The sequence below is a fragment of the Panthera onca genome, chromosome A3, assembly GCF_046562875.1.
Source record: "Panthera onca isolate mPanOnc1 chromosome A3, mPanOnc1 haplotype 2, whole genome shotgun sequence".
NCBI classification, from domain to species: Eukaryota; Metazoa; Chordata; class Mammalia; order Carnivora; family Felidae; genus Panthera; species Panthera onca.
The window spans coordinates 39,924,584-40,067,535 of record NC_138341.1 but is presented as its reverse complement, the minus strand read 5'-3'; the positions used below and the strand labels follow the sequence as shown (position 1 = coordinate 40,067,535).

General features: G+C 48.1%; 2 protein-coding genes and 1 long non-coding RNA gene across 14 annotated transcripts; 2 read left to right on the top strand and 1 right to left on the bottom strand.

The window, feature by feature from the left end:
- Positions 1-2,035: 2,035 nt before the first annotated feature.
- Positions 2,036-34,652, top strand: ATOH8 (atonal bHLH transcription factor 8). The gene is made up of 3 exons (XM_060655989.3): positions 2,036-3,283; positions 12,155-12,346; positions 33,583-34,652. Exons 1-3 carry the CDS (start codon positions 2,525-2,527, stop codon positions 33,586-33,588), a joined length of 957 nt encoding a protein of 318 aa, XP_060511972.1. The 5' UTR covers positions 2,036-2,524; the 3' UTR covers positions 33,589-34,652.
- A 41,406-nt stretch (positions 34,653-76,058) lies between these two features.
- ST3GAL5 (ST3 beta-galactoside alpha-2,3-sialyltransferase 5) lies at positions 76,059-128,869 on the bottom strand. Of its 11 annotated transcripts, XM_060655984.3 has the most exons (9): positions 128,664-128,869; positions 102,295-102,418; positions 99,401-99,512; positions 94,245-94,349; positions 89,633-89,976; positions 85,453-85,639; positions 83,568-83,726; positions 80,087-80,160; positions 79,005-79,118 (listed from the first exon to the last, which is right to left on the bottom strand). In XM_060655984.3, the coding sequence occupies exons 1-8, from the start codon at positions 128,755-128,757 to the stop codon at positions 80,092-80,094; spliced, it is 1,194 nt and encodes a 397-aa protein (XP_060511967.1). In that variant the 5' UTR covers positions 128,758-128,869; the 3' UTR covers positions 79,005-79,118; positions 80,087-80,091. The 11 variants fall into 11 exon arrangements, with proteins under 11 accessions (XP_060511959.1, XP_060511969.1, XP_060511960.1 ...); XM_060655976.3 differs by lacking the exon at positions 80,087-80,160 and having other exon boundaries at positions 76,059-79,118; XM_060655986.3 differs by lacking the exon at positions 80,087-80,160 and having other exon boundaries at positions 76,059-79,118; positions 89,888-89,976.
- A 67-nt stretch (positions 128,870-128,936) lies between these two features.
- LOC132693449 (uncharacterized) lies at positions 128,937-137,117 on the top strand. Of its 2 annotated transcripts, none has more exons than XR_009616828.3 (3): positions 128,937-129,102; positions 130,269-130,413; positions 136,979-137,117. It is a non-coding gene; the product is annotated as an uncharacterized LOC132693449 (long non-coding RNA). The 2 variants fall into 2 exon arrangements; XR_013554708.2 differs by having other exon boundaries at positions 128,937-129,344.
- The last annotated feature ends 5,835 nt before the right edge of the window (positions 137,118-142,952 follow it).

Genomic DNA, 142,952 nt, shown 5'->3' with positions numbered 1-142,952 from the left:
GTGAGTGATATGTGCAGAGGACAGCAAGAGTGAGACAGGGGGCTCTGGTGGTCAGCCAAGGTTTACAGGAGGAGGCGGGACTGGAGCCAGTCATCAAAGGGTGAGGATGAGCATGCTCTGACGCAGGGAGATGTGGGAGATCTGTGAGCGAAAGCCAGGGCATTAGGGTCGTGGGCTGGGGCGGGGGAACAGCAGGTGAATGATGGCTCCTCTCTGGGGCACCCTCTTGGTCTTAGGAGAGAGATAAGGTGCAGGAAGACACTGGGCGTCCATGAAGGGGGGTGCCCCAGGGACCACATGCCTTATGGAGACCCATCTCAGTGGGAAGAAAAGTAGTTTTGGACTTGCTGTAGTCAGAAAATTTCATGCCTCCGTGTATGTGAATGTGTATGTGTGAGTGTATCTTTGAAGCCCTATGTCAAAGTAGTTTTGCCTCCGCAATCTCTTTTCCCTTTCCCAACTACCCTGAGAGGTTTGCTGGACAGAAATATCATCCTCAGGGACAGAGGAGCGAAAAGAACCCTAGTGGGATGATGTCTGGCCCACGGTCAGGGGGCTCAGTAGTTGAAAAGCCAAGGTCTATCATGGATGGGCTCCTGGCCCCAGCTCTATGCTTCTGCCCCAAAACTTTTGCCTAGACTGCTCTCCTATCTCCCAGGACCCTGCATGCCACAGGCCACCAAGCCACCTGCCTCCTCCTGCATTTTTACAGGAAAACCCCCAACCTGGTCTGGTAAGTATGGGGGCAGGAGTGAAGGAATGAAACCAGAAGATGAGGTGCAGTGGCTGCAGAGGCCAGAGCCCAAGACCAGGGTTGAAGGTCCATCTTCTTCTCCCAAACTGTTTAAAGTGCCCACCACTGCCTTAAGGAGGAACTGCCATAAGAAAGGACCTGGGATGGGTAAAGCCCTGTGCTGGTCCTCCAGGGCAGACTTGGAGAAATGGTCCCCCTAGCTTGACCTCTCCTTTCCAAATCTCCAGTGGGATGGCACTGAGGACTGAAGGTCGGGGGGGAGCAGGGAGTCAACTTCTGCTTCCTGCCAGTAACTGTGGGCACTTGCAAAGCTATCCCTTAGTGCCAGACACTGCTCTGAGTGTTACACACACATTCTCAATCTTCACAACCACCTCGGCAGGAAGGTATAATTATTACCTCCATTTTACAGGGAGGCACAGAGAGGTTCAGTGACTTGCCTAAGATCACTGTTTGTAAGTGGAAGAGCTGGGGTTCAAACCCAGGAAATCCGCCTCTAGGAGCTACTCTGCCCCTGTTATTAATAACAATTATAAGCAAAGCCACCATTTGACTAGTACCTCCGGTGTGCCTGGGGCTCAGCTCCTCACAGCAAGGCTGGGACTTGGGCACTGATGGCCTGCACATTTCTCATTTCATAGATGAATAAATCCGGGCTTAGCAGGCGGCCTAGCGGGAGGCAACTTCACAATCTCACAGATGCTAGGTCCACCTAAATCCGAAGTGTCCATTCTACTCAGCCTCTTTGGGGGCGTCTTTGACTCCCTGTGTGACACTGGGAAAGCACATTTCTTTTCAGAGCCTCAGTTTCCCTATCGCTTAGGTCTTCTACTCCTGGCCTCCCTGCTCCAGCGAGTGCCAGAGTGGGTGGGGTTGCGGTGCTGTGGGAGTGAGGGTCTCAACTGCTCAGGACCTTTTCCTTCCCCCACCTTGGTGCTCCCCCTCCCCCCACAACGTCCCTCGCAGAAGTTGCCGATCCGTTTCTGCTTTCTTTTTCTTTTTTTTTTTTCTCCAATGGTGAGTTGGGACGGAGAGCTGCTGGGTGCAGAAGGTCGCTGGTGCATCACCCAGAGGTCAGCTAGCCCGGGTAGAGAAGGCCCAGCTCAGATTTGGGGACGGGCCCAAGGGCCCAGAAGCCACGTGCTCCGGGCAGTTCTGCTGGGAGCGGACCGTCCTCTGGGGAAAGAGAAGCGCCAGGGACTTGAGGAGGGGGCGGGGAGGGGGAGCCTGAGGAGGCAGGTTCTGGACAGAAGGGATGGGGGTGGGGGGAGGTAGAGAGGACGCGGACAAAGGAGGCGGCCGGCAGCCCAGCTGTTTTGAAAAATGCTTCCTGTTTCTTTAAAGGCGCTCGTGGCTCGGGCGGCCGGGGCTGGGGAGGCGGCGGCGGCGGGAGCTGCCTCCTCTCCGGGCGGCGGCGCTGACTGATCTCGCGAACTGGGCTTCTGTGTAAACTGAGGCTAAACAAACACAGATGGAGCGCAGCGGGCGTTCTCCAGAAATGCTGGCAAGGCGGCAGCGACTTCAGATGACACTCTGAGCGCTCCGGGAACGGACAGCCCGGCGGCTTCGCGGAGCCGGCGGCGCAGCTGCCCCGGGCGAGGGGGAGAGAGGGAGGGAGGAGGGCGGGCGCGAGAAGGGGGAGAGCCCGAGACTCCCAGGCGCTGAGCGCGGCGGCGGCCCGGGCAGAGCCGGCGCGCAGCGTGCAGAGCTAGCGCGGCGGGCGCGCGGCCCGGGCAGCCCCACGCCCCTGCCTCTCGCGCTGCCCGCGCCATGAAGCACATCCCGGTTCTCGAGGACGGGCCGTGGAAGACCGTGTGCGTGAAGGAGCTGAACGGCCTCAAGAAGCTCAAGCGGAAAGGCAAGGAGCCGGCGCGGCGCGCGAACGGCTATAAAACTTTCCGATTGGACTTGGAAGCGCCCGAGCACGGCGCCACCGCCACCAACGGGCTGCGCGACAGGACCCAGAGGCTGCAGCCGGTCGCGGCCCCGGTGCCAGCCCCGGCGGCGCCGGCGGTTCCTTCAGGTGGGGGTGCGGACCCAGCCGGGGAGCGCCGGAGCGCCCGAGCGCCGGAGGTCTCGGACGCGCGGAAACGCGGCTTCGCCTTGGGCGCAGTGGGGCCGGGACTCCCCACGCCGCCGCCGCCGCCGCCGCCGGTTCCAGCGTCCCAGGGCCAAGTACCTGGGGGTCCCGAGGCGCAGCCTTTCCGGGAACCCGGCCTGCGTCCCCGCATCTTGCTGTGCGCACCGCCTGCACGCCCCACGCCGTCGGCGCCCCCTGCGCCCCCGGAGTCTTCAGTGCGACCGGCGCCCCCCACGCGCCCCGGAGAAAGTTCTTACTCGTCAATTTCACACGTAATTTACAATAACCACCCGGATTCCTCCGCGTCGCCTAGGAAACGGCCGGGCGAAGCGACCACCGCCGCTTCGGAGATCAAAGCCCTGCAGCAGACCCGGAGGCTCCTAGCGAACGCCAGGGAGCGGACGCGGGTGCACACGATCAGCGCAGCCTTCGAGGCGCTCAGGAAGCAGGTACCAGCTCCCAGCCGCACACCCTCACTGCGCCCGAGGGATGGTTGCGGGAGTGGGTGGGTGAGTGGCGGGGGGATTTTCGGGCGGATGAAGGTGTGTGTGAGGCGCATATTGTTCCCGCCCGGTCGGCCCCAGGGCCCAGACACATTTGAGCCCTTCTAGGTCAGTAACCTTTGTCACAGCGTTGGTACGGATCTTCGCTTGCAAAGTGAGGGCAAAGGTTCGAGATCTCTGGCCAGGCACGCCCCGGTTCTTCCCCCAGCCCCCCAGGGTGACCCTGTCTGCGCGTCTGACTTCAGCCCTCATAGTTCACTTTTATGGCAGCGAGTTATTTGTCTCCCCGGGTCCCTTGGGCGCGGTGGGGAGTGGAGAGAGGGAATGTGGGAATCTGTCTCCAGCGAGGAAGAGTGGGGAAGACCCTTTCCCTTCGGGCATTTAGTGTGGTCTGGGTCTTGGAAGGCCCAGATGCTGCGGAGGGGTGGACCTAGTTTTGCTAGCTCCTCTTCAGCCCCTACGTCCCAAAAGAGATACCCCTACACTCTGGCTGCTTGGGGTTCTGCACCCTTTTCCCTGGTATCCTTAAGGATCTGGGTTACAAGCCTGCGTCCCCTCCCCAGGGGGCAGCCTCAGGAATTGGCTGGTGAGAGCCTTCCTAGGGGACGCCCTCCGCTGCTCCCTTTCACCCCACGGTGAAGCAGGTAGGTCTACTGAGGGGACCGGATGGTTAGGGGATCTTCAGAGCCTAGTTCTGAGGCGGGTCAGGGGCTTCTCAGTTTGGGGCTGGTGGGCACTGCCCTTACCAGCGTCCTCTGGGGGGATGAGTGACGAAGAACATTTGCTAGAGAATTACCCTTAGAGGAGAGGGGCAGTTTTGCAATTACACTTTAAACAAGACTGGGACTGCCCTGGGGTTCTAGACTTCTCATTTTCTTAGAAAGAAGGGAGATCTTAGAAGAGGGTAGTAAGTGCCCCTTGCCCCCAGCCCCACAGGGCATGGGGATGGATTAGGGGTGGATGGGACTGGTTTAGATGTTCAGGTTTTTTGCTTACTCTATAGCTGATTTCTTGTGTGACTCCAAGAAAGTAACTCAGCCTCTCTCTTTAGCCAACAACAAAGTGTCTTAGAAAACATGATCTTCTTTCTGGATCCCACTCTCTTCTTCCTCCTGTGGGCGGAGTAGACAGGGACATGTGTCCACCCACTGGAAGGGAATTGAGCTCCTGGGAGAAAAGAGGCTCTACAACTTGAGCCAAAGTGTCTTGCTTGGGCTTGGGTAAGATGCTTGGTCAGTGAGGTGGCCAGCCACACGGGTTGGGACCCTGGGCAGTGGGCCCAGTGGAACATTCAGGCTTATTCTTGGACAGCAGCTCTGTGTCTGAATGCCTGGGGAGGGTGGCAGCCTGTAGAGTGTCCTACAACCCACCCCAAGGATGGAAGGATGACAGAACGGCAGAAAGATGCCTGTCCACTTGCTCCCCTTGCAACTGGGGAAACCTCCCAGACTGGGGAGGCCACGTGCCTAGAGCATCACAGCCGGTGAGTAGCAGGGCAGGGCTGTCACCTAGGTCCCTTTGGCTGCCAGTTCAAGGCCCCTTTTGCCTCGTTCATTTCTGAGAAAGTATTCACGGTCTCTGTGTACTCAACTACATCTCATTCACCCAGTGGCTTTAACTTCTTTCAATAATATTCCATCTTGTTTGATCTTAACATCCCGGCAGGTTGAATTAGCCCATTCAATGGAATGGAAAACTGAGGCCTGGGGAAGGAAGGAAGGAGACTTGTCCAAGATCACCTAGTGGGTAAAGGCAGATGACAGCAGTTTCTGGAACGACTGCCTGGCCAAATGCTTTCCACCGTGTCATCTTTGTACCAGTGTCATGTTTATTAACAATCGGAAGCTGGTTAACACGTGGCTGAGTCAGAGATGAGACTATTTAAGTCCTGGTCCCTTCTTGCTTCTACCCTTCTGGTGGAGAAGTTCTACATAAAAAGGACAGATTCCGGGACATACCTATGGCTATGTCATGATCATTACACATGCCTAAGAGCACACACAAATACATGGTCACAGAGGTGCCTGCTCCTGTTTGTTCTCTCCTTGCTCAGACCGTTCTGTCCCTTCCCCAGAATGCTGCTGGGCCATAGGGGGCATCTGCCTATTGTCTGGGAGGAAAGGAAACATGGCAAGGGCACTCGTGGTCTCAGAGCCAGGGGCTGAGGCCACACCCACCATGGCATCCATCAGATGGAGAAAGTCCTGTGTCCCGAAGGAGCTCCTTCCTCCTCAGTCCCCCACCTGTAAAAGGTGCACACATCCACATCCCAATCCAGATACTCCAGTCCACACAAGCTGTCGCTCTGGTTTGACTGTTTGAAATGGGCCCTTGGCAAAGGAGGGAAAGGAAGGAGGATGGTTTTGCCTGAAAGGAGGGCTTGGCCATCATAGCACCGAGATCAGTTCTGGGACTGTGGCTGTAATCTGGGGTCTTGTTTCCCTGAGCAGCTTCCTGGTATGGCTAAAAGAGCACTGGATGAGGAGTTCAGAGGCCTCCTCTGGGTTTGAATCATGCCTCTGCTGCATGCTTTCTGTGGGATCATGGAAAGTCACTTCCCCTCCCTGGGCTTTAGTCGCTAGAGCTGGAAAATGGTGATAAGGCTCCCCCCAACACCTCCCCGTAGCTTCTTTGCAAAGAGCAAATGAAGAAAGGAATGGGGCTGTAGGAGGAATGAACAATCCTTGAGCATTTATAGTGTCCTCAGTGCCAAGCAAAGCCTTGAGAAATAAGTGGAAATAAATATTCTATAATCATTTTATTTTATTTAAAATTTTTAATGTTTATTCATTTTTGAGAGAGAGAGAGAGAGAGAGAGAGAGAGAGACTGAGACAGAGCAGGCTCCAGGCTCTGAGCTGTCAACATAGAGCCTGATGCGGGGCTCAAACTCACGAACCACAGGATCATGACCTGAGCCGAAGTCAGACACTTAACCCACTGAGCCACCCGGATACCCCTATAATCATTTTAATAACAATGATAGAAGCTACCATTTATCAGATGTTTGCTTTGGGTAGAGCACCAGGCTAAGCATATTATGTGTGTTAGTTCGTTTAATGAAATAGGTATATTATCCTCTCCCCTTTTCACAGATAGTGAAACTGAGGTTCAGAGAGCTTATGTGAGTTGGCCGAGGTGGCAGCCTTTTGCCACCACGTGGGGCCTTGCGGGTTTTGCACATCTCCTTGGCGAACAGTCTTTAGATTTGTGTGTGTTGGTGCCTTCTTGGCATGGTGTAGGCACAGCCTGTGTAGCTGTGTTCCACTGTCACTGTAGGGCCGGGATTCAGATCAGAGTCAGTGAGTCACTCCAGTGCCCAGGCTTTTAAGAGCTCTGCTTCTCAGGCTTTTGAATGCCCCGGAGCTGTCCATCCTCAGCACCAGGAAGCCTCCTGTTTGGTCCAACGCACTCTGCTCTTAACCAGAAGGGGAAGTGGGGGCAGCTGCTTGGCCAAGGAAGTGCAGGTGGGGAGAGGCCCTCTGGTCTTGGTGGGGGGGGGTGTGCGGGGCAGATGGTCAGGCCACAGCACATGCCACCAGCCCAGCTGCATAGGGCCCTCCCTGCCGCCTCATGTGAAGGCCATGTGTGCACAGCTGGGCCTGGCCCGTGTGCAGGGCTGCTCAGGGCCAGGTGGGAGGGGGTCAGAAGGAAAGCCTGGCCTTGCTGGGTGAGTGAGGGGAGAGGCCCGAGTTCTGGCCTCAGCCTCCTGGCAGAACACTGGGACATCTGGTGTGAGTGCAGATTTCCTCTCTCCCCTCAAAAGCCCCTCAGCCTCGATGGAGGAACGGTAACCGGACAGGGCCAAGGCCTGGGGTGGTGGCGAGGAGCCCTCAGGGCCTGCTGAGGTACCTCTTCATGAGCGGGGGGCCAAGCAAGTTGGGCCTGGGGCCCCTACCCTGCTGTCTCCCAGGGGATCCTCACCGAGTGAACTCAGGGTGGACCATGAGGGGGCATTGGGATGGTGCCCCCAGCCCTATACCTCCCTTAGCCCCTACCCCATAGGATGCCGGGGGCTGTGACCCCACAGCAGCCAGTGCGTTCCTCCTCAGGGAATGGGGGGCAGGCCAGCTTTGGGGACTCCATCCACATGGTTGAGGGGTGACAGAGGGCTTTACTCTGCCCCCTCATGACCACAGTCACCAGAGTGGCTGTTTATTGAGCCTCATTGCACTGGGTGAAGTGCCTTACCTGAGCCTGTCGCACATCTCTGCTGTCACCTTCCCATTTTACAGATGAGAACACTTACAGAGAGGTTAAGCAAGTGACCAGGACTTGTACCCGGGTTTGTCTTGCCCTGGGGTCATGGCTCTTAACTACTAAGAGCCAGGTTCTCAGGGTCCAGCCTCACGGCTGTGTGGAAAGGGGATTTTCGAGAACCTATTTCGGTAGAACTTGACAAGGACCTCGCACGGCCCTGCACCAAGTGGCTTCACCCCAGGCAGCCAGCACCCACTGAGCGATTAGAGAATAGTTTCAAATGAAGTCAGGGGCTCAGCTGTGTGCCATGACATGGTGATATTGGAGCTCGGTGGGTCCGGGAGTCCCGAAGGGCTACCAGGAGGGCATCCTGGGCTGGGTCCTAAGAGGGGGAGGGCTTTGAGGACTTTCCCGCATGGGCTGGTAGGTTCTGGACTTTGTTTCTCTGTAGCAACTTCCTATATTTGCCTGCTGAGCTCCCACTGTGAGGTAGTGGGTATTCTGATGATCATTTTGTTGGTGAGGAAACTGAGGTCCTTTACGGTTATGGAACTACCTAAGGTCACATTGGATGGCCAGGAATAGAGCCAGGTCCTCAGGCTCCCAGGCCAGTGCCCTTCCCACCGTCTCCTGCTTTCCAGAGCCAGGAGAGAGTCTGGCTTGAGGTAGGTGGGATGGAATGTTTGCGGGGTCATAAGGGACCTTGTGAAAATCCCCACCCTGGTCCTCTGAAGCTTGAAAATCTTGATGGGGTGAGCACGGGGCAGGTTCCTTACTTTGCTGGAAGTTGGGCAATCTGTCAGGAATTGAAGCCAAGTGACCTTGCTGTCTCCTGTGCCCTGTGTCCTCTGACCAGGGTCGCAGACAGCTGCTGAGGGGTTCCCCTGCAGGTGGTGGGGTCGCTGGTAATGCACAAAGGCTAAGGTCCCATGGGATTATCAGTCCAGAACTCTCCATCCCCAGCTCAGAAGGGCAGGCTGCCGGTGCCCTGACCTCTGGCTATAAAGGCTCATCCAAATCCTCAAGCAGTTGCTTCCAGCTCATTGGAAGGAGCCCAGCTGAGGCATCAAATGCTTCTCTGTAAAGTGGAAGTGATCATTTCTACCTCACTTTTTAAACATAAATATAGGCATTGTATTAAAACTATAGATAAATAAAGTTTAAAGATAAATATAGGCACTGTATCAAAAATACCTTTAGTAGATCACAGTAAACAGCAAGAGGTGGCCCCGTCCCCACAATCATGTGGAGTCCCCAGGCATTGTCATCCCCACTCTCTGGGTGAGGGAACTGAGGCTCAGAGAGGTGAAGGCACTTGTCCAGAGTCACACTACTGATAAGTGTCTGTGATTCAGACCAGCTCTTTCCACCCTACCTCGACCTTCCAGAACTAGGACCTGCTGCTAGACTCTTACTTTGTAGGAGCCAGGCCAGGCCAGGGTGCTTCTGAACGGGGCTCTGGGGCTTAAAAATTCCAGGAGGGTCTGGAATTAACCAGTGGGCTGAGGAACACCTCCCTCCAGGGGAGGGGAGGAGGAGGAGGAGTGAGCTGTCCAAAAGGTGCCCTTGGTGTCCCATATATAGCCACCTGTGGTGGAGGGATCCTGGGGAGCTCAGTGGCCATGTACCTTCCTTAGGTACTAGATAGATAAGCTCCTGGCTTAGCTTAAGCTCTTAGCTGAGTGAACTGTGGTCCAATACGTCACTTTTCTGTTTCTTCACGTGCAGATGGGATAACCATCTTTATTTGGGGGAGGGTTTTAAAGGGGGGACAAACGACCTGTGAATTGCTCCCATAGTACCAGATATACAACTAGAGCTTGATGGATAGTTTCCTTGTCAGATGTGGATTTTGAAAGAAGCAATGGGACAGAGTGACAAAACTGGCCCCAAGCCTGGCACAGGAGCCCCTAGGTTGGCCTTGACCTCATCTGTTGCTCTGTAATCCTGCAGTGACCCTGGATCCCCACATGCGGCTCCTTCCTGAGATCCCTACTCCCCACTGGCAGGAAAGCCCCTCTGTTCAGGGGCCAAGAGCTCAGTGAGCTGGGTAACTCCCCGCGTGGCTCCTGGGTGAAAACAGCAGCAGGGACCTGTGTCACAGAGCTGCGCTCAGTGCCCGAGGGCCTCTGCCAGATAGGCACTCCCTCCTGGGGTGCAGAGGAGCCAGAGGTGCTGGGCTGGCTTTTGAGATCCCCCCTCCCTGCCTCCCAGGATCCTTTCTGTCCCACAGACCTTGTTTATTTGTTCAGGCTGATAAAGCAGGATTCTCTGGACTCTGGCTGGGAACAGGCAAAGTGCATTGTTCTGCTGGCCTTTCTTGGCTTTTCTTGGATGGGTTTGGAGCCGCAGCCAGGGCTGGGCATGGGAGGTGGGAAGGGGGAGCGCACAGGAGTTGGCATGCTGTCTGTCACCAGGCGGGTCCTCCTTCAGTTTCCCAGCTTGGTGAGGGGCAACTCCTTGGCTGCTGGAGGATTTCAAAAGGAGACAGCAAACCTTGCCTCTGACGTGGGTGCCCTTTCAGGACCCCAAGTAGTGGGGGAGCGGGGCAATGAGCCGGCATTGTGTCCTGGCTTCCGGCCTCTTGCTCCTCACCTGCTCTGGGGCCCCTCTTTGGAGACGTTCTGCAGTAATAACTCACCGACTTGTATCAGGCCTTACTCTGTGGAATGTACCCATCATCTCACTTAACCCTACCGTGCTGCAAGGGCAGTCCCGGGAGCATCTGAAGAGGAAACCCAGGCTTGGAAAGTTGATGTCACTCACCCTGGTGAGAGCTAGAGTCAGGAGTTGAACCCAGATTACCAAAAGGTACGTGTGCTTCAGCTCTACCCTCAATAGCTAATCTTCATCCTCCGAGAGAGAGGGAAGGGTTTTGAACCCATTTCTAAACATTCTGGAGACACCTGGGGAACATGGAGGTAGATCAGTCATTTATTTATTCATTCATTCCCTCATTCAACAAATGCCCTTGAGGGCCTGTTTATGGCCGACGCCTGTGCTAGGTCCTGCAGACATGGGCCTTCCTCCAATGGCTCACAGGAAGACGGGCCATTAAATTAGTTGCGATGATTGTGAATTAAGGACAGTTGGGGGGCTACTAGAGCACTGTTAAGGGCAAGTGCCCCCTCCTGCACTCTGCCCCTTGCCCCCTGGTTTAGGGTTGGGTGGGGAAGGTCAGAGAGAGCTCCTGGGCAAGGTGAGGTTTCAAGTGAGATCAAAATAGATGATGCATTTAAAGTCCCCATCTGAGTGACTGTCTTCTTCATGCTTTCTCCATCTCTGCACCAGTGACAGTTTGGGCCAGGCAATTCTGTGTGGTGGGGGCCTTTTAGGCCCCTGTGCACTGCAGGCTGTTTAGCAGCAACCCTGGCCTCTCCCCAGTGGGAGCCAGTTGCACCTCCCCTCCATTGCTCCCCAAGATGGACAGTTAGGCATGTCTTGCAGACATTGCGAACAGTCCCCCGAGGGACGGAATCATCCCCTGTTGAGAACCATTGGCCCAGAACAGTGCCTGGCAGATGGGGGATACTCACCAAATACTTGCTGAATGGATGTGCTGGGGTGACCCAGTCTATGGCATGGGGTTGATCAGTACCAGCGGCGGTGGTAGGGATGGATGCTGGGTATAGATCCTGGAGAGCCAGAGGGCAGAGGAGACCAGAGCCCTGGTTGCTGGGTCAGCACGTTTCAGCCATTTAGGTGAACGGTGTGCATCAGAGGGGCAGTCGGCTGTACCGGTTAGCACCGGTCACATGGGCCTTGTAGTATCGCCTGCACGTCACCGCGCAGAACTCAGCTGTGGTCTGCGTTGCCTTTTGCTCACACAGGACAATGTTAAAAAGGTAGAGGCTCCATTGCTTCATGCCGCACACACCCGTGTGCAATTAGTTAGTGTGTACTTGGCGATGAGTCACTGACAAGCATGTCTGGTTGGGGCTGTATTTATTGTGTACCTGTTGTATGCCCAGCAGCACTTAGGGTCCAGAGGGCATCAAGAAAAAGAGAAAAGAAAAAGAAAACCATGCATATGTGTGCCCTCCCAGCTAAGCACTTGCGTTTGACCCAGGAAATTAGGTCCTGGGTACCTAATTCCATTATGACATTGTAACGTAACTCTTGAGCGTGAGTTCTCCGAAGCCAGGAATCAAGTTATTGTTCAGAGTTGGACCCCCAGGCGCCCAGCAAAACAAGTGTCACTGCGTGAGTGAATGAATGGAACGTGGGAGCTGACAAATGTGTCCGTTCTCTCTGAGAGACTCCTTAGGGAGGGTGGGGGACAGAGCTCTGTCACGGTGGGAACTCATATGCTTCATTCGTATTGCCTCATGGGCATGAGCTGAGCCTCAGTTTCTTCCACTACAAAGTGGGAATGTGGATGCTTCCCGGAGTTTGTGAGTGGATGAGTTGAGATGTATGCGTGGAAAACAGCAGGTGCTTCAAAAATAAACTCTGCGTTAGGGGATTAGACAGGCCACCTCTGTTGCCCAGCCATCCCCTCTCAGGCGGTGGGATGTCACTGTGAGGGGCCCCACGCCGGCCTGGCCGGGGTGCCCTGCTGGGCCTTGCTCAACACAGAGACCCCCGGCAGCCCCTCCTGATGCCTTCTCAACCCACAGGTGCCGTGTTACTCATATGGGCAGAAGCTGTCCAAACTGGCCATCCTGAGGATTGCCTGTAACTACATCCTGTCCCTGGCGCGGCTGGCTGACCTTGACTACAGTGCCGACCACAGCAACCTCAGCTTCTCCGAGTGTGTGCAGCGCTGCACCCGCACCCTGCAGGCCGAGGGACGTGCCAAGAAGCGTAAGGTATGTATGTGCCAGCCACTCGGGCAGCAGCCTCCGGAGGGGGACGGGAGAGGTGGGAAGAGAAATCGGGGCACCCCACGCTCACCGAGGCTTCTAAGGGGGCCAGCGAGATCAGCCTCTTAGAGGTTTGCTGGGGGTTGCTCCACCTTCAGAGCTTCTCACGCCCCTGGGATTATGGGGGTGACTCTCTACTGGTCATGGGCCTGGTGGGTACCTTGGACAGTCACCCTGGGCCTCTGGGCCTGGGTTCGCTCACTTACTGCGGAAGATGGTGTATCTGAAGCTCTTTCTGGTTTTATGTATTCTGGTGCTGGTTTGCTCACGCGGCCCCTAATAAATTTATATTAGAATGAGATCCTCTGAGCAGGGTGACAGCCCAGGAGAGCCCTTTGGCACGTTTTGGGAGTGTGACTTGGCCTGTGGATTACCTGAGGCCGTATATTAAGGCGGGTGATATTTGTAATTCATTTATTCATTGTGGAGAGATTTGCCGACCCCACCCACGTACAAAGCGTGCTGGGCAGGGGCTATAAAAGTGACAGACATGTGGCCCCAGGCCCCATGAAGCTCACAGCATGGTCAGAGTGACCCTTCTGCCAGTAGATATGGATGGTACAGGGTGGCAAGGTGGTCTCGGAGGTCTCTGCTGAGGGCAGTGGAAGGCCAGGCAGAGGAGGGACAGGTTACCTCTCCTGCCCAACGTGGTTTGAAAGGGCATCTTAGTGTAAGTGGTATTTGATCTGGGACCAGAAGGATAACCAAGAGTTCGCCAGGAAGATGAAACATGGAAGAGCATCCGAGACCGAGGGAACAGCCTGTACAGAGCTTGATGTGTTTAGAGAAATATGTGCAGGAGGAAAGGTGTTGGGCACAGCTGTGGTCCCTGAGTGGCCTGTGCTTCCAGCCTTTGCATTTGGGGGTCAGTGCCAGGCAGTGCTGGGCAAAGCTGTGGCAACCCTCTGGATGCCTGTTCCTGGGAGGCTAGGGGAAGAGACACAGAGGGTGGGACCCAGCCTGTGTCCATGAGGAGGGTGGAGGCTGTGAGAGATGCCTGGCTCCCCTGGGCATCCAGGGATGGGGAAGGTGGGGGAACCCGGTGGCTGGCATCCTCCCTCCTTCCTGCTGCCTCCTTCTTCCTTCCTGACCTGCCTCTCCCTCTTGTCCCTGACATTCCTCCTCCAGCCCCCCTTTCCATCAGGCTCCTCTCTGGGTTCTCCCAGCGGCCTCTGGGCCCTGAGCCAGGGAGGCCCCCCCTAGACTCTCCTGCCTCCACCAAGGAGGGCCAGGCACGTCCTCACCGCCAGCCACTGCTGCAGTAATTGTACGTTGCATTCCTGGGAGTGATTTAACATGGACCAATTAGATGAAATCCTCATCAAGTGGGTGAGAGAGGAAGCGCCACTGGCTGCTGGCAGGGCGGCTTTCCTCTGGAAAGTGACACGGGTAAATTAAGGGCGTGATTGATGGCTCCATGCAGGGCTCTGTGACAAAGGAGGTTTGTAAACTCTGGGTGAACTTCCCGTGGCATTCGGGCGGTCCCGAGGTGTGGATGGGCAGGGTGGTCAGGCGCCATTTGCTCCAAATCCACCCCTCATCCCCTCACCTGCCCCCCAAAGTCCCCCCATGCAGCAAGACAGTGCTGAGGCCCCCTCTCTTCCCTGTTCCTTGATTGGAGCAGACCACATCCTGGGCTGGGGAGGACAGCAGGGGAGTGGGGTCAAGATGCCCAGCAGAGATGAGCTTTTGGCTTCCCCTAAAATCACTTCAAACCTAAGACACCTTAGAGGCCATCTGGTCCAACTTCCCATTGTCCAGATTGGGAGACTGAGGTGGCAGACTCCAGTTCAGAGCAACAAAGAACCCTGAGTTCACAGTCACCTAACAGCTGTGTCTGTGTCATCTTGGACCCATTTCTTAACCTCTTCGAGCCTCAGTTCTCTCACTCATAAATGGGCACAGTGGGAGCATCATCAGTGATTTCTCAGGCCCTTTCCAGCCTGTGTGTCCACGCAGAGGTCTTGCCTCACCTCAGAAGGGCATGGGGCTGCTTGCAACCCACATCCCATCCTACTAACTGTCCCCGGGCTGCTATCTCCCAAGGGCTATGCCTACACAGTCAGCTCTGCTGAGAGGACTTAGACAGATAGGGTCCTGGAGTTGCCGGGACATCTGAGGACTTCTCTAGCCCCAGCATTCTGCCCTGGCAGGTAGGGGGTTCACGGCACCACCCCATTTCTGTGACCTGTGCTTCCCTGCCTCTCTGTCACCAGGCAGGTGAGGTGAGTTCTGAGATGTCCTTCCTCAGGGATGGTCTCTAGTGACCTGCCCAGTGGCCCTGAGTGGCTGGGGCAGGCCACCTTTTTGTTAACCAGAACGAAGGAGACCGGTATCCCTGGAAATTCACTTGATCATTCGCTCATCCATTCATTCATTCATTCACTCAATGTTCATTGAGCATGTGCGGTGAGTTCCATCCACACTGAGACTTGACCCTCCATAGTCCCTGTACACAGAGTATATGGATTTGGGGCTCAGATCAAGCCTCTGTACCCCTCCCCTGTGGCCACTGAGGATTTGGGGATGGGGCTGAGCCAAGCTTAAATCCTAATGAGAGAGATAAAAAGTAAAGAAGGGAACAAACTAGAAAACACGTGCCAATGTAAGTGGCTCAAAGGAAGTCCTCTGTAAACAGCTGCTGTGATGGCAGTGACCCTCACCGGTATGACTGATAGCATCTTTAGCCAGCTGTCCCACTTGATGGCTCCCTCACACAGTTCATGTGTCCCCAAGAGGCCGGGCGACCCTTTCTCAGGACGCCTCCTTGAGAGATTGTACACTGTGTCATCTGAGATCCCTTGTAGCGCTAATGAGCTGCCTTGCCCACCTGCCAGACCTGTGTTAAGAATGGGATTGAATCTGAATTCAGTGCTCCCCACCCCAAGTCCCAGGTGCATCCTTTTGCCTCACCTCAGCCCTTCCCTACCAGGGGTGGGAGATCAGTGTCCCTTGACCGGTGGGTCTTCTGTCTCTGGTCCTCATGGGACACAACTCTGAGGTTTCAGAGCCTCGTTTGGAAGCCCCTGTTGTGCGGTGGGGCCTGTGTCAGCCGGTGAGGCCGCCCAGCCCAGAGATGGTGGGGAGGAGTGGATGGGCCCTGGAGAACGCAGTTCTGACTCTGGCTGTAGCTGGAGATAATGCACGTTAAGCACCTGGCTTTGGGCCATGTTTCTGCAGCTCCTGTTTTTAAAGCAGCAACTCCTGGGAGCTTTGGAGGAGGAGGGGGAGGAAGAAGAGCAGCAAGACTGTTTCACACCTGGGCCGGGTGGGCCTTGCCAGACCTGCAGAATAGGAAAGGACCAATTTCCCACAATCGAGGACGCCCCTTACCAGTGCCTTTAACCTACTGAGTAATAATAATAATAGTAATAACGACAGCTACTAACACTGAAGGCATAGTTTAAACGGTAGTGCTAAATGGCCAGTAAGTCCGTGCCCTCAAGTTGCTTGCAGGCTATTTGGGGATGGGGAGAGAGAAAACGTCATGATGCACCGAGTTAAGGGCTGTCCCAGAAGCCTGGGCAGCGGTTAGGGACCCCCAGGGCTGTGCCAGATGGAGGGAGGCTGGCTCTGCAAGACTGGAGGTTGCTCCTAACGCGTTGGGTGATCTGGGCCGGAGGAAGCCCTGAAGCTGATGCAGCTCCATCACACTCATGTCTTCCCTCTTTTCCTGCTGCTTTTTAGGCAGGGGAGGCTTTTCTTGGTGATGGCAGGTCCCAGGGTGACCTGCTCCTTTTCAGAAGAACATCTTGTGTGCAGACTTCTGTAGCTTTGGTGCTGGGGACAAGCGGAGGTGGTACGTTGGTTTTGGGTTGGGGGTCCATGGGAGCCAAGGGTGTTTCGAGGGGCCCTTTACTGACTGGCTGAGCCCAGAGCCTTATGTGGACTGTACCCAAGCCCCGGAGCATGTGGCCCAGTCTTAAGAGCTCCTGCTCTGGCTGGACCCAACTGCTGGTGTGCCTGGCCTCCTGTGTCCCTAGAGTATCCGCCAAGGGGCACAGCCCTGGCTCTGTCCCCATTGCATGTACATAGTCATCTGCACTGGGGCCTCAGTGTCCACTTCTCTGAGGTGAGTTGTCACCAGAAGTGATTTCTGAGGCCCTTTCTGGTTGGGCTTTCTGAGCTGAGGTCACCTCAGCCCCTTTTTCTGTCTGAATGACTAAACGTGGTACTCTTACTTTCCCTGTGCCCTGCATGGGCATCTTACACAGACCTGAAAGTTTCTCACAGGGACTGCTGGGTCTCCAGTGCATTGTGTCCCGGGAACACCAGTAATACCTGATGTTCTTAGAGCCTGGACTACGTGTCGGGCATGGTGCTTAGATCTTGTGATGTATCGACTCGTGATTCTTTCTGCCAAGCCTACGAGGGAGGTACTGATGCTGTCCCATTACACAGATAATGAAGCTGAGGTCCAGAGACCTAAGGAACTTGACCAAGGTCCCTTAGCCAGTCAGAGAGGGGTGCAGGGGCCCTACCCTTCCCTGTTCTGCCTCCCACATGGAAGTGGGTGTGTGAGAGGAGGTTCTATTTCCAAATCCTACCGGCCAAGTGACTGAGTTAAATACCATTTGCCTTCAAAGCCCATAGAGTCCATCTATGCTGGGAAAAAAGGGGGGTGGGTGGGAAACCACCATCAAATTCCCTTCTAGTCATAAAAATGGATGCAATTTATTTTTTCTGGCATTCCAATTACATAGACGTTTGTCGCCAGCTGTTTGCTCTAACAGAGTGTTCTCTCAGCTGCCGTTTCTCCTCTCACATTTGACATCATTAGTCCACAAGTCTGGCAGGGACTGGGTTGGAGGGATCATTGGCTGGGGAGCCTCACAGGTGAGCTCAGAGCCAGCTTTCCCCGGAAGGAAGGCAGAAGTCAGCCCTCCGATGTTCCCCGGGTGGTCCCAGGGTGGGGTAGAGGCTGGTGCTGCTTTACTCTCTGCTTTCACGCACTCGTCACCCGCCTCCTGTCCCCTTTTCCAAATTGCTCTGCTCCTGACATGCACCCTTCTCCCCAGCATGCTGTCCACGAGTGAAAACTTGGAATCTTGGGCACAGCGAGAAAGAACCAACCACTCATGGTCAGAAGGTCACAGAGACATGGGAAGACCCCGCTGAGGCTCTAACGGATCACCCTTGGGAATGTAGAGACCCTTCCGAGAACCCCCCTCCCATCCTCCTGCCAGCTGCTCTTTGAGCCAGGGTGTCCCTCTGGAAATCTCTGCAGAAGCTCAATGACCCTTGGTCCAAGACACTGGAGAAAGGGTGTCTGTGTAGGTTGGGGGAGGGGTAGGTTGAACCCTACAGTTCTCTTCAGTTCTCTCTGGTGCTGTTGTGTAACTTTAAGCCATATGAAAGCAGAACAGGGAGACCTTCAGGAAGACTGTGAAGTAGGCCAAGAACAGAGTTTTGTGGGAGAGAGTCCTGACATGGGCAAGACCTAGCTGTGTGGCCTTAGGTGTGTCACTTAACCTCTCTGATCCCCCATTCCCTCATCTATAAAGTGAGAGCCCACATGCCTTCCTTGCCACCTTGCTGGAAGGATTCAACAGGTTGCCATATGAGAAGGGGCTGGCATTTTCTCCGGGAGTGCCAGAAAGGAAATCTCTGGAATTTATAGCAGTAAGGTAACAACTTCATATGGAACCCCAGGAAGGACTATCTCTGGAAGGGGCGGTGCCTGGGGTGGACGAAAGACTGACCAACCAAAAGGCAGATAAGAATGAATAGTTCTGAATGGGGGACCCCTCCCCTCTCCAGCACTTCAGCCCAAACCCCTGGTCTCACACCCATAAGGTGAACGTGCAGCAAACTCAGAAATCCCCTGGCTTTTCAAGTTCACGGACTCATACCAAAAAACATGCATAATGTTTGGTTGTGCACAAGTAATAGTGCTAATAAGCTGCCCCCTACGGTCATGCCGACCATGCAGTGAGTGCCCGTTGTCTGCCAGGCACCTCACGTACGTTGTCTCTGCCTCACGTTACACTAACTGCACAAGTTAGGACCTCCTTCCCCATTGCACAGAGGGGAAACTGAGGCCAAGAGGAGGGCACTTGCCCAAGGCCACATGGCTAGCAAGCGGTCGAGCCGTTTCCAGCCTGTGTCTCTTTGGTTCCAAACTCCATGCCCTTCAACTCTGGAGGCCTGCCGGGCCCCCAGGCTCACCCACTGCCCATTGGGGTGGCCTGCGCCCAGAGGGTCCCCAGCAAATGCCGGGTGCAGCGCCTTGCCCCGAGCAGCAGCTCTTATGTAAGCGGCCGGGCCGCAGCACGTGGAGGCTGCATTTAGCTGCAGGGAGCCAATAGCCCGCCGGTGGTGGCGCTGGGGGTGGCGCGGGGTGGGGTAGGCTGGGGGTGTCATCAGCCCCGCGCACCCCCAGCACTGCACCGCCAGCGAGGCTTGACACCGGGTTAAGTCGCCTGGCGGCCTCTGGCTGCAGCTGGGAGCACGCCTGGTTCCCATTCGGGGCGCTGTGGTTTTGATTAGCTGTTCTGCGAGGCGGGCCTGGTGGCGAGTCCATGGGAGCTTCGCTGGAACAGAGGGTCCCCCGCCCGGCCGCCGCGGCCCCCCCTCCTGGCAGCCCCAGACTCCAGATGTTCCGAGCGCTCGCTGGGAAGGCCTGCTGGCGCCACGGAGGGCAGAGGGCAGGGAAAGCACGCGAGCTGGAAGCCCAAGCACTCAGTCACCGCAGGCCTTGGCAGCCCGCCCAGCCCTCTGCTGGCACATTCCCCAGCTCTCCCCTGGCCATCTGTTCCCAAAAAACCCTTTCAGAGCCTCATCATCACTCAGGATACAACAGCGTGAGCAGCTGGTTTGGAGGCAGAAGGGAAAACCGTGCAAAAGGTCCTTTGTGAGAGAGGAAACTCACTTATGAATAACAGGGCTGGACGCCGTAAAAGTTGGCGGCTGGAATTCTTGTTTCTCAGGCGCCGCCGTTTTCTCTTGACTTTTTATCTCTGGTTTTTATTTTGTTTCCCCTCGTTTTCTTTTTATGTTGTTTCTTCCTCTTCTTACACCACTTATGACTTTTCTTCTTCCTCTAAGGTGCCTGAAGACCACCTAATTAGTTCTCCTGGATGCTGCCAGAATCCTTTCCTTCTCAAAACTGTTAGAGTTGGAGGGAGTTGGAAGTGACTGTTTTCATAAAACCTGGGCGGGGGGTGGGTGGGTGCAGGGTGGGTAGGGAAGGACAGACGGGAAAGAAGGTGCCTGGGAGGGCACGCTATGGGCAAGGCCCAGGCCATGAATGCTCAGGTCTTGGACGAGAGGCAGAAAGTCATAAACCCAGGCACAAAAGATGCCAGAGACGTCAGTGGGGCAGAGATAACGCAGAGACCCTCGTCGGCTCATCAGAGAGCAACGTGGAGATGCTTTGGGAGAACAGTGGCATTCATAAACACCCTTGTGCTTGGGCCCCTCAGCTGATTGCAGTATGACATGAAGCCTTTTTAAAGAACTGGCTGTCTCTGCCAGAAGCTTCTGGGAGATGTGTGCCTGGAATCTGGGCACCTCTTGGGAGCAGTCACCCTGTGGTCTGTCCGGAGGCCACGGGTACTGGGGCAGGGCCGGCAGCTGTGACACCAGCTTCCGGGAGGAAGCAAGATGGCGAGGCGTGGCCCGCCTTCCTCATACCCCTTGGAGCACTGATGTGGAGCTGAGACTCAGGCCCCAGGCTGCCAGGTGGAGGTGGGAAGAGGGATGCCTCCCAAGTGTCAGAGGGTGCTGATTTGATATGGGGGGGGGGGGGTGGGACACAGGTCAGGGCCAAGGGACTGGGGTCTCCCCTTTCCTTTCTCAATTCCCTGCACCCCTTTCCCACTGTCTGCCCCCACACAGCCCCAGCAGACCCAGAAGCTCCGGAACCCCTCACCGCAGCAGTGGGAAAAGTCTGTTGTCCCGTGGCTGTGGGTGGCTGGCTTCTTACAAGCCAAGGACTGTGGGTGTTGGAGGGCATCCATGTGTCTCATCTACACTGTACCCAGGCCCCTGCATTTCATTCCTTTGCCCTCCTTTTCTCTCTCCTCCCCTCCCAGTTTTAGTTGGAGAGAGGCAGCTCCAGAAGGACCAAATATTTATGTTTATCACAATTTCAGGGCCATTAATCTCACCGTCTGAAGGGCTCAGAGGGGGCTGAGATCTACCCTCCCTGCTTGGTGTCAGTGGGCAGGTGTCTGGGCCCCGGACTCTGAAGCCAGCCTCAGCTCTGCCCCGGGGCTGTGTGACTGGGTGGCCGTGTTCAAGTGTCCTGTCTGGAAGATGCCTAGCCTGCCTTCCAGATCTACTCAAGGGTTGATGCACAAAGTATGCGAAGCTGTTTCGTGAACTTCCTCCTCTCTCCCATGTCCTCTGCCTGAGAAATTGGTCTTTGTGGGGCCAAAGGTGCGGAGGGGCGGAGGGCTGGGCAAAGAGGAGTGACTGCTGGCCCCAGGCCCCTGGTTATAATGCAAAGTCAGCCCAATGACCAGAAGTTGCTTTCCAGCCCTGAGGCTTCCCTGCTCCCTGCTCAGCCTTGAACACTGTACCCAGCACAGCAGAAGGCCCGGATCCGAGGGGTGGCTGCAGGCCCCCGTTCCTCGCCTGTCCTTGAACTGCTTCTCCCCTTTTATTTGCCCTAGCACACCAGAAAGCTGGTTCTAGGGGAAGATATCAATCCCTGCCTTCCTTGAGCTCCTACTAAAAATATTTCTGGAGGGAGAAGTAGGGAGCCATTCCTTCCTTCAAGACCTTCCTGTCCTCCACCCAGAATTCACAGCCACCTGGGACCTGGCCCAGCTGCCCAACTGCTCCGGCTCTGTGGGCCCCCACCTGAGCCCCTCCTAGCAGCTCAGCCAGAAGCCAGGTCTGACCACCTCACTCCCTGCTCGGGACCTTCAGGGGCTCCCCACAGGCCAAGAGTAGAGGCCATACCCCCTCGTAGGACACCTGACCCTCCCCCAAGTGACCTGGCTCCAGCCGGTCACTCCCTGTGTCCCAATTTACACTCTAGCAACAAGGAACTCCTCGCCCAAAGGGGCTATTTTTGGCCTCTGTGCTCATGTTGTTCCTTCTGCCTGGAATGCCCTTCTCCCCTGTCTGGCTGGCTAACTCCTGCTCATTCTGGAAGGCTCAGTTCCTCTTGGAAGACCTCCCTGACCCCTACCCCAGCCTCCTCCTCAGGGCCTCATAGCATGGCCACTCTACTTGCCTTTACCACAGTGGTGTGTATAGTCTAATTCAGGAGAGTGTCCTATGATATACTGTGAAGTAACGATGTAAGATGTTCTGTTATGTGACGTGCTGGAGCCCATGTTATATTGTTACACTTTTAGCTGGTATGTTACAGGATATATTATGTGATACTATAACCCCCACACTACACTACCTTAAGGCATACAGTGTTTATTTAGTGCCTGCTTCTCCAGTCAGACTGGGTGCCCTTTCATTTTTGTATCCCAGTTTCTGGTGCATAGTAGGCCCCCAAATAATGACACACCATTCCTTCAACTAATATCCACACAGCTGGGACTGAGTATTCCTAGGCTGAAGGCAGAGACTCGAGGGCAGAGACTCGAGGGAAGGATAAACTAGGGGCTTCAGGACACAACCAGGGAAATGCTCCTGTGTTCCCTCAGCCCCCTGTTTGGGGAATTTGTGTCCTTGTTCCCTTGAATCAGTGAGGAAAACTTTGCATTTCAGATCACAGAGCCAGCACCTCAAGCAGCAGCTTAAACTAAGTAGGGGTTCCTGTTTCTCAGGAAAGCTGAAGGGAAGCAGCTGCTTCCTGGGCTCCAAGGCTTCTTTCTGTCTTTGCCTCATGGCTACATAGTGGCTGCCACAGCACTGAGCACTTCATCCTCATGTTACAGCCAAAGGCAGAACAGGGGCTTTGCTGGAGAGAGCCTTTCTCCTCATCAGTTCAGTCGTCCTGCCCAGACATCCCCTACCTGTCCTAGAAGAAGGGGTGCTCCCCCTGAAAGTGAGAAAGACATCAGGATCTCTCAGTTGGGAGTGCAGCAGGCTCGTGACATGCAGCTACGTGACATCCCTGGAGCATTGGCCCTGATTTGTGACAGGGTGGTTTTCTTCTCAGTGGGGCTAACCGGTGTCCTAACCTTAACCACAGTGCCAGAACCCCGCCTCCGTGAGCTTGCTCCCTCTTCGCCGTGGCTCTGCAAAGTGAGTGCCAATAGCTCCATTTTCAGTTGACGACACTAAGGTTAAAAGAACCTGGGTGACCAGGCTAGGCCACTAGTGACCATGTACCTATCTGTGCTGTGCTTTACACTTTGCAGAGCCCTCTCATGCCTGTTACTCACTTAATTCCTATAGCAACCTCTGGAGACGCGCATTTCTTCCTTCCTTCCTTCCTTCCTTCCTTCCTTCCTTCCTTCCTTCCTTCCAAGAGAGTGGGGGAGGGACAGCGACAAGGAAACAGAGGATCTGCAGCGGGCTCTGCGCCCACAGCAGAGAGCATGATGTGGGGCTCAAACTCACCAACCCGCGAGATCATGACTTGAGCCAAAGTCGGATGCCTAACTGACTGAGCCACCCAGACCTCCCCGAGACACATATTTCTAACCATGGCAGCTAGATGGGGAGGCTGGGACCCAGAGGTGAAGTCACCCAGGTCACACAGCTGGGCAGGCCAGGTGGGGTAAGGCAGGCTCCTCAGCCCCATGACACAGGTGCTCCTGAATCTAGACCATCTCTGTCCTCTGCTGCTCCCAAGGTGGGTATGAGCTGCAGAGAGTGTCTGGCAGTGAAAGGCCCAGGACTGGGAGATGTGGGTCTGAGTCTCAGCCCAGCCACTCATGGGCTTTGTGACCTCAGGGTCTTGCCTTCTCTATGCTCTGCTCCTCCTAAAACATGGATGGAAATGGCCACAGGTGAGCCGGCTTCAAGGAAACAATGGCTGAGAAAGGGCTTTGTCAGCTGGAAATGCTGTGTGGTCAGAGAGGTTCCACGTCCATCAGGGCACTGGGCAGAGGGGCCCCAGTGTCCCCTCCCCACCCAGTGATTTAGAGAATGGATATCAGACTGGGCTGGCCACAGAGGACTTGATTGCATTGCCGCGCAGAGGACACCCCGTCCATCCTGTGCACACACACACGCACGGGTGTCCCGCTGTGTCGGTCTCTAGGCACCGTCTGTCAGGATCAGATGGGGGGCCTCCTACATGGTAGGTTGACTTCCCGTCCAGGTGGGTAGAGGTGTTGCTGAGAATCACCCCACCCAGTCCGTGGCAGTGGTGCTCTCCTGCCCCCTGCAGCCCCACCTGCACGCACACATGGGACATGGGTGGGCGGCCAGAGTGGTTACTGGCAAAGGTTGGCCCACTTTGGCCCACTCACCCCCTCAGCCTATCCACACAGTGATTCTTACTTGTTCAGTCTCTTGAGTTAACAGGAGCAGTAAAAGATGAAGAAAGCATGAGGGTCCTGCACATTTGTTTAAGAATAAATACTTTGGAATGTCCACTGTGCGTCAGACATTGTTCTGGGTGCCGGGTCACGTTGGAGAACAAAACAAACAAAGGCCCCACCCCTTGGAGGGCAGGGCTAAATGACACAAGGGCCAAGCATAAAAGCTCATAGGGGAGCCCTGGAGGGGCCATCTTCAGAGCCCACGGCCCTTAATCTGTGCATAGTTCTGACAAGCTGGACTCCCCGGTGTCTCAGATCAGAGCAGCTGAGCAGAAATAACCTATTGAAGTGGTAACCTGGAGCAGGTGCAGGGACAGCGCCCAGAGTCACCGCCGGCGGCCTGATGGTGTGGGAGGAAACAGAAAAACAAAGAGAGCAGTGCCAGAGGCTCAGAAGAGCCAAGAGGCTTGGAGCCATTTAGTGTCTGGGTAAAGGGCCCCCGAAGCCTCGAGGACCTGTGGAGTCTTCTCTGGCCCGATGTTTCTGGGCTTGACCTTGGGTTGTCAAGAGGAAGCTAAAGTACATCCAGTAACGTCGGGCTGAGAATGCAGGGAAGTGCATCAATTATTAGGAAAGGACCTGTCCAAGCTGTTTTGGCACAGAAAATACGAGGCTTCCTTTCTCTGGGGAAGTCTGCTTCTGTGCAAGAGCTGGTTCTAGGATGTCAGTGCGGGGAGGGCAGGGCTCCGTGTCTGTTTTGCTGTTTGCAGCATCCCCAGTGCCTCAAAGGGAGCCTGGCATGGTCTAAACGCTCCGTAGATGTTTGCCGAAAGAACGGACGAGTGGAAGCCATAGGAAAGGAGGGGTTTCCAGTTGTCCTCCCCAGGATCTAATAGGCAGCTCCTTTGTGCCCAGTACTGGGTGGGACCCTGGCAGTCTGAGGTGGAGACACAGTCCTGCCTTGAGGAGCTAACGGGCCAATGGAAGGGAGACACAGATGCACACACGTGTGCTCTGGCACGTGACTGCCTAGGGGCCGGGTGCTTCGCGGGGCTGCCACTGTGCTCTTGAGTCCTCCCTACAACCTCCTGCGGTAGATTACTATTATTACCATTTTATAGGTGAAGAAACTGAGGTACAGAGAGGTTAAGGAACATGCCCAAGGTCACACAGCTGGTAGAATGAGGAAGTCAGGATTCAAACAGAGGCCGTGTGGTGCCACGGCTGGCACATTCAGCCACCACACCGTGTTGCCTGTCAGTAGGTGTGCGTATGCACACGCATGTGGGTAAAATAATCGTTTCTTGTCCAGTCTCGGCCTTTCCCTTATGCGGCTGGGAGCTACTTTTGTGGTGTCACTGATGGACAGGGTGGCAGTGAGTAAAGAGCCCTGATCAAAGATGTCCCCCACCGTGCCTCCGGAATCTGGCTGTGAGAGGCCCAGGGATGATGAGAAGGGGTAGGGGTGGTGTTTTTCTCACCTTAAAACTGCATTTGCATGCTGTTTTTGTGGAAGTCATTTGATTGTTTGGGCTCTCCAGGGGCTCCATGACCACATGTTATTGCCCCGCTGGTCCTGAAATATCCACAGCTAGACTCCTTCCTGGAGGTCTCCTGAAGAGATACATCGTGATCTTTGCAAAGGCGTGCTGGCCAGCATTTGGGCGTGAATTGGCTTGTCTGCTTGGTTCCCCATCACCCCTGCTGTCAGTTGCAGTAAGGATCAGGGGGGGAGGCACTGAAAGATGCAGGGCAGTGATGGCCAGCGATCCCCAGCTGGGGAAGAAGCAGGTCTGACAGGGATCTGTCAGCACTGCGGTTAGGTGTGTGTGTGTGTGTGCATAGCGGGGGTGGGGGTGGGGGTGGGGGTGGGGTGAGGGGCATGGGTCAGGGCCCACCGGGAAGCTGCCAGGGAGCAGGGCCTTCCTCACCTGGCTGGGCCACCTGTCTGCCCAGCTGTCTGCTCCCCTCCAGCCTGAGTGCCTCCCCTAGCTATGGGGCAAGGTCACAGGCTCCTTGAGCTCCTGGGGTCTGGAAGAGCAGTGTGTAGCCGAGTGGAATTGGCTGGACAACATCACAGAATGGGAAGCAGATGGGAAGCTGTAGCAGCTGGGCCTCAGGCCTCTCTCGGGCCAGCTCGACCCTCCCAGTGCTCTGTGCTCTGGGTGGGGTGGGGTGGGGGCCAAGAAAGACAGACAGGCTGATGGACGGGGAGATATAAACAAAGGAGAGGCCAAGAGAAAGTTGGCACAGAGACACATAGGCAAAGCATGGAGAAAGAAAGTGAGAGACTGGCAGCCAGAGAGAGCGGCCTGTAGCCCAAGAAGGCGTCAGCGTGGCGGGGGCCGCGGCTCTCCCTGGCCATCCCCTGCAGGCTCAGTGGGCTCCTTCTGGGTTCTGGCCCTGGCTCTGGGAATGCCAGGCCTCCCACTGCCAGCCACCTTTCCCTTAGGCTCAAAGGGCAAAGACAGAGATTTTCTTAGAACCAAGGAAGGTGGCAGCTGGGTGGATGGCTTGGGGACTCACCAGCCCGCTTTGCAGAAGAAGCTGAGCTGTCCAGAGGTCAGGGGGTCTGCCTTGCTCTGCTGCATCTTAGCAGCGTGACCCAGGCCAGTCAGGAAACCGGACCGGCCTCCATTTCCTCATCTGCAAAATGGGAGCAGAGATGGCCACCTCCCAGGGAGTGTGTAAGACAGCACATGCAAAGGAGGGCAGCGTGGTGCCCGGCACGAGGCAGTAGATGGTAGCTCTGAGCGCCGATTCACTCACTTCTGGCCTTAGGCCTGGGAGGACAGCGGTGGACAGGACGACGCGACCCCCTCCTTCCCTCGGGAGCTCGCAGTCGAGGTATGTGGTGTGAGCAAGGGGATGATGATGGCAATCGTACCAACAATAATTCGTGGCACGGAGGGGTGTGGGAGTCCACATACAGTGCCTCGGGAGTGCAGAGGAGAGGCACGTTTTTCTCAGCCTGCAGTGGAGGTGGGGCCTGGGGGGTGAAGAGACTGGACTCGAGTTAGCCCCGATTATCCTGGACCGGGAGACAGCAGGGACCCAGCCACAAAACACCGCCCTCCTGGAGTTTATGGTCTAGCCGGCGGGAGTAACTCCAAGTAAAGCTTCAGGGCAGCGTGGGGTGTGTGGACTGTGCTCTCCCAATGCTTGCCCAGCATACCTGGATCCGGTTCTGCGGCTGGCGTCTTAGCACAGGAGGGGGCCCCAGGGTTACCTGCTCTCATCCTCAACGTTGTCTGATGAGGGGGTTCATTCTTCCCGGTAGGACAGTTCTTCTGTATGTCACTGACTGACTGAAGTTTGGTCGTCTCCACTGGCCTCAGTCAATGGGGGGCTTAGACTGCTGGACCCACCCATGCTCCCACCTGGGGGGCTGGGGCCCGGAGGGCAGGGGAGCCTCTTAGCTGCCCAGGCAACTGTCTGCACACTAGCCTAGAGCCCCTGGCCACCTCAGCCGCTCCTCTAGTGAGGAGCGAACACAAGGGGGACCGGGCGAATCAATGGCATGTACCAGCAGCAGTGGTTTTCAGTCTCACCCTGGAGTTACATCGTCAGCTGCCCCAGGGCAGGGACTCTAACCCCGTGCCTGTCACAGAGCTGGCACCCAGTAGGGACTGAGTACATCTTTGATGAGTGAATGAATTCTCCCAATTCATGGTCCCCAGGCGGATTCTCCTGGCCCACAAGGGGGTCTGGCCGTAACTTTGCAAATCTTAGATGGCTGGGACCTCAGAGGGCCCTCCCAGCCCGGACACAGTGGGATCCTTGATTCACACCATGTTCCCGCCCTCAGAAAATAGCAGCCAACTCCAACTGCTCATAAATTTCCTGCCTGTCACCCCTGGCGCCCAGGCCAGGCGGGGCGGGAGGCGCTGGGGGTGGGCTGGTCCATACCTGCTTCCAGTTCCCTGGGAAGTTGGGAGGCCAGAAGCCCAGGCCTGTGCTTGTGCCCAGAATAACCTCAGCACAGCCTGGCCCGTGGAGATGTGAAAACACATCTGCCAAATGCAAAGGTGCACAGGCTGGGGTGTTGGAGAAAACACAAACACCAGCAGTTACACAACATAACTCCACTTTCATAAACTGCTATATAGGTGCCAAGCATACTTAAATAATAAAAATTTTAAAATACAAGTAAACAAATAAACACCCAGACAAACAAAAAAAAAATACTATACAGGTAGGTCTGAGCATAAAAATATATGGAACAATAAGTCACCCAAGGCTATCAGTGGTTTGCTCCTAGTGGGGAGACTGAGATGATTGAAATGTTGTTTCTTCTGTTCACTCTTCTGTATTTTCTAGTTTTTCTATAATTAACATGTCCTACCTGTGTAATGTTTTTAAAAACTTAACTGCTTTATTGAGATCGTATATAGTTCACCTGTTTAAAGTGTCCACTTCAGGGTCGCATGGGTGGCTCAGTTGGTTAAGCGTCCCACCCTTGCTTTTGGCTCAGGTCATGATCTCACAGTTGGGAGTTTGAGCCCCACATCAGGCTCTGTGCTGATGGTGCGGAGCCTGCTTGGGATTCTCTCTCTTTCCCTCTCTCTCTGCCCCTCCCCTGCTTTGTGTGCACGCTCGCATGCTCTCTCTCTCTCTCAAAATAAATAAATAAATTTAACAACAAAAAAAATTACTTAAAAAAAAAATGTGTCCACTTCAGTGGTTTTTAGTATTTTCACACCTATGTGCAGCCATTACCACAATTTTAGAACTTTTGTATCAGGCAAAAAAAAAAAAAAAAAAAAAATACCCTGTATGCTTTTTTTTAAATTTTTTTTTTTTTTTCAACGTTTTTTATTTATTTTTGGGACAGAGAGAGACAGAGCATGAACGGGGGAGGGGCAGAGAGAGAGGGAGACACAGAATCGGAAACAGGCTCCAGGCTCCGAGCCATCAGCCCAGAGCCTGACGCGGGGCTCGAACTCACAGACCGCGAGATCGTGACCTGGTTGAAGTCGGACGCTTAACCGACTGCGCCACCCAGGCGCCCCTACCCTGTATGCTTTACTATTTCTTCCTACCCCACGGTCTTCACTGTCCCTCAGTCCTAGCCTACTCTGTGGATTTTCCCATTCTGGACAGTTCGTGTAAATGGAATCCTGTGACACATGGTCTTCGGTGCCTGGCTTCTTTCACTCAGCGTACTCCTCTCAGGGTTCATCCATGGTCTGGAAATGTGTTGGAGCTTCATTTCTTTTTGTGGCTGAATAATATTCCCTGGCATGGATACACCACACTTTGGTTATCCATTCATGAGGCAAGAGACATGCCTTATGTGATTTTAGAAGTTGTGTCTACATTTTTAAAAACAATCCATTGAAAGCAAATTGGTCAAGATGACATAAACTTACTTTGAGACTTTTCAGCCTGTGATGCCTTTTTATGTTTCTAAACACCCATTAGTCAAACCGAGGACCCAGCTTTTTCCAGGAATGTGAGCCAGCACCTTCCAGTGTTCCCACTGTGTGCCAGGCCCTGCTTGGGGGTGGGGGGCAACGCTCCATTGTCTCATTGATTCTTGGCAACTGGAAGGTGAGTACTGTTACTAGGTTCACTATAAAGATGAGGAAACTGAGGCATAGAGAGGTTAACTCACTTGCCCAGAGCCCCATAGCCTGCTGACTTTGGGGCCAAGGTGAGCCCCAATGTTCTGCGTTTAGAACCAAACACAGAACCCCCTTCCCAGCCCAAACGTGGGTGTACTTAAAAGTGAAAGAAAAAATAATACCTAATAGCATGGGTCTTGAAAAATACTTTTCCCACGTCCTCTCTGTTTGTCTTTCATATTTTTTAAAAATTTTTAAAAAATGTTTATTCATTTGAGAGAGAGAGAGAGACAGTGCGATCAGGAGCGGGACAGGGAGAGAGGGAGACACAGAGTCCAAAGCAAGCTCCAGGCTCTGAGCCATTAGCACAGGGCCTGACACAGGGCTCGAACTCATGAACTGTGAGATCATGACCTGATCCAAAGTCGGACGCTCAACCAACCAACTGAGCCAGCCAGGCGCCCCTCGTGTTTTTGTTTTAAACTAACATCTGAAACCTGACTATTCTTTTTAGGACAAACTAATGCAAAAAAAAAAAAAAAAAAGGGATTTCCGTTTCACTAGATGTCTTTTTCTGCATGTGGAAGGCTGTATCCAAATTGCTAAAATGTTAAAAAAAAAAATGTATAATTTAAAAATAATGAAAAATGGTTAAGTAGATAACATGGACTGAAAATGAATTTAAAAGGTAAAATACCTTAGAAAGCAGACACAGTCATTTTTAAATGCCCCTAAAATGGTAAAATTGCCCTGCAATACACAGAAGTGATCAAAAGAGGAAACCAATCCACCTAAAGCCAGAGACAGACTTGGTAAGCAGAGGACAGAGTCAGAATAAGAAACTGGAGGTGAACAAAAGCAAAAAAAGATGCAGAATTGTTTCAGGATTCACAACAATTACCCCAAGTTTCCCTAAAGCATAGGCGTATTTTCAAAAATGCGAAGTTACATTTGAAACAGGAAACATACTCCATGGTATATAAAAGCTATGGTGAATAAAAAGCCTGTGACTGGAAATATTTATTCACGTGTTCAACAAATATTTATCAAGATGCTAGTATGTGTCCAGACTGTTCTAGGCTCTCGGGCTACGTCAGGGAACAAAACAGACCATGTCCCTGTCCTTGTGGAGCTGATGTTCTGACCACAATGATGTTCTGACCACAAATGAACAGATTAAAAAAAAATGATTTCTAAATGTGATAGACTCAGCCACTTTGCCACTCTGACCAAATCGCCTCCATCGGACTCAGCATGTCAGGCCGAGGAAAGGGACCTGGGAGGCCATCTTGCCTAGTTGTGTTCAAAGTTTATTTTCACTGCAGAACCTGTTTAAAGGGCATCTTCTGTGGTAAGGGGCTGGGATGTAGGAGACTTCTGTGAGCAGTGAGCCAAGAGCCTTTCCCCTCTGTACCCAGAGCCTTGGCCCAAAGAGGAAACACCACCTATAAATCCCAGAGCTGGATGGGGTTCGGGAGGCCCTCTCAGGCTGTGCTTCTATATGAGGTGACATAGGATGTTGACACCAGTTTCATGAGAAGGGGTCTGTAGTACGGTTGCCAAAGTTGGGGGTATTTGCCAGCCCTCTCTGTCGCATTTGTAATTATGTGCCTGTAATTAATACACACACGCATACACCCTGCCCCTTCTGAAGGGGCATCCATGGGTTTGTCTCCTAACCCCTCAGCCACAGCTGATCTGTGGAGGAAATCTGATTGAGGCTGGACCATCGGCTGCCTCCACTGGGACATTTGAGTTGGGGCACTGAGAGACTGGGCCAGCTGGTAGGCAGGAAGGAAGCAGATACTTGATGTGGCCGAGTGCTGCTTCTGGGAGGCACCTAGAGGGAAGGGCCACAGATTGACTCAGGGTGCAGTTGTGATCACAGGATCATAGGAGTTCAGAAAACAACGAGTAAATAAAGTCTTGTGAATTTCTTCATTGCAGGACTTTTCAGTCCTTTAATACGCTAATATAGGTAGTGACTTTCCAAGGTGGGGTCAAGGTCTAAAATGTTTCCCAGACTCCCAGATGGGATAACCTCACCTGCCTAATGTTCATACCCTTTGGGGGGAGTGCAAATCCATGTGTGTGCTGTACAAGTGAAGGAATTAAGCACAGAGAGGGAGAGTGAGTTCCCCAAAGTCACAAAGCTGGTTAATCACAGAGGAGGTCCTGGCACCCAAGGCCTCCTGGTGTTCTTCCCACCATGCCCCATTTGACATAAGACTTCCACGTATGGATGATATGTGTGCTGGGATTCCTGTACCGAGGTGGGCGGTGGGAACACAGGTCCAGTGTAGACACCAGGGAAAGGGTGGGAGCAAGAACTGAAGGTCAGGCTTTGGTGAGAAGAACCTGGCTCCCTTGCTCTTGGGTGGTAGTCATGGCTTCCGCAGGGCCTGAAGGCCAATAGCGAGCCCGGGCAGGGCCCTGGCGCCTTGACCGAGTAGCCAGTGGGACAGCTCCGGCCCGCCTGCCCAGCCAGCCTTCTGCGCCGAACCCCCAGACCGCAGGCCGGCTGGACAGAGAGGAACTCTGGGCCCTTCTCCGCAGGGCCCGCCCAGGCAGCCAGCGACTGGCTGACGCGGGCTGTAAATCACCCCGTGGACCACAGACCCTGTGCCATCCCCACGGGTTTCCTTTCCGCCTCTTAATCCTCCTCCTCAGACTCGGTAACAAAAAGCAGATTCCTGCTGGGGCCAGCCACGCACCGCACTGTGGGCTCAGAGGATGTGAGCCGGGACTCACCCCATCAAGATGCTCCCTCTTCTTTCCTTTCTCCCTTCTCAGCCTCTGTTAGCTAGGGGACGCCCCCTCCTCCTGGCCCAGCTCTCGCCCTCCTCGGACCCCACTTCCAGCCTTACCCCAGCCTCACACCCTGGCTGCTGGCCAAGCCCGGCGCCCCAGGCCTGCGAGGCTCACCGGGGCCTGTGGTTGGCAGGCCCTCCAGGCTGTGGTTTGGCCCCATCCCGGCTCCCCAAGCCTCGGTTCAGCAGAGGCAGCTTCTCTGTGGTAGAACAAACATTGTCGATCCGCATTCGAATCCTGATGGCCGCCAGCTTCCAGCGCCCCCTCTCCACCGGCGATGGCTCACCTCTGAGATGAGGGTGCGGAGAAAGCCCCCCTGGCATGGTGGAGGTGCCTGACAGATGTTTTGCTTCAAAAACGAGTACTTAGCTGTTTGTTCAGGGTTGTTGCAAGAATCCCAGAGAAGCGGTATTTGGAGCTGCTTTCGTAGGAGTGTGCTGTGCCAGCTTAGGGCACTGCTGTTGCTCTTTGGTGTGTTTGGGTAGACTTGGAGGCCTCGCAGACCTCCCCCAGAACCTGAAGTCCCAGCAGCCCCTGTGACCTTTCCCTGTCTCCTGTCCCTGGTAGCAAGTCACACCCTGCGGTCAGTTTTCTCATGAGCGACACCAGGTTCAGGTGCCAGAGTGAGGGTTCCAAAGGTCAGGACTGCGAGACGCACACGACGGTGCAACCTAGTGGTTTTCAAACTAGGCTCCTGCGCACCCTAGGTTCTCAGAGATGTCCCAGGCCTCCGTTGGAGGGAATACACCCTGTGACCCCCTCTCCCTGTGTCCTCCCTACCCTGCTGCTGCAAACACACCAGACCATGTTTATCTGTTTTCTGTGTTAGGGTTTCACGGGTTAGACTTCACTTCTGCTGCTTAAAAGAAAGTTTGAAAATTATTGACCTGCTCTAGCTGTGTCAGGAGAACACTGAGGCCCAGAGGAGTTAAGTGATTTGTCTCAGGTCACCCACCTGGTGGGGTGGATGGACAGCACCTAGAGGAGGCCCCTGGACTCCTGGCATAGTGCTCTTGTCTGAACAGCGTAGGGAAAAGGGGCTGCAGGTGGTCATTCCTGTGGGGGGGGGGGGGCAGACCTGACTCACATGCCTCAGAGGTGTGACCCGGAGGACTGTGTTATCAGCACCAGGTGTCCCTGAGTCCCCCTCTAGCCCCTGCAGCCCTGCCCATATCCCCAAAGCGGCCAAGTCAGCAATGGCTCTGAAATGCAGAGTGAGGAGTAAGGGGACAGTGTGGGCTCTGGAGGCAGCCAGTTCTGGGTCCAGATGCCGGCTCCATCACTTACTGAACCCCTCAGGATGCAGTCCCCTGCCTGAGCCACACAGGTCCCTCCCGGGGCAGGAGCCAGCAAGGATCAAGAGAGAGGAGGTGCTGGGGTGCCAGCTCCTGGGATCAGCTGGCCTTTAGGAAAGAGTCAGGAGAGTCAAGTTTTTCTGATGGTTGGTTGTTTCTTTCAGGAGTGACTGGCCCCGGTCTAGACCAAGGATGCTTCCGTGGGCCCTCGTTCTGGTCAAGCCCGAGGAGAAGGTGAGCTCTCCAAGTCCAGCCTTGTCTTCTCCAGGATTCCACCAGATGCTCAGACCACTGCCTCTCAGGGTGGGGCAGGGGCACACCTGCCTCCCTCTTGCCCTCCTGTCCCCCCTCAGCCACTCTGGTGACTCTGCACTTTGCCCTCGGCCTGGTGGGGAGGGGAGAGCAAAGCCTCCCCCTTGCCCAGGGCCTGAGGCCCCTGTCTGGCTGCAGAAATTCGTTGCCAAAGATTCCACAGAGACACTGAAGAAATGGTGGTGACAAAACCCCATGGCAAAAAGCCACCCCATTGCTCTAGGACTTTTGCTCCTCCTGTTGCCCGAGTTCCATCTCAAGCCAAAGACGAGTCAGCGATCCCACAGGAAACTCATGGAAGGGATGGACATTTGGTGACCATTGGAAGCACTCAACCTTCTGACCTGGCACTCTCTTTCTACGCTGGGTCCTGAGCTGGTTGGGTATAAGATAAGCCTTCTGGGGGCTGTGAGAAGGGGCTGGGGGTGCTTATATGGAGTGGGATGTGAGATCCTGGCCCTCTTCTCTCCTTCCCACTGGCTGCCTAGGCCTCTGACCCTGATTGTCAGTGTTCTGGTCCAGGCTCCTTGGGCCCTGAGCATCATGGCAAGGGAGTAAGGGGGAAAAGAAACCAATTTGACCACCCCGTACCCCACCCCAGGGTCTTGTCCCCCAAGGTGACCAGCCTAAAAGGTCTTTGCTCCCCAGCCAGCCCAGCCAGCCACTCCTTGCCCATGGCCCACCCTCCTGGCTGGGAAAACAAGATGGTGCCCTGTATGAAGGCCAGTAGTCTGTTCCCGGTTATGCAAGGGGTGGGCAGAGGGAAGGAAGGGACCAGGGAAATGGGCCAGTACGGTGGCGAGGGGCATGTTCAAAGCCAAGGCCTATTCCTTCCTTGTGCTCAAAAGGCCAAAGCTGTTCACATCTGTGCTCAACCATCTGCTTCAAATTGAAGTAAAAGCCCAAACATGTAAAGAAAACACTTGCTCGTGTTGAATGGACTCTGTGGGCGACCAGGACTTTGGCTGGTCAGTTAAGGGGGAGTTGTGGGAGGAGGGGAGAGGCTGGTGTCGGCCTAGAAGTTGAGCATGTGAGTGTGTGTGTGTGTGTGTGCGTGTGTCAGGGTGTAGGGAGCCCTCACCATGACCTCAAATCTGGACTAGTGACCAGGAGGCCTGGTCAGAAACATGTGAGGAGCTCTTTCCATTTCATACCTCACTTAATCCATTCCACGAGTTTATGAGGTGGGAACTGTCATTTTAATCCCATTTTACAGATGAAGAAATAAGGCCCCAAGGAGACAGTGATGGATCTGGCCCCCAAATCAGGGTGATCTCACGCCACATCCTGTGCTCTTACCCCCTTTCTGTCCCCATAGTCCAGTCCCAGCCCAAAGTCTTTGTGTGGCCTTGTCACATCACTTCACCTCAGTGGGCATTTGGGGGTGGGGAAGAGGTCATAAGATAAGAATGGGGAGAGGACTCTCAAGGGCAGGGCTGCCCAGGGAGATGGGAGGTGATGAGGAAAGGAGCTATGCTCCTGCAGGGTGCACATTTGTCCCTTGGTTCAGCCCAGCCACGCTGTCTCTGTCTGCTCCCTCGGATCCTGGACCGGGTCCTGAATGTCTGCAGGTGCAGCTGACTGACAGGAGCCTCCTCCCCCTGCACTAGTGTTTCCCAGGCATGGCCCTTTGCCAAGAACCAGGTTGTTGGACAGGTCCTGGATCTGGGACAGAAGTAGGGGACCCAGACTGCTCAGAGCACTCCTCAGAGCAAAGGTGCCCTGCAAGACAGAATGGGCTTGGGATGGGGGCTACAAGGGGATGGTCACTGGGGTGCCCAGGTGGCTCAGTCGATTGAGCATCCAGCTCTGGATTTCAGCTCAGGTCATGATCTCATGGTGGGGAGATCAAGCTCTGCGTTAGGCTCAGCACTGACAGCATGGAGCCTGCTTGGGATTCTCTCTCTCCGCCCCCCCCCCCCCCCACTGCCCCTTTCCACTCTTTCTCAAAATAAACATTAAAAAAAAAAAAGGTTGGTCACCTAGGGCTCCAGGCACAAGGCATATCCCCACTCACTTGTCTCCCTGACTTTCTGAGTATCGCTGGTGACACTTCCTAGGGAAGCAGGAAATGTGGACCAAACAGCATGAAACTTATTGACATAAGAGGACCCTTTCTGTTACTAAAAGGTGGGTAGGTACCCTCATCCTGCCACCAGGGGACCAGACCCCATGGCCTTACCACCCAGAAACAACCCGTGGCCTCCACTCCCACCCCTCTCTTATTCCTGGCCTTTGTAACATACTTCCCTTTCGTTCTGAAGCATCTATTGGTCATTAGCTGCATATCAGACATTAAGCTGGGTGTTCACAATGGAGGAATGGATCTCACACAGCACCTGTCTTCACGGAGCTCATGGACCTGCAGGCAGATAAGCAAATAATTATGATACAGTCAGATGACTAAGATGTTGTTGGGAATTTCAGGCAATTCCTCCAAAGAGGCCTTGGGAGTTGGGTCTTGAAGGATGAACAGAAGTTTTCTCTGTGCAGAAGAATGGGAGAAGGGCTTTCTGTGCATAGGAATACATAGCCCTGGTGGGACATTGGAATCACCTAAGGAGATTATGATTATTGATATGAAGTATTTATGCCAAAGTCCCATCTCCAGAAACTCCGATGTATTGGTCTGGAGTGTGACTTGGGCATTGGGATTTTTTTATGTTTAATTTTGAGAGAGAGAGAGAGAGAGAGGTAGGGGCAGAGAGAGAGGGAGACACAGAATCCAAAGCAGGCTCCAGGCTCTGAGCTGTCAGCACAGAGCCCAACACAGAGCTTGAACCCATGAACCGTGAGATCATGACCTGAGCCAAAGTCGGCGCTCAACCAACTGAGCCACCCAAGCGTCCCTGGCACTGGGATTTTTAAAAGCTCCCTAAGTGATTCCAAAGTGCTGGCAAGATTGAGAGCTACTGGTTTAAGTGGGCTCAGGTTTCTGACAAAAAAGTGATTTAGAATCACTGATGTGGGATACAGGCCGGGCCAAAAATGTGGATGGGTGGACGTAGGTGTGTGTGTATAGCTCTGTGTGCACATGCGTGCACATATGTGTGTGAACGATTGAAAGTTCATGCTTTTCTTTCTTTTTCTTTCTTTTTCATGCTTCTCCCCCAGCACAGCCGCTTGTGTTTGTGCATACACACACACACACACACACACACACACACACAAATGTACACTCCTTCTTGCATACACATGCACACCTGTATACACGCTTGCAGATATTCCCAGGGAAGGGCGATCCATTTGAGGTAGATTGAGATTGCCAATTTCACTGGCAGCCTTTCAGGCCATTTTATGGAAGCAGCCAGGCAAGAAGACCCTCGACAGGATAAAAATTATGAAGAGCCACCCCCCTCACATCCCAGTCCAGTGGAGGGTTTGTGATCACAGAGCCCTGCAGGTTTGTTTGCGGCACAGCCTCCTGCTTTGTTGTTTGCTCTGCGTCCTGAGCCCACGTGCCGGTGATGGCTCATCAATCACCAGCCACAGAGGGACCCAGGGGACCTGCGAGTGACACATATGTCTGTGTGTGTACCTCTGAGTGCCTGCCTGGTTCCTGCAGCATGCATGCTTCCTGCTCTCCGCAGGACACAAACCACAAAGAACTGCTCCAGGACTCGGAGTTCCCAGCTCCACCCAGCTTTATAAAACTTCAAAAACTCTGTGCACATCAGCTGCACTGCTTCCTGGTTCCGGCCCCACATCATCCCAGAAGAGAGGCTTAAGTTCTGGGGAGGGCGGTCCATGAGTCCCTGGGCCTTTCTGGGCTCACAGCTGGGCCAGGGCCCCAGGTGGATTCTGTCTCCCCACACAGTGACTCCTTCCTGTCCCCATCACCATCACTCTGGCCTGAGACATCCTCCTACCCTCCCTCTACCAACCTGAGTCCTCCAAGGGCCCTGGGCTGTCCTTCTTTCTCCGACCCACCCTCACCCCTCTCCCCTTTCTCACCAGCCTGCGAGGAGGAGGGGCAGGTCCCAGGGGCCAGAACAGGTAACAGCATGTAGGGACTGTGCTGGGAGCTGGAGGAACCCACAGAGCCCCTCATGCCCGTGATCCAGGGCGGAGATGTGGGCAAGTGCTGTGCTGTGGTCAGCCATGGTAGGCCAGCTGGGGGGCCGGAGCTGGTAATGCACTTGCTTCCCTCTGTCCATGCTGTTTTCTGAGCAGCAACGTAGTCATCACCAGTAGCCCAGTGACAGTCTGGCCTTCTCAGAGCAAGACTTGGACATCTCCAAGTGTTTCCTTCAAGGGGACTTGTAATGCCATTCACTCCGACCTCTTGCTGCCGCCAATCCTGCACAGCTGTGTTCTGTTTCCAGGCTCCAGGAGCACAGGGAGGCATGGAGGGGGACCTGCCTGGGAGGCGGGGTGGGGGTGGGGGGCCAGAGGAAAGGCAGCTGGCTTTTCCTTTGCTACCGCCCCCCCCCCCCACCCCATCCTGGTTCTCACCTTGGCACACTCCTCCCCTCTGATACCCCAGACCCCAGACAAGCTCTGTTTGCCTTCCTGAAGCCGGGCACCCCCAAGGAACTTGTATTTATAAATAACGACCTGGTTTTACAGATATTTGGGCACATGTCTAATCTCCAGATGAGGTATGAATTCCTAGAAGGCAAAGATTGGGTCTAATTCATCTCCAAATCCTCGAAAAGGCCTTGCAAAATGTATATATTGGTTTCTTTGTTAAATGAATAAAAAAGTGGAAAATATGGTGATTCCCGCATTTACTTTCTTCCACAAATAGCTACCACGCAGCTAATTTGTTCAAGATCCCGAGAGAGTGGGACACAGGCGTTTTCCAAAACCTCAAAGAGGCTCCAAGGGAGAAGGGCCAGAGCAGAGTGGAGCCTGGGCTGTGGGGCCTTTTGCTCTTTCTGCAGCTGAGCCTTTTGAGACCCTGCGAAGAGGACAGCTTCAGAGCACACGGGCCAGGCACGGAGGAGGTAAACTGCTGTGGACCGGGTGTGGATGAATGAATGAGCGCTGCCACACCCCCTGACCGCCTGCCTCAGACGTCACCAATCAGCGGTGGCTCTCCTTCCCGGGCTCTGCGGTCGGAGTTCCTGACCGCGCTCTGGGCAGTCACTGTTAATCAATCGAAGAGATGCGCTCTCTCTGCCTTCCTGGAGCAAGTTTCGGTAGGAACACCCTCAGACCAGCCTGCTGGGTGCACCGCCGGGAAGACCGGACTGAGGCTAGGTTAGAAGGCCTGGCTTCGCTATTGCTCATGGGGCTGTGTGGCGCCCCCTGGCTGGCCTGTCTTTGATCTGTTCCCGGCTGACCCTTCCTCCTCTGTGGCTGATAGAGGTTTATTTCTGAAGTCCCTCCCCTGGGCCCATCTCCGCCGGGACAAAGTCCAGGTTCCTTAGCTGCCCAACAGATCTGTGGCCAGTGGTCCCTGCTGTCTTCCAGCGTCTCCAACGTCCCCCCCAGTCTCTATGACCCCCAGTTTGGCATCCCGGGGTGCTGGCCAAATTCCAGGTTCCTTTTCTCTGGCTGCCCCTGAAACAACATGCTTTCTGAACCCTAGTGTTTGCTGCAGTGGAAACGGTTCCTTTTCAATCTAACTTTCCTCTGCGTCAGATCCACCTAGGCCCCCTGGTTCCTCCCAGAACTGGAGTTCTCCCAGTCCCGAACCTGGGCACCCAGAGGGACCCTGCTTTACCCAACAGCAGTGGCCTAGGTCCTAAGGGTTCCCCTCTCCTGTTGAGATATAAATAAAAACATCTCCACCTCCATCCTGTCTTCACAGAAGGCCAGCATAGCTCCAGATCTCTGAGGATTCTCGGGGGCCTTATATCCCCATGGTTATCTCAGCTTTGACTTCTTGGGTCCAGTGAATTCATAATCTCTCTGCCAATTGCCTCCTATGGCTGATGCTGTCTCTCTAACCTGCTTCAGCTCCAGGGAACACAGCCACATTTCCTCGACTTCCCCCAAACATCACTCACATATGGCAGTTGTATGTAGAGGAATTATTTTTCTCTTTCTTGATGATTTTTAAAGAAATGTTTACACTCACACACAAAAAACAAACAAGGCCTTGCCTTTTTCTTCCCAATTTATTTAGCTGATTTCATATATTTTTGACAGGTTCATCATGTTTCCGGCAGTTATAAATATTTTCCCCTCTGGCTTCACTCCCTGACACTACATTTCTGGGCTGTGACTCACCCTAAGTTGTCCCACAGCTGGGGCTTGAATCCAGCCTTTTTTCTTCAATCTAATATCCCCCTTAACCAACCCCAGGTCCCCACCAAACCCAGGCCAGACAACATGAGACTATAAAATATGATGTCCAGTGGAAAGGTCACGAGCAAATAGGGCGGCTGGCTGGGGCTCTCACCCACCCTCAGCTGAACAGTAGCCAAGGTCCTGCTTCTGGGGCAGAGATACATGGGGATGCATGCCCTGGGGCAGCCACATTTCTCCCTTCAGGCTTTCCTGTAAGGGAAGCCTGTCCCTCCTAAAACAGCTGATTGATGACACCACCAGGAACAGGGGACAGGACAAAGCCTGCCCCTCCCCCAGGAAGCAGACAGAGCCCTGAACTTAGCCCTGTGCCAGCCCCATACCCCAAACCACCTTCAAAGCCATCTGGCCCACAGACAACAAGCATTCATCCTCTGGGGTTTCATTTTCAGCTCCACACCAGAAGTTTCTAGAGAATTTCCCTCTTGCACACACATACATGCATGCAACACACAATTTTTTTTTTTTTTTTTTTAAATAAAGAACTCAAAATGTTTCCAAGTTCCAAGAAAGAAATCTCCATTTTTGGGGAAGAAAATAAAACAAAAGCCAAGTTTTTTGGCACACTTTGGGATAGCTATGTTGACCTTTATTTTCTAAATAAAAACCCGGATTTGAAAAAGATTTTGGTGCCTCTTTCAGGTGTGAGAGGCAGCCAAGGAAGCCAAATTTGTAATTTGGGGAAGAGCTCTAAGATGAACAGGACTGGGCCTTCTAAGAACAAAGGGTTCAGTGGTCCTCTCCATTGGGAGCCTCAGCGTAATATACTCCTCTGAAAAGTCCTGCAGTAGGAAAACATTTAACTTTGAGAAATGAGCGCCTCTCCAACTTAGTTCAGCACTTATTCTCTTAAAAAAAATGCTGGGACACCTGGGTAGCTCAGTCAGTTAAGCATCTGACTTCAGCTCAGGTCATGAGCTCACGGTTCGTTCATGAGTTCAAGCCCTGCATCAGGCTCTGTGCTGACAGCTCAGAGCCTGAAGCCTGTTTCGGATTCTGTGTCTCCCTCCCTCTCTGCCCCACCCCTGCTGGCGCTCTGTCTCTCTCTCTCTGAAAAATAAACATTAAAAAAATGTTTTTACTGTGGAAAAATATATGTAGCATAATATTTGTCATTTTAACCCTTTTTAGTGTCACAATTCAGTGGCATTAAATATGTGCACAATGTCGTATAACCATCACCACTATCTATACCCCAAACTCTGTCCTCACCCCCGTAAAAACCCTTCCCACCTCCCCACGGCCCCTGGTAGCCTCTATTCTACTTTCTGTCTCTATGAATTTGCCTATTCTAGGTAACTTATGTAAGTGAAATTTTGTACCATAATTTGTCCTTCTCTATTAGCCTTAATGCACTAAGCATAATGCTTTTAATAAGGTCTGTTCATGTTGTAGCCTGTGTCAGAACTTTATTCCTTTTTGTGGCTGAATAATATTCCGTTTATGTATATGCTACATTTTGCTTGTTCATTCTTCTATTGATGGAGCACACTTAATCTTTATTTCATACCCCTGTCTCTCGTGGGACACTAAGAGGGTTCCCTGGAGCACAGTTTGAAGACTGCTAGTGTGCGAAGCCACTAGAATGTTTGGATTTTGAATGGGCCAGGATTTTCTTACCCATGTGCTTGCCCCAGGCACTGCCGGAAGTGCTCTGGTCGGCTCGGTCTCCAAACTCAAGGCTGGGCTGAAGCCGCGAGAGGTGAAGCTGTCTGAGAAGTACCTTGGAGGGGTGCTCAGTGGTCAGTGTTTGGGGAGATGAGGGAGAGCCTTGCCCTCTAACCCTCGCAGGACACATGGCTCTGCTTGTGCTGTGGGGACCCACTGGGATGACTGACAGCTCAGTGTTGGTGACATCTGTCAGGGCTGCCTTCCCGGGCTTTGATGGTAGGACTGGACAGGAGCCAAACTTGAGGGGAGCAGTTGCCTGAGAGGCCTCGGCCCCCTCTTGGCAGCCTCACAGGTGCGCCCTGTCCTGTTCCTTCAGGGAGCTGGACGACGTGTTCTGAACCACTGCTCCTCCCCGCCCTTCCCTGTCAGCACTTCCCACGGAGACCGCTTTCTAGCAGGCAGGCAGACCCTCGAGGCTCAATCCCCCTGTAGAGGGTCTTCCGCTGCTCTCTCCTCCCCCACAAGCGGGTCTAGGAAAGGCAAGCGAGGCAGCAGCCAGAGTCGAGCCTCCTGTGACTGGGGGAGAACCTGGGCCCCTCCGGGAGCCTGGAGGCCTGGCGTCCAGCTTGGCCGCCTCTCTTGACTACAAGTAGCCAGTGGCTCTGTGACCTCCAAGGTCTCTCAGAGCGATGTCCAACCTGGGTCCCAAACTGCGTGGGTCCTGCCTGTGTGCCGGAGGTCAGGGCTCAGGTTACAACCCCACACACAGGCTCTACCACCACGAGGAGCTGGCAGCCATGCCTCGTTCTTGCTAGAACGGCTGTTATGTCTCCTCCCCAGAGATTATCTTTTAAACCAGAGAACTATTTGAAGGAGCAAAGACCTTGCCAGAGTTGTGAAACAAAAAAGCAATGGCATCTTTAGAGAAACTACAAATAAATGAGCGGTCATCCTTCTGATCTGGGTACAGGTCACCTCCTCAGCCCCCAGCCCCGTCCCCTCAACAGAAGGCCCTTTACTTTTTATCCAAACTCCATGTGGCTGGGGCCCCCCAGGACACCTCCCTTCCCCTCACGTCACTGATACTTGGATCTCCTTCCATCTTCCTGGCTCAGATGTGGGCTCCAGGAGGGCAGGGAGGGGGTCCGGCTGTCTCCTTCTGCAGGCCCCGAGGCCTTGCCATACAGCACAGCTGCTCGGGGATGGGAGGGCTCCTTGGGATTCTTTGCCCTGGTGAAGGGCTGCAGCGTGAGCCCAGAGGGTCCTGCCCATCCCACCCCGGCCTGCAGGCCATCTTGCCAAGCCCAGCAGAGATTCAGGTGAGGGAGAAAAGTATCAGGTAAGAGGAGTGTTCTCGGTGTGAAAGGAATGAGAAGCAGGAGCCAGATGGAGCACACAGTGAGGGGAATCGGTGACGTTGAAGCTTCTCCAGCCCAAAGCTGTGCAGAGGATTGGAGTAAAATCGCCTCCTCCACAGGACGAGGTTGGGGGTGTTCACCCTTGCTGGGGCCTGTGAGCACCTGCCTCCTAGGGCCTGAGCCCACCTTGAGACCTGCCTTCTCCCAGAGCTCTGGCTCCCTCTCCCACCTGGGCCAGTCTATTCTCAGGGGGTTTTCTTCCTGGCTTACAGAGCCCAGCCCTGCCAGGATCCAGGCCTCTCTCGGTTCTTCTCTGTCCTCTGAGGGAGCCCATTTTTGCCTCCTGGCTTCTTCTTTCCTCTCCCCAGCCTGGTTTCCTCAGGTGTGGGTTCAGGGTTCAACAGCATACCCCAGGCCTCTCCTGGCATGCAGGTTGTCACAGGTGCCAGGGGCCCTGACGCTGGTTCTCAGCCCTGCCGCTTACTCCTGTGTGACCCAGGAGAAGGACTCCCCTCTCTGAGCCTCCGTTTCAATTCATAAAATACGTGGTTGGAGGACATGATGACTATATCTTCTTCCAGCTACATAATTCTGTCACTCTAGAAGTTATCGGTCAACACCAGGCTGAGTTAAAAATCTACTTAAATTAAAAAAAAAAATCCACTTAAATTCTATTCTAATATCACCATTTTAAGCCTGCCTGCCCCATCAGGCATCACCCACGGTGAGAAGGGAGAGGCATTTCATTCCATCTGCTTTTCTCACTCAGGACTGGCCTTGGCGGGCCTGTCCTCTCCCCTGGCCCTCTGAGCCCCTCCCAGGGCTGTGGAACTTCCTCCCACCCAGTCCTTAGTCCTCAGTCAGGGGCTCGTTTCCTCCCCAGGGGCCTGAGCACTTTCCCAAGGAGCCAGTGCCTTCCTTGCTGCCTGGCCGCTTACTCAGAGGCGGGGCCTGGATCCTCTTGGCAGGTACCGACTTGCTGTAGATGAGACTTAATTAACACAGGATCCGATTTCCTCCGGTCCTGGGTGAGAGGCACCGCCTCAGGCGCTCAAGGACACAGCAGCGTGGTCCATTGTTGTCTGGAGAAGTCCAGCTGCTGCCCCTGCACTGCTGGCAGGGTCTGTCAGCTGCTGTCCTCTTGCTCCTCCTTGCTCCCGGGGGCTCTTTTCGCTTCCCTCCCTGAGGGGTTCATTCAAGTACATGCCCACCCTCACGACTGAAGTCCTTCTCCAGGGCCGCACCTTCCAGCCCTCTCGCTCAGGATGTTCATGATGCCAAGTCCAGAGTTGGCCCTCAGTGCTCACCAGAACTGACCTGTCCACACATTTGATGCAGCCCATCCCCCGTCCCCGAAGTAGCGCTCTGTCCCTCTGGGCTGCCTCCTACTGCTCTGGCTGCTCCTTCTCAGCCTCTTTGGCTTGTTGGCTGTCCTGGGGCTCAGGGCTCTGGTCCGTCATTCTCTCTCCTCCCTAACACTTTGCAGGTCAATGACTTCCAGATTCATAGCTGCGTTCCCGAGACGGCTACATCCCTCTCAGAGGAAAGCCGGGTCCTACAGCCCCCTCCAAGGCCTGCACCCCCTGCCCGGCTTACCTCCCTGACCCCACCATCTACCCCTCCCCTCTCTGTGGTTCTTTGACACACCAGACCAGCCCGCCTCTGGGCCTTTGCATCTGCTCTTTCCCTACCTGGAATGCTCTACTCCACAATATCCCCATGACTTTTTCCCTCGCCTTCTTCCGTTCTTTGATCAAATGCTGCCTACTCGGTGAGGCCTTCCCTGATTATTCTATTGTAAATTGCCTTCTCTGCCTACTCAGTAATTCCTTTCCTCCCCTTGGAAGGTAAACTCTCTGGGATCAGGGAGTTTTGTTTGTTTTAGTCACTGCATTCCTGGTGTCTAGAACATTGCCTGGCACATAGTAGTTGATCAACAAATATTGATTGAACAAATGACTGGATGCTTCAGTGTTTGTCCCTGTACATATGTCTTCATGTTCCGGGGGTTTTACTTCTGCGAGTAAATCCCGGAAGCGAGACTGTTATGTCAACTGCACATAGTGTAGAGTACTTTTAATTTTAATAAACAACCTCAGATTATTTCCCCACGGGGTTGTAGCAGGTCATGCCCATTTCCCTGCCTGTGCTGGATGTTATCTCACTCTTGATTCTTGCCAACGCGCTAATGAGGGGGGAGGCATCTCATTGTTTTAATTTTCATTTTCCTGACTAACTAGAGAAGGATGTGTTTCTTATTTATTGACCTCTTGAATTTTTCTTACTTCTATTAAATGTCTTGTTCACAGCCTTTGCTCATTTTTTGGTTTTGGGAGTGGTGGTGGGGGGAACACCTTACCTTTTCTAATGAGCGTTTAAAGGGAATCTTCATTTCTTAAAAAAAAAAAAAATTCAGGGACGCCTGGGTGGCTCAGTCAGTTGCGCATCTGACTCTTGATTTCAGCTCAGGTCATGATCCCAGGGTCATGGGATCAAGCCCCGCATCAGGCTCTATGCTGAGTGTGGAGCCTGCTTAAGATTTTCCCTCTCCCTCTGCCCCTCTCCCCTGCTCACTCTCTCTCTCTCTCTGAAATGAAATGAAATAAAATAGAATAGAATAAACCAAATAATTCTGATACTTATGAAGGTTCTGGAGTTGTTGTCTTAGAGTGAGTATCCTGGTTTGCCACTGGGATCCCCTATGAGTTTTGGAATTAAAGATGTTTTAAAGTTTTTTTCTTGCTGATTCTCCATATTTTCTACAATGCATGTTGTTACTTCAAAAAAGATGAAAAACAATCATAGGAAAGTCGTGCTGTGATTCCAATGATGATTAGGATGTACTTTTTTATGACAGTTACATAAAAAGCCTCTCTGTATACAGAAACTCTAACAATGGATCAGCCAAAATGAAAAGGTGGGGAGAGATTATGGGTAAACTTTCCTTACAATGGGCGCCAGGTGAGTGAGGCAGGGAAGAGGTGATGGTGAATCCCTAGTGGAAAAGGATGAGCTGTAGGAATGATGGCACTTGGCCTACAACACTCTAGGCTGTGCCTTGGCAGACCTCACTAATCAATCACTTCAGTGGTTTCTCTGAAGTCCAGACTCAGCCTTAGAATCTTTCTCAACCCGGTAGGCCAAGGAGCCACCAGTCACAGATCAGAGTTGGGGGGCAAGATGAAACCCATTCACGCACTCTTGCCCAAGCAAGGGGCAGTGCAGTCAGCCCCACAGAGGCCTCTCTTGCTGGGGCAGGGGCATGCTCCCCAGTGACCCCATGGCTGCCCCAGAGCTGCAGTCCAGTTGGTTGCTCCTGCCCGGAAGGGGCACCTAGGGTGTTTTTGACCTGCACTGGCTCCCATCATGATAGCTAGCATTGCTTTCTGGAATCCCTTTTCCTCTGGACTCTAGGTCTTGCTGGTAACTGGGAACACTGTCGTCAGCCTGGATGCTTGCTCTGGATTTTGCCCAGACCCTGGCACATCCCCTCGGGCACCACACCTTGGTTGTTCCCGCCATTGGCCTGACTCTCCAGCCTCTGACTTCTGTTCTCATGATTCTTGGCCTCCCCTTGACCCGCCACCCCCTGGACTCAGCTGTGATGTCATGCTCTGTGTCCAGTGGCACATCCCGACTCTCTAACCAGGCTCTTGGCCCTGCCTGCCTCTCCTTCCTGCCCTGCACTTGGCTGGCCTCAGAGCTGACAGATTCACCAAGACTCACTGCAGTTTGCCTAGAATTCCTCACTGACCCTCCTCCTCTACATCAGGTAGGTTGATTAGAAAGGATAGGAGAAAATATTTTTTTAACAGCTTTTTCTGTTTGGGGAGAAACAGTAAATGATACAGAAAAATGACATAGAAATGTATGGAAAAAGTCGGCAGTAATTTAACCACCTGGAGATAACCATTGCTATTAAGTTGGCAAACACCTTCCCCAGTCACCTCTCCGCCTCCACACCCGTTGAGATATGTGTATATAAATCGTCTTAAATGGGATCATGCTGTTAGTCAACCTGCGTTTTTCACTCATCCATATGCCATGAACATCAGAAAGGATGCCATTGATGAAAAACATATTTTCCTGCTCCTAGAATGTAAATTAGATTCCACCAGATTCTTTTTGTTCACCTAGCATATCTGCATTTTTGCTTCTTTTGAGTCAGAAACTTAATTCATGTCCCATTTCTTTCCCATAGTAATAGATCACCAATTTTTAGTCGGGTGTATACCCACTGCAATAAAGGCAATATATGCCAGCTCCCCCTGGACTATGTGTGGTCACGTGACTGAGTTCTGGTCAATAGGGTACGAGCGGAAGAAGTGTACATACAACTTCCCAGATGTGTCCTGTGGTGGTTTCATATATGTCCACAAATTCTTTGATAGTCCTTCTTGCATTAAGGTGAAGCCTAATCCTCCTCCCTTTAAGTGTATGCTGTACATAGTGACTTGCATCTAATGAACATCATGTGGCAGAAGTCACTGTGTGTGATCTGCAAGATATAGGACCGAAGAGGCAGTTGGCTTCCCTCCTTGCTCTATCTTGTAATAACCACTCTTGGGAAGCCAACTGCCAGGTCATGAGGACAATCAAGAAGCCCTGGGGAGAGGCCCATGTGGTGAGGAACTGAGGCTTCCTGCCAATAGCCACACGAGCCATCTTGGAAGCAAGTTCTGAAGCTTTCGGTCTAGCCCTCAGATGACTGCCGTCCTGGTGGACATCTTGACTGCAGCCTCTGAATTCCTGACTCAGGGAAGCTGAGATGATAAATGTTGATTGTTTTAAGCAACTCAGTTTTGGGGTACTCTGTTATGTAGCAGTAAACACCCGATACATGCCCTTAAGAGGATGGGTGGGTCTTCCCTTCCTCTTTCCCCTCTCTCTGGATGGAAGGTGGATATGTGAAGTGCCATCTTGGATCTTGCAAATGAGGGCAACATCCTGGGAATGGAGGAGCAACAACATGGATGGGGTCTGGGCCCTCGGCGGCTTTGTAGAGCAGAGTCAGAATAACAACACACTTGTCTGAGCGGGAACTCAACAGCCACAGTAATAAAGCCAGAGCTTCCCAGTGTTGGGCCTCCCTGGTGTGTGTAAATGGGTTCCAGGTGTGTGAAGCTACTGTTGCCTTCATCCCTGGGCCAGTGGCTTCTGCACACAAGCAACCCTGTTCTTTTACGCCACTGAGCTATATGATTGTTATCGTTTTCTCTGGGTGCCAGCATGGAAATAAAACTTGGGAAGCTTTGGATCTCTGTCACAACAACCAAATTTTATCCTAACAAAGGCATCTTGAAAAGTGAGACATCACTTAATATGTTTAACATGCATTCTCCTAACTAAGGCGCCTGGGTAGTCGTGCCCTGAAGGGATCTGTCACATCTTGGCAGGTGAGGCTGGCGGGTGTTGCAGGTGGTCAGGCTTTCCCCAGGTCCAAGAGGCCCCACCGTGTTGGCGGTCACTCACCCTGTCTGGGCTGAGGGCCAACTGTGCAAACAAAGGAACAACATTTCCTTGCCAGCCTCAGAGAACTGGCTGCCTTTGAGTCCGGCTCCCTTCCCCTGACCCCATCCATTCCCCGAGATCCCTTTTCTTTTTGGACTCTGCCCACCTCAGGGACAGAGGCAGCGACAGATCTGAGGCAGACGCAGTTCCTCTTCTCATAAACTGTTTAATGTCACTTACCCCTGATGATGGTTGTGGGTCACACATCCAGACAGAATCAAGCCTCATTTGGGCAGAATGCTTTTAAGAGGGATGGGATTGGGGCTTTCCTGATTTCACCTACTCAGGACAGCAGAATCGCAATTTTAATAGCTAGGTAAGTTTCACCTGACCCAGATAACCAGCTGAAGGTATCCTTTTCTGTGTTTAAACTAAGGACTATATGAAGTCAACGAAAGGATTTGCTTTAGCATGAATGACTTCACATTGTGATGTGAAAATGACATACATGTTACAATATCGCTTATGCAAACACAAACTCAAATCTGTATGACCGTGACTATTCTATAGTGGCATTCTGGGGTCACCGCCTGGCAGTTTCTATTAACTAGTGGGAACTCAGAGCAGTGTGGCCAGGAAATGGCACCGATGTGGACCTAGCGGGCTCCCTTAGGCCCTTCACACTCGCTCTCTCTGCTGCTGCTCTTGGGATCCGGTGTTTTCTTGTTTCAGGGCCCTTATTTTAAAATTAGTTTCAGGATCTCATAAGGCAATCGCGTATAATTGGCGAGCAATAAAGGGTTTTTTCCCCCTTCTTTTTTGGGGCGACTTTTTATTCTGGTAAAATATATATAACATAAAAATTTAACATTTCAATCATTTTTATTTTTATTTATTTATTTATTTTTAAAAAGCCTTTTTTTTTTTTTTTAATGTTTATTTTTAAGAGAGAGAATAAGAGTGCAAGCAGGGGAGGGACAGAGAGAAAGGGAGACACAGAATCTGAAGCAGGCTCCAGGCTCCAAGCTGTCAGCACAGAGCCCAGTGCGGGGCTCGAACTCACAAACCACAAGATCATGACCTGAGCTGAAGGTGGACGCCACCCAGGCGTCCCTCAATCATTTTTAATTGTACAATTCAGTAGTACTAAGCACCCTCACAGTGTTGTATAGCCGTCGCCACAATCCATCTCCAGAGCTGAAACTCAGAACTCATATAAGTTCCCATTTACCTGCCCCCAGCCCCTGGTAACTCTATTCTCCTTTCTGCCGTTATGAATGGCCTAGTCTAGCTACCTCATATAAGTGGAATCATACAGTATTTGTCCTTTTGCGTTTGGCTGATTTCACTCAGCATAATGACTTCCATGTTGCAGCACGTGTCAAAACTTCCATTCCTTCTTATGACTGAGGGTTAAGTTTTTAATCAACAGATTTTCACCGAGGTTGGATGTTTCCAACGCATTCTGCAAAATTCCTGCATTTATTAAGCCTGGAATTGGCTTCTCTCTTTCCTGCATCTTTGTTCTCTTTATTCTCTACATGGTGTCTGACATCTGGTAGTACCTGGGCAAGGTGTTTCATTCAGTTCTCTTGGATGAGAAGAGGCACTCCCAGGTTGGAGGTCTGTGCTGCGAACAGATGCCCTGTGGAGCAGAGGCCACTGTCTTTGGTGACAGCTCAGGAACACTCGCTGTCCCCTGCCACCCACACGTTCTGTAACATCACGCTTTGGTGTGTTCAATGTGGCTTCATATTTCTTATTTGATTTAATCCAAACCCTATGATGTAGGCTGGGTGGCAGTAACCCCTTTTCACTCTCAGAAGACTAAGGCCCAGGAAGGTGATGGTTCTTGTCTCCCCAGGAGATCAGTGGCTTCGTTGAGACTAGATGAGGGTACTCAAGTCCAGGAATTCTTCTATTACCACACGGAGTGTCTGGAAGGCAGCAAAGATTTCAGGGTCCCTTTTTCTCATGTGGTCCTTCCTCCTTCTGTCTTGAGGGGGTTGGATGGAGTGATAGGTGTGGAAAACTTGGGGGGAAAGGAAGAATGAACACTGGTACTTTCCATTCATTCCTCAGCTGGTGGCAAACCCAGCTTTCTTTTGAGCTACCATTAGGGCTGAGTCTGGTGCCCTCAAGAGGCAAGGGTGGGAAGGTGGCAAACTGGAATGTGTCACCTCCCCAGGACTCTGGGCTAAAACCGTGGAGCTGGGAGCCTTCTTAATTGCATAGACTTCCTACAGGAAGTGCCAGTAACTACAGCCCATTTGAGAATAAATGATTCGTGCGCATGATTCAAACACGATGAGATACAAAGGGAATGCTGTGAAAAATCTCTTCTCTCTCCTGTCACCAGCACACAATTCCTTCCTTAGAGGCATCAATGTTTTCTACTTTTGTATATCTTTCCTGAGAAATGTTACATACACATGCAAGTACATACACACACACACACACACACACATCAATGTATGCATGGATGTGGATGTATATGCCTATGTATATACACATATTTTTGCTTGCTTCCTCTTTTCCCCAGAAATAGTGGCATATTGTGCATAGAGCTCTGTGCATTGCTCTCCCCCATTTAATATATAATAGTAAGAGCAATAAACATTTATTAAGTGCTTACCCAGTACTGAGTACTGTTCTAAGAACTTGATATGTATTCATTGTCTTAGTTCATTTAATCCTCATGGCAACCCCATGAGGTAACATTATTTTTTCAACACTACTCATAATAAAAACCATGCAAATTAAAACAACACTGAGATACTGCTTTTCATCCATCGTGCTGCTAAAGATCAAAAAGCTTGCTAACACATCCTGTGGGAACGGGTGTGGGGAAACCGACAGTCCATAGATTGTTGGCAAGCAATTTAGCAATATCTATCAAAATTACAAAGGTACATAACTTTGAGCCAGCAACTCCACTTCTAGAAATTTTCCCTGCAGATATACTTCACAGATGCTGAATGACTTGGGCACGAATTGCTCATGCAACATTGTTTGTGGTGGCAAAAGTTTGAGAAAAACTTAAATGCACATCAGTAGAGACTGGCTAAGTAATTACGGTATATCCACATCCATTCCTTGGAATATTAGGCTGTTATTTTTAAAACAAGTCAACTTTTGGGGCGCCTGGGTGGCTCAGTCAGTTAAGCAGCCGACTTCGGCTCAGGTCATGATCTCAGGATTTGTGGGCTGGAGCCCCATGTCAGGTTCTGTGCTGACAGGTTGGAGCCTGGAGCCTGCTTCAGACTCTGTGTCTCCCTCTCTCTCTGCCCCTCCCCTGCTCATGCACTCTCTCTCTCAATAAATAAATAAGTAAATGAAATAAACATTAAATTTTTTAAAAAAAAACAAGCCAAGTTCTTAAGCACAGTGGGATACTCTCCAAGATGGAGAATGTCTTGGTCCATTTGGATTGCTATAACAAGATACCATACACTGGGTAGCTTATAAACAACAGATATTTCTTTCTTGCAGTTCTAGAGGCTGGGAAGTCCAAGATCAAGATGCTGGCAGATTTGTTATCTGGTGATAGACTGTTTACTGGTTCATAGGTGGCTGTCTTTTCCCTGTGTTCTCACATGGCAGAAAGGGCAAGAGAGCTCTCTGGAAGTCTCTTTCAGAAGGTCACTAATTCCATTCATGAGGGCTCCACCCTCAAGATCTAATCACCTCCCAAAGGCCCCATGTCTGAATACCATCACATCACCAATTAAGTTTCAAGATACAAAGTTTGAGGGGACACAAACATGCAGTCTAGAGCATCGAGGTAGTGCAAGATAATGGTTAGGACTCCAGCCTCAGGTCAGGTCCTCTTGCTTGTTATTCTGGCTCTGCTCCTTATCAACTATGCAAACTTGGATGATTACATTACCTCTCTATACCTCTGGTTTCCTCATCTGAAAAGTGGGGCTTGTAGTAACACCTTGTAATACTCCCCACCAACCCAAAGACCGGTGAGAAATAAATGCTCATGATTATACACCATTAGGCTTTTGTGGATATTTGTTACACAGCATATAGCTAACTGATACAAGCACACAGTAGGTGCTTAATAAATATTGCTTAATAGGAAACTGAGCAAACCCTTTCCTTATAATGGGGAACTTCACAAGTTACCTGAAGAGTGGCTCCAAACAGAGCCCAAAGAGGAAGCTCAAGGTTAATGTCCAAAGTATAACCAAAGCACTGGGGTTTTATTTCTTGATCCGCAGGATTTCTTTTGGGTACTAGCTATTCTGGAAGCTGAAGCACATACAAACAGAATAAGGATGGGCTCTTGTCCTCACAGCTTGCGATCTCTGGAAGGAAACATTTGTAAACAAGCAACTACAAGGCAGAGTGGCGCTCGCTATAACAAAGGTGTGCAGAAAGAGTGCAAAGGAGGGAGCAAACGTATCAGCCCATGGTGGACATGGGGTGACAGAGGTGGGCCAGAAGATGGGGATGGTGCCTGGTGAAAAGGACAGGGATTTAAAGCTACGAAAGTAAGTTGAATCCAAGGTGGGAAGGGCCTTGAAGGCTTGGGAAAGGATCTGAATGCCATTCTTGGGGTCTGAGGGAAGTTAATAGGATTTGGGGCAGAAGAGTGCCATGTTCAGGTTTGTGTTTGGAGGAGATAACTCTGGAGTTGATGTGGAAGATGCAAAACGCTCCTGCTGCAGAGCTCAGGATACGAGGCTGCTTAAATCCTACCTCCTGCTGCAGGTCAGAATTGATCTAGGGACAACTTCTGGGGGCAGGACTGATCTGGGGGCCACACAACCCCAGGTGAGGAAAGAGGAGAAGTACAGTGGCTGATAATCAGAAAAAGTCATTTTCCCCAACTCCTCTGCTGGAAATTCTACCACTTAGGAAGGTGTTTGGCTACAAGTAGCTGGAAACCTGGTGATAGAGGTTTAAATGCACCAGGGAGTCTTTTTCTCATAACAAGGAATCAGGTGGTGGTGGTTGTAATATTGCTATCTTAACTCAGCAACTCTGAGATTCTCTTGGCTTTTTCCTTGTGGTCTTAGGTGGCTGGTACAACTCTAGATATCATGCCCACATTCAAAAGAAAACAGACACAGAGAAATGGAAAGAGGGAACATATCAGCTGAATCTATTTTTTTAGGAAAGCAGAAGCTTTACTTGAGGTAGACACACACACACACACACACACACACACACACACACACTTGCACCTGTATCTTATGGTCCAATCCTGGTTGCAAGGGGACTGGGAATAGAGGAACAGGCTTGTCATGCTTGCTTTAATCTGGCCATAGATTCCATGCTTGAGGCTGGGTGCATTTCTATCTCAAACAAATTGAATTTGTTAGCAAAGGGGAAAGAAAAATGGATATTGGTAAACAAAGGCAATGTCTGCTACAGGGACTCAGGCACGTCCTCCAGACATAGCCTGAAATGATGTGTTTTCTTTGTTTTGTTTGTGTCTGAATGGAGCTTCTGGCAGGTGAAATGGTAAGGAATCAGAAACCCTGCCTTCTGGACTTGACACCGTGAAGTCTTCTGTGTCCCTCTTCCCATTTCAGGTCCTCTCCTCAGTGGGTCCCAGTTTGTCCTTATCCCCCTTAGAAGTCAATCCAGCTCCCGTGTTGGGGTAGTGGGGGAGTGACTAGTGCTAGGCAGAGTGCAGAGGTCTCCAGGGTCACTGGGAGCAGCACTGTTGAATTCCCTGAGGGCCCTTCTCGAGCTGAGCTTGTGCAGGCGCTGGGGACAGCTGCTGTTTCAGTAGCAGAGAGGGTTCATATAGAGCCACAAACCCTCCTGCTGGGTTTCCCTCAGAGCAAGCATGTGGAGCACTGACCCTGGAGTGAAGGGGAACCTGGATTCTTCTGAAGTCCAGCTTGGTGGCTGTATGGGGAAGGAGTGGCTGAGTCATGCTCTGGTAACCTACAGGCTTAGAAGTGTAATGGCTTAGACCCAAAGTTTATTTCTTATTCCTTCTAAATATCCGCACAAATCCACTGGGGGCTCTATTCCATTTCTCCCCACTCTGGGATGCAGGCTGATGGAGTGGTCACCATTTTGAACTTAACGGTTGCTGGGACAGAGGGAAAGAAAAGATCTGGAGGGTCTCACAGAAGCATTCAAATGCTCTTGTTTGGGAGAGATTCATATAATTTCTACTCACAGGTCACTGGCAAGCACCAATGTGGCCCCACCCAACCACAGAGGGGCCCAGAGGTGTGATCCTATTATACGCCTGGAAGAAAGATAGCATGAAATGTTTGATGAGCAGAATTTGTGATGACCACAGTAATTTTGGGAAAGTTGTCTAATTTCTCCAGTTCTCCTCTACTTCATCTAAAACTAGTGTTTCTAAAGCCAAAACTGGGTATGGTCAAAATAGCTCTTATAATCCCTTTAGCCACTGGATATCTATAGACAAAAAAAGAAAAAAAAAAAAAAAAGAACTTTGACTTAACCCCACCCCTTATACAAAAATTCACTCAAAAATGGATCATAAACTTCACTGGGCTTAAACACAAACTATAAAACTTGAAAAAGCATAGGATCTAGGCCTGGGCATGATCCACAAAAAGAAACATTGATAAGCTGGACCTCATTAAAATGAAAAACTTTTGCTCTGCAAAAGACCCCTCTGAGAGTGTTGAAGACAATTTACACAAAGCTACACATATGATAAAATTGCAAAGAGCCACACACACAAATAAACACATGCATATCTGGTAAAATCTGAGTTCATTGTAAAGACTATACCACTGTAGGCTTCCTGGGTTTAATACTATACTATGGTAAAGTATGACCTTCACATTGGGGGAAGCTGGGTGGAGGGCACATGGCACCTCCCTGCACATGTCTTTGCACCTTCCTGAGAATCTGTAATAATATCAAAATAAGATTAAAAAAAAATCTCTTCAGCCATCCATAAAGAAATCTGCTTTAGGAGCCATATTACCATGAGCATCCATGTATTTAAATTTTTTTTTTAAACGTTTTTATATTTATTTTTGAGGCAGAGAGAGACAGAGCATGAATGGGTGAGGGTCACAGAGAGAGGGAGACACAGAATCTGAAACAGGCTCCAGGCTCTGAGCTGTCAGCACAGAGCCTGACGCGGGGCTCGAACTCACGGAGTGTGAAATCATGACCTGAGCCGAAGTCGGACACTCAACCGACCAAGCCACCCAGGCGCCCCGAGTATCCATGTATTTAAACACCAAAGCCACTCTTTCATCAGAAGACACTCCCAATACGATGGCCTCTGGGATGGGGACTTCATTATGTGGAAGGCACAACACAACCACCTGAATCATTGCCACTACCATTTCTTTCTCACTGTCTCTTTGTTTTATGGGCCACAGCTTTTTATGTGAAACCCTTGGGGCCAGGAAGTTTTTAAGGTTTTTTCTGAGGGGGGTTAGAAAAGTAATACAGTGCTATGGTGTTTATTATGTAACTTCCTCCCCACAGTTGGGGGTTGGGGGGAATGGGGGGGGGGCGGTCAGGCAGCCTCCCGATGTAAATCAAGCACATTTACATTAATATTCATGAATGCATTGTATGAATATTCCCAGAAAGTGGGATAAACACATACTAGAATTGTGAAGTGTCAGTTCAAGTCACCAAATGAGTCTTTTGAGGTCATATTTAGTCCCAAACGTTACACAGGCTACATAGGGCAGAGGGGCACACATGTTTGGTGGGAACTTCTGGATTTGGGACTTAGCAGCAATTGTGGAGTGCAGGCTGAATGTGGCTGCAGAAACTTCTTCGTGTGTGGAGACCTTTGTGACCTGGGTTGTGTCCACAGATGGCACTGTGCTCAGGGTGTGAGTGACCCCCCTGGAAGGCCCATGACCAGTCCCCCAGGGTCAGGGGCGCAGGGGGGGGGGGGCCCTCCCGTGTCTCTTCCTGGCCCTGAGATATACCCCTGTCCTTACAGACTGGCTGTGCAGGTCACAGCCCCTGGAGGAGGGCACACCTTGTCTGCAGCCCAGGCTGCTCACAGTCTCAGACTCCAAGAGCTGGAGTGGAAGCTGGAGCTGGTAGGGGTCCGAGATGGAGATGAGGGGATGGACGCTCAGAGAGGGTGGGTGAATTGTATAGACTCACACAGCTAGCCAGGAAACTGAAACTGGGGGGTGGGGCAGAGGTGCCCGGGGCATGTTTAAAAGCTGGGACTGACAAGCCTCCCACCTTGTCTAGACCTTGGAAAAGACACCTGGACCAGCCAACCCTCCCCCCCGCCCCCCCCCCCCCCCCCCCCCCCCCCCCCGGCGACGGGGAGCGCCCTCACCCCAATGACGTTTCAGTGGTTTCCCCACTCACCCTTTTTCCTTCCAGGCTCCGGGGAAAGAAAGGGTGGCGCAGACACGCCCTGGCGTCCCCCGTTAGTGCACTCAGTCCCCAGGGGTGCTGGTGGGCGCTGCCAGCCCAGGCGGGGCGGCCTGGCCGTAGGCGTGGGCGCCCCCTGCCCCCAGGCGCCCCCCGCGGGCTCCCGGTCCCTGTGTGGGCTGCTTTGACTCCGCGCCGCCGGAGCCGGAGCCGAGCTTAGGCAAACCACGCCGCACTGGACGCCATTCAAGCTTTTACAGGCCCTCAAATTGGGGCTGGAGCCGGAGAGGAAATACTAAAATCCTGTGTACACAACTTCTGTCTGTGCGCGCCGGGCTCCAGGAGAATCAGGCGCGCGGGGGGACACATTTGTACTGTTTAAGGGCTCCGCTCCTTTCCGCGCTGTTTTTAACGGGATCCCTGATGTGTCGCCCCAATCCAGGGCTCCTGGGTGTGGGCCCGGGGAGGGGGCTGCGGGGCTGGGGACGGGGGCAGGCCTGAATTTTTCTCCTACCCCCACCTCCCCGGCACACCCAGCTGGGCTCAGAATCCCCGAGATCCATAAGCCACATTTGCTGCGTGGCCCAGGCCCCTGGCCCCTCTTGCCCGGCAGAATGATGCAGCTTTGAAGTCCTTAGAGCCTGGCCTTTGGAATCAGGCTGGTCTGGGTGGGAAGCCGGCTCACCGCTTTGCAGCTCCCAGGCTATTGGCAAGGAGCTCCTTTTCTGCATCTGTAGAATGGGCGCGATAATGGTAAGCTACCTCAGGTTTCCTGTGAAGATGAAGGAGGTGAGTGATGGAGACAGGGAAGCAGCCCAGAGTCTGGCACATCACAGGTGCTCACTACATGGGAGCCATTGTGACTATTTATGTGATGTAGGAGTAATAGCACCATTGTGATCCAGGCACATGCTACGTCTACGTACAGTTTACATTTTATGGGGGAGAAACTAGAACACCGAGGAACCGAATGACTTATCCAAGGTCACACCGCTAGTGATTGGCCGGGTGAGGATTTGAACCCAGGAAGTCTGTTTTGGAGTTTTAGGTGCTTTGCTGCCCCTCTGCCAGCTGTACGTGCCCATGGTATCCTCAGCCTGGCACGAAGCTGCCCACACTTGGGCCCCACCCCACCCTCCTAGTTTCATCCCTGCCAAGTGCTCTCAAGCCCCTTTCGTGCAGCTGGCCAGTCATCTCCCTGGTTCTAAACCAGTGCTCCCCTTCCTAGCTCTCAGCCTTGGCTCAGCCCTCTGCTACCTGTGCCTTAGGTCTTCCCTGGCCACCCCCTCCAGACAGATTCACTCCCTCCAGCTGCCGCAACACTACCCTCCACCCCCAGCCCCTGCACCTTCAGGTCTCCTATCCCCTTGACCTTGGGCTATTTTGATCTGTGGATGTGTTTGCCTCCCTCATTCTGATCCCTCATCAAGATCCCTACAGGTCTGGCCCAGTGTCTTCTTGTGCAGAGCGGGGCCTCCCATTTGGGGAAACTGAATTTTTACCAATGGCAGATCTGGGCTGAATGGTGACATCCCACTGGTGTCCTGTGTGAGGGAAGCAGAAGAGGGCCCCAAGCCCACTTGCTTTAAGGAGGTGGGGGACAGGGTGGACATCAGCCCCATGTTCCTGACATCTGCTACCAGACCAAGGAACAGCCAGAACAGTGAGAGTATGGTCTGAGCTTCCCTGCCAACCCCCGCCTCTACCTCCCCCTTAAGTGTCCTGTCATCAGGGCCTCTCAGGAGCCCTGCTCAATCTCAGGTAAGGACAGATGCCTCACGGGGGTCTGCACTCCTTCTGGCTGGGCTACCCCAAACAAGCAGCCCACAGAAAGCATCTGTTCTCCAGGCTTGTCCGGGCTTCGTGTGACGCCAGCCTCAGCTTGAGCTGAGCTGGCCTGCACCTGCATAGCGGGTCTTCCAGACTTCTGCCGGACAGCTAGTGCTCCCCTCCTGCTTCCCCCAAAACAGTCAAACACCCGGTGCCCACAGTCAGGAGGCTCGACGACATTGTGGAACTCACATGGCCTTTGGAATCTGGAGTCTGGTTTTCAGTCCTAGCACTGTAGTTCCATGAAGTCTTGGGCAAGTCCTTTAATCTCTCCTGAGCCTCAGTTTCCCCACGGGAGTGATAGCCTCTGTCTCATTTCCTTGATATTAAGTGGCATGAGAGGTATGAGAGGGTCTGGCACACTGCGGGAATGGAAGTATTGGTTGTTTAAGTAGAAGTCACACCATTGGGGTGACCTGGGCCCTCCAGGTGGTCTGGGAACTGGGCCTGAGGGGATGACCCAGTGACCTGGCCCCAGCTGTGAGAAGGCAAGAACTGGTCACGGGGAGACCGGTGGTCCCTGCAGGACTCATAGCTGAGTCCTCTTTCCTCTCACGGAGAGGGGTGGGGTCGTTCTGCCCTGACTGCTTCTCAGCTGTGACCCTTAGGGGTGGTGTCCATTGATGAGTGGAACCTGCTGTAAGTCTGGAGTGTCACGGATGCCGTGTGGGACACCCCAGAGGCCTGGCAAAGCTGCAGTGCTGCCCTGTGGGTGCACACTGGTTTGTGACCACACATGAGCCACCCCAAGGGTTTCTAGACGGCAGAGTGCTGAGGGGCTAAGGATCTGTGGGTGGGAGAACCAGGTTACACGTCATCTTCTGCCTACGGGTTGGTGACACCTGAGGGTCCGGGCATCTGGACTGTTCCACTGAAAGGGGGATGGATGCTGGACGCCGCGTGCTGCTCCATATAGCCCTGAGAGCTTGTGGCCTCCTTGAGCAGCCCATTCAGCGGGCTGGGACACAGTCTGCATGGCGTGGCAGTGCCCTCTGCTGGCCATGCTGGGCACTGGCTTCTCCTTGGCCAGGGCGAGGGTGACCCTAAAACCCACATGGGCCGCCCCTCCATAGCCTTGGACTTAGGCAGATGGACCAGATCCTGGCCTGGGAGAAACCCTGTTGGGGGGGTGGGGGGGTGGGGAAGCTCATCCCCATTTTACAAATGAGCAAACTGAGGCTTGGAGAAGTGACGTTGGTCAGGAGTCCACAGCTATTGAATGGCCGAACCAGACCCATCTCACGGTGCTGTTTCTCCCACTCCAGGCAGAGTTATCTTGTGTGAATATAGCAGAACTTAGGCGTGCTGGAAAGACCACTCTTCTTTATTTAATTAAAGTCAAATTAGATCTCACTCTAATTTTTGCCAGCCAGGACTGCAGAAAAATGCATGCTTCCTTACTTTGGGAAATAGAAACAGGGCTCCTCTTCCCTAGGCCTGTGTAAGAACCCAGAGCATAACACGATGCTAGAAAATGGGAGGAGGGTGGGGAAGTATGTCAGGGCCACTGTGGAAGCTTCACGTCAAAGCCTCAGGGAGGCTGTTTTGCTTCCTTGCCAAGGCTGGCAACCCCGGGGCTCGGGCCCATGCTCACTCCCTCCCCTGATGGCCTCGAAGCCAGGCCTGCCACCTGAGGTCCTGTCCCCTCCATGGGGGCGCACTGATATCCCTGGCCACTGAGTTCTCTCAAACCACCTGTTTCTCCTCTCCCCAACTCCCACCCAATCCCCTTAAATTGCTCGAGAGCCTGAAAATAAAAGCAGGAAAGGCAGGTTGTATAGGGGGAGGAAAATATACCAAGAACAAATAGCAAACGATTATCTCAGGAAAAGTGCCTGCTTCTCTAAAATCAGCCGGGGAGCAACGTATGCCTGTGGGAAAATGCTATGTCCTTGGCATGACTTTAATGCTGCAGCTGAAGCCAACAGGACATGACTCAGACGGTAAGTAGGTTGGTTGAAGCCAATCGAAGAAACCTGGGGGAAGGGGTTGGTCATGGGGAATGGAGCGTGCCAACTCCTCAACTAAACCAATAAAAGTTAAAAAAGAGGTTATGGAAAAGTGGGTAAGGGCATAAATGCCCAGGGAGCCTTGGTGGCAAAGCCAATGCTATCTGAAAGGAATAAAGTTGGGGTACCTGTTGTCATCCCAAGTGTACAGTGGGCCTGGCAGGTAGAACTGTGGCCCTCTGGACTCTGCTGAGCCCGAATCCACAATCCTCAGTTTTGACTCTGACCGAGAAACGTCCAGATCTTAGCCATCGGCTGCCAGCCTGGCGTCACCATTTCCCTGAGGGTGGCGCCCTTGACCTTCTGGAGATGTGGCATCTGCTTCTTCAAGGGCCCTTTTCTAACCTGGGAAAGTTCAGGTTTAAACATGAAGATGAGGAAACAAGCGTTTAGAAGCAAAATGTCATGTTAAGTTTAGGAGCAACCTGTGCATAGTTGTTTCTTTAAAATATTGTAATAGGTAAGAGAATCTAGCATATTAAAGACTGACAGATTAGCCTGATGCTTCCAGTTTTACGTGTGACAAATTTAGACTTGTGATTTTAAGTTGAAAGGGGAAAGAAAATTTGGCTTTATTTTTTGTGAATATGGATAGGATTTTATTTTTTATTTTTTTAAAGCTTTATTTATTTTGAGAGAGAGAGAGAGCAGGGAAGGGGCAGAGAGAGAGAAAGAGACAGAATCCCAAGCAGGCTCTGCTCTGTCAGCACAGAGCCCAACCCAGGGCTCGATCCCACAAACCGTGAGATCATGGCCTGAGCCGAAATCGAGAGTCAGACGCTTAACCTACGGAGCCACTCAAGGACTCCTGAATAGGATTTTTAAAAAACTGGTGTTTCACTATGTTAATACATTTTAATTTTCCTTTCTTTTATTTCATCATGTGAATACATTTTATTTCTTAGGCATATAAGAATTTGTTACTTGCTTGTTAGAGTCATTAGTTTGCTTTGTTAGGCAACTGAAGTGCTTACCAAGGGAATGTAATATATTAAATTTATAAATGCAGTTCAGAGTGCTTAGAAGAGTTTAATTAAGTTGGCAGATGATTTCTAAAGGGAGCTTAGGGTCTTCAAGCTAATAGATCATTAATAAAAGAAAATTGAAGGTCACTGTTCTTGCCATTTTTATAAACAAAATAACAAGATCTGTAATCTGAACATAACAGCTTAAGGATAACTAAGTTATTTCTATTTTAATGAAAGGAACATTAATTTAAAACCTAAGTAACTGTAAGTAGTCCTCTCTGGACTGCCGTCCAACATAAAAAAAAATAATTCACAGTGACAGCTATTAATACTAATAGCTAACATTTATGGAGTGCTTTACACTGATTATTTCATTTAATCTTCTGCCCCAGATGAGAGACACTGGGGGGGGGGGGGCAGGAATTTGCTCAAGGCCACTTTATCTAGGAAGTAGTACAAGATGGACATGAGTTGGCTCTCGGACTCCAGCGACTACTATTAGCCACAGTGTTGGATGGTCTTTGAAGCCTGGGTTCCTAGGATTTGCACTGAGCTCCCTAGAAAATGGACTCATGCTCCCTAACTTGTACCAGGGTATGCTGTCTCATCAGCACCCCCACCTCCCCAGCCATGTCAATGCCCCATGAAATGGGGAAGGGACTTCTGAATGCCTGGATTTGAACCGCCACATATTTATGTCCTACAAACACAGAAATTCTGATACCAGCCAAGGCCCTGCGACCAGTTACAGGTGTCAAGTATGGGAGCTTGCATATTTTCTTCCCCGTTATACACACTCATCATTTTCCCTTGCTGTCTTTCCTCTAATGATTTATATAGTGCTGGTGGTGTTTCCCATTACAATATAGTTTCTAGGTAACAAAGTTCAGGTGGCATTGGTGACTGAATTAGGAGAGGAATTAACACGGCACAGAGATAGACAGTGACTAGCGGGTATTGGTGTCTACTATTTTGTGGACAGAGTGAACACGGACCCCATTTGTATGAGTAATGGTTGCATCCTTTATAGGTTTATCTTAAGGATTAGGGATAATGTTTGTGAAGTGCCTGGCATAGTACTTGGTAGAGATTCTTATGGCTGGTAGTTGCAGTTTCAATACTATTCTGTCTGCCAGATTCTATAAACCACCAAAATGCCCTAGGAATTCTGACTGGTTGGCATTTCTTTTTAGGTTCCTGGACCCAGTTCCAACACTGGTGAGGGGGAGGGGGGAACACATGACACCAAGCAATTCTCAGGCGCCAAGAATGCAACTCAATTCTGACATGATCTACCCAGAGATTCCATCTGATTCCACGGGTTAAGGGCTCAGTCCTACAAGACTGCCCTTCACCCCACAGTTCAGATCCCAGTCACGAGACCCCAGCTGTTACCAGTGCTTCTGACCAACCTACTACAGACTGGAGGTTCCAAAAACCTACTCCCCGTGTCCTTTTAATTTGCTACAGTGGCTCACAGAACTGAGGGAAACACTTATATTTACCAGTTATGGAAAGATATGACAGAGGGTATGAATCAACAGCCAGAGGAAGAGATGCTTAGGGTGAGGTACAGGGAATGGGTACAGACCCTCCATGCCCTTCCAGGACAGCCAACATCCCCAATCTCCACGTGTTCACCAACCCAGAAGCTCTTCGAACCCTGTGTCTGGCATCTGAATGACCAAATATATATTTTCTGCAAATCATTATATCGCAGCATCCACCCTGCACACTGAAAATAAGGCACCCAGAGCCCTATCTTGCTTATGCCCCAGGATCTCTCTGAGTTTGTACACCTTCTTTCACACTGCCACGTGTGAACACCAAGGCTGTCGTCTGTCCCTCGTACTAGGGCCACAGACTCAGGATCCCCTCAGAAATGTCTTCCCTTCTCTGCCCCTGTTTCTATCCCATCTTTGTTTTCCACACTCCAAAGGCAACCTTTTTCCTCTCCATAATACATGGATGAAGACATTTCACCTACATACATTGCCAAGGGCAGCCAGGAAGGGGCTGTCTCCATTTCCCCCTCCTATTTAACTCCTTCTGGCTCAAAGAAGCCAATCAGGGGGGGCCCCTGTTTCAGCTCCAACATGTAAAGAGCTTGGAAGTTGTCGTTCCCATCCTCACATGAAAAAAACCTGAAAAAATTGACAGATCGAGGAGGCAGAAAATTAGTACATATATAGTTGAACTGAACAGCACTATCAACTGGATGTTTGACATTTACAGAACACTGCATCCAACATGAGCAGAACACACTTTCTAGTCCAGCTCACACAGAATATTCACCAAGTGTTTGTGTCCCCGCCCAGAAGTTCATATGTTGAAGCCCTAATCCCCAGGGTGGCGAAATTTGGAGCTAGGGTCTCCAAGGGAGTAATTAAGGTTAATGAGATAATAATGGTGAGACTCTGGTCTGATACGATTAACGTCCTTGTAAGAAGAGACGTCATGTGAGCACACAGCAAGAAGACAGACATGTGCCCAACGGGCCAACAGAAGAGCCCACACCAGACACCGGCCCTGCTGGCACTTTGATCTTGGACTTCGAGTCTCCAGAAATGTGAGAAAATAAATTTCTGTTGTTTAAGCCACTCAGTCTACGGTATTTTGTTATAGCAGCACAAGCAGACTAAGACACCAAGGTGGATCATGTTCTGGGCAATAAAACACACCTTAACAAATATTAAAAAATAGAAACCAATAATCCAGTGAAGAAATGGGCAGGAGACATGAATAGACGCTTTTCCAAAGAAGACATCCAGATGGCCAGCAGACACATGAAAAGATGCTCAACGTCACTCATCATCAGGGAAATACAAATCAAAACCACAATGAGATACCACCTCATACCTGTCAGAATGGCTAACATTAACAACTCAGGCAACAACAGATGCTGGCGAGGTTGTGGAGAAAGAGGAACCCTTTTGCACTGCTGGTGGGAATGCAAACTGGTGCGGCCACTCTGGAAAACAGTATGGAGGTTCCTCAAAAAATTAAAGATAGAACTACCCTACGACCCAGCAATTGCACTACTAGGTATTTATCCAAAGGATTCATAAATACTGATTTGAAGGGGCACAGGCACCCCAATGTTCATAGCAGCATTATCAACAATAGCCAAAATATAGAGAGATCCCAAATTTCCATTGACTGATGAATGGATAAAGAAGATGTGGTATGTATGTATACATATATACATGTATATATACATATATATATATATATATATATACACATATATATACACACATACACACACACACACACACATATATATACATACACACGATGGAATACTACTCAGCCATGAAAAAGAATGAAATCTTGCCATTTGCAACATCATGGATGGAGCTAGAGCATATTATGCTAAGTGAAATAAGTCAGGTAGAGAAAGACAGATATCATAATTTCACTCATATGTGGAATTTGAGAAACACAACAGATGAACTTAGAGGGAGAGAAGAAAAATAAGATAAAAACAGAGAGGGAGGCAAACCATAAGAAACTCTTAAATACAGAAAGTAAACTGAGGGTTCCTGGAGGGAAGATGGGTGGGGGGGATGGGTTAAAGGGTGATGGGCATTAAGGAGGGCACTGTTTGGGATGAGCACTGGGTAGCATATGTAAGAGATGAATCACTGGGTTCTATTCCTGAAGCCAAGACTACACTGTATGTTAACTAACTTGAACTTAAATAAAAAATTAAATAAATAAATAAATAAATAAATAAATAAATAAAACCCATACAAGGTATGGTTTTAGACTACAGTGAAACTGGAAAAAGCTCATATAAGTGAGGGCCCTGGAGCTTAAGTTCCACTGACTTAAGGCAAATTTCCTGCTGGTGACCCCACTTCAGGCAGGCCAGGTCAGCCTCTCTGTGTGTGGCTATCCTTTGCAAACCTCTCTCTCTCTCTCTCTCTCTCAGTGTGTGTGTGTGTGTGTGTGTGTGTGTGTGTGTGCTGGGACATGTGAAGGGCATTCTGTGGCTTTGGGGATCTGATGAGACAGCTGACCCAGGCTTCAGGGTCCAGCCAAGTCTGCTGCTAGATTCAGTGTCCTAGTAACAGAGAAAATGTCTGTAACCGGGAAAAAGTAGAAGTGGAAATTGGCTCATGGGATAGTCCTGGGGAACGTTAAAATCTTTCCTCTGGCCTCAGGGGCCCCAAGAAGACAGGTGCATGGAGTCCTTCCTTGGGTAGAGGACATGATACAACCTCCACTGACCTTTTGCAGGTGAGTGTCCATTCAGCCTCAGAGTGAGCAAGAGAAGATTCCCAACGTCTTCCCTTAGCAGCTGTGCTGTGGCAGCTGTGGGATTAGCTATATGCCATCTTTGAGGTGCCAGAATTCTTTTTAGAAGTGGAGTCTGGAGAGTTTTTGTTAGTGAGACAAGCCAGTTTGGACAACCCTCTTCGTCTATGGAGAGCAGACTCCATGTGGAGGGTTTGGGGACTACAGTTAAAGACAGAGATGTTGGAAGGATCCATGGCAGTGGAGTTAACACCTATGACATTGAACCTGTTGAAGCAAGACAGTAAATTTATTACACTTATACAACCTGTTTTTGTTTTCAGAGTGAGATGCAATAAAGTCTTGGTTTCAGATTACTTGAGTAAAGATTCATAAAAATTAGTAAGATTTCTAAATTGTAGCATTTTAAATCTGGCATTACTAATTCAAATAAATATAGAACATTGAATCCTTTTTGAAAAGTGGAGTCTGGTCCAGGCAGCAGAAAGGACAGCTGGACCCATCCTTGGGGTGAGGTGGGGTGCAAGGTTGGGCGATTGGCTATGGCTGGACACAAAGGGGACTGAGTATCTCTGATGCTTCACCTGCAGCCCCTGAATGGCCACAGAAGGGTGTTCTGGGTTCTGAGGAGGCTACTGAGCCATCAGTCAGTGTCTTCAGGAAGATGAAGAAAATTTGAACTATATTGTTCAATGGCTTTATTGAGGTATAATTCATAGGCCATATTATTTGTCTATTTAAAGCGTACAATTCAGTGGTGCTTTGTGTATTCAGAGTTGCGTATTCAATCCTTGTTATGATTAATTTTCATCATTCAAAAAATAGAACCCCTTAGCTATCGCTTCCCAATTCCCCCATCACCCCAACTCTAGGCAACCATTAATCTACTTTTTTTGTCTCTATAGATTTGCCTCTTCCACACATTTCATATAAACTGAGTCACAAAATACATGGTCCTTTTAGACTGGCTTCTCTTACTTAGCATAATGTTTTCAAGGTCCATCCATGTTGTATCATTACCTGATACCTCCTTCCTTTTTGTGGCTAAATAATATTCTGATGTATGAATATACCCCATGGCATTTATCTATTCATCAGTTGATAGAATTTGGGTTGTTTCCATGTTTTGGCTAATGAGTCATGCTGCTATGAACATCCACATACAAGTTTTTGTGTGGACATATATTTTCACTTCTCTTGGGTATGCACTTGGAATGAAATTGCTGGGCATATGATAGCTCCCTGTTTAGCCATCTGACGAACTGCCAGACTGTTTTCCAAAGGGGTTGAAACATTCTATGTTTTCACCAGCAGTGCATGAGGGCTCCAATTTACTTGCATCCTTGCCAATGCTTCCTATTCCCTTTATTATTATTATTATTATTATTATCATCATTATTATTATTACAGACATTCTAGTGGGTGTGAAGTGGTATCTCATTATGGGTTTTGTTTGTTTGCTTGCTTTTGTTTTTAGAGAGATAACACATGAGCGGGCGGGGGGGGGGGAGGGCAGAGGGAGAGAGAGAGAATATTAAGCAGGCTCCACACTCAGCGCATAGCCCGATGCAGGGCTTGATCCCACAACCCTGGGATCATGACATGAGCCAAAATCAAGAGTCAGACATTCAATTGACTGAGCCATACAGGAGTCCCTTGGTGTGGTTTTGATTTGCATTTCTCTGATGGCTAATGATATTGAGCATCTCTTCATATGCTTATTGGCCATTTGTATATCTTCTTTGGAAAAATGTCTATTCAGATCCTTTGCCTGTTTTTAAAATTGGGATATTTGTCTTTTTATTATTGAATAATAATCATTTTTTTACATATTCCAGATATAAGACTGTTATTAAATATATGATTTGTAAAAATTTTTCTCCCATCCTGTGGATTGTCTTCTCACTTACTTTATAGTGTTCTTTAAAACACAAACTTTTAATTATGAAGACATCCAGCTTATCCATTTTTTCTTCTGTTGCTTGTGCTTTTGATGTCTTATCTAAGAAGCCAATGCCAAATCTAAGATCATGAAGATGTACCCTTATGTTTTCTTCTTAAAGTTTTATTGTTTTAGCTCTTACATTTAGGCCATTGATCCATTTTGAGCGAGTTTTGTGTATAGTGTGAGTTAGGGCTCCAACTTCATTCCTTAGCATTTGGAAATCTAATCGTCTATATTCTGCCCAGTTGTACTATTCAAGATTGAAAGTGAGGTCTTGTAGTCTCTAACTATTATTGTTGACTTGTCAATTTCTCCCCTCAGTTCTGTCAGCTTACCAGGAAATCTCAGCATGGGATGAGTGAGCTGTGGTGAGGATGATTGGGGCCCCCGTACTCTGGGCCTGTCATGCCTAGGGTACAGCTTCCCTCATATGGTTAGGGGCTGGGCAGAGGAAAGGAATCTCCAGCCTCTGGGCCACACTCAGCTCTTCAATTTAGAGTTGAAGGGGGCAAGAAAGGCTGGTAGCCTGTCCCTACTGATGAGATACAATAGCTCTTAATCAATTGCTAAGAGGAGAAGACGCCTGTCTTGGCCACACCACTGGAAATGGAGTTTCCATCAACCTGAGATGGTTGGGGGTGGGGTGGGTGGAGAGGCGTGGTGGCTCAAATACCACATACTTTTGATGTTCCTGCCATGTTTTAGCAGATTTTCTTGAAAAAGATCTTTCTTCATTTGCTATATGCTCTTAAGATAATTTCCAGACAACACTTAAACTTTTTTTTTTAGAAAAATTAGCTTTGCTTGTTTCACTGGAGAGGAGCTCCGTGCAGCAACTCATGCTTTCAGCCTGGAAAGTGGAACCAAACTGTTTTTAAACATATAAAGAGTTCCTATGAAATTATTAGGAAAAAAATGAACATTCCCCACACACAAAAAAATGTGCGAAGAGCTATAGGAAATTTACTTTAGAAAAAAATACAAATGACCAATCAACAGAAAAATATTGAGCCTCCCTAGTAGTCAAAGATATTCAACTAAAAAAAAAAAATACATTATACAGTGTGTACCTCTGGATGGGAACATGGGTGACTTTAATTTCTTAATTTTTGTGTTTCTGTGAGTATGTATGTTAAAATGTATCCCCAATGGACATGTATTATTTGTATCATAAAGAAAACACCCAAGTTGGGTTTATACTGATGGCAGAGGGAGGAGTCAAGGGCCGTGGGTAGGCAGAGACCAGCAGGTCAGGAGAGTGTCAAGGTGGTGTGGGCTCTGCAGGGTCTGTAGGAGCTCTACTGCCTCACTCTTCCAAACCATTCATTTAACAAGTGACAAAGTTGGGTGTATGAGACACTGCAGAGGGACAATCCACCTGACCCGCCAGCAGTTGGACAGTACTGAATCATGGCATCTGTGATCACAGCTATCAGAAAGTAAATTGGTCAATGGAAAAGCTTCAGCGTGGGGTGCAGCATTTTCAGCCTTTGGAGTGTGAGGTCCAGGCTAGCTGGTAGCCAGGGAGGAGGTAATACCATGAAGAAAGTGGACATACTGGCCTGGGGCTCTGGAGGCTTGATAGGGAGGAGACCTGGGAATGGAATAAAAAGAGGTTGCATCAAAGCAGGTGGTTCGACCAAGGGAGTGGATGATCTCACAGGAAGAGATCACAGTGAGAAAGGGAGAGAGGATGGCGGGCAGAATCGTGGGAGGACGAAGGGGAGCCGGAGACGTGGTCAGAGACAGCACGAAGAGGGGAAGTGCCCGCAACTGACGGGGCATTCTAGCCAGCAGGCCTGAACACCTCAGAGCAATAGGTTCCACCCGTGGCCCAGCGCTGAGAGCTGTACGCACACCTCATCGACACTAGGTGGCGCTGTGGCCCACTCTAATGGCCACTCTTTTCTGGGTTGGCAGTTTTCTTTTCATTAAAGAGAAATTAATGTGCTGGGGCCCCGCTGATGTCCTGTTTAACAGATGAGAAGCCCAGAGAGGGACTGTGACTTGCCCCAAGGTATATATGGGTGTCGTAACAGAGGTAGGTTTACCTCCCTGCCTCCTGGTTCCTGTCTCAGGCTCTCTCCAGTCACACCCCAGAGAAGGATCTAGAAAAGTGGCTGGCAGAATCCTGGGTCAGAAGGCAACCCCGAGGGTCATGGGGTCTCCCAAGAGGCCCAGACCTCCAGCACCCCCCACTTTTCAGTCTTGCCAACAGTGAAGTCACCTCCCTTGGTTTTCCCAACCTGTTTCCAGTCCTCTGTCCCCCACAGCCCCCCCCCCCCCCCTTTCCACCTGCAGCCACAATGACGTTTTTCAGTATGAGTTGGATCAGGTCACCCCCGTTAATGCATCTGGTGGCTCCAAAATGCTCTTTACCCAGACGTTCATCTTAGCCTGGCCTCTACAAGCTGCACCCTGAGCCTATACTTGCCTTTTGGGTTTGTTCTGATCAAGTTTCGTGCTAGGCACCTCCACACCTTGACCAATCTGTTCCTCACTTCCCTGACATCCTCTCATCTGCTCCGTGGTGCACTTGCCCTTTGCTTTAATACGTGCCTCTGTCATATTTACTTCTTTCACATCTTTTCTTCTCTAGACTGAACTCCCGAGCTGTAGGACAGGGTCCATTTTGTTTGCAGCCTGTCCCATCAGGGTCCAGCTGTGGTTCTTAGAAGGCTACTGACACTAAGGGGGCCATGCTGGCAGAGTAGGCGAGGAGCTGGTGCCAGGTGCCACGGGGCAGTATCTTTAGGACCCCCTGCTGGGTACTCAGCCCAGAGTGTCTGTCTGGCATCGTGGGCAGAGCGGCAGCTGTTTCGGTGTTTGAACAAATGGTGTTCAGAACACAATGTTTTGCGGGAATGGTTAACCGGAGCCGCTGAATTTAAGCATCCTGCACAAAGGCCATTCGGAGGTAGTTTCACTTCCATGTTCCAAGACCTGGTATATTTCAGTATGTGTGAAAGAAAGTAAAGCAATCATTGGATTCTATTTCAGTTGCGAGTTTTGGAAAATGTGGGGGTGTATCTGGAGCAGGTAGGTCTCAGCATGGCCTTTGTCCTGACCTGGTCAGAGCTCTCCCAGAGCTGGGGCCCATAGACCCTTGAGCCAGACAGTGACAGCAACATGGCAGGCCCCACAAAGCTGCCATGTACCCCACCATGCCTCACCTGTGGATACACCAACTTTGGCTGCCTGTTCATAGGATGAACACGTCAAAATATTTCCCTCTCCTTTCTCTCTTGTAACAAGTTTGCATCAGTGGGTGTTAACACAAGTTTTGTATTTCTCCAATGCATAGGCAGGACGGCTGCAGGGCTACTTAAATACAACTTTGTTACATAAAGGAGGTCAAGCATCTATTACAAAAAGACTTCAAAAAGGCTAAAGAATGAAAAATGATCTAAATAAGCTTGTCTTCTAATGCACATTTCAATTTTAAATAATACTTAAAATCTTATTCTGGGAGTATTCGAAATTAGACAATAAAAACTGGACGGTCCTTTGTTTCTGCAGAGTTATGGCATCTGACAAATAGAAACCAGGCGGTCGTCTTTGCCCCCTGGCCCTGGTCAGAATCTCTTTGACGATCAGCTCAATTTTCACTGTCTTCCTGAAAAGGGAAGATTCTTTCTAGTTGGAGGAAATTTAAATCATTTTTCAATTCAGGACATAAGTAGCGGGGAGGGATGGGCAGAGAGAAGGGAGAGAGGAAGAAAATCAGGGCTAGCTCTTTATGGAGAGCAGTCTGGGGAAGATTCTGGAGAGACTTTGATGTAGCTGCAGGTTGAGATGGAAGTGGTCAGAAGCCACCCTTTCTAAAAGTGACTCCAAACATCTTGGGATAAATACTTGAAGAAACACAAAACAGGTCTCTAGGAATAAGTATATAAAACAGTAAATGTGGTGATTATATTGTCCAAAGTAAAAATCAGGGCATGTGACCTGCTGACTAGATGGGAGAGTTGGAACTGAGACTTCCTACCAGACGAGGGGTGCCTGGTCAGTATGCATGAACCCTAAAGGAAATGCTTGTCTGTGAAGCCAGAGGTTGGGCTAGATGTTTCTTCTTCCCCTGTCAGTCTTCTGCGTGACTAGTGGTGGCCATGTGGGGAGAGTAGGTGAGGTTAGCAATTAGATGGGGATCTGTCCCTTATGACCTCTCCTCCACTTACCACCCCCCCACCCCGTACCAGGGTTTGCAGTGCACTCATGTTCTTCAAGTTAGGTCAAGTTTTCAGAGAAAAGTGACATAGGTGAACCACAGGCAAAAGATGGGGAGGGAAAGGCCACTGCTGTGATCAATTCCACTCAAACAAGACTCTTAGTTTAGGCTAGCATCTAATTTTGCTTGTTTGGGGTGTGTGTGTGTGTGTGTGTGTGTGTGTGTGTGTGTTTTGAATCTCATTCTTCATACTGAACATCACACTGGAAGACAAGCCACTCCAGAACAAAGCCTCAGTCAGAAGGCCTTTGGTCCACCATTATTTTAAAGATAGGGCTGAATAACTCAAAATGATCAGATCTTTAGTAATTATGTCTTTTAAAAGTCATCTTTATAGAGTAAATGATGTATAGCAAAAAAAAAAGGGGGGGGGCAAATATGTACCTGCACACATACATAGAGGTACGTTATTTTGTTTTCCAAATTCCATATAATAAACTCACTATGACTCCCTTGATTACAAAACATAGAACCTTTGACCCAGGAGCTTCCCTGTTATAGTCTGAAACAGCAACCTGTACAAACACACTTTGATACACTTCGGTAGGTCTTTTGTGTTCTGAGCACCCAATTTCAGTGTGTGTGTGTGTGTGTGTGTGTGTGTGTGTGTGTGTGTGTATGGCAGGGCATTCCCCACACCTCTAACAAGCAATGCCTGGACACGGGCAGGGTGTGTGAGAATTTAACGCAATTCTGACACTATCCACCCGACGCTAAAGATAGCATCCGATTCCACAGGTTGAAGGTTCAGTCCTATCAGCACCCTCCCCACTTCTGACGCCAATCCCAAGTTCAGATTGTTACCTGGCCTTCTGACTCACTGGCTACAACTTGGAGGTTCCAGTGAACCTCTCCAACTCCGGATGCAAGTCACCAGACCCTGGTTGTTATCCGTACTTCTGATGGACCAGCCAATAAATCAGAGGTTCCCAAGGGCCTCTCCTGAGGTTGACTGATTTGCTTAGAGTGCCTCAGAGAACTCAGAGAAACATTTTACTTACTAGCAGACCAGTTTATTATAAAAGGATATAACTCAGGAAGAGCCAGGCGGAAAAGATGCATAGGGCAGGGGATGGGGATGGGGCTTGGAGCTTCCATGCCCTCCCTCTCTGGGTGCACCACTCTCCCCAATCTCCATGTGTTTGCCAGCTCAGAAGCTCTCTGAACCCCATCCTTTTGGGGTTTTGTGGAGGCTTCATTACACAGGCATGATTAATTAAACCATTGGCCATTGGTGAATGACTCAATCTTCAGCCCCTCTACCCTCCCCAGAGGTCAGTGGGTGGGACTGAAATCACTTGGTTGGTTCCTCTGGTGACCCCATCCTCAGGTGCTTTCCAAAAGTCAAGTCATTAACATAACACAAAATATCTTCATTATTCTCAACACTTAGGAAATTCCAAGGTCTGGGGAACTCTGTGCCAGAAACAGAGGTGAAAATCAAATATATACTTCTTATCGTAAGTCACAATAACATAGTAGGTCTTTGAAACTTGGCTTTCCACAATGTATGGATATGGATATAGCTACTAACAAGTCCTATTCAGCTTCTGGCACATTCTTTTCAGATTCGATTAAATCGCTAAGACAATTACATATAGAAAAAGTGATTATGTCCATTTACTGCTTTAGTCCATTTAATAGCCACTAACCAGGCCTATTCAGCTTCTGGCACATTCTTTTCAGATTCGTTTAAATCACTAAGACAGTTACATATAGAAAAAGTGATTGTGTCCATTTACTGTATTCTATAACAGGCAAGGCCTTGTTATAGGTGCTATAGATGGAATAAAGTACAAAATTCTGTCACTAGAGAGTTTATCACTTAATTACAGATGTCCTCTCGAATTCTCATTGCTTTAGGGCTGATAGTTCGTTTCTTTCCACCCCAAATGAGCCAGCCTGATAGGATATCTTGATATGTTATAGAGAAGAGTCCATTCAAAACCACTTTTCCATCTGACTACTGTCCTTAATCACCCTCAGCGGGCCCTCACTGTGCCCGCTCTGTCCCCAGTCATCTGTACATTCATGTTACTGCCTGGTAATTTAGCGTGGTCTTTCATATCAAGGACCCAACCAACATTTTAAATGAACTCATTTCAAATATCAGTTTTTTTTGGAGCCGATTTTCTTCGATTAAGTCAAAAAACATTAAGTCAGGTAACAGGAGAGTGAAAATATATCGCTTTTAGAAGTTACAAATTTCTGGTGATAATCTGTCATTAGCATTGCTGCTATGAGCTGAATAGTAAATATTCGGTTTCTTTAATGTTTGCATTTTTTAAATAATTTTTTACATTTTTATTTATTTATTTTTAGAGAGCCAGAGCGTGAGGGGCAGAGAGAGAGAGAGAGAGAGAGAGAGAGAGAGAATATCCCAACCAGGCTCTATAGGGTCAGCACAGAGCCTGACGTGGGGGCTCATACTCACGAACCGTGAGATCATGAGCTGAGCTGAAATCAAGAGTCAGATGCTTAACCGACTGAGCCACCCAGGTGCCCCAACGTTCACATTTTCTGAAAATTCACTTCAATACGTCTCCAGCTACACAAAGGCAGTAGCGGCTACACCTGCTACATCTTGGGTGGCAGCTGGACACCAGCTCAGAACCTGACACATCACTTCTTCCCGAAGAAGGCAATTTATAAACTTGTCTCCCCTCCCACATGTTTTATTGACACAGTTCGCTGGAGGAATCTGCTTTTAAAAAGTTGGAGCTAAATTTCATAGCATGTTATTTACTTGTGTTCTACCATAGCCCAAAGATGGATGTTTTCTTTCCCTGATAAATGGGTTGAAATTTAATACTGAGAATTAGTCATATCTAATCATTTCAATAGTGAAAGAAACTACCAAGACTGCAGTTTCCTTTTGTTGGGGGTGGGGAGGAGCATTAATTTCTACTCGATAAAATGTGGGTGTGTATATTTAATGAATAGTTCCCCTTCCCAATTTACTTCAGTCTTATATTGAGTGTTGGATGTAGGTAAATACAGACAAATGCCATGTTTTGAGAATACAAGTCCATGTTGTCTAAAGTGACTTGGGAAGTGGACAAAGACAGAATGAAGGCTGAGGTTGGGCCAGGGTGTCTTGACCCTCAGGGAAAAGGGCAGAGACAGATGGGTGTTCGGGTGTGCTCTGTGTCCTGAGATCTGCTTCCCTTTGTTCTTTGTGCTACAGTCTGAGAGCTGAGTGTGTGGTCATCTGGGCACGCCCTCGTGGAGGGTAAAGGTCTGGGGAGAGGGCACTGGTCCCATGGCAGCAAACACAGGGTCCTTTGTTCAAGAGAAGCATTTTGTTACCATGTGTGTGAATGGAAGGAAGGCCAGGTGTCACACAGTTCTTGCTGGCTATCCAAGCTTACTTAAAGCTCACTGCATTCTGTTTTTTTTTTAAATTTTTTAAATGTTTATTTATATTTGACAGAGAGACAGAGACAGAGAGAGCTTGAGTGGGGTGGAGGGGGTGGGCAGAGAGAGAGGGAGACACAGAATCCCAAAGCAGGCTCCAAGCTCTGAGCTGTCAACACAGAGCCCGACCCAGGGCTTGAACCCACGAGCAGTGAGATCCTGTCCTGAGCCGAAGTCGGATGCCCAATGGACTGAGCCACCCAGGCGCCCGCCCTCACTGCATTCCAAAGGGACTTGTGCTAATTCACAGGAACTAGTCCTTTCCTTCCTTCTCAATGAACTTGACTGAAGTGTCCCCAAGAAAAGGTACCCCACACTTGGGATACTGTAAACCTGCCAAGGAGGAGAATAAGTCACCATTTCTTAATCTTCCTACAACGCTGGACTGTAGCAAGGCCAAGTCAACAATTCCTTTGTTATCAAGTCCCAAAGCGCTGGGGTTGGAATACACCTAAAACAAAGTGGTCCTTGGTTTTAGAAATCTTTAATAACCTGAGGATATTAGGGTGTGGCCACTTTTTTTTTTTTTTTTACAGCTAAACCTCTGTCTGCCACACAAACCAGACTGACCATTGATGGCCAAGAAGTCATCACCGTTCAACGCAGTCAAGTAAAAAAAGCTGGTTTAACAACTTAACTAATGGGCCCAACAAAAAGTGACACACCCCAAATTTGTGAAAACAGACATTGCCAATGCCTTATTAATACATTCTTGGGAAATGAGAAAACCAGCGTGACACAAAAGGAGCAATGAAGGGAAAGGGACACCTAGAATACATGAAGTTGTCTAAAAGATCCCAATTGAGCTTTGCCTAAAAACATGAGACACGTCATTGGGAGATACTCATCCAGTCCCCAAGCATTTTCCTAAGGCCAGCTTAGGTTTCTGGAGACAATCTGCTCTTTGTAGGAGATGAAACACACACACACACACACACACACACACACACACACACACACACACCCCCATACAACTCACTGAAATTTTCTGTGGCCCAAAGTTCCAGTAAGATGTATGTTAAAATACAGAACATGTAGAAGTCACTATCAGTTGCCTCAAAAGCCAGGACTACAGCCATGTAAGAGGGATGTGGGTGCACATACATGGTGAAGCCCGTTATTGGAGATCCACCTTCCAACATCTTGAAGTGCCCAGAAGTGTAAAGAGCAAGTGTGCGTGGGGTTGCATAAGGGAGGAGTAACTCCAAAGCCAAGAAGCAACTTCTAGCGAATAACGAAATGCCAAAGTGCTAAAAGTTCTTGAAGATGGCCTCTGATCAACTCCAATTGGCTGATGGACTCCATAAAAGGTCTTTGAAAAAATTATGCCTTTTTATTCACTCAGGGCACTTACTCCCTGCCAGTAATTAAAATGCAGGAGGCACAGGTAAAGCAATGTAAGGATACAAAAAAGGACATCCAGGGGAGGGGTGGGGAGGGGGCCAGGCCTGACAGTGGTCGAACGCTGGCCAAGTGCTGGGTGTGGAACTACACACCTCCCAGCAGCCTTGCAGGGCCGTGGGACACGAATCCACAGGGGCCCGTGCGCAAGTGCTCACAACACTGGGAAAGGTGTCTAAGGAGGTTCCAAACTCTGGCTTTTGTTAAATTGTTAAAAAAAAAAAAAAATTCAGGCTTCAAGTAGCCCTTGGAGGATGAGGGGCTGGAGATGGGTGGTATAGGCCTGGCCTTACCTGGGTCACACAGGACAGCCGTGGGCCATCTTCCCGAGTCTCAATTCTCAAAGCTAAGTCATTTGGCTGGTGAAAATTTCAAAGCAGTTCCTCTTAAACAGTATTTGATAAAATAGAAAGCAAAACCCATAGAAAATTTCCAGTCTCCCACCCAGAGAGTTACTATTTTGCTATGTTGGCGGCTCCAAGCTTGACCCCAGGGCCCTGGAAATCCAAGGGTGCCTGTCTGTTAGGACTGGCCCCTCCCCCTGCGCGCGGTCGGGACGTGGCAGATGCAAAGATACAGAGGGGCTGGGCGTCACAACTGCGGCCGGGCTGCGGGAGCACAAGGAGAAATGAGAACCCATATGTGGCAGGGAGGGAGCACACTAGATGCAGATCTTCTGATGACAAGGACAGGACCAATTAACAGACAGAAGCTGGAATGAGCCTGTTCTCTGGGAGGAAGCCACCGCCCCTCGCCACTCAACATCTCTCCAGCAGTCCCTGTGCTGTCTGGAATGCAGTCCCTCTGTCACTCACTGCTGGCATCCCACACTGAGGTCCCCACCTGGCAGCCACCAAGGACATTTCAGGCAGATTACAGACATTTTTTTTTTTTTGAGACTCAAATTAAGTAGACTGTGGGAGCTCCCCAAAAGCTTCTTTTTAAATTCTTTTTTAAAATTTTTAGCACACTACCTGGAACACACTGCCAGGTAGGCATGACAAAAATTATTTTTAAGTTGATTTTTTCTTTGAGACAGAGAGTGGGAGTGTGAGCAGGGGAGGGCCGGCGGGGGGCGGGGGGGGAGAGAATCCCAAGTGGGGCTTGATCTCACGAACCTGTGGGCATCAAGAGTCGGACACTTAACTGAGCCGTGCAGGCGCCGCCCCCCCCCCCCCAATTTTTTTTAAATAGGCAATTTATTTTAGTGTTTCAGAAGACATGATTATTCTTGGAAAGGGTTTATTCTTCTATAACTCTGGATAACAAAGATTATACCCTAATTTTGATAAGCCACCTCAGGCAGACAGTGGAACACCTCAGGTTAACGCTGAAGTGCTTGGGAAGGGCAGTAAAAAAAAAAACTCAACAAATTCAAGAGTTGTCATCATTTCAGGGAAGACGGTGGCTTCTGTAGCCTAAGGTGGCTTCAGAGAATGCAGGAGACCTGGAAAATGTCTTCTGTGTCCCTCCCCGACCACGGACGTTGTTTCCCCTGGTTGTTTCCTGCAAGTCTTCTGACAGAAGGCAGACCCGACAACAGAAAGGGACCGTGAACTTCTCCAACTGGCCCAGGCCTCACGCAGCAGCATGGCCAAACCAGGACTAGTGGTTTAGCTACTGAGCACATCATCCTGGAAGTGCCCCCGACATCTGTCCTACCAAACGGTAACAAAGAACCAGAATCAGGCATTCAGGACTCTCATCAAAGGAGTGACCTCCATTCTCCTTCCACTTAATTACCTGGTATTCTGTGTGCAGTAGACATGGACAGAGTTTTTACAAATTAAATAACGTTCTTAAAATTCAATAAAACATCATTACATACAAGTCTCTTTGAAAAGTCTTTCCCATTCAATTCTCAAAATTAACTTACAAAAGTTTGTGCAAAAACACTGACCTCAAATAAATAGGTGGGGGGGGGGCAAAGTGGGAAGAGCTAAACTTTTTTTTTTTTTTAAATTAAAAGTTAAAAACACCAGCTGCACTTCAAAGTATTTGCAGGATGAAATGGATCAAGAAGGCTAGGAAAAACAGCCTTCAGAGTCAGAGCTGCATTTTCAAGTGAGGTTTCTCTGTGTTCAGAATTCACAATGGATGCCTCCACTGAGGTCCTTCACCACGCCCTCTTTGACCAGCTTTAGGAGGAACCTGGTCTCTGTTGTCACATTATGCATGGTCTGAAAGTTCATGGCAGCCATGCAGAGATTGTCAAAGTAGTGCAAAGGTGTTTTGGGTTGATTGAGGTCATATCCGAAGCCTGCCAAACTGACTTCATCACACAGATGTGTGGCTAAGACAACAGCAATTACACCCATGGTGGGGACGTTCTGAAAAAAAAGGAAAAGACAAAACAAGGCTTAGGAGCACAATTCATTGATTTCCAAGGGGTATCCATGCTCTGCAGAGTAACACAGGCTGCTCTGGGGGCCACAAGTTTAGACATGACATGGTTTTACAGATCCCAGAATCCTGAAGTCGGACTTCCTGCCCAAGTCAGGGATTTACACTCTAAAACATGGTCTGTGATGTGGACACTTTTCACACACCACCAAGAGGTGGCTTGGCAGTTACTGTACCAAGCTAAACAGTGTTCCTTCTAAGCCTTCTTCCTACTGGTCCTACATGTACTGACCGGAACTGCAAAAACAAGTTCATTTCTTTTCTTACACGACACGCATCTAGAAGGTCTAGGTATCTAGAAGGTCTGTCCGTTCTGGAATCAGTGGTCACAGGACCTTCCACAGTCTTTCTTGGGACCTGTTTCTGGAGTTGGGCCCTTCCCTGCGGGCTCCTGTGGACAGTCTCTGCCAGAGAACACAGCAGCCTCAGTTCTTGCCAGTGAAGACTGAGTTCACGGCTTATCTGAAGCTACCTCCCACCCAAGGCCAACACTCCTGGCAAATAAAACACTTCCAGGTCATTTTTCACATGTATAGCTGCTAAGCCAGGTTCTGCCCACCCTCGATTTGGGCAATTTTTAGGCCCCAGTTAAGGGTCTCCACATTTGTTCCTCCCAAAACATTATCCTATGGACTTTGGCCTAGTGCGCCAAATGTCTGAACCATTCTGGATTCTGACTGAATCGCCAGTCTGCCACCCTCCTGTCCACCATCTTTCCACTTGCAAATCGGGAATCGTGCTTTCTGTATCTCTGTCCCAGTTTTGGGTGAAGACAGTACACAGGGCAGAGAGAAATACAGAAAGCCTTAAGCTGTCTAAGCACCAGCCGAAGGCCACTGCTGACCTGCAAATGACATTCTGTTGTATGGTTTTTCATGTAAATAAATATACCTACTTTGTTCATCCTACTTGGGTCTGTGGCTTCCAGAAACAACTCTCCTTTTCCGTAAACTGGAACAACAGCGAACCCTTCAAAGTTCATAGTTTAATCAGGATTAAGGAGCTTCTACTAAGCTCATCATTTGTCAAAAGCCACCTCTTGCTCCTTGGTGTGTTGCATCTACGTCACTCATTAAAAAGAAACTCAACAGTCACTGAATTCAAGAGAAATTAACCCAAAGGAAGACTTTCTGCTGTTTAGCCATAAGACCCTACGGCAGTGTCCTGTCTTACCCTGTGGCCAGCGTGGCACCTAGCAGGTCGGGAAAACTCAATCAGGGTTTACAGAAGGAGTGTATGAAGTCAACTGCTCATAGGGGCAAGTATATGGAGAGAAACTCAGAAACTATCAAAAACCACTCAGAGGGGTAGAGCGTTTGACTGCAAAAACCACTCAGAGCATGTTACCTACAGAACATATCCCCTAAGATCATACCTCTTAATCCAGCAGACTTCCCTGTCTGCTGGAAGGGCCTATGCGTGAGGAAGTTCCTGACAATGCAGTTTGTTGTCCATTTTCAAGCTTTTCCCTATGTATCTCTGTACACACATTGTTATTTTTATTTTTTAAAGTTTTTATTTATTTATTTTGAGAGTGAGAGTGCATGCATGATCGAGCAGAGGGACAGAGAGAGAGAGGGAGAGAGAGAATCCTAAGCAAGCTCCATGCTGCCAGTGCAGAACCCCATGCAGGGCTCAATCCCACAAACCATGAGATCATGACCTGAGCCAAAATCAAGAGTCAGATGCTCAACTGACAGAGCCAGCCACGTAACCCTCTAATTTTCTTATAATAAAATTTTTTAGAGTAAAATTGCTGGGTCAAGACTATTCACATTTAAAGCTGATATCTACTGCCAAAATACCATCCAGAAAAAGTACCAACTTATAATTCTATCTGTATTCCTGCCAAACAAGGACATTATCAAGCTTTTAAATCTTTGCTAAGAAAATAGGAAAAAAAATGTCATTGTGGCTCTAATGTACTTTTATTTGATTACTGGTGAAATTGAACATTTTATCATGTACTCCTTGGCAGTATAAATTTCTTCCTTTGTGAAATGTCTGTTCATATCTTTCCCTCATTTTTTAAATTGGCCCATCTTTTCTTTTTGCTGTAATAAGATCATTCTGTACTTTGAGAGTATTTACTATCATACATATGATAAAATTTCCCCCACTTATTCTATGTTCTAACTTTGTTTCTGATACCATTTGCTGTTCAGTAATTTCATATTTTATTGGAAGTAAATCTGCTCATTTTTGAAAGGTTACTTCTTCAATAAAAATCTACACAAACCACAAATGAGCATTTGCCTATGTCTAAAAAATATGATGGAATTTAATAAAGAAACAGGGCAGTTGAGAAGATAGAGAAATCGAAAGGTATTGAAAGATACTTGAATATATTTATAGTAAAACCTCTTCATAACTTAAGAATCTCGCCAAAGTCTATGTAAGTCTTTTTTTTTTTTTTTTTAACTGCTTTGTTAAAATTGATGCTAACAGGGGCACCTGGGTGGCTCAGTCGGTTGAGCATCTGACTTCAGCTCAGGTCATGATCTCTCGGTCTGTGAGTTTGAGCCCCACATCAGGCTCTGTGCTGACAGCTCAGAGCCTGGAGCCTGCTTCGGATTCTGTGTCTCCCTCTCTCTCTGCCCCTCCCCCACTCATGTTCTGTCTCTGTCAAAAAATAAATAAACGTTAAAAAAATTTAAAAAAAATTGATGCTAACAGGCTAAAAGTTTTAAGTCCACGTTCTGGGGGAACGAATGTGCTCCCAGGTGGGCAAGAGCAGCTAAAGCAACCTATTCTATAGTGAACCGGATCATGGACCCTGATAGCTGCTGCCAGGGGGCAGGGCCACTATCCTCTGCGAGGGAAAAAGGAACCATTTTCTGACCAGAAAGACTGGTCCTGGCCATGCTCCTGCAGTGGGCAGAAACTACGTGGCCCTCCCCAGGGATGGGAGAGCAGGAAAGCACCCGAGAGGGCAGACGCCTGAGAAAAATGGCAGCCTGCCAAGGGAAGAGCTTCAGCTGTGTTCATGGCTCAAGCCTGGGGCTGGAGCCAGAGTTGGGGTTAGCGGTTACCGATCACAGTAAAGAACTGGGTTTTTGTTTGAAGGAGCCTATTTAGGTATTTGTTTTTCCTATGAAACACAGAATTCTTCCTTTAGAGTTTACATAGGTGTTTTAAAGAACATTTTTAATTAGAATTTGATTCATAGGGCAAACAGAAGAGTCTGCTCATCTGCCTATTGGTTGACCACATCTAAGAGCCTAGCTCAATGTTTGCAAACTGTGACCCTGACCAGCCCCAGGTATCTCCTGGGCAATATCTCAGGCTCTCAGTGTGAGCAGCAGCACTGGCCCCCATTTCCAAATTCCTTGCTTTCCTTCATATGGGGAGATTTTGCTTGGAAGTTTGTTTAAGGAAGGGGTGCCTGGGTGGCTCAGTCGGATGAGTGTCTGACTCTTGATTTTTGGCTCCGGTCATGGTCCCAGGGTCGTGGGATCAAGCCCTGATTCAGGCTCTGTGCTGAATGTGGAGCCTGCTTGAGATTCTCTCTCTCTCTCTCTCTCTCTCTCTCTCTCTCTCTCTCTCTCTCTCTGCCCCTCTCCCCTACTTGCACTCTTTCTCACTCTCAAAAAAACAATTTTAATTTTTTAAAATTAAAAAAAAATTTTTTTTTTAAATTAAAACGATTTTTAAAGCTGTGATTTCCAGCTTTTAAAAAAGTGTTTTAAAGACACAGGCTTAGCTATTCGGATCATAAAGAAATAGGTGATAAAGCCATTGCCACCTCCCTGGTGGCAGCACAGGCTAAATGCGGGTAAAGAATCCCTACTGCAGTGAACAGCCAATATAGTGCAAAGGTTCTCAAATTGGGCTGCAAAATAATATCACCCAGGGGGCTTTGACAGTCCCAATGTACAGACCACCACACAGAATAATTAAGCAGAAAGTGTGGGATGAGACCCACGCATCAACTGAAAAGCACTGCTCTGGGGGGCGAACTTTATTTACCATCACCTGTAAAGTGAAGATAAATGTCAATTTTCGCTTAAGCAGCGCACAGAGTTAAAAATGTAAAGAACTTTTCAGACCACCAAAGTGTCTTTCAGTGTCCTCCAGCAGTTAGTTATATGGGGTCACCGACTAGGAATACCTTAAATAACATCTCAGGGACCTAAGTGTTAACGTGTTGACTGTACTGAAGACAGGAGTCACCAGGGGAAAGGCCAGGTAAACAATGAGGAGCCCTGAAGTCAAGATGCAGAATAGTAAACACACACGGAGCATCTATCTGCTCAGTGACTACATTTCTACACTGGATGACTCTTCTGGGTATACAGCTGAGCCCAAGTGAAAGTTGTACAGCTGTCTCCCTTCCAACACAGAGAAGAACAGTTAACTTTCAGTTGCAACAATACCTTATCTCGGCCCCAGAACCTTGACTGGGGCTCTGAGTACTGAAGGATGTCAAAGGCAGTCTCTTTGATAATAACTGGATTCAAAATCCTGAAATGTTTTGGCTGTAGTGGGATTTTTTCCGCCACCTGCTTCCAAAAGAAGAGTCGCACCCAAAATGGCTAAGGAAAGAAGGCAGGCAATCATTAGGGGTATTTAATAAGGTTATCCCACCAGCAGCAGGTGAGAACACACCCCTGCTAATCAGCCCAGAGTTATGGCGTGACCCCATGTGGGCTTGTCTGCTGCATTTGACAGCAAAGTCACCGAGATCTATGCAAATCCAAGAACTCAACTCAAAGTAGCCACCCCGAAGGACCCGATTTACGAACGTGGTGTTGGACAAGAGGACGAAGGGCAGCGTCGGCTCTGGTTTCCATGGGGAGGAAATTCCCCAGGGAATGACCTGAGATGGTAAGCCTTTTTAGGATTGAAAGGCATCGTTTGTCCCTGGGGAGACCAGGTGAACAGATCCTATTTAAGGGTATTAAGTGTACGAGTGACCCACTCCGACCAGGCCCTCACCCTGCGTCCTCTCCATGGCTTTGCTCTATCTGTCTAGTCCTGTGAAGTCTTCTGGAAACTGAAAGTTATTTCATAGGTGCTTCATCTTCCAACTAGGTCGACTTCTACACAACAGAAAGTCCACATCATAACCTATGCAAAATCAGGCTTTGCAGATACAAATTCTCCATCACATGGAGCTTATGTGAAAAGTGTAATATATCCTATTAATTTTGCAGACGGCTAGTTTGTGTGTATATAGATAGTTGGCTCCTGGAATCTATTTCAGCATCATGGGTAGGACCATAAAGTAATGTGATCAATTATTACAACAAACAAAAGGGCATATGACCAAGTGAGGGCCATTTCCTCAATATCTGCCCCTTTGGAATTCTGTGAATTTCCTCCAACAAGGGGACCACCTATCAGAGCATTTTTAGAGAATCTCTTTGGGAATATTCCTCAAACGTTTTGTATATATTCTTTTGAAAATCCTCCACAGTGGTTTATACTCATCCAAGTAAGTCTAATTTCTCGATTAGCCAAAAGGCATGTAAACTTAAGTCTGGTGAGTAAGGTAGGTGATCACTAGTAACAATTTTGGTTCAAAACTTGATTTTCCCATTTAAGTAATGATCACAGTTTCGACATGTGACGTAACCTTAAATTCTGAAAGTAATTCTCAACAAGTAATTCTCAACAAGAAGCTGCGCTTCTACAAAGGGAGTAGTTATTTTAGAGACACCACAAAAGTACAGTTGATCCTTGAATGATGTGGGGGTTAGGGCACCACCACCCTATCCCCGCATAGTTGAAATCCACATATAACTTTTTTTTTTAAGTAGGCTCCATGCCCAGCATGGAGCCCAATGGGGGCCTTGAACTCACAACCCTGAGATCAAGACCTGAGCTGAGATCAAGAGTCGGACGCTTAACCGACTGAGCCACCCAGGTGCCCCCACAGATAACTTTGGACTCTCCGAAAGCTTAACTGAGAGCTTACTGTTGACCAGAAGCTTTACTGATAATATAAACAGTCGATTAACACATCTTTTGTATGTTATATGTATTATATATTATATTATTACAGTAAAGTAAGCTAGAGAAAAGGAAATGTTATTAAGAAAATCTTAAGGAAGACAAAGTATATTTACAATACTATACTGTATTTACTGAAAACAATCTGTGCATAAGTGCACCCACGCGGTTCGAACCCACACTGTTCAGGGGTCAACTGTATGTATGCCACTGTGTTTGCTTAAAAAATAAAAGTCTGTAATTACACTTAGAGACCCCTCCACTTCTTATGAAAGAATACTAGATGGCTGAGTTTCTAGTGCTTACCAGGGTTTCATTTTTCACCATTGCTTGAAGCCAGTTGAAGTCAACACTCTTAAATAAAACAGCAACAAACAAGTCATGGGAATAATAGTCAAGGTCAGACAGTGGCGCACCCTCTGGGTAAGTCATCCTTATGGTAGTTTTATTACCAACATGCTCTGAATATCCCTCAACTGGTGCACTGTTTAACCTATTTAAATAAAAAGGAAAAGATAAATTGACAAAGCAAGCCATCAACCCTCTTATCATATCATACAAAGTCCCTGCACTGCGTCCCCAGCATTTTTAGGACTGGGAGTGGCTGTGGGTCCGGAGGAAGGCATCCCTCCCAGCAGCCTTGCGTCCCTGAGGGACACCCATACCTCAACTCTGAATGTCAAGCAATCCCATGTAGTCCTGCCATTTCAAGCTAATCCAACATATTATATTTTAGGCTTTCTCTGGGCACCAGTGATGTTGCCTTGAAGGCTTCCCACTGTGTTCAGATATGAGGGGTTCTTGCCAGGAATTCAAAAAGATAAGCAGAAAGGAAACCTAGAAACCAGGGCAAGGCAGACACAAACCACACTTAGACCGACAGGGTCAGGACCAAGGAGGGCAATAGGCCCAGGTGCATCCTTAAAGCAAGGATTTGCGATACTTACAACTGTCAGATCAACAAAGGCTCTTACCAGGCTCGTTGTTTGGGGGCAAATTGTAAGAATTCTTCTGAAAGCAAACTGACCCAGTTAAAGAGTTTCGTAATCTCAAAAAATGTCTGTCTGGTTCTTCCCCTGTATTATCACACCTGTATCCCAACTTCCTTCTCTATTCCACTGCCACTTCTTCTAGATCTGATACCTACCTCTGGATTATCATATTATTAGACACGATGACTAAATGCAAGGCATGCCCCTGAGGTGGTTATTTTTTCCCATTTCTTATTTTAAAATAAAGGACATTATCAGTGTGGCTGTGAAATCTGATAAGGATGTAGACAGCGTCTAAATTTTATCGATGTTAATTTCCTGATTCTCAACATTGTTCCGTGGTTCTGCAGTTCTATAATAGAATGAATGCCCTTGTTCTTGGGAAATGCACACTGACTTGTTTAGGGGTAAAGGGGCTTGATATTTGCAACTATCAAAGGGTTCGGAAGAGTAACGGGAGAGAGAGAGAGAGAGAGAGAGAGAGAGAGAGAGAGAGAGAGAGAGAATTATAAAGCAATGTGATAAAGCATTACAGGTTGGAGAATCTGGGGGGAAGGGTGAATGTGAGTTCTCTGTACTATTTCTGCAACTTTTCTGTTAAATTTGAAATTGTTTCAAACCGAAAAGTTAACCTGCAAAGGCTTCTTCACTGATATTCTCCCTCATCATCAGGCTAAGCAACCCTTTCTCTATCCCCAGCACTCAGTGGCCTCCCAATGCCCACACATGAAGTCCCTGTTCCCCAGTCTGGTGATGTGTGGGCCACCACTGGGCATTGGGCCACCTTCCAGCCCCTTTCCCACTCTCCCAGCCTCTCCCTCCTCCTGCCAGGGTGGGGGGCTCCACACCTAAGATCTCCCCACCTACCTCCTCCCTGAAGAGCCAAATCCCACTGCTCTGCAAGGCCAGCCCAGGGCCACCCTTCACTCCCGCCACACTTCTCCTCTGGCCCAGAGTGTGCACTGCCTGCAACTCCTGGCTTCTCTCTTTTTCTCTTCCTGTATCCCAGTCACGGACCAGTAGATGGGCATGGGGTCCCGTCTGCCTCCCCAGTGCTGCCTGTGCACGCATCTTTCAGCTGATCACGCAGGACCAGGGATTAGGTTCTGGAAGCCTCATACCCTGCATGTGGACTGTTTGTGTCCGGCCCGGACCCTGGGCCCTGCAGTGCCTCAAGGTGCTCATCTATGATGCCCACAGTGATGGCTCCACTGAGGAACAAGAACATCTAAAGCAGACAAGGTAGTGTCTGGCACACAGAAACATTCAATGAAAGGCAGGGGCTATATCCTTCTTCACCCCAACATTTATAACCCTGGAGGCCCCACTCCTACCCCCCCACCTCGCATCATTCCTGCTCTCTGGCCGCTGGGGCCCATGGCACCTCTTCTGCCTTAAAACTATGTTCTTGAGGGGCGCCTGGGTGGCCCAGTTGGTTAAGCGTCCGACTTCAGCTTAGGTCATGATCTCGCGGTTCATGAGTTCAAGCCCCGCGACAGGCATCTGTGCTGATGGCTCAGAGCCTGGAGCCTGTTTCAGATTCTGTGTCTCCCTCTCTCTCTGACCCTCCCCGGTTCATACTCTGTCTCTCTCTGTCTCAAAAATAAATAAACCTTAAAAAAAAAACAAAAACAAACTATGTTCTTGGGGCTCCTGGGTGGCTCAGTCAGTTAAGCGTCCAACTTCAGCTCAGGTCATAATCTCACGGCTCATGAGTTCAAGTCCGTGTCCAGCTCTGTGCTGACAGCTCAGAGCCTGGAGCCTGCTTCGGATTCTGTGTCTTCCTCTCTCTATGCCCCTCCCCTGCTTGTGCTCAGTCTCTCAAAAATAAATAAAACATTAAGAAAAAAAAAATCTAGATTCTTAACTATTTCTTCTATCTTGGCTCTTACAAAAGTCTGATTCATTCCCACAAACACTTTACACCCCCTGTCCTCTCCTCCAGAGCCCCCGTCTATCCTACAAATTCTCCAAACAGAGCTGGTAACATCCATTGAGCCTTTACCCCAAGCCCGACACTAAATGCTTTACCCTAAGTTCTAAGTGCTTTACATCTGTGAACTCATTTTGTCTTTATGTAAGCCTATGAGGTACATACTATTATTTCCTCCATCTATAGATGAGGAAACAGAGGCACAGGACAGTTAGGAAACTTGCCTGAGATCACAGCTACTGGGGACAAAGGCATTATGTGAACATATCACTTTTAGACTCAGAATATCTGAAATGGATCTTGTTATACTCCCTCACTAACCAGAGATTTTTTCCTCCAACTACTCCGCTTCTGACAGCAGTTCTGCTAACACCTGAGACCCCAGACTAGAAATCCTGGCATCCCTTACCATTAACTGTCAAGCTGTCAGGAAGTCCCCCAATTTACTTTCTCAATATATCTCCCGGATTTGACCCTTCAGTCTCCATTTCCACTTTTTCTGCCTCACACCAGGCCCGCACACCGCGTGCACGGACTACAAACTCGACACCCAGTCCCCAGCCCTCGCCTGCCCTGCCTTTGGTCAAATCCACACGCTCCTGCTGAGCAAATCTGATGAAGGCCCAGCATGCATCGTGCTCCTGGTTCTACACATCCTTCAGATGGGGAGAATTTATCAAAATGTATCAAGAGCCTTAAAAATATTCGAGTATCTTTAAGCCAACAATTCTGAGAATTCTTGGAAAGGAAATAATCAGAGATAAAGACTTAAGTATGAGAATGTGCAAGGCATTTTCACAATAACAAAGAAACTGAAAAATTCTACATGTCCACAACAGAACAGCTAAATAACTTCTGATACTCTCATTTAGAGGAACGGTAAGTACTTGGAAGAGTTAATTTTCTAAGAAATATTTAATGACCTCAGAAACTGTTCATAATATTAGATTAAAAAAGCAAAATACTTTATAAGAATATAAATGCACTCATTAGTATGTGTATAGAACAAAAGTGGAAAAAACACAGCAAATTAATAGTGGTTGGTTATTTGTGCTATGAGTGGTTATTTTCTTTCTTACATTTTCCTGTATTTTTTTTTTTAATCTTCAAGAATGAGCACATTTTACTTTTACAATCAGGAAAACAATTTTCAGCTGGCTAAACCAGAGAGAATCTAGGATGAACGGAGTTCAGACTGTGTGCTCCCCACGATCCCTCCAGCACTGCTCGTGGGGTGCACCTACACCGAGCCCTGCTCCCCGAAGCCAGGCATCTCACTAGCTCACCCCCCAACACCACATCCACTTCCTGGCTCTGCCTCACCCAGGCTTCCTCCTGAATCTACCCAGTCTTCCAAACCTCACCTCCTCTGTAAAGGTTCTGCCATATTAGGGTCGATACGGCGCAGTTTGGGGGCATCCAATCATTTCACGTTTGTGTCTCAACTCCTCAAGCAGTAAATCCCCTGCAGGCAGGGGCCTGCAGCACTTCCTGCACCCCTCACTGTCGCTGGCACTACACCAACAGCAGTGAACTGAACTTTAGAGGTGAACCCATGTACCTTATCACAACATCAAACTGGTTCAGGGCATGGCCCAGTGCTAGTCCGTGCAGTATCCCGCCGCTTCCGATAACCACACAACGCCTACAGCTCTTTGCTTTTAAGTGTTCAGGCATGTCGTGCTCAGGCAATATCTCCAAGAGGCTCTGGACTTGGCTGGAGAACCTCCGGAATCCAAAAGGAGGATCGTACTTGTACTCGGCTTCATTCACTTTGGGGGCCTCCTTCACGAAAGGTGGTAAGTCCATGCTGTACCTGTGCTCAAACAACTGCGCCATGGACTTCTTCGCAAACTTTGGTCGGCATTCCTTTTGCAAGACTTGCTGAGCATATTTCTGAGCTCTCTGGAATGAAATCACACCAGGCTGAGTTTAAAAAAATAACCTCTCAGGCATCAGAAATACCCTCTTACAGATGACACTGTGTCCTGGGATGTCTGATAAAGCTCCCTGTAGATTACTGTCTTTCAGCACAAAACATCTCCCTTTTAGAGTTAATTTGTGGTCAGAAACTTAAAGAAAAAAACCTGAGAGAATCACATAACAAGGAGATAAACTCAACAATATCTACTTCATTATACAAGGAAAGCATGTCCTCATACCCCCACCTCCTATCTCTAGCCTGCCCTTGTTCCTAAAATAAATGTGGGGTGAAATACATACTCTGATGTATTTCATGTTTTATAAAAGCCCGACACAGGCTACAACATGGATGAACCTTGAGAACATTATACAAAGTGAAATAAGCCAGTCACAAAAGGACAAATACTGTTTGATTCCACTTCCATAAGATCTCTATAGTACTAAAATTCATAGAAACAGGAAGTAGAACGCTGGTTATTGGAGGCTGAGAGAGGGGCAGGTGGGAAGCTATTGTTTAATGGGTACAGAGTTTAGGTTTTGCAAGATGTAAAAGTTCTAGAAATCTGTTTCATAGCAGTGTGAATATAACATATCACACTTAACAGCACCATATTGCACATTTAAAAATGGCTGAGATGGTAAATTTTATGTGATTTTTACCACATTTTTAAAAAATCTCATGTATTTTAGGTTCCTGTCTAGCGGGATGAGAAACAGGCTTATTTACCTACCAGTTGGGGCAATGAGCTTCATACAGTCTGAAATGCAAGTTATTCTACATGTAACCAGGGAATAATGTCACGTCAACATAGAAGTAGCTGGCCTTGGTTTTGTATACAATTTTCCTTGCACATTAATGCTTTGCCTCAATAAGGAACGACTGTTGGGGCACCTGGGTGGCTCAGTTGGTTGAGCGTCCGACTTCGGCTCAGGTCATGATCTCGCGGTTTGTGAGTTAGAGCCTGGCGTCGGGCTCTGTGCTGACAGGTCAGAGCCTGGAGCCTGCTTCGGATTCTGTGTCCCCCTCTCTGTCTGCCCCTCCCCTACTCATGCTCTGTCTCTGTCTCAGAAATAAACATTAAAAAATTTTTTTAAAATAATGAACGACTGTTGAATGCCAAATACTCTAGCCCAGATGAATGCAGCAACCCACGGAAGGACATGGGACAAAGGGCCATTCGTCCCAGTCTTTCCTCTTGGCTCAGTCTGGCCAAATTCTGCCTCCAAACTGTTTGGCAGGAAGTTCTCCCTCATCGCTGTACTTTTTGTCCTTATCTCCACATTCAGCAGCCTTGGCTCTGCCTTACCCCTCCTCCCACCAAGCTATCTTCTTACTCACACGCACATACAAACGCCTATGTGCATGAATGTATGGTGTCCTAGATTTGCTGGGATATTTATTTTTAGGACTGAACATGTCTTTTGAACTGCGTCCATACTATTATGAGGATCATTGTTGTATATAATTTTATTTTTTAAACTTTTTAATGTTTATTTATTTTTGAGAGAGCGAGCGAGCGAGAGAGAGCATGAGAGGAGGAGGGGCAGAATCCGAATCAGGCTCCAGGCTCTGAGCTGTCAGCACAGAGCCCAACATGGGGCTCGAACTCAGAGAGTACAAGATCATGACCTGAGCCGAAGTCAGAGACCCAGCTGACTGAGCCACCCAGGCGCCCCTGTTGTATATAACTTTAAATGTTTGCCTCAACTATGTTCTTCCTCAGAGGCTTGTTATTTTTATTGTCTAATTTTTGTATAATAATTTTTTGTAGGAAAACTTCTATCTTACTATAGCAAAAGCCCCCACCCTCCCTTTTTAAATTACAGCTTCAAAAAGTTATTAGCATCTGGGAAGAGTACACTGTCTACATCTTGAGGATGCGGCCCTGTTTCTGAAAAGGTGAACTGACATTCTCTGAGCACAGATGCTGCTGCATACATTATGCCAGCCACTGCCTCGGCCTGTCGCTAGATCTCCGACACCTCACAAAATGGCCGTCAGTACCTTCACTGTGTGGGCTCAAGGAGGCATGGCCGGTAAGAGGGCTGGGCTGGTGTGCTAACCTGGTCCGATTACTTCCCAAATTCCTAAAACCACAGCCTCTGTCCACACAGAGCAGCACACAAACACCACCACTGAGAACAAGAGTTTAAAGACAAATTGGCACCTTCGTGAGGAATCGGCAGGAAAGCCAGGCAAGGACCAGTCGTGACCCCCAGTAGCACCGGAAGGAAGGCCTGCCAAGCCCATGTCACTGTGCACCCAGCAGGGACTTAACACCCCACCAGCAGGGGCAGGGCAAACAGAGAAGCCACACAGACCACACACATCTGACTCTAGACCCCAGGCCTGAGGGTTGTGAACAGCAAGTTTTAGAGGACAAAAGGCCAAAATGACATGTCAAGCATCTGGTTTTGCAGATCTCCTAGGATAGAAATGAACCTCTGAGAAGTGCCCAAAGAAACCCCGAGCAGACGAGTGATGGGCTCATGACTGGAAAGAGAAGTAGGTGATCAAGCCAGAAACCTGGGCTCGGCTCTCCTGAGCTGCCAAATTTTCTCTTTAAAAGTTTCATTTGGAAGGAGTGAAACTTCGTTCCATTTCCATTCTGGCAAAGAGCTCCACTTGAGGCTTCAGACTTAATTGTCTAGACTGCGGGCAGAGGACAAGGCCTAGTCATCACCTTGTGACGGGGACTGCGCCTGCCCTCACTCACCGCGGGTGCGATTACATCCGTCCCGGGTGAGCACATGCTCTGAACGCCACCAGAAATGTCTACAGCGACAGCAGTTCCTCTGCTCCTTTCGTTTCACCTCATTTAGAGGTGTGGACAGGCCCCGAGAAAGCCCCTGGGACCATTTCTTCTAACCAGAAGTTGTTCCAGCCTCTCCCCCACCTCCTCCACAGCTCGAATGAGAAAAGCCCGGGGAGGAGAACCTCGCCTCCCAGAGCTGTGATGAAAGAAGGGGCTGTGACCCTCCCCTGCCCTGCTGCAGAAAGCTCCAGAGCTGGAAGCCAGAGCACGCAAGGACAGACGGACACAGAGGGGTCTGGCTGGCATTCATCCACTGGGAAGGATCACTGGGAGGACCACTGGGAAGCAGAGAACTGGCGACTGTTGAAAATATACAGAAACTCCCGCTTCTCTCAAATCAAGGTGTGGAAATGAGGGCTTCGGTGTTTTAACCGTCTTCCAGGCTGAGCTTGCCGGCTGCCCACAGCTAAGAATAAACAGACATCTGGTAGTTCCGACTGTCAGGGAGGTGGCGACTTGCCATGGAAAACCACAATGTGAAAATTCACTGAAGGGTATTTAAAAAATCAAAGTGATTTTCCTCGGCAGTCTCTGCTTTCATTTCTACTGCAGAATTTTTAGGATAATGGTCCTCCAAATAGAAGTAAATGGCATAATTCTTAGTAAAAGGCAATGTTCTCTTTTAGTCCTTTACGTCGAGGACAGGGCACGGCACTGAGGTTGGAGGAGGGTTTCGGGGCTAGAGCTCACCAAACCTGGGTAGGAGCCCAATGCAGCCACAGACCACGTGAGCTGAGGGCATGGGCTACCTTATGACGCTTTCAATGCCAGATGTGTACCAGGCTGGTGCTGGCCTCTTCCTCCCAGGGGCTGCTCTGACGCCCACAGCATTACGCACTCTGCCTGAAACATGTGAGAACAGCCGTAGGAGAACCGTGAGCAAAGCTACTGCCACATGTAACTCACACTGAAGTCAACCATCTGTAACTCCTACCCAGCTAAAAAAGTAGGGCAAAATCTGAATAACTGAGTCACAGAAAGAGTACCACAGTAAAAACTCAGACAGTCAGTGGCAGCCTGGGACTGGTGGCTGAGGGTGGGGACAGACTACAACAGGTGAGGTAACTTACCCGTTGGGTGATGGAAGGAATGTTCTAAAATTGGACTGGTGTGATGGTGGTGTAACTGTGTAAGTGCACAGACACTACAAAATTGCATGCTTGAAAGGAGTAAATTTTATGGTGTGTGTATTTTGGCACAGTAAACCATTAAGAAAAACCAATCAGAAGATCTGGATGCTGGACCCGGTTCTAGATCTGTCAACCAGCAGTGTAACCTTGACTAAAGATCTAACCCTCGGTCAAGGCTTCAGTTTCCTCATCTCTGATATCCGAGGATGATCTGGGGCAAGGAGGCAGCGCTAAGAGGGGAAAAGAATCGGTCTAGAGGTGCAGACACCTGGACTAATACCTCGGCCCAGGTTATACTGCTTACCTTAGCTATGTGAGCGCAGGTCTGCAGAGTCAGAGAGAAGCACATTTGGCCATAATGAACTACACAGCACAAAATGCAGTCCTCAGGGTGATATGTGGTTTTTAGCTGAGAAGAGAGAGGGCCAAGTTCAAACTGCTGCTACCACGCAGCCCAAACCTGATTGTGACCTGACATGAATGTGCCCTTGTCTCTCCTTAAACATTTTTAAGTGCAATTTCACATCTGAAATGCACTTTCAAGGTGTCCGGGTCCCCACAGAGACCACTGTGAATCTTTTTAAAGAAACTGTACGTTAAGGGGCGTCCTTAAATAGAAAGGACAAAAGCCACGGGCACACTTCTGCAGCTGTGTTAATACAGGCCAGGCCCAGCACAACTAGGCAATGCTCAGAGTCCAACAGGGTCAGCAGGGTCCCACTAACGTTGCTAGCTGCTGAATATCATCAACAGAGCTAACAGGGCCTCATGGCTTTGAGACCACCTTCTGCTAACATACATCTACAACAATTCAAATTTGCCCCAGTGCTCTTGGTGGTAAGGACCAATGTCCAGCAACAGTCTGGAGACAGGGTTCTCTTTGCAGAGAGCTCATACTGCACACCGCCTCACAGCCATTGAGAACACCAGGACCACACCGGCCAGCTTCCCTGGCCATTTCCTGCATTCCGGGGACTTGAGAAAGGATTTCTGGTTTTGCCTTAATGAAACGTGACCAGCTATCAAATTGGGGACCTGCTCAGTGTGGCATTCAAGGGCTTTCCCTCTTTGGTCCCGGCTCATTTTCAGTCTTCTCTCCTGCTATTCCCCACCCAAATCCTCACTGATCTCCAACTCTTGCTGTCTAATGTGGCAAGCTCTCAGAGGCATATGCAGAGGACAAGCTGTCAGGACCACTGTGAAAAGTGGGGCATTCTGACAGCGTTGACAATGTTAAAAAGCTATTAAAAAGTCTCAAGTAATGAAATAAAAAATATCCCTAATTCCACCATGGTTGTAGCAAGCTTTCACTTTCTACTTTATTAATTTCTGAATTGACCGAGATTTTCACAAACAAGTTTGACTTATAAAACCATCAGCTGATTCCCCCCTCTTTCGCCACAAACTGCAAGGGACTTTCTACTTTATTCATTTCTGTATTATTTGAATTTTTGGTGTTATTTTTATCATTGGAAAAAATAATGATCTTTTAGAATCTTTTAGAACTGGTTTGATGTGGTGGTCACTGTGGACTGCTACTGGGTCTCCATTTCCTGTTCCTTCTTCTTAGGGAGACGTAATTCTGTTCAGGCAGTTTTCACCCCTTCTCTAGGCAGGCAGTGGGGCTTGGGAAGCTGACCTCGCCCATTAGATACTCCCATCCCCTTTGCCAGGGATTGGTCAGGAATCCTCATTGGAGCCAATCAGGGCAGGGCACTGGCAGCCCTGAGAGGCTGTTATTGGTCCTGCAGTGAACTTAGATTTTAAAACTTGGCCCCATCAGCCTAAATGGAGAACTCATATTCCATGGTTTAGAGGGAAGGGGATGGCAAGATGGTTTTTGTTTGTTTGTTTGTTTGTTTTCTGTCTACTGTCTACTGGTGGATATGAGGAGGTATCTCACCTATTCCTTAAAGGGACATTAAACTTAATGGATGTTACTGAAAAATACTTGAAGAATTGCCTGTTACTTAACTGTGGATGTTCTATACAATTTGGAGTTTAGAGATGAGACACCACACCATGGTTCGGTAATATCTCCCCTCTCCCTGGACTTTAATATACCTAAGGATATATTCATTAATAGAAAATGTTAGCACACAATCCCCATTTCCCAAGGGCTTGCTTAAAGGACAAGTGGAAAGACAGTTAAAATACTACAGTGTAAATGTTAGGATTAAGGTATGAAGAGGCTTCTAGAAGACAGAGAGAAGGATGATCAGAGAAGGCATCTGAGAAAACCTAACCCCTGAGCTGAGATTTGATGTAAAAGATGAGTAGCAGAGGGGCAAAGGGAGGGAGGGGCTCCAGCCAGAGAAGTTAGAAAGATTGTAGCAAACATAGGGAAAAATCGTTTCAACAAATGGTGCCGGGAAAACTGGATATCCGCATGCAAAAGAAAAAGGTTGGCCCCCAGCCTCACATCATATACAAAAACTAACTCAAAACAGATTAAAGACCTACATTTAAGAGCTAAAACTATAAAACTCTTAGAAGAAAACACAGGATTAGGCAGTGATTTCAGAGGTCTGGCATCAAAAGCACAAAGAACAAAAGAAAAAATAGATTAACTGGACTTAATCAAAATTAGAAACTTTTCGTGCTGAAAATGACACCATGAAGAAAGTGGAAAGACAATCCACAAGATGGGAGAAAATACTTGTAAACCATGTATCTGATAAGGGACTGGTCTCCAGAATATATAGAAAACTCTTACAACTCAATAATAGACAAATAGAAAGACAAATAACCCAATGAAAAATTGGGCAAAGAATTTGAACAGATATTTCTCCTTAGAAGATATATAAATGGCCAATGAACATGCAAGGAGATGTTCGTCATTAGTTACCAGGGAAGTGCACAACAAAACCAAAATGAGGAAGAAAGAAAGCAGCTCAGCCAAGGAGTAGTGAAAACATTTAAGATTTAGGCCCCGGTTCAGGCATTGCTGGAACATGGGGTGGCTAAAGGAGGCTGAAGGGATTGGCAGGAACCAAGCCACCAAGAGCCCTACAGGCCAGACTAAGGAGTCTGGACATTCTAAAGGTAATGGGAACAAATCACAGTTTGCAACAGGGAAGCAATATATCAGATTCAATTTTCAGAAATACTACTCCAGCCACAGTGGGGCATGCCTGGCTATAGAAAGGCAGGTAAGGAGGGGCACCTGGGTGGCCCTGGCTGTGCTTAAAGAGTTTTAGAGATTTGCCACAAAGGCACCCATTTATCCCAACTGTAGATGCCTCCGACCATCAAACGCTTCTCCTCTCAGCCTGGCCGCCATCCCCTGATCTGCACCTCTGCCATTAAGGCCACCTGGGCAGAGCGGACCCTTCCATAGGCCAGGCCTCTGGCTTGCTGACAGTAGCTGCCACATGCCCTCCACCAGTCCTTCTCTCCTTCGGGCCACACAAATGTTCCCATTGCTTCAAAGGTTCCTCAGGGACATGGTCTCGAGTCTCTTCTCTGGTCATCCTCCGGAGTCACTAGGACTCCTTGGGGAACTTTACAGAGTAATAGCCATAATGATCAGAGCACTTGTCTGAGCTCTGCAGGGACAAGCAGAGCATCCCTGGTCTATTAATGTAGCTAAGGACAAGCTGTACGCAGCCACGGCACAGGCCAACACCGATGGCGCTGGCCAGGCACGAAAACTGCCAAGTTAATTTTACCCCAGGTATACTAAAGCACATCTTCCCCACCTTGTACTTGTGAAATGGTGTGCTGGACCCTTGTATGCGAGAGCTCCCATCTCTCCTCAATTAAACGAGACTCGAGAGTGATTATCTTTGCAGTTGGTCAGACGGTTAACGGCATGATTGACGAAATGGACAGGAGAAAGAGAATGTGGATAAGCATGGCAGAGAAGCAAAGGGAAGAGCGCACAGATACCGGGGTGACCGCAAGGCCAGCCAGACGGGGAGGCGGAAAGCCTGAGCAGAGGCGCTAGACACATCCTGCTCCACCACGGCAGACGTGCTGATGCTGGAAAAATCAGCAGAGTCAGCGAACCTCTGGGGACAGATACAGCACAAAAAAGCAGGCTCTGTGAGACACAATGGTTCTGCATCGGCCAAGCTGTGCCGTTTATTTTTTTATTTATTTTAGAATATTTCATAAAAATAATATTTTATAATAAAGTGTAATTATTAAGTATTAATTTTCATTTCCTTGTTTATACCCACCTGTCCCACATAGTGTGTGAGGCACTTCGAAGGACATACAGATTGAGGTAAAAACACGTGAACAAATACCCTGACTAGAAAAGGAGTTCTGCGTATATTATCTTATTCAAACTTGAGGACTACCCTATTATACAGATATTGTTGTCTACACTTCACAGCTGAGAAAACTGGGACTCAAAACAATTAAGTAACTTGCCCAAGGTCTCATTTTTGACTAAGTGGCATTTAGACTTGAATCTAGGTCAGAAATGTAAGCTCCCTCCTACTCTCTGCATCACCCTCCCTATAACTTCTGGCTCCTTTCTGGGGACATCCCCTACCCAGGTAGACAGCAGTCACGTGGAGCTAGGACCACACGGCTGAGTCCAAGCCCCAACTCCACCACTTACTAGTGAAGGTAACCTTAAACTGGTTACTTACTCTCCGCGCCCCTCCTCTCAGCTGTGAGACGGAGGTAATGACAGTTCCTACTATGAGGGTAAAATGAGTTTATATTGCTGAAGCACTTTGAGAATAGTTACACAGTATACACTAAACCAGATTAACTAAACTGGTTAACTAAACTACATGTAAACTTGGGCAAGCAGCTTAACCTCCCAGCCATCGTCTTTAAGAGGGAGAGAACACTGGAGTAGCTCCCAGCCGTGATGGTAATTAAATAATGTATGTAAAGCACCTATACATGTTGGTTATCATTACTGCCATGCTACCTTACTTAAAATCATCTCTTCTTTCGTCCAGGACAGAACATTACTGGATCATTTAACTACTCAACTAAGCAGTGAAATTAGCATTTAATAGATCAATTGATTTAGAAAAATGAATATAAACTGAAGGGAAAAAATCTTGAAATACAGTGTGAAATCATTAAAATGAAAAATAAAACACAGCAATGACAGGTGATACCCAAAGAACTTCCCCCTGTTCTAAGAACATGTATACTGGCAACATCACAGCAAAGTAACTCCACGACAGGTGCCCTGGGGTGTGTCAAATGCAACCCACCTCCTGCCACGACTTCGGTAAACGGAGGAACAATACTGTGGGGTAGGTGTGGGGGTAGGTGGGGGAGTAGGTGGGTGGGTTGGTTTTTTTTTTTTTTTTTTTGGTGGTGGGGGAGAGGGTCATCCCTGATTTTGGAGTGCTAAGATGAAGTATTTTCCCTCCGTTTATAACTTTCATGACCACTTATTTATAACCCTTTAGAGATGACATTTCTGTTTAAGTATAAGCCTGGAACTTTTTTAATTTAAATCACACCAATGGAATATCTAACCTTTACACGGTCCGGGTCTACGTAATGCCTTCTTTTCATGTCACATTCTTCGGTAGTATAATTTAACTTGAGGATATAAAGGATCCACACGCCAAACACAAGCAATATACACCTGGAAAAAAAATCAATTAGGCATCATGACATGGTTATGTGATAATCAAGAGAAATCATGAGAAATAAGTGAAAACCTACCCCACGTTGAGTCTGTCTGCCATGCAGCATGAAAGTAGTCTTTAAGGTGACCTTAGTGGTCAACTTAGGGCACCATTTCTTATTTTCCTGACAAGATAGTCATTTATGACTCTCTGTTATAAGTGAAAGTAGAGAAAACTTGTTTCTGCAAAGATGTCATAATAAAATATGAATCACGATGCAGACCACTGGTCTTAAAAAAACAAGTAACATCTTCTGAGCTATAGAATCTCAGCTTCAATATTTTGCCATTTTAAAATACTGTCAGTCTTCCAAATGCTGTATGATTCCACTTATATAAAGTACACAGAGTAGTCAAAAATCACAGAGAATGAAAGAGTGGTGGCGGCCAGGTCGGGGGAAGGGAGGAAGGGGGGGGCGGTTAGTGTTTAATGGGTAGAGAGTGTCAGTTTTACAAGATGCAAAGGGTTCTGCAGGTGGATGGTGTGATGGCTGCACAACAGTGTGAAGGTATTTACCATCACTGAACTGTATACTTAGAAATGGTTAAGACAGTAAGTTCTATGTTATGTGTATTTTACCACAATAAAAAATGGGCGGAAAATATTGGGAGCCCTTAAAAGAATAAGAAAGCAAAATGAACAATCTCCTCATTATTGCTTCGAAGATTCTACCCCCAGAGATAAGCTGACTGAGGGGAGACAGAACCACCAGCTACCCTTAAGACCATCTACAAAAAACTGCTTTTAAAGATCTGATAAACTTACATTATTGTATAGTTTAAAATACACACATGCACATACATACACACACAGGACTAGGATAAAAGATTTAAGGCTAGTCCTGGTTCTAGAGACCTCTTTTTTTTTTTTTTTTTAAGTTTATTTTCTGAGAGAGAGAGAGAGAAGGGCTGAGGGGAGGAGGGGCTGAGACAGAGTAGGGGTGCGAGAGAAGGAGAGAGAGAGAATGAATCCCAAGCAGGCTCTGCACTAACAGTGGGGCTGGATCTCACAAACTGTGAGATCATGACCTGAGCTGAAATCAAGAGTCAGACGCTTAACTGACTAAGCCACACAGGCACCCCCAAAACCTCATTTTTAATAAGCTCCCCAAGTGATACTGATAAACTAACAGTAAAAAAAAAAAGTTTAAACCAAAGTTTAAGAACCACTGTTTTACATAATTCGTGTTACTGAAAAAACAAAGTTAAAGAATAACCTTAAGGGGAAAATGATCTCTTGTCTAAAGAAAGGGGCAGTTTTAAAAAATACAGCATCTAGCACAGTATACTATATACACCAGATGCTAAATATTTCTTAATATTTGACGAGGATAATGCAGGACAGTATTGCTAGGAAGTGTGTTCAAGACTTCTTGATTCTTATTTCAACAGGATCCCCCAAGAAAACCTGGACAAGCATCCTAATTTCTCCCTGGAATCGAGGACAATGTTACATGAATAGGATGTTACCATCTGTGTAAAAATGGGGGGTGGGTCACACACACATACACTCACACACACATACACACACACACACAATATTTCTTATATATACAAAATAATATTGGTTATCTTTAAGTGGGGAGCAGGAATGAGAAGATATTTTACTGAGCACTTTTAATACCTTTTGAATTTTAAATCTTGTGAATGCAGTATTACCTACCTATTCCTCTCCCCAGCCCTCCAAAAAGGAATTACATTCAATGCATGTAGTAATCCCTTTTCTTGATTACCAAAAAAAAAAAAAAAAAAAGGAAAAAGGGAAGGGAAAAGAACAGTGTGTTAAAAGCAGGCCCATGGGCACCTGGGTGGCTCCAGTTGGTTAAGCGTCCAACTTGGGCTCAGGTCATGATCTCACAGTTCGTGAGTTTGAGCCCTGCGCTGGACTCTGTGCTGACAGCTTGGAGCCTGGAGCCTGCTTCGGATTCTGTGTCTCCCTCTTTCTCTGCCCCTCCCCTGCTTGCACACTCTCTCAATAAATAAACAAATATTAAAAAACAAAAAAGCAGGCCCAATGCCTACAGACCTGAGGACACTGCATGGTACTTCCCCATCGTGACTCTCTCGCCCACACTGTGAACAGCCATTGGCCCAGGTGTACCTCATTCGCAGCCACAGGCCGGCACCCAACACAGTGCCAGGCATGTCAGACCTCAGTAAATATCGGTTGGTGTCAAAAGTAGCTGGAAGATATTAATGTACATTTCCCTTTCCTACCTTCCTCCTTCTACACCTCCTAAATTAGTGGTATTTTCAAAAGGGTGATTTTCAACTTGGTTTGGCTGCTTACCAAATGCAACTGCCAGGTCCCTCCTTTAACAATTATACCATATATTAGGATATAAGGGTGACCTGGCTGAAACACTGGTCACCTTTTTTAGTATTCAATATTTAAGGCTCTTGAGAAGCTTGTAGAGGACTTTAATTAGCCATATTTTTAGATTAACTTAAAATAGCTAAGAGGAAAAGCCCTGTTTGGTCACGTAATGGCAGGGAGAGCTGTGCACTTAAGAGCTGCTCTCTCGGGATGGTGCCTCCCTGGCTGGCACTGTCCTATCATTAAGTAAAGCCTGATGCATAAATCCAGACATCTGTGCACTGAATCCTTACTCAAATGTGCCTTTGTATGATCTTCTGACCAAGTACGAGAGCCATCCTTCAGGGCCTGTTGCATTTTTCTCCCAGCTCCCCACAGCTGACCTAGTCAGGGCAATCGTAAGGTCCGAGGGCTCATACTTACTTGAGGATGTCTTTTAACAACAAGTTGGGTCTTCTCATCTTGTTTTGAGCTCGGGTGTACCATTGCAGAGAGGGTCTTGAGCAATCACTTCTCAGTTTCACACAGTTATACTCACTGGGCATTGCTGTGAAGAGAGAAGCAGCCAGGAGGAGGGAAAAGAGGGAGAGTGAGGCAAATTGTGTTTACAAAGACCTTTAGGGGGTACATCTATAGCATGGAATACTACTCAGCAATAAAAAAGAATGAATTAATGATACACCCAACAACTTGAATGAATCTAGAAGTAACTATGCTGAGCTAATACTAAAAGTTTACATATTGTATGATTCCAGGTATATAACATTCTTGAAAGGTCACAATTACAGAAATGAAGAACAGATTGGTAGTTGTCAGGAGTTATGGAAAAGGGGTTGTGGGTGTGGTTGGATCCTTGTGTTGATGTAAATATTCTGTGTCTTGACTATATCCCTATCAATATCATAGCTGTGATATTATACTATGGTTTTGCGAGAGGCTACTGGTGGGGGAAACTGGGTAAGCGGTACATGGGATCTCTCTGTATTATTATTATTTTTTATAATTTTTTTAACGTTTATTTATTTTTGAGACAGAGAGAGACAGAGTATGAACAGGGGAGGGGCAGAGAGAGAGGGACACACAGAATCTGAAACAGGCTCCAGGCTCTGAGCTGTCAGCACAGAGCCCGACGTGGGGCTCGAACTCACGGACCGTGAGATCATGACCTGAGCCGAAGTCGGACGCTAACCGACCAAGCCACCCAGGCGCCCCTCTGTATTATTTTTTTACAACTGCACACGAATCTACAATTATCCCCAAATAAAAAGTCTAATTAGTTTTTAAAGAGCCTTTACCTTTTAAAGGTGCATACAGAACTATTTACAGATGAAACAGGAAAAATGAGATCTGCTTCAAAAAAATCAGGAAGGGGATAGGCGTGGAGGTCGGGGATAGATAAGGCAACTCTAGCTTTAAACTGATTAAGTATTGGAGCGTGTGGATGGCTCAATCGGTTGACAACCGACTCTTGATTTTGGCTCAAGTCACAATTCCAGGGTCATGAGATTGAGCCCTGCTTTGGGGTTAAGCAGGTGTGGAGCCTGCTTAAGATTCTCTCTCCCTCCCTCCCTATCTCTTGCTCTCGCTCTCGCTCTCCCTCTCCCTCTCTCTCCCTCTCCCGCTCACTCGTCACACTCTCTTTCTCCCTCAAAAAAAATTTTTTTTAGTTAATTAATTAAACGGATTAAGTGTCAAAGCTGGGCACTAGACACATGGGGCTCATTAAACCATTCTCAATACTCTAATGCTTTTGTACATCTGAAGTTTTCTATAATAAAAGTTCAAAGAGGAAGTGTTTTATATATATATAAATATATATATATAAAAAGAGGAAATGTTATATTTAAATTTTTTTTTTTTAATGTTTATTTATTTTTGGGACAGAGACAGAGCATGAACGGGGGAGGGGCAGAGAGAGAGGGAGACACAGAATCGGAAGCAGGCTCCAGGCTCTGAGCCATCAGCCCAGAGCCTGACGCGGGGCTCGAACTCACGGACCGTGAGATCGTGACCTGAGCTGAAGTCAGATGCTTAACCGACTGAGCCACCCAGGCGCCCCGGGAATGTTATATTTAAAACAACAAAAGCGTTACACTAACAAAAAAAAGAAAATATGGCAATTTTAAAAGACACTTTTCTTAAAAAGTTATATGTTCTTGGGTATGCTTGCCTACTTATTCTTTTGAATTAATTTTATTCTCAAATTTTCAATTTCTAAATAATATTCCAAGGGGTACTATAGTAGAAATCAATACATTCTCCTCCCTCCCCCTCCCATATCAGTTTTCCCCTTCCTGACAACTCGGTAGAACTCTGGATTTTTAGCTAGGGTGCATGGCCTCCCAACACGAAGACTACATTTCCCAGCCTCCCTTGGAATTAGGTATGGCCTTGTGACTAAGTTCTAGCCAATGAGATATGAGCAAAAGTGACTTGTATAACTTCCAGGGTGTATTCCTTGGCATACACCTTTATCTCTTTTCCTGCTGACTGAAATACTGACACATGATGAGCCACTCTGGACCACACAGAGAGCACGTCACCAAGGGATGGTGAAGCAACAACAGAGAAGGGGCCTGGGTTCCTGGACAGCCCCATGGGCATTCTACCTGGGACTGCCTGCCTCTGGGCTGTTATAAGGTGGAGAACTAAACTTCTGTCTTGCTTAAGATATTGTTAATTAAAAGTGAAGTCATATCTCAACTAATATAGGCACCTATTATATTATGCTATTATGATAAATTTATATATTAATTTAAGAAATAATATCTTTATTATAGTCATTTGGCCAAGAGACAGTTATATCTCATTATACACTTCATTTCCATTCAAGTTGTGTCATTTCCTCTGAACAAAATCTTTTATCAAACTGACATTCAAGTATTTAATCTTTCTGCCACTAGAAACAATCTCTCCATCAGTTCTAATTTTAACTGTGTAGCACTATAGTGCAGGATTTTTGTAGACAAGTATCTTTCTGAAGAGTTTCAAAAAACAGTGCCAAGGACCTCACTAGTAAACCCTTCCTGAAGAACAACTGAGACCCTGGAACATTTTTAAACACCACAACTTGAGGTTACTCAAATGCATGGCCAGCCAAGTGGTGGGAACCAGCAGGCTACCTGGAACCTATATGTATATAAAACAGACATTCTAAGATGTCTCTGTTTTTACAACCAGAATGACACATGATTTGCATCAAGGTGGACCTCCAGCAAACCCAGAGACCGCAGTGTCAGAGAGAAGCGAGTCTCCACCTCTGCCTGTCACTGGTGTGCTGGACAGCACTGCCCCGCAGGCTGTAAGCCTGTGAATTTCCTTCCTCAGACTGTGGCCAGCCGGCTTCCTGCTGAGCTGTGATTGGGGGATGTCCTGGTAGAAGACTGGAAGACAAGAGGAGGAAGCAACCTTTCCGATCCCCTGACACAGTGCAGGTTCTGACAGGGGTGGTGACAGTCACAGGCAAGGGAGGGCGACTACATGTGACTCCACAGCATCAGTGGGCATCCAGTGTCTGCGGTTTCTATTTGAGAGAAGTGATGGCATCTCCAGAAGCTTTGTGACAAGTACAAGCCTCAGCCCCGGGTGACAGAAGCTTCCTGATCTCTGGCTGACACTTCTCTCGCACTTTGCTATCTCCAGGCCTGCCGATGTCTTTGTGATCAATCCCCTGCATGAAAACCCTCCCTGCCAGAAGCATCAACATCGTTTCTGGCTTCCTGCTGGACAGTGACTAGTATATCAGATGATGCTCTCGTGCCACTTTCAAGAAAGTGGGATTGTTCAAGGAAAGGAGGGACTCTGGGGGTGACAGCAGGTCTAGTCCTGCTCATATGCTCAAAAAAAAAAAAAAAAAGCTGTTTTGTTTTTTTCTAATCATACTGGAGAGGACCTCATGAGAAGGAGTATGAGAACATAGTATTTACAGCCTGACACCTGGGCTCAGCTCCTCCACCTACCAGTGGGGAAACTTTGGGCAAATCACTGTAACTCCTGCAGCTCCGTTTCCTCATCTGTAAAATCGGTGTAGCAATATTACCGACTTCATAGAATTCACATGGAGAAAGTGATTGCACATCATAAGCACCATGTACTTGCTGGCTGTTGCTACTATTATCCCACAGAAAGGGAACTTACAGGCACCCAGTCTCATCTGATATGCTTCATCTGTTGGGGCTTTAAGGCTCTTGTGCCTTTTGGTCACCCTCACTTCCAGCCACAGTTTTGGCTCCAGCCCTATCATGGAGTCGATTCCATTCCCCTTCCTGGTATCTCTGGAGAAACAACATCCTCTTGAAGCCCCTCACATACTCCTCCAAACCCTTTCTCAACCTGCAGAACCTCTCAATGCTCAGTGCTCACTGGTCACTGGCCCCTCGCTGTCACTGCTCCCTGCGACGGCCAAGCTGTTTCCAGCCCGTCTACCTCCCTTCAACCAGTCTACACACCATGCCTCGGATACCTTGGAAACACACCTCCTTTAAAACTTCTTAAATCTTCCCTTGAACTCCCACATGCACATCTTATGGCTCCAGGGTCCTGGTCTCCACCCCCAGCACAATCTCCTCTCTGAATACCACCAGATTCCACCACCAGCCTTTAACCCATGTCCTCAAGGGAGTAACCCCTAGACCCAACTCCCTGTGCAGACCTGTCACCCAAGCTCAGACTATGTGTCCAACAACCTGCCTACGGTCTTCATCTCAGACAACAGTACAGAGCAGAACCTGGCATTGCCTCTATTCTTCACATTATTTTGAAGATGCACCATCCACTCAACCACCCAAGCTGCAAACCTTCCCCTTAGGCTTCTCTCTTTCATTCCCAGCCCCGATCGATCTCCAGGGCTTCTCGATCATAATCAACAATTGTGGATAAGTTTATTTTTCATTTTGCATTCTGTGCATTACCATTTTAATCTCTGCAAACTTAAAGACATTTTCATGGCGGGAGGAAGGGTCCTTCCCCTAGGATGAAAAGAAATTTGAAAACCACTCAAATGAAAAATATTTTTAGGAACCCTAAAGCATCTTTTAGTGTGTTGGAGACACTATATCATAAATGAAGCACCTAAAGTCAAAAAAAAGTAGTAGGAACTGTAAGTTTCTAAGTTACTATATTTTGTGGGGGGGGGGGTCTGCTGAGTTGGGAAAAATATATATTTATGCAGAAGCAAAACGAAGAACATTGACACTCAGCAAGTCCTGGTGGTCTGAGCTCCCCCTGCCACCGTGTGGAAGCCGCATGCCTGGCTCTACTTGAGCATCAAGGGTCTTCAAAAAACTGGTGAGTGAAAACAACAGATGAATGAAGGATGACTGCAGTATTCCTAGAGCTTCTGAGGGCTCGCACTCACCAGCATCAGCTGGAGAAGCAGAGTGTCACGAACACTGCCCCACACGAAAGCCACCCCTGCTAACCTGTGCACGTGCACACACAGACTGAACTCACTTTGGTGATCGGAACCCTCCGCTCGAGTCAATTCATTTACGTAACATGAAGACTGCTTAGTCTAGAATAATGAAACTACTACAGATATGCCCTACTTACCAAAACTGCCTATGTTGATTCCTATGTGCATGCTTTATTTGGTCTTTGGAACACTTACTACAGGAGACATGTTATTTATACATTTTTTTCCCTTTTAATATACATTTGTCTCCTGTCTCCCCCACCAGAGTACAGACTGCAAGGAAGCAGGGGTCTTCACTTTGCTCACCACTGAATTCACAGTGCCTAGAATGGTAAGAGGCACACAATAGGCACCTAATACGTACTTATTGAACAAATACTTGGTTTCTTATGAGAGTTTCAGAGGTGATGGTGGTTTCAGGCACTCGCCCAAGGACTTCTGTTGGCAGGCCACCACCAACGGATTGCCTGTCTTCTGTCCCTCCTGTTCTCCTTCCCCGCCCACTTCGTGGGCAGCTCTTCCCCCTACTGCCTCCTCCTAAGTGCTAGGGTCCAGGGCTCATAAGTCTGGCCCTCTTCCCACCCAAACTGCTGGGATAAGAGCCTCCATATCATGGCTTTGCTAAGCATCTTTATGCAGAAAAGTCTTGGCTTTCAAAATTATGTATTTCTACTCACACATAAAAACATAACATATCCTTCTCAAATGTTTACATGCCTGGTGAAGAAATAATTCTTATTAAGGCCCTGATGGATAAAGGGCCAGGCCCAGATGGATAAAGGGCCAGGCCCAGGTTTTCGGTCTATTTGTAGAAATGGCACTAACATTTTCAGAATGAAAAATTAACCATTCAAGACAAGATTAGAACAGACACCACAAAGCAGGACATGAGGAACTGCCAAATTACCAATATAGACAACTACTGGTACAAGAGTGGACAGGGCATTCATATTTATTGGGAGGTAAAGCCTACACACAATATCACCAAATCCTAAAAACACCCCCTTCATTGGACTGCGATGCATTTAACCTGCCAAAGGTCATACGTGGATAAGGGGCCAAGAATTCCAACCTACATCTATCCACCTCCAAGTCCATGCCCTTCCACCTGGGGTGCTTTAGGAAGGGAACGTATGTGAATATGTGAAGTGTTTTTCATTTTAATAATGAAGGCATGCCAAGGCACAGACTGTTATAAACAAAAATGTGAATTTGAGGTGAGTAAGCCAACATGGCTGGAGTGCACTGCCTGGAAAGGAGAACAGGTACAGCTTAGATGTTAATATGGCAGCAGCTGAAAGAACATGCCTTTTAAGGTGGGAGGATTCTGGGAGCAGAGGACTTCACAGCTGCATGCTAGGTTGCCCACCGAGGGACAGCGAGGCAGGATACTGAGTGCTCGCTGCTGTCCAGATGAAAGGGGAGCCCGAGGCCTGCCCTGGTGAGGAGCAGGAAGAAGGGACAGGACAGAGATCTACTGAGAAATGATAAAAGGAAGGCAATCAGCCGTGATAAGTGAGCAAGCATAAAGCTGCATCCCAGTTATGGAAAGACAGGGATGGGAGTCAATTTTTGTAGTTTTGTGATGATGTGGTGAATTTGAGATGATAAACAACTAGACAAAGATGACCTGGAGACAAGTGGAAATTTGGCTGGAGGCTCAACACAACATCCACCCTGGCAGCCAGCCCTCCCCACTGGGTCCGAGACGGTTAAACCCTCAGGCATCCACAGTATGGAATAAATTAACTTCTCTCCTTTAACAAGACTGGTATAAGGTATGTACCATCCAGGGAAAGTTGAGAAAATAGTCACTTAGATCATGTTTGGGTTTTGTGTTTGAGATGAAGGCTTCTACTTGATAAAGGAGAACAGAAGACGAGGCAGGAAGCCTGTCCTTGGGGAAAAGACAGCTTTGGGGTGCCCAGGAGAATGCACAGCACGAGCAGGGGGCGCAGCAGAGGGGCTGGGCAGGGAGGGAAGAGGCACTCTATGGGCAGAAGGATTGGAATGAGCAAAGGGCAGAGGCCTGGTTAGTTTGGGGAACAGCAAATGACTGGCATGGGGTGGGGGTGGGGTGCAGGCAGGAGTTAAGGCAATATTGTGGTCCTGTTGGACACCCAAGGGCTGGGGCCACAGATCAGCTGTGAATGCCCGCTGCCAACAGCACGCATCTGCCCCCACTTAGCAGATGTGTCCTACAGCCCCACCCAATTGATTGAGGAGGTACAAAAGACCAGCCCTCGTGCCTCCGGGAGAACGCCTGGAATCAGTTGGGACCACAGCTGTGCTCAGCTCCTTTCCCTGTCTCTCCCCCCACCCCAACCTCACCCCTTTCTCCTGGCAGCCCCCTCAATGAACCAGGGGCCCCTGAGTCCTGTTTCAGGCTCTGCTTCTATGGAACCCAACCTAAGACACGCCATGAGGTCATACGGAAGACTGCAGAAGGTCATGGACAATCACAAGAAGCCCTTGAGGACTTTATTCAAGAAGTGTCATGAAACGTGGAGGAAAATCAATGGGGAAGCAGCAAGGATAGCAGGGGAAGGGGTGGAGAGCCTGAGACCAGAGGCTGGTGGGGAGCCAGCCCAGCATTCCCAGCCGCAGATCCTGGGTGCCTCAGCAAAGATGGCAGCAGCAATGGGGAGAAGAAGGGCTTCGGCTGCAGCACCGACAAGGCTTGGGATAGACCAGATGTGCTTAGCAGGCAGGAGGGAAGACAGCTCAAGTGATGGGGAGGATGGTGGAGCTCTCTGTAGAGAAAGGTCACAAGGATGGAAGCTATGGGGACACAAAGGTCAGTTTGGCCCTGCTGAGTCTCAGACGCCTGTGGGCCACCAGGCTGATATGTCTTGTTACAACTGAGAACCCAGGCTTGGGGCCCTGGAATATCAGTCAGGGGGTGCCCTTGGCTGCATGTAACAGAATCCTGGGTATCATGGCTTTTAGCCAAGTCAGGTTTCGTTCTCTCACAGAACCAGAAATCTAGGGGCAAGCAGGCCAGGCTGATGCAATGCCACCCCCCCCCCCCCCCCCAAGCTTCTGTTCCTCCAGCATTCATACGTGGCCAACCTCCATTCCACAGTCCAGGCAGGAAGGAGAAGAGGGACGAGATGCAAAGGAAGGGGAAGCACCTATATCAGGCGAGGGAAACCTTCCCCGGAAACTAGAAACCGACAGGCTTCCATTTACATCTGTTTGTCTCTCATTTATATCTCTTTGGCCAGAACGGGAAGGGCATCACGTGGCTACCCCCGGCTGCGAAGTTAGCCAGGAACTTTACAAGCTGGGCCAGAGGCTTCCCCAAACAAAAATAGGGCTCTGTCAGTAAGGAAGGAAACAGGGGATCTGTAACCATCAATAGTAGGATGTGCCACAACAGATAAGATCCGGGGACATTTCGATAAAGGTAGCAGTTAAGACTGCTCTAAAGAGATAAGATCCCGGAGGGGAAGAACACAGTTCAGAGCCTTCTTAACCTTGGTAAGCCCACCTTCAAGGGGTCAGGGAAGAAGGGAAGGAACACAGGAAATACTGCTGGAAATCACAAAAGGAAATATTGAGCAAAATCAGTAACCCTGACATGACAATTCCAAGCCTGGGTTCAAAGCACTCTGAAGTCCAATTATTTAAGAAAGCAGCCTGAGAGGTCCTGAACAAAATGCACTTTATATTGCTTTATCCTAAACAAGTAATAATGGGTGCCCACACACAAAAGGGGTGATTTCTAAACGTTCATTTCATCGATTCTGTGGGCATGCAGAGACGACATGACAGATGGAGTCTGGAATGAGTCCCCACTTTCTAGAAACCCAAGGTGGAGGGAAGTGATGACAAGACTGTATCCATAGTGGTGTGGGGAGGGCCGTGGGAGCAAGGAGGCTGTTTAGAAGCACGGCACCTGCCACTCAGCACACACACAGACAGGGTCGAGTCACAGAGCTGACTCCTGGGTTGTCTCGCCAAAGCCCAAACGTGGGCACAGGGCAAAAGCGGCAGGGCTGGGGGCCCAGGGCAGCAGCAGGGACCAGTGAAGTTCTACACTAAACTCGCTCCTACCCCCACCCCACAGGGAGAGGCAGCTGCAGGTAGGGGAACGGTGGTTTTGTCAGAAAAGCTCAAGAGTACTCTAGTCCAGGGCCTTATCTATGGCTTCCAGAGCGCTGCGTGACATGTTACTTTTCTCCTACTGATTCCAGAAGTCAACCTGTCCTCCTGTCCACCCAGGCAGACAATCTACGTAATTCCAAACCAGTTTTAGCTGTGGAACTTTCTGTTTGTATGAAAGCTCACTTGGAATCCTAAGACATGGGGTGCATGGGTGGCACAGTCGGTTAAGCATCTGTCTCTTGGTCTTGGCTCAGGTATGAGCTCATGGTTACTGAGTTCAAGCCCCACATCAGGCTCTGTGCTGATGTCCCAGAGCTTACTTGGGATTCTGTCTCTCCCTCTCTCTGCCCGCCCCCTCCCACCCCACTTGTTGAGTGTTCTCTCTCTCTCTCTCTCTCTCTCACACACACACACACACACACACACACACACACACACACACTAAATAAACTTAAAAAAAAAAGTATCCTAAGACACAACACAGATAAGAGGCATGCAACTGATCTTTTGTGGGGTTTCTTCAGCTCAGCACTACTGACATTTGGGGCTGGGTGATTCTTTGTTGTGGGAGGCTGTCTTGTGTAGGATGTGTAGCAGCGTCCCTGGCCTCTGCTCCCCAGATGCCACTAGCATCTCTGGTCCTGCTCATCTCTCCCAGCTGTGACAATCAAAACTGCCTCCAGACATTGCCAAATGTCCCCTGGGGGGCAAAACTCTATCCATTGGGATAAAATCACTGTCTGTATGAACATTCCAACACTGCCATATTCCTAAAGTATTGAGGGTAACTAAACTCACCGCAAAAACGGAAAACCAAAGACTGTGGACTAAAAGTCGAAGATACTTGAGTTTCAGGATCTAATATTTTTAATATTTGGTTCACATTGCATGGTCTCAAGAAACTGGATTCATCAAGATAAGTGATCGTGTTCTCACCTGTGCAATGTGTAAGCCAACAGACAGGCACAGGCCTGCATTCACGCAGCAGCCAGGGCAGAGCACCAGCCTGCAGGGTATGTGAGTTCCAGGTGTACATGGGGATGGAAGGGCCACACTCATTCCTGGATCCATACGATCAAAGCAAAGCACCTTTATCCCATTCCACTCCCTCCACCCAAGGGGGAAAACTCCCTCTACACCGTCCTGCCCTGTTTCTACTGGGTAGGTAGTGTCTTACTTGTCTTTTAGGAATGTGAAATTTCACCCACAATATCAAGACCACAAAGGAAGTGCTGGAAGAGCTCTGGTGCTGAGACCACACCCAATCATCTCCTGTCTTCTACGATTCATTCAACTGAAATGACCAGTGCCTTCCACCAGGTGAGGATATGGAAAGATGGTTATCTGTGAACCAGGAGAGGGCTCTCACCAGACACAGGATCTGTCAGTGTTTTGATCTTGGGTTTCCAGCCTCCAGAACTGTTAGTAATGAACATCTATTGTGTAAGTAAATAAGAAGAAGAAGAAATAAATAATCAATGCCTCCACCACTGTCTTGGCCAATGGTTCTCCAACCTGAGCATGCACAAGAACCACTGGAAAAGGCTGTAAAGTATGGAGATTCCCAGACCTCATCTCCAGAATTTCCCACCTGCTAGGAACAGGCAAGGACACCAAATGTGCATTTTAAGCAAGTTCCCCTGAGTTATGTGGGTGTGGTACTTTGAGAAACTCTGCTCTCTGGTAAGCTGTAATTAACAACAGATTTCAGCCTAAAGATTTTCAGGTCCTCCTACAAACCGTGCAGTTACGAGGACCTGTCTACTGAAATGAAAAATAAAAGTGTTGCTCCATGAATGCATCCGCACTCTACTAGTTTTGCCCACCAACCAAAATGCAAGCACTTCAGGGGTGCCTGGGTGGCTCAGTTAAGCATCCGACTTCGGCTCAGGTCATGATCTCGCAGTCTGTGAGTTTGAGCCCTGCATCGGGCTCTGTGATGACAGCTCAGAGCCTGGAGCCTGTTTCAGATTCTGTGTCTCCTTCTCTCTCTGACCCTCCCCCGTTCATGCTCTCTGTCTCAAAAATAAACGTTAAAAAAAATTTTTTTTTAAATGCAAGCACAATGATTCCGAGGTGTGCTTTTTAATCTGCTAATCAACCAGCATTCCTCTAAGGCTGAGAATACACCATTACTTTCACTTAGTTGCTGGCTTTTTACATGTTTAAAGGTGCTAAGGCAATTAATTGAGTCCTTGGAATACATAAACATTCTCCAAAACTCGAACATGCCCAGAAACTACACATGGTGTTTCTCCAAGATTTTACTAACATGACAAAGATGTCAAGAGAGCAGCACCTCTTGCAGGGTCAAATCCAGAACCTTCTTCCCCTCCCTACCTCTCTCTTATACTCCCCTCCCTCCTCACTCCCCTTCAGCCTAGAGGTCTCTTGTTTCCACCCCCACCCCACCTCAGGGTCTTCATTTGTCTCTGCCAGGCCTCCAGATGGCTCTCTCCCTCACCATCTTTATTCAAGATTCCCTGACCTGTTCTTTATTCAAAAGTCACCTTCCTTGTAAAAGAGCATCCCCACCCCTAAGCCCTGTTATTCACCCCTGCTTTACTTTACAGTACTCTTTAGGACTCAGACATATTTGCCTGTTGTCTGCTCTCCCCACTAAAACATAAGCTTCCTAGAAAAGAGGTTCTGGTAATTGTGTTCTCTGCTATAACCTCAGAACCTAAAACAGTGCCTAGCATGTAAGAAGTACTTAACTACTTGCTGAAGGAATGAACCAACAAATGAATGAACGCACTCATCAGAGGCCCGTACCCAGATTCCTGCAGAATAGCTAACCCAGAGTTAGCATGGTCCTAACGTGCAGACGTGAGGACCAGATCCTTCCCTGTGTCCAGATGTCACAACTACTGGGCATTTGTGAACTGTCCAGAGCATGCCTACATCATGGAGAACAGGGATGGGATTTTTCAAATGAGAATCAGTGTGTGTGTGTGTGTGTGTGTGTGTGTGTGTGTGTGTGCATGCGCACGTGCACGCGCACGTGCAGGGCCCTGGGGAAAGGCGACAAACAAAGTCAAATGATTGCCCCCCCCCCCACCACCACCATGGGAAATAGAAGAGAAGCTGGTTCTGTTTTGTTTTGTTTCTTAAGAGGAAAAGAGATAAAACAGTCTCACTGTTTGGCTGTTTGATAATGGCCAAGTCATTCTTTAGGATGTTTGCTAAGATGTAAAAAGCAGAATTGGATGAGAACATTTCCACTGCCTCTTCTTCCACTAAAATTTATGAGTCTCACCTACTTTTCAAAGTAAGAACAGGAAACATAAATCTTAGCTGATTCAATGGACACTCATACATTATGGCCATTTAGGAGAGAGAAATAGGAAGCTGGAATAAGTGGAGGGAGATGGGTTTAAAAAAATTAAAGTGGGGGGCGCCTGGGTGGCTCAGTCGGTTAAGCGTCCGACTTCGGCTCAGGTCATGATCTCACGGTCTGTGAGTTCGAGCCCCGCATCAGGCTCTGTGCCGACAGCTCAGAGCCTGGAGCCTGTTTCAGATTCTGTGTCTCCCTCTCTCTCTGCCCCTCCCCTGTTCACGCTCTGTGTCTCTCTGTCTTGAAAATAAATAAACGTTAAAAAAAAAAATTAAAAAAAAAAATAAAAAAATTAAAGGGGAAATAGAGGAGTGGGGGACACAGAGTGGAGAAAATGGAGTGGAGGCTGAGGGTTAGGAAATTCTGTGAAAGGAGAGCTGGAAGGGAAAGAAAGACAGGAAGGAGGTATAGAGGCTTCACTGTTCTTATCATATTCTGTTCCCTACGGCTGAACAGTTTCAGAGGAACTCCTCTCTGCAAATTCTGATAAGCAGATCCACCCACACACCCACCTCAGGCCCTAGCGTAGAGCTCCCCTTCTGAATCCAAGAACAGCCCCTGTCACCCCACCCCACAGGAGAGGCTCCAGCCAAAACACAGAACGTTGTCCTAAACTGTATGAAATGCAGTGGGGGCTGGACAAGACCCCGCCCCTGCTTATGCAGAACGCAAAAGACTCAGGATTTCTGCCAAAACATACAATCTGAGGTTCCATCAAGCAGGAGGGCGGACCATCTTTAACTGACTGATGCCAAAGCTTTAAGCAAAGCATACCCTCTGTGGGCCCTGTGCCTTACTTATTGGCAAGCGCTCAACCAAAGCATCTTGGTGAAGTGCACTGATCTCATGCATCAACACTCTCAACTGTGTTTAAATATATTTCCAAAGTTACATTCTGCCTGGGAAGCCTCTGTTACAGGACAGTGGTAGGTCTAGTCTAAACCAGGTAAATGTGTGGATCAGAGCTGGCTGATCAGGCTACCTGAAGACAGCCAGCAGGAGTCAAGTCTCTGGAAAGGGAGCAGCGCACAGCGGAAGAAAGAAACCTTCCTGTCAGGTGAAGCTGCACTTTTGGTGATCTTGCACCCTGTCTTCTGCTGACGCCCGGGGGAACAGAGCCAATGCTGAAGAGAGCTCAGTGTTGTGGGTAATGACTTCATTAATGACCACGGAAAGGGGAGACCCTGAAAAGCCCTATGTGGCTTCTGATGCTAGACTGGCCACAGCACCATGACCTGCAGACTTCCGAGTTTTTAAACTCTATTAACTCTATTTTTTGACATAATCCCAAACTTACAGAAAGATTGCATGAACAGTACAAAAAAAATTCCTGGATACCTTTCACCCAGACTCCCCAACTGGCAACATTCTACCACATTTGCTCTGTCTTGCTACATAATACAATATAATATGCATATTACTTTTTTACCCGTTTGAAAGTAGTTGAAAACATGATGATATTCCCCCCGTAAATATTTTAACATTTTAGTATTTCCTAAAGATAAAGATATTCCCTTACACAACCACAACATAATGATAAAAATCAAGCAGCTTTTGTTGTTTCAATACCATCTAATCTAAAGAACTTATACGAATTTCTCTAGTAGTTCCAATAATGGCCCTAGAGCAAAAAGGAGCACATGTGGCATTCAGCTGTCATATCTTTTCAACCTCCTTCAAGCTGAAACAGTTCCTTTATCTTTAATGACCTTGGCATTTTTTGACGAGCACAGGCCAGTTATTTTATAGAATGTCCCTCATTTGGGGTTTGTCAATTTCTTCATGATTATATTCAAGTTACACATTTTTGGCAGAAACATCACAGACTGATGCTGTGTTCTTCTCGATGCATTTTGTCAGGAGCCACACGATGCTGACTGTCCCACTCCTGGTGATGTTCAATTTGATCAACTGGTTAAAGTAGCGTGAGGCAGGTTTCCCTGCTGTCAAGTTACTATTTTTCCTTTGTAATTAATAAGTAACTTGATGGAAGATACTTAGGCACTAAATAAATACCCTGTTCTCATTAAATACTTATTTCAGCAGCCACTGGTGGATTCTTGCCGGAATAAGAATGAAATCCTGTATGAGGACAAACAAGGTCAAACTTCAGGGGAAAAAATAGGGCTGGTTGAAGCAGTAAGTCATGAGCAAGAATTAGCATGTGAGACTTAATTCAAATAACACTGGGTTACATTCACTCTGAGCAATCAAGGGGGAAAAACACCTCTATATTTACCTTTTTTTTTAATGTTTATTTTTGAGAGACAGAAAGAGACAGAGAGTTAGTAGGGGAGGGGCAGAGAAAGAGGGAGACACAGAATCCAAAGCAGGCTCCAGGCTCTGAGCTGTCAGCACAGAGCCCGATGTGGGGCTCGAACTCACAAACTGTGAGATCAGGACCTGAGCCAAAGTGGGATGCTTAACCGACTGAGCCTCCCAGGCGCCCCTAGATTTACTTTTGAGAGTATATGTGAGTATCCATGTGCATGCTAGTTCCTCTCATGGTGAGCATGCCTGCTAGAAACTCATCCCTTCAATTCGAAGGTGTCCAGTGCCAGCAAAAAGAGACACCCACGTCCAGAGAGCTGACAGCCAGAGTCATCCTCACACCTGAGGCCCGATTCTCCAGCAGCAATGCTGAGGGGCTCAGCTCCACGATTCCTGGTCTTGGTGCGGCATGTTGTTACATTTAAAAACAAAAACCCCAACTCACTACTGCCTTAGATGAGGTGGTCAGCTTTAAGAACTCTGGCTTGGCTTATTCAAAAAGTATTTTTTACAAGTCTATTATCAAAAAGTTAGAAACTTCAGAAATTATACAAGAGTGGAAAGAACATTTTGAAATCACATACTGCTCGTCATACTACGACCCAGTAATAGCCACTGTTAACATTCTGGTCTACAATTCCATCAGTCTTTACTCTTTGTATATGTATATTTTATCAGGATTGGGATCAAAGAGTCTATACCAGGCTTCTTCAAGCTGGGTTTGGCTAGAGAATTGAGCCCAAAAGGATCTGAATACCTATTTTCCCAATTCTCCCAAGGATGGTCTATAACTAGAATCATTCCGGAAGCATGGGAGAGAAATTTAGTCATAACTTACAATGGTTGCCCTAGAGTAGCAGGGCTTAATTCTCTTGTAAACCCCCAGTTGCAGAGGGCTGGTCCATATTGTTGTATAATTTGCTTTGTTCCCCCTAACAATCCTTTAAATAAACATTTTTTTCTTCCAAATTTTCATTTAAGTTCTAGTTAGTTAGCATATAGTGTAATATTGGTTTCAGTAGAATTTAGTGACCATAACTTACATATAACACCCAATGCTCATCATAATAAGTGCCCTCCTTAACACCCATCACCCATTCAGCCCATCCCCCACCCACCTCCCTCCATCAACCCTCAGTTTGTTCTTTATCATTAAGAGTTTCTTATAGTTTGCTTCCCTCTCTTTTTCTGCCCCCCTTCCCAAATGTTTGTTGGTTTTGTTTCCTAAACTCCACATATGAATGAAATCATATGGTACTTGTCTTTCTCTGGCTGACTTATTTTGCTTAGCATAATACACTCTAGCTCCATCCACGTCGCTGCAAATGGCAAGGTTTCATTGTTTCTGACGGCTGAGTAATATTCCATTGTATATAGATACCACATCTTCTTTATGCATTCATAGTTGATGGATATTTGGGCTCTTTCCATAGTTTGGCTATTGTTGATAATGCTGCTATACACATCAAAGGAAACAATCAACAAAATTAAAAGGCAGCCTATGGAATGGGAGAAGATATTTGCAAATGACATATCTGATAAAGGGTTAGTATCTAAAATCTACAAAGAACTTATCAAACTCAACACCCAAAAAATAAATAATCCAGTGAAGAAATGGGAGGAAGACATGAATAGACATTTTTAAAAGGAAGACATCCAGATGGCTAACAGACACATGAAAAGATGCTCAACATCACTCATCATCATGGAAATACAAATCAAAAAAACCATGATGGGGGCACCTGGGTGGCTCAGTCAGTTAAGCGTCCGACTTTGGCTCAGGTCCTGATCTCATGGTTTGTGAGTTTGAGCCCCACATTGGGCTCTGTGCTGACAGCTCGGAGCCTGAAGCCTGCTTCGGATTCTGTGTTCCCCACCCCACCTCTGCCCCTCCCCTGTTCATGCTCTGTCTCTCTCTGTCTCAAAAATAAATAAACATTTAAAAAAAAATTTTGGGGGGCACCTGGGTGGCTCAGTCGGTAAAGCAGCCGACTTCGGCTCAGGTCATGATCTCGCGGTCCGTGAGTTCGAGCCCCGCGTCAGGCTCTGTGCTGACAGCTCAGAGCCTGGAGCCTGTTTCAGATGCTGTGTCTCCCTCTCTCTGACCCTCCCCCGTTCATGCTCTGTCTCTCTCTGTCTCAAAATAAATAAACGTTAAAAAAAAAAATTAAAAAAAATTTTTTTTGTAATAAAAAAATAATAAAAAAAAGCAAAACCATGATGAGATACCATCTCACACCTGTCAGAATGGCTAACATTAACAACTCAGGGAACAACAGAAGTTGGCAAGGATGCACAGAAAGGGACTCTCCTGCACTGTTGGTGGGAATGCAAACTGGTGCAGCCACTCTGGAAAACAGTACGGAGATTCCTCAAAAAGTTAAAAATAGAACAACCCTGCGACCCAGCAACTGCACTACTAGGTCTTTATCCAAAGGACACACAAATACAGATTCAAAGGGGTACATGCACCCTGATGTTTACAGCAGCACTATCAACAACAACCAAACTAAGGAAAGAGCCTAAATAAACATTTAATAAGCACTTTCCATATACCAGGCGCTGGGAATATAAAGATAAAAAGACACAGCCCCGTTCTTCTTTAAATGAATAATCCAGCCAGGGAAGGCCAAAATACCTTCATACCCAAAATACCAAATAACGCCACGGTAGAGGGGAAGCAATACACCTGGAGCACCCCGAGCAAGGAACCGTCATCTCCGTCACAGGACATCAGGGAGGCTTCCCTGAGGAGATAATGTGTCAATGAGTCCCTAAAGGATGGGCAAGACTTCAGAGACAGAAGACAGGAACAGGCATCCAGATAGAAGAAATACCATGTGAAAATACCCACAGAGGCATGCTCTGGCCCGATCACAGGGGACCTGGCGAGAGCGGCAGATGTGCCTAAGACAGAACCACAACCTCCACACTGGCCTCAAAGGAGGGGGTGCCAGGCAGCCCTACTTGGCTCTGGAGCAGGCTGGCCAGCTCACGATGGGAAGTGGGCTGAAGGCAGCTAAGGAGAGGTCACGGAGGTCACTGCAACCGAGCCAGAGCAGACCCCCGTGAGGAGGGGGACGATCAAGAGACGTGAAGAAAGATGCCACATGGAATGTGGTGACTGAGCTGGCAGGGGCTGTTATTCTAGCACCCTGCCAGCTGAGGTCTGGCCTGCATAACAAATCCAGGCCAGTAATAGGAAGGAAAAAGAGCACGCAAGAGGGCTCTACGCAGTGCCACCACTCCACCATTCTCTGAGGGGACTTAATGGCAGAGGTGGGGGTACCCCTCAGAGAAGGAGACCAGAGGGAATAAGACAGACACTGGAATAAATGGGGGAAAACTGCTTAGAGAACTGCCCCTCCTCTTTGGGTCCGTCTAAGCTCTAAGAAAACACCTTACATAAGAGCTCTCCAGTGGGGGGCCCCTGTGATTGCAAATTAGATGTGCAGAATATGTAAAGGAGAACAAGTCAGTGGCAATCCCATGAATACTACAAATAGCGCAAAATCTAGAAGGTACCTTTAAAAAATTTTTTTAATTTTTATTTATTTTTAAGAGAGAGAGACAGAGCATGAGCAGGGGATGGGCAGAGAGAGAGGGAAACAGAATCTGAAGCAGGCTCCAGGCTCTGAGCTGTCAGCACAGAGCTCATAGAAGGTACCTTTTTAATGGAAGATTTCCCTCTTGATCTAAAGGATATAAGTAGTAGGGATGAAGAAATAATATTTAACAGAACGGGAAAGTCAGTAGAAATAACAGTTAACAAAATCAACTCTGGGACCCAATGTAAATAGGCGCCAACATGAGGACCTTCCCTCAAGCCCTAGTGAAATGGGAAACGTAGGGGATGAGACGATGTGAAAGTGTGTGTGCAAATTCTGAAATTACCAAGATCCCACCCCCAAAAAGAAAGGGTTGGGATATGGGTTCCTAAGTCTTGAAATTATGAAGTGACATCATCAAACAAGACCTCAGCAATATTTCTCAGGGAGCAGCTGTCCAGGTGGATAGGGAAACAGAGGTCAAGGATTTGCTAGGTAGTTTATGTCATAATCCAGTATTCAGTAAGCCACGTCGTCCTAGAAGCAGCAAACTAGTCACATAAAACTCAAATCAGAAAGTGACCCCAGGGGCGCCTGTGTGACTCAGTAGGTTAAGCATCTGACGCTTGATTTCAGCTCAGGTCATGATCTCACAGTTCATAAAATCAAGCCCGGCTTCAGGGCTGTCAGTGCAGAGCCTGCTTGGGATTCTCTTTCTCCCTCTCTCTCTGCCCCTCCCTCACGAGCATGCAAGTTCTCTCTCTGTTTTTTTCTCCCCCTCTCAAAATAAATAAATAGACATATGAAAGAAAAGAAAAGCAAAGCCTAAAATGGCCCTAGAAAAGGAACTGGAGGGACCACAATTGGGACCTGAAGTTTGACAAGCCCTGGCTGTTTTGAGACTGAAGGAGTGGGAACAGTCTTAGAGAAGAAAAAAGGAAAGTTTTGTTTTGGGCACTTTAAGCTCAGAGAAAGTTACATATGTTTGAACTCTTAAAACCAACAACAGGTATTTAGGTCTATAAGAGGCATGGCAAAAACACAGAATTTCCTTTTATAACCCAATCACATATCCCTTTTCCTCTTTGCTCCAAATATTTGGGAAATCATTATTTGGGCAAGCCCCAAAGAAGCATGCTGCCAATCATATAAGCAGCGTTTTTTTTTTTTTTTTTAATGTTTATTCATTTTTTTGAGAGAGGGAGAGAGACAGGGCATGAATGGGGAAGAGGCAGAGAGATAGGGAGACACAGAATCCAAAGCAGGCTCCAGGCTCCAAGCTGTCAGCACAGCGCCCGACATGGGGCTCAAACCATGAGATCATGACCTGAGCCGAAGCTGGATACTTAACTGACTGAGCCACCCAGGCAATCCTCATATAAGCAGGTTTTTAGGTTTTTTTAAATGTTTTATTTATTTTTTAGAGAGAGAAAGCATGAGCGGGGGAGGAGCAGAAAGAGAAGGGGACAGAGGATCCTAAGCAGGCTCCGTGCTGACAGCAGCAGCAGGCCGATATGGGGCTCGAACTCACATTTGATCATGTGAGATCATGACTTGAGCCAAAGTCAGAGGCTCAACCGACTGAGCCACCAGGTGCCCCTCATATAAGCAGTTTTAATCAAGCATGGAGTACGCGCCTGGGGCTACAGCAATGGCCAGACGGACACGGTCTCTTTTTCAAAAGGCTCTCATGATCTTATTTTAAAAATCAGACAAGTAGATCTATCACAAATGTAATTATTTTCATAGTATTTCTTTTAAATTTATTCTACATTGGACATGAGGGCTGTGTTACAAGATGTTTTAGATTTGAAAGTGTGCGTGTGTGTGTGTGTGTGTGTGTGTGTGTGTCTGGGAAGGGGTTAGGAAAGGTCCTCCCAGGAAGGAATGAGTAGAACTCCGTGGGCAGGCAGGTGTCACCTGAGCAGCAACAGCAGGCACGGAGGGGAAAATTTCGCATGGAGTGCCTGAAGGTCCAGCCCAGGAGGGAATAAGGTACCAAAAGAAGCTAGAGAAAAGAAGCAGACCATGCCATGGCCTGCTGGAAATGGGAAATTTTTTATCCTGAGATAAAAGGAGCAACTGGGTGGGAAGCTAATTGGAACTGGATTTTGGAGAGACCTCTCTTGAGCCACACTGGAGATGGGGAAGTCCTCTTGTGCCCTGAGACCAGTTAGGAGCCTGCTGTGGAGACCCAGGGGAGTGACGATGGCCTGCAGGGGAACACGCCAACCTGGACAGGGAACACGGCCATCTCAGCCACCTCGGATGACCTTTCCAAGAATTTCCACAGGAGTTGTTCTCAAGCATGCGGCAGGAACACACTATGTGCTGCAAAGGGAGGGATGCATTTGCCTCCTTGCCACCTCCAGGTCAGACTGCCTGAGTCAGAATGTCCCCTAGACACTTTCCCCAGACTCTGTCCCCTACACTTTATTAGTTTCTTAACCCCTCTGAGCCTCAACATCCTCATTTGTAAAATGGGGACAATAACAATACCAAACTCACGTGGCTTTTGTGAAAATTAAATGAGCTGTACATATAATGACATATACATAAAAAAATGACTATATATATATATATATATATGCATGCTATACTGACTCACTTTATTGTCACCTGCTCTAGTCCAGTCTAGTCTAGAGCAGGTGACAATAAAGTGAGTCAGTATAGCATTTATCTTTTCTTCTGACCTATCTATGTGTTGTAGCATGTGGGTTTGTTAGGAGGGGAGTGGGTTTACCAAGCTTTTCACAAAAAGCCCACTCCTCCTTTGCCAGCCACTGAACACTGCCAGATTCCTACAATCCTAGATTTCCTTGGCAGAAAACTGAACCCCACCACCACAGTTAGCCCTGACTGTCCCCTTTATCAAGACAAATCAGCTCAATGTTTAAAACAGGCTAAGATCCAGAGCTGTGCTGTCCAGTACAGTTGCCACTAGCCACATGTGGCTGTTAAGTACTTCAAATGTGGCCAAACCAAATTGAGATGTGCTCTATATAAGTAAGATACACACCAGGCTTTAAAGACCGAGTATGAACACAAAAATTTAAATTGCTCATTAACAATTTTTAGATTAATTTCAGAATATACTGGACATACTGGGTTAACTAAAATATATTATTAAAATTAATTTCACCTTTTTTTTAAAGTTTCCTTCCTTCTAATTTGTTGGATTCATTTTAATTGCTATGTTCCTAATGTCTTAATTTAGCTAATTAAATCATTAATTTTTGCTATTTTTCTTGTCAATATGAGCAATTAAGACTGTACCTAATAGTTAGTTTAAGTGTATAAGTCATCCTACAACTTTTGACATATATGTTTATTATTATCACTTATCTCTCAAGCCTAAATATTTTTAAATTCAAATTTTCACTTTTTTTCCAAAATAGCATTTAAAACTGATACAATTTAGTTGCACTGTGGCCAGAGAACTTGTTCTGTATGACACTGGTTATTTTAAACATGTTAGAACTTATTTCATGACCAGGTGTATACTCAATTTTTGTAAAAGTACAATCTTCATTTGTGGGACCATGTTTTCTATATAAACAGTTGGATCAAGCTTATTGTTTGCTGGAATAACCCTTTAGTGGTTTTCAGTCAGCTTGTTCTATCAGTTACTGAAAGATGTATGCTAAAATCTCTCTCACTTTGGTGGCAGATTTGTCAACTTTTTTTTTTTTATTCTTCTGTCACTTTTTACTTTACATTGTTTGAAGCTGTGTTATTAGGTGCATAACAGTTTAGAAGTTCTTATATTCCTCAGAAATTGCAACTTTGATACAACTGTTTCTTTTCAACTTTTTAAATGTAGCTACTATAAAATTTTAAATTATGTGTGGCTTGAGTTACAGTTCCACTAGACTAGAGAAAGGATAAGCAAGAAGCCTACACCAACCACCAAGTCCTGGAAAACTAAGGACTTGACTGCAGAAAATAACAAGCGAAGGGAGGAGAGTATTGGGAGCCCTGTTAAAGGACCATACTCTCTTCCTCTCTTGCCACTAGAGTCTAAATAGGAAATGAGACCAAGATGTTTGTCAGAAGCAGAAAGGAGGTGAAGAACAAGATAGAAGAGGATAAAAAAGCAGAAGCTGAGGGGCGCCTGGGTGGCTCAGTCAGTTTAATGTCCAACTCTTGATTTCTTCAGCTCAGGTCATGATCTCATGATTCGTGAGACAGCCCTGCGGCAGGCCCTGTGTTGCCACGATGAATGGAGCCTACTTGGGACTCTCTGCCTCTCCCCAGCTCATGCTCTCTTTCTCACTCTCAAAAACAAACAAATAAATACACATAAAAAAAAAAAAAAAGGCAGAAGCTGAGAAAAGCTCTCAGGCCAGGGAAGAAGGAACTCTATACATATCATAGAACAATGACTTCTGTGAACTCAATATATTTAAGCCTTTAATCATGAAAATGACACTTGGTATTAAAAATAGCCTTAATGTCCAAAAGATAGAACCACTATTCCATTAAAGCAGACCTTTTTTATTTATTTTTATCAATTTTCCCTCTTTGAATTAATCAAATCATACCATATGATACTTAACTATTATGATTTTAGATACTTAACTTAATCCTGGATGTTTTTTCCATGCCAGAGGAAGAGAACAAAAATATCTTGTACGGCCTTAGAGGACTAACCTAGACTTGTGCTTTTCCTCAATGACATGAGAGAATTCTTAACAGAAATGCAGAAGCACAGAGAAGGTAGATCAGAGAAGTAGAAACAAGTATAGAAAGTACAAGGCACCTGGGTGGCTCAGTCAGTTAAGCATATGACCTCAGCTCAGGTCATGATCTCACGGTTGGTGGGTTCAAGCCCCGTGTCTGGCTCTGTGCTGACAGCTCAGAGCCTGAAGCTGGCTTCAGATTCTGTCTCCCTCTCTCTCTCTGCCCCTCCCATGCTCACTCTCTTTCTCTCTCTCTCTCAAAAACAAATGAACATTAAAAAAAAAAGGAGCTAAAAAAATATAGAAAGTATAATGTTTAGAAAGCAAAAGGGAGGAGAGGTTCCCAGAAGTGCTTGCAGGGAACTAGGAGCTGAGATAAGTTAAAGCAGTTTGGCCAGAGAAACTCTTCCCTGACAACAGAACTCTTGGGTTGCCCACAGCTCGGCCTGTGCTGCTCCGTGACTTGGGAGACCGGGGCATGGAGCTGACTGAACTTGCCAAGAGAATATGGGGCATGGGGCACAGCCAGATAGAAACTGATCATGACTCCTGGTAAGACTCCTGCCTGTCTCCTTGGTGAAAACTTGGTGTTGCCCTCATCAGCTAGTAGTAAGGAGGTACTATTATAAAACTAATACTACACTAATAAAAATTAACTACTAATTACCATATAATAACCATATGATGACCACACTAATAACAACGTAGTTATTAAAAAATTGGAATAACATGGCTTTGCCTGCAGCTCCCAAAGCTGAGTATACACATGCCCATTACCCAGCAATCACACACCTACCATACCACCATCAGAAATGCATACGTACGTATACCAAAGACGGGTACGAGCACAGTCACAGCAACATTATGTGCAATAGCCAAATGCTGGAAACTGCCCAAATGTCCATCAACAGTGCACAAATATGTGATATATTAATCACCCAAAGGCCAAATCAGCACTGAGAGGAAGCACACTACAGCAAGAGGCAGCGTCACGAGTGAATCTCAGAAACCTAACTCATTAGGAAAGATGTCGGATACTGCAGGATCCATTTATACACGCATGGAACTGTCAGGTGTGGTGGGTTGCCCCCAGGGAGGTAGGGACTGGAAGGGAGCACATGGGGAGCTCCTGCTTCTTGATCTGAGTGCGTGGGTGTGTTCAGTTTGGAAAACTTGTGAACAGTACACTTACAGCGTGTCTACTTTTCTAGTATATGTGCTATACTTTAAAAAGAAAGAAGGAAAGAAAAAGCTGTCCAGGTAAGACAAGCCTGGAAGTGTCTTTGTACCCTCTAACCTCATTGTTCCCCCACTCCCTTACACTTCTTCCTTGCTCCCCCTCTGCAGGTGTGCTTAAGCTGGTTCTCTCTCCCTGAGGAGCCCCACACGTCGCTATCCACTATCCATATTTACGGCTTCTTCTCACACCAGGCTGGTGATTTGCAACCCGTCCCCATTTTGGATGCCTTTGCTAATTTAGGCCTTTCACACTGATTCAGCCCTTGCTTCTCCTTTCTCTGCAGTTAGGAAGTTTGTACCATCACTGTATATCTTCCCAGCTGTTTTATTTCTGCCAAGGCTGCCCAGCTAGACTTAAAATCATGGAGCATGCCCTCTGGGAATGATCTCAACCCTCCACAGGCAGTTCAGATTAATTTGTTCCTCATGAACCAGAAGGGTGTGGAAGGTGAGTTTTAATCCTCCCAGGAACTCCTGGCTCCCAGACATGCCCCTTCGGCCCCCAGCACCTGGATGGACTCCCACAGAGAGCTCTAAACCTTTTTTATTATAGTCTGTTCACCTCCCAAGAGCCAACTTGCTAGATAAACTCCCCTCACTGCTGCCAAACAGCATGGGACTAACTTGGCCATCTGGGCCAAAATTATAAACATTTTCAAAATAGGTAACCATAAAATGACTTTTTAGAATATACGCCTGTTGGCCCTCTCACACTTCCATTAACTCCCTCATACCTTCCCATCTCACTCATTTCTTTTCTGGCTTAGAGGAAGAAATGGCTGCTAATCACAAATAAGGTCCATTTCATCTTACAGAAACAGCAGCACTCACATAATGGACAGACATGGAACAAGAACCATGACATCTTGGTTATAGTGCTCTGGCAGTTCACAGCACTCTCTCCTGTCTAAGCATGTGTTGGAATTTAGGTGATCCTGGCTCTAAGACTAGAAATGTAAGACATTCTTCTAAACTGTCCAGCTTTCCGGATTACACAAGTGAAATCACAACCCATCATGTTTTTGAGTCTGTGCCCCTTCACTCAACAGACATGAATTCCTCTTCCTCACAGTTTCAGGACACGCATCCCTCTGTGGAAGAGGATTAGCAGTTATAAAACAAGAGGAGACTGAGGCTAAACACCAGAGGGCAGGAGATGAGTCTTCTTCCTCTTTGTAACCCCAGTACTGAGCTGGGTGCTTGGCACCACAAGCAGGCAAGTCAAGGATGAGAAACGCAGCACATAAAACTATTTTCTCTTTTAAAAGAGCGATCCATAATTAAGCAAAGGCCACCTACACGAATTAAGACATGAGAACATAAAATTCATCTTTCAAGTCAGCTGATTTGTAGGACCCCTTTAACGGGTAAACACATTATTCGGTCGGAACCACTGAACCAGAGGCCTGAAAGGGACCACAGCCATCAGCAGCAGCTCAAGCCTCCCAGTAGCGACCAGGAAACAGAGCCCCACAAGGGGATATGTATTGGCCAAGGTCACCCAGCTGGTGTGGGGTGGGGACAAGACCCCGCCTCACCCTATTAGCCCGGCACCTCTGAGAGATGCTCTCCAAAATCCTTGAGTTATTTACACACTAAAGGCGTATAATGAATGCATGCCTATGTCAAGTCACTGCTTACAATTCAGAGGAAAGCAAACGGTCACCAAAACGTGTCTCTTTCGTAGGGCTGGCTGCAGAGGGGGGCAAGGAAGGTCACTGGCGAATTTCTACGTACAGACGCCACACATCCCGCCTTATGGAAGGATGCAAAGGGCAGTTTTGGGAGCTGCTAGTTACACTGCAGAGGGTCCCCCAATCCCGTCCCAGGGAAATGAGTTAACTCGGCTCTGCTGGCTCGGAAGCTTCCAGCAATGAATTAAACCCCGAGCCGCTGCGGAACACCGGGGGAGAAAGGGCCACTGCGGCTGGACTCGACAACCTGGCGGTTCACCCCTGAGCCTCCACACTTGCGTGGGCCGCGGCGCCCCCTGCCCGGTCGACGCGGCCCGGAGCCACGACTCCCAGCCCGCGCCCCCGCGAGGCGCGTCCAGGGGCGCCGTGCCCTGGGAGCCGCCCGCGGGGCCGGGGAGGAGCCGCCAAGCCCCAGCCAGGCAGGGTTAGGGACTGATGGCCACCGCCGCCCCCAGCCCGCGGGCCCCGCTACGCCGAGAAGGGGGCTGCGCCACTTACCTCGGCCGGCAGGTGCCGCCGCCGCCGCCGCCGCCGCCTCCGTTCGCAGCTGCAGGGGACGCCGCTCCGCGCCGCCGGCCGCCTTCGTCCGCATGCTAGGGAGGGGGCGCCGGCCGGCCTCCAGTCCAGGGCCCCGCGCCCCCACCCGCCCCCGGCGCAGCGCTCGCGCCCATTCAGCACCAGACTGTCCGCTCCCCCGCGCGGATGCGGAGGAGGGACGCGGGCGGGGCCGAGCATCACGAGGACAAGAGAGACCAATCGGAGCTCGCGGGGGGGGGGGGGGGGGGGGTCCCGCGGCGGCCCCGCCCCCGGGACGCGCAACGCCTCCACCCACTGTGGTTCGGGGAGCCGGGCGCCTTCGGCAGGACGTACCGGGGACAGTGGGCCCCCACAGCCCTCTTGAACTCTACGTGCAGTTAGGCGGTGGAGGGAACAAAAGGTGCATTTGGACTTGTTACAAGCTTTTACTGCGCAGAGGACTGGTAGATGCGGAGTCGGTGAATGAAGGGGCTTTTCGTAGTCACGTGCTTTACTTGCCTGCACAACCCCCCGCAGGGCGACCACTGTTCAGAGTTCCTTGGGTCGTGAGACCTTGAGAGCTGCAGGAGGGCAGCCTGGGCGTGGGGGAGCGGGGAGGACTTGCAGAACATCTTTATTTTTGTTACACGTGTCCGAGAAAAGGTTAGTAGTGCTGATTACCTATTGGTATCAATGGGTAATTGAGGCCCGGAAAGCATAAGTGAGGTACCTAATTCATTGGGACATCTGGTTGCAGAGCAGGGATCAGAACCTGCGCTTGGAGTCCCCCTTTCCATATCTCAGGAGTCTCCCTTGAATCTGGAAAAGAAATGTCATACAGACTTTTAAAGCATAAATATTCGTGAATCCCCAAATTCAAGAATTAAAAGGAGTTTAAAGCGCTGATATGTTATTTCTTTAGAACACCCAAGGGTGTATAATGCGTCTGCAACATTTCTGTGCCTTGGGACTTGTTGACTCCTCAGTGAACTCATTGGTCTGCTTTCAGAATTTCCTTTTAGGTTACAGATACAGTGCATTGCAGTCATGTGCCTGTGATACCGGTTCTGGTTTAAAACGGAAGATCCTAGAAACTAAGCCAAATATATTTGTGAAAACTTAGAATTTTGTCGATCTTTTTTGCAACAGTTTGTACAGGGGTTGCGAAGCACCAGAGTTTGGCAGTGTCTGTGTTCTTTCCCCAGTGGGGGCAGGGGGTGCTGGAAAAAAATGTTGTATCTGGGTAACAAAGGTCAGGAGGGAAATCTTGGAAAGGAAGGGGGGGGGGGGGGGACTCTGTTGTCATACTTTCCAAAGGGATTTTGCCATAAAAATGTTCCCAAGTTATTCTAAGGTGAGAATACTGGAGCATTTTGAAAATATTAGAGGAAAAGCTGTCACTGGGAGATCTAAATCCAGTGGAGTGGCCAAGGCTGGCCAGGCAGAGCAGCTGATGGGGTCAGGGACAGCTGCAGGGAGAATGCTGAGCACCTCACCACTTCTCTCTTGGAGACCTGCCCAAGGCCAGCCTGCTTGGTCAGACACTTTACCTCTCTTTGCCTTAACTGCTCTTTCCCTTTCTCCCAGATACTCCTTGTCTGAAAAATGCTGTGAGAGCATTAAGGTTGGACATAAGGATCAGCCTTCCGGCTTGGAGGACTGGGTGCAAGGTGGGTGTGACAAAGAAAAGGAGCTCAAAACTGCCTCCTGTTCCAGCCTAACCGGACCACTGGTAAGCTTACCCTGCACCCGCTGCCTCATTCACCCCATTCACATTTGGTGGGAAGAGAAGCTGACTTGTGGGACAAGACAAGCCCTGACCTAAAACACCCTTTTTACTAGCTGCAGAGCCTCCGCTACTGTTCTGGATAGAGACAGAGATCCTCAAACCGTAAATTAGGATCAGCCCCTCGACCTCAAAGCCTTACCTGGAATCTCTTCAAGTCAGAGGCTGGTCTCAGAAAAGCTCAGGACCCTGACTAGCACAGTGGCCAAACTGTTGGTAAATCTGGGACAGCTACCACGATTTTACAATTCTTTAGTTCCTTATGTTCATTACTTAGGTCATTCTAATAGCAGGCATTGTGGTTACCCCAACATTCATTCCACCCTTCCCTTCTGTGATGCAACATGTGGTTTAGGTAAGATTGCCCCACTCTTAGCTCTGTGAGCGGGCTCTGATTGGTCTAGGTGAGCAGTTCTCAAACTATTAAAAAATAATTATGTTTTAAAAAGTACTAATAGCCCCCAGAGACCCTCAAACTTAGGTCTCAAACTATGGACCCCCTAGGGGTCCCTGAGGACCTTTCAGGGAATCTCTGAAGTCAAAGTTATTTCATAATTATCTAATACATAGTTTGCCTTTCGCATTGATGGTGCAAAGGCAAAGGTGTGCAAAACTACTGGTGCCTTCACAAATCAGGGTAGTGGCACCGAACTGTACTAATAGCCTTCATTACCGCACTAATGGTAAAAAAACAAAAACAAAAACACAAAAACTTTTAATTAAAAAAAATGCAGTGTCATTTAAGAATGGTCTTGATGGAGCAATACATATTACTAAATTTATTAAAATCTCAACCCTTGAGCACATATCTTTTTAATATTTTATATAACAAAATGGGAAAGGCACATAAAACCCTTCCACTGCAAACCAGAGCCTGGTGGTTGTCTAAGGGAGAGCACGTGTGCAGCCACAAGCTGAACTGGCTGGTTTGGGTTTTTTGGGGTTTTTTTTGTTTTTTGGTTTTTTTCATGCAACACCATTTTCACTTGAGAAAGCAACTGACAAATTATGGTTATTTCAACTTGATTATTTGGTAGACATTTCCTTGACAATCAGTTAAGTGAGCCTGTCTCTTCAAGGAAAACAATGGACTATTTGTTGGGCCAATGATGAAAAAATTCCAGCTTTCAAAAGAAATTTAGAATTTTGGAAAACTTATTATCACCCTGAGACAGGTTCTCAATATTTAAGGACTTTTCTGATGTGACGAATGGTGATGTTAACAAATGTGACTTGGGGATATTGGGTCATGTATAATGTGCCAACATTTACAAGACCTGCATTTACTCAGTGAATCAGTGTTTTCCAAATCGCTAATGCATGATGTTACAAAATCACACGTGGGTAAAGAATGAATTCTAAATGCAAGGCAGACAATGGATTTTAATTTGACAGTATGAAAAGTTTATAGATAAGGTTTTCAATTTCACAATGCAACAAACCTTTAAGGAATTACCTCTTGTAGAATTTTGGTATAGTACCAAAAAAGATACCCTTTAAAAGCTATCGGGGCACCTGGGTGGCTCAGTTAAGTGTCCAACCTCAGTTAAGTGTGAAACCTCTTGGTTTCGGTTCAGGTTGTGATCTCACAGTTGGTAAGACTGAGCCCTGTGTGGGGCTCTGCACTGACAGCATGGAACCTGCTTGGGATTCTCACTCTTCTTCTCTCTCTGCCCCTCCCCCATGCGTGCTCTCTCTCTCGCTCTCAAAATAAATAAAATAAACTTCAAAAAAGATCTATCAAAATACTCCTCCCTTTTCTAATTACATATTGATGTGAAGCAGATTTTCTTCATGTACTTTAACCAGAACAATTTGCAACAGATTGAATACAGAAGCAGATATGAAAATCCAGCTGTCTTCTATTAAACCAGACGTAAAGGGACTTGCAAATTAAAAATAAAGGGGGAAAAAAGCCATTTTTCTCACCATCTTTTTGTTTTGGAAAACATAGTTGTGTTGTTTTGTTTTTTTTGGGGGGGGCTATTAGTACTTTTTAAAACATAATTATTTTTTAACTTGTTAAAACATGTAATTTATTTTTATGATTTATTTTATTAATTTAAATTAAATTACATTTAATTTCTAATTTGTCAAATATCAATAGATTAAACCTCCATTAAAAAGATTCTTTAGGATCCTCAGTAATTTTTAGGAGTGTAAAGGGTCCTAAGACCAGAGTTTGAGACCTGCTGGTCCAAACCACCCAGAGAGATCCCATCCTCCTTGCCCCTAAGATTGATTCATGGGCGGCCATCAGAACAGACTGATCCAGTCAGAGAAAACCTTAGGTATTTGTTGGATGGTGGGAGAGAGATGCTCTCATCTCCTGCTAGACAGGAGTCAGGCAATAAGTAGCCTTAGTAGCCACTGATAAGGCAGCCATTTTAGGCAACAAGAAGAATTTACCTTAGAAGAGAATCATGCTGAGGGAAGCAAAGACAGAGGTTAGAAAGAAACCATTGCCTTTATGACATTTTTGAGCTACTAGATCAAACCAGCCCTGCAGCCCATCCTACCTGTATATACTCCAGTTTAATGAGCCAGTGAAGTCTCCAGTGGGTTAAACTAGCCAGCCTCAGGTGCCCCCTTGATGCATTGTATATCTGTTTATGAATATTTTTACCTAAATAGGTGCCCAGGGCCTCAAGGTAGCATACTTTCTAGGGTTTATTCATTCATGAATAAACTTTTTCATCATGTCATCAGTACAGGTTAGTGAAGGCAGAGCAGGGTCTGGGGGAAAAGGGACCTGACACAGACAAGTGGGGTCAAAAGTGCCAACAATACTTTGGAGAGCAATGAGGAACAGAGGCATCTGATCTTGAACAGCAAAGTGGTAGCAGATTTTAACTTTCTTTTGCTTTTATGCATTTCTCAAATTGGACAACACAAGCATGTATTGCTCTTCTTTGAGGAAAAAATAGAACGATATTATTTTTAATAGCCCTTGAATAGGGGCACAGGCTCAGAGAGCAGGTTGGCACCAGGATATGGCAAGAGAAGTCTTGGGCTAAAATTGGGCTAGCAGGGAAGGAAGATTAGGGAGGCAGACGGGCCCGGAAAACAAACTTCCTTTCATTTACAGTTTTGCCAACAGCCAACCTCAAAGATTCAAGGGGATGAGCAAGAATCTCCAAGGGTTAAGGAATCATTAATTATGCCTCCGTCAAAGCCGTTGGAATATATGCAGCTCAGAGAGAGAGATTGAGAGAGACCAACACTAGATTTAGGTCAATACTAGAAAAGGCTTGAGAGATATCACATTAAGTGAAAACAAAAAAGGGGACACAGATTGCATGCAAACTTCTATTATGTGGCCAAAAAAAAAAAAAAAAAGGTGAGAAGAGCGCTTGGAAAAAGAAAACAGTTGTGGCATTAGAGTAGCAGGATCATGAGTAATCTTTTTTTCCTTTGTAAGAGATGTCCTTTCATGTTGTTATAATGTTGTTTTTTACAATAAATAAAACTGAAGGGAGTCATTGGTTCAAATTACTGAGGTCTCCGAGGCTTTTCCAGATGGCCTGTTTCTTTTCGCCTGCCAAATGGCTCTCATCTGACACCAAGACAGGAGCTGTGCCTTCCCTAGGGCCTGGCATCTTCGAAGCTGTTAGGGGTGATGCCGATGTGACTATTTTGTAGGTGGCCAGAAGGAAAGGAGAGAGGGCAGTTGTAGCAGCCAAGACTGAGGCTGTGTGTGAGGCAGGGGCCGGGGGGGTGGGGGTCAGGGATCCCTACTCCTCTACCATCGGCTGGTTTGGGGGGGTTCCCTCCCAAGTATTGTCTTTGTATTTTTCTCTTGGTGAACTTCACCTGCTGTTTGGCTCCCATCCTCATCCTTCTGAGACGTTGTCCCTCCCTCAGTCCCCAGGGGCTGGAGCGCAGCTGCGGCCAACAGAATGCAGACCGGCTGCTGCCCTAAAGCACAAAGGAAGTCAATCCCTTGAGGTTTTTCTAGGAATGTTTCCTGTGAGCAATCACGGGAAAAGCAGGAGTAAAACAAACAAGGGAAACATCAGGGGAAGGCTGTCTGTTGACAGGGTGGCTTAGGTTGAGGAAACAGTTCCACACGGACACATATTCAGGCACATGTGCAGGCTCTCATTCCATCCTTCCTTCACCCATATATTCATTGCACAAACATGTGCCAAGGGCCTATTATGTGCCAGGTATTGTGTGAAGTGCTGTACAAAAATGATTTCATTTTATCTTCATAACAGCCCTTTGAAGTAGGGTCTTCTTACCCCCATATCTTACATAAGGAAGTTGAGGCTTATAGAAACTTAGGGAAATGAAAAAGTCAAAGTTCACATGGCTAAGAAGTAGCAAAGCTGGGATTGAACCCTGGCCATCAGACGCTGGAGTTGACCTAAGAAACGGTCCTTTCTCTGAAGGTCAAATGGTCTAACTGGAGAGAAAGACACTTTAAAACAGATGAAAAAGCAAAACCAGTAACACAAGGAGATATAACAGAAGGACTATTAAGAGTCCTGAGAGCATGGCGGGCGGGGGTGAGGAGGAGGGCCACTGGCTGGACCGGCCTCAGAGCTCAAGGACACATCTTGAAGGGGTGAAAATTGAATTTGGCTTTGAAGTATAAGGTGGGTATATTAGTTTAGGGCTGTGTTCATTTTCTACTGCTGTGTAAAAACTTGCCACAAATTTAGCAGATTAAAACAACTCAAACTGTCTCACAGTTTAAGTCCAGTTACTGTGTAACTGAATTCTCTGCTCAGGGTCTCACGTGACGGAAATCAAGGTGTGGGCCAGGGCTGTGGTTCTCAAGTGGGCTCAGAGTGTTCACTCAAGCTCACCGGTTTGTGGCAGAATTTCTTCCCTTGCAGTTACTGGATTGAGGTCCTTGGGGTTTTTTACAAGCTGTTGGCCCCAAATCACCACCCTCAGCTCCTTGGGGCTGCCCATGGTTTCTTGCCATGTGGCCCCATAGAAAGTTCTTAACACAGATATTTGCTTTCTTCCAGGCCAGCCAGAGCACAGCTGTATGACTTTCTCTTCTACTACCAATAGATGAAACTTTCTGCTTTCCAAAACCTCATGTGATTAAGTCAGACCCAGATAATTTCCTTATTTTAAGATCAACTGGCTTAGGACATTAATTACATCTGAAAAATGTCTTCGCAGCAACATTAGCTTAGTGTTCAATTGAATATAGTGTTCAAGTAGCATCCATCAGAGGCTAGTGATTTGGGGAACCATCTTGGAATTCTGCCTACCATAATAAGATTTAGCAAATGGGGAAGGTGAGGAAGATCAGTCTAGAAAGAGGTAACAGGATGAGCGAGGATTCTGGGAGACTGTTTGGAAAATGATAGGAAAGTGAGCGCCATGTTTGCAACAACATGGAAGGGTGGATTCTGGCAAAATCTGCCAAGTCAAAAATCCCTGAGACGCTGGGGAAACTATTAAAAGCATGTTTTACATCAAGGCTGAGATGGCAGGAATGGGAGGACATCCCTCAGAGGCAGAAGCAATGAGAGAGTGGGAATCCAGAGAAGTGAGTCAGAGCCAGACTTTACCTTGGAGTCCCCATTAATTCTGGCCAAATGGACCACAGAGATAGTAGACAAAGTTAGACTGAAGCAAAACGTCAGAGTACATTGGAAATCCTTATGAATACCCAGAACCTTCAAGTGATGGAAACTTTAGTGGATGTTGTCAGATCTTGCTCCCCAAGGGAAAGAGTGGCATATGTGCCATAGACTATTACTTGCCTGAAGATATCTGATTTTAGTTTAGGGTGAAGCCGAAAGAAAAACAAAAGTTCCCCCTGAGAATTTCTGACCAAAAGCCTGTCCTTATGCCAATTTGGGGCTAGAATTCATACCACCTTTGTGACCAAAATCCTTTTAAAAGGGTCTTGGGTTGGTAGTTCTCTTAGGCACCTATAAGCAGCAGATCACTTCCAGCTTAGACCTGAATCTAAGCCTAAGACAGTTCCCACAAAGTTCCAAGGAGTTTGAGTTTGTAATTTTTTTTTTTTTTTTTTTTTTTTGAGAGAGCGAGCAAGCAAGTGCCCGAGCGGGGGAGAGGGGCACAAAGAGAGAGAGAATCTTAAGCAGGCTCCATGCTCAGCACGGAGCCCAACATAAGGCTCGATCCCACAACACTGGGGTCCTCGTGACCTGAGCTGAAATCAAGAGTCAGATGCTCAACCGACTGAGCCGCCCAGGCACCCCCGAGTTTGCAATTTACATCTGCTTTCTAAGGCCTTCTTCATCTCTTTTGTTGAGTTCTTCAGCTCTAGAACTTCTGCGTAGTTCTTTTTTTTTTTTTATATATAATCTCAAACTATTTGGTAAAGAATTCCTTCTGTTTATTCATTGTATCTCTGAGTTCCCTGAAATACCTTTCTGAGTTTTCTTGTATTCATCGATTTTCTTCATAATAGATGTTTTGAGTTCTTTCTCAGTTTGCAATATCCCATGCCGTTGAGTTCAGTTGCTGGAGAATTATTTTCTTTGCATGATGCCATATTATTGTGATTTTTCAGCATTTGATGAAATGAGTTTGCAACTTAAAATACCACATATGGAAACAAGCCACTATTCATAAGTCAGCAGAAAAAAATGAAATAAGGACTCAGACCCATCACACTGGCAAAGTAGAATTTGAAGATTCAAAATACCAAATAAGTTTGTTCAGTGTTTACAGAAATAAAAGGAGGTATTGAAAGTGAAAGTACTAAGAGCTAAAAGAAGTAGATTATTGATAATAATAACTCAGAAACAGGTAACACAATAAGAGAGAAGTAAAGATATAATGAGCATCAATTGAAAGATCGATACGAAGAAATTAGTCAAAATACAGCACCAAGATAAAAAAGTTCTATCTAGAAAAACTAAATAAGATTAAGAGACTGGTGGACAGAATGGTAAATCAAAGGTCTGGCACATGCCTAGTCAGATTTCCAGAAAGAAAGAAAAAATCGGGGAGATGATATAGGGGCAATCACTGAAGAGATAATGGCTAAAAAAATGTTCAGAATTGATGAAAAACATAGTCCCACAATTCAGGAACCCCAACATACGATAAGCAGGAACATTAACAGAAATCCGAGATGCATTACAGTGAAGCTGCAGAATGCTAGAGACAAAAACAAAATCTCCTAAGCAGTCAGAGAGAAAAGACAGATTCTTTATAGAGAGACAGCAATGACACTGAAAGTCGCCAGAAGACAGGGGAAGCATATCTGCAAAGTTCTGGGGGAAAATAACTGTTCACCTAGAAGTGTATAATCTTACAAGAACAGAGGCACAATAAAAGCATTTTCTGACAACAGAAATTGATGGATATCCCCTACATAATGGAATTCCTGAGGGATGTACATTGAAGAGAAGGCAAATGATCTTGGAAGATCTCAGATGCCGGAAGGAGAGTAGGAATCAAAGACACGAGTGAAAGAGTTAAAAGTGAAACTTGATTCTGAGAAAACAACCACCTGAATGCATAAAACCATGAGAATCATTCATGTGTACCCTACGATTGGGAGAAAAATGTGTGTAGAGGAGCAATGGGAGATTAGATTGGGACCAGAGTTTGTAAGATTTGCCAGCCAAAAGTGTTTGGACTTTATTCTTCTAGCAGGAGGAAGATATGAAGGGTTTTTTTTTTTAATTAAAAAAAGCGTAAGATGGGATGCCTGGGGGCAGGACCAAGCAGGTGAGACAGATGTGTGAGGGAGGCTGGGTGTGAGACATAAGAAGTCTATGGGGACTATGCAGCTGGAAAGTCCTATCTAAAGGGGACAGTTACTGCTCCGCTCTTTCCCACTGCTGCCATGTGGGAATCGAGCAGCCTGTGTTGCTAGATCGTTAGAGTCTTCCAGAGCAGCTAGAAATCTGGGGGTTGGGTTAGTTTTGTATTTCTAAGTTTTTAAAATTTAGCTACAAATTCATTTTTTTTTCTTTAGAAAATTGCATCACAAAATGTATGGTGACACAAAACTTCCACATGGAGGGCCTGAGGGTTTGTGATGTCTGGACTGATAAAAGTGATGATGTTGAAACACTAATACCGAAGCATGTGCAAGGTCAACTTGAGAAGTTGGTCCCAGCTCTGCTGCCTCTTCAAAAGTTATCCTGTCCTGTCAGGTTTGGTTTTGTTTCTTTACTCAGGGATGCTCTCATATTACCAATGAGGCTGTGAAGTTTTTACAGGTGGGGACCTTATCTTCTCTGAACATGCCACAAGATAGAGCACATGGCCTGGCTTTCAGAGGGTAGGATAAACAACGTGGTAAGAAATTAGCGTCCTTCTTCCCGCTCCCCCAAATCTCATTCTCAAAAGAATCGGAAGTATCATTCCTCCCTGCACGCCCTCAGGATTGCTGTACCCTAGGGATTTGGGTTTCCCTTGCCCAACCTGGAGTGGATGGCCTCCTAGAGAAGCTGAGACCTTTACCCAGTTCCCCTAAAATGCCCTAGGAGGTAAAGAACCTTCTAAAGAAATGCCTGAAGATGGCCATGTACTGACCACTAAATGCCACAGCTGGGCAGGAAACTAGAGGTCCTGTGGTCAAGCCCATGGCTAGCCTGTATGTGATGAGGGCATCTCTGTGAGCCCTGGAGTCTAGAACCAGACATAAAGGTAAATGGTAACAACAGCACCAACATGGGCAGAGGAGGAGGCCCTTGACCTATTTTCCTGTACCATATAAGGTCTAGAGTTCTTCTACTATCACCTGGAAGGAGGAGGGAAATTCCAACAGTGGCTAATGTCAACCATAGCCAATCATAGAGCAATCATGCTCTAAATGAACATACCATGTCAAAAATGGGTCAAGAAATGGAACATTGCTGACCTTCCCGAAGCCTGCCTTGTGGTTCCTTCTGGTCACTACCCTCACCTTCCTTCTGTGATGGTAGCCACTCTTCTGACCTCCACCCCTTAGATTTGTTTAGCTAGTCTTGGAACTTTACATAAAAGAAATCTACAGTACTGATTCTTTGTATCTGGTTTCCTTCACTCACGTTGGGTTTGGGAACTTCATCTATCTTGCTGCATGAGACTTAGATGTGTTCATTTTCATTGCTGCATAGTATGGAAATATCACAGTTTTTAAAATCCCCTTGATGGAGGGGTGCCTGGGTGGCTCAGTGGGTTGAGCATCTGACCCATGGTTTCAGCTCAGGTCATGATCCCAGAGTGGTGAAAATCAGAATTTCCTGGAGTTCAGTTTCACGAATGCCATCTTTGTGATTTTTGCCATATTCCTGCACCACCCGTACTACCACTTAATATTTTTCTTTCAACTGTCTAACTTTTAACATTTAAAGATCCGCTTTAGCCTTACCCTAAAAAAATGACAGCTGTGAACTCACAGCTTTGATGTGTGGCTACCTTGCTTTTGTTACGCATTAAAATATGCATATAACTCTTCAAATAAATTGGTCAGTTGGCTACCTATGTGAGATATTCTCTGTTGCCTCCTCCTGCTCCTTTCCCAGCCCTGCTCTGTGTGGGAAGCTGACCTCCACAGACTGCCTCAGCCGGCTCTCTTGCCCTCTGCCTTTGCGTGTGTCTGGCTGAGAGGCACTGGAGGGTGGCTAGAGGACAGGGTATTTCTCCCTATCCCAGCTGGCAGTTGGCTCCATTCTCTATCGAAGGCTACAGGTCTGGTCAGGCAGCCCTCTCTCACAGCCAATAGTTTTATCTCCTTGCCTCTCCAGATGTTTCAAATCCCTGGCATTTTACCAATCCTTGGTTCCTTTCCTTGTGCCTATCCCTTTATAAATGATCCCTTACTAAGCCTCCTTCAACTCCCCACTCCCCCCCCCACCCCCATCATGGGACCATCTGTTTCCTGCTAGGAGGGATGTGGTGTCAAATACCACCAATGGCAGGCATCCACTCCTGTTCTATACAGGTATTAGCTGAGACCCAGGAAGGGACTCACTTATCCAAGGTCCCCCCTACTGTGAGTGCCAGAGCTAGGAATGGTCTCCCTGGTTCAATGCATTTCTCACCGTGGATGCTACTCCTAGGGAAGAAACTAGTCAGGTCTAACAGTGTCCAAGTGTTCAATATTGTAAGTCCTCTTTCTAAGCCTCTCTCTCTTCCCTTCCCTGTCCTAATCCTTTTTTTTTTTTATGGGCCCCGGATCTAACTAGATCACAGCTGGCTTATTTCCTGACATATGCCATGCATCAGCCCTCCCAGAGCCTGCATCTTTATTCAAACACACCTGCATTTCACTTCTCTCCTTTAGTCATGAATCCTTCCCAGGAGAGGCCCAAAGGCCTGACCCACACATCTCTTCCTCTATGAGCCTGCTGTGTAAACTTTTCCCCTCTGTCCAGAAATGATCATGCTTCCCTTACTCTCCCCTAGCTCTACCTTAGCACTGGCCCAAGTGGTAACAAGTTGTGTGTGTGTTTCTTTGACCACACTGTGACCGCTTCTCTGAATGATCACGTGGAACCCCTTTGTATCATCAGCACCCACCCCTGAGCCTGACTCGGATCAGCCCCTCACAGCACTGTGTTGAATTAAATTGCATTCACTAGGCCATCAAGAACATTAAAGCATGAAAGATGTTCCAATGGGTCACAGACGAATTCCTGTCTCACTGATTTTTAATGGTTATTTATTTTAAAATGATATGCTGGAGATGTGGTCTGAGTTGAGGGTGGGGTCAGGGGTGGCTCTTTGCAGTCTCTTATTCTTCCCCTCTGAGGCATGTTGGAAAGGGATGAAGAAGTGGCCATCCAGTTTCATTATGGGTCATGGTTCTCCAGCGAAGGTCCTTAGGTAAGAGGCATTGGGCCTATATCCTGCTGAGTGGGTATGCATACGCTGTGTGCATGAGAGAGAATGGAAGGGGGCCCTCAGAGTGCTCTTTGAATCCCCAAAGGGGCCCAGCTCCAAAGAGCACTTTGGCCTTGAATGTAAAGGAGGTCTTGCTGATGTCCACGCCCGAGGTCAGGTTAAAGCCCCTATTAATTATAAATTGTCCCTTCTCCTGGGTCTTTCCTGTCTGCGTGGATCTCCCATGGAGGCTTTAGGGAGGGTAGCTTTGGCCTCAAGAGGCAGCTTATCTGGGATCTGGGAGTTCAAATCCAGAGTTTGGCCACGTCCTTGTTTCTTTCAGACATAGTTCCTATGAGCATCTGCCCAGGGCCTGAGCTTGCAAGGCAGGTCTATTGTGGAGACAATCCAGCTCCTATACCAAGAAGGGCCTCCGTGTTTACCACTGACCATGGGCTCACCAATAAGTGAGTCAACTCACAGCTTTGAGCACCTCAGCAACCTTGAACCATGAGCTAGGGTGGGCACATGTTGTCAGGACAGACTTCCTCAAAGGGGCCAAGCTCTTACACAGCGATCTTCCCTCTTGCAGGGAAATCTGGAGGTTGTACTTATCATAGAGCTGGTTCTCCAGGGGAGCAAAGAATCAGGACAGAGGGCTGGGTTTGGGATTGATGGGTAGTAGCCTGGTGTTTGCTGCGCACTATTCTCTTCTCCTCTTTATTCTGCCTCACACAGAGCTGAGGGAAGAGGCCTTGACAATGGGTAGAAGTTAGGGGATCCTGACTGTGGCTTCAACCCTAGCCAGTGGTTGTATACCCAAAGGAGCTTCCTGGTTCTTGTTCTCTCAGGCCGTGTGGATACCACCCCCCCTGCACATTACCCTGGCATACTGCCCACACCTGGGCTGTCACAGCCCCCACCCCACCATGCACACCCAGGAAGGGGCCCCAAACTGGACGTTGGGAGCCCTGAGTGCAACTTTCACTTCTGCCAACGACAAGCACCCATGTATTCTTGTTCAAGTCCCTTCACCTCTCTGTAAGAGAGTGATATAATAATCCTGTAAGGCCCTCAAGTGTTACTTGGAGGATTAAGATAATGGGTAAGAAGGTCTTCAACGGACTCTGAAGTGCGATTAGCATTTATTATTATTTATTATTATTAACCTGTTCCTTCCTTGGAGCCCTGCTAAGTGAACCAAAGTATGAATGGTTAGTAATGAACTTTTAGTTTCTCTTTCCAGACAATTATTTGCACTTGTAACCAAGATGCTGCATGCCTACATTCAGAGAAAAGAGTAGGGAATAAATCCCAAGTTCGCAGGCATGCAGGAGAAGAGCACCCTCTGAGCAGGATGTCCTGCTTCCTTTACCAGATACTTTACTGGCATCACCAACTCCCCTCATGAGAGGTTGGATATTGTCATCTACGTCAGGGAAGTCTTTGTGCAGAAGGCTGAAGAGAGAAGAATTTCCAAAGACAAACACTTGCTGGGAAAACCAACTTCCCAAACTTCCTTCGTTTGTCAGTCGCTTGGTACCCAGTTGATGCGTCCATGAGACTGTTTTCAGCTGAAAACACCACAGCATTGGGAAAGGGAAAGAAATCTTTGCCAAATTCCCATGTTATGCTGGTTAAGGAGGAGAAACCTGCCAAAAAGTTTCCTAACGTTTGAAGGCCCCTGTCCTGTTTAAGGTGTTTGTTTTCATCCGGAT

Excerpts from the sequence above, each read along its gene's own strand:
- ST3GAL5 (XM_060655976.3), bottom strand. The coding sequence starts at position 128,757 with ATGCGGACGAAGGCGGCCGGCGGCGCGGAGCGGCGTCCCCTGCAGCTG. Across the intron at positions 94,350-99,400 it reads TAGACCCGGACCGTGTAAAG|CTAAAAACCACATATCACCC; the intron begins GTTAGATATTCC and ends CTCTCTTCTCAG. Across the intron at positions 89,977-94,244 it reads CCTGCGCTCACATAGCTAAG|AGAGCTCAGAAATATGCTCA; the intron begins GTAAGCAGTATA and ends ATTTCATTCCAG.
- ATOH8 (XM_060655989.3), top strand. The coding sequence starts at position 2,525 with ATGAAGCACATCCCGGTTCTCGAGGACGGGCCGTGGAAGACCGTGTGC. Across the intron at positions 3,284-12,154 it reads TCGAGGCGCTCAGGAAGCAG|GTGCCGTGTTACTCATATGG; the intron begins GTACCAGCTCCC and ends CTCAACCCACAG.